Source organism: Acanthochromis polyacanthus, chromosome 21 (genome assembly GCF_021347895.1).
Source record: "Acanthochromis polyacanthus isolate Apoly-LR-REF ecotype Palm Island chromosome 21, KAUST_Apoly_ChrSc, whole genome shotgun sequence".
In the NCBI taxonomy this organism is placed as follows: Eukaryota; Metazoa; Chordata; class Actinopteri; family Pomacentridae; genus Acanthochromis; species Acanthochromis polyacanthus.
The window spans coordinates 9,753,769-9,887,690 of record NC_067133.1 but is presented as its reverse complement, the minus strand read 5'-3'; the positions used below and the strand labels follow the sequence as shown (position 1 = coordinate 9,887,690).

Here is a 133,922-nt window from a genome sequence, read left to right as displayed (position 1 = left end):
AGGTCTGAGGTTACCTTTAATGACACATCTGTGCCAAAAAAAGAGTCCATGCATTGACTGAGAGTAGCTCCAAGAAAGCATATTTACCCTCCAAAAGTGCTGCATTGAGGCACATTAGCAGAGAGGCCTCGCTGTGTGATGGCTCATCTCTGGAGGCTGCGCCGTGGTTGTACACAGCTCATTAAAACGAGCAGCGATAATGGGAACAAGCTTGATTATCTGGCTAATGACATGTTGTCTCATAAAGAAAGCGAGGAGCTGCTGCAGCGCTCGCATTAACTTCCTGCCAGTGTACAAACATATTTCAGCTCCACTGTCACAGCGGAATTGTTGCACTGAGGGCGGATGACCGCCGCTAATACGCCGAACAAAAGGCATCAGGGTCAGAGTCAGGTTAAAGAGTTCACATAAGAACACCTATATCTGGTCACGAGTCGTATTTAATCAGACGTTCTGCTTTCAATCAGTCCAACGAAGGAGGATCCGCTTCTGGAGCTCAGTGTGGCGCCATTTTGGCAGCAGCTGACTCCTCCTATAGGCTTCATTTTACTCCAGTGTGGATGCAAACATGGATGTCAGGACAAATTTTACAGCAAAGCATCCGATATCTGTGAGCATTTGATAACAAAATGTTTAGTTACTCTGCATAAATAGCACAATTACGGCTTTTGCCTCGTGTTGTTGCACGATTCGGGTCTCGTTTGTGCTGTTTTGTGACTAGTTTTTGTTGCTTTATTGTCTTTTGTGTTGCAATTTGTGTCCCATTCGTGCTGTGTTGAGTCTCTTTTTTGCAGTTTTGTGTGTCATTGGTGTCATATTGTGTCTTGTTTTTGTTGTTTTGTGCCTGGTTTGTGCAGTTTCATGTCTCGTTTATTTTTTCTGTTGCGATTTTGTGTCTTTGTACGTGGTTTTTGTCATTTTGTTTTGCAACTTGTGTCCTTGTGTCGGTTTCTTGCATTTGTGTGTATCTTTTATGTCATTGTCTTATTTCGTATCTCATTTGTGTCATTTCATGTCTCATTTTTGGTGTTTTGTGTTGCAATTTGTGTCTCGTTTGTACAGTTTTGTACAAACGCCGTCTAGTTTTTGTTGTTTGTGTGGCAATTAGGTTTTGCCTGAGTAATTTTACATCTAATTTTTCTTGTTTTGTGCCTAATTTCTGCCATTTCATGTCTCATTTTTGTTGCTTTGCATTGCGATTTGTGTCTCGTTTGGGTAATTTTGTATCTCATTTTTGCTGTTTCATTGTCCTTTGTGTTGTTTTTGTGCTTTGGTGTCTCACAGTGTGTGGTTTTTGTCAGGTTTTTTTTTTGCAATTTGTGTGTTGTTTGTGCTGTTTTGTGGGTTTTTTGCATTTTGTGTCATGCCTTGTCTTTTTCAAGTCTTGTTTTGTTGTTTCATTGTCCTTTGTGTCGTTTTTGTCATTTAATGTCTGGTTTTTGTTGTCTTGAACCTTGTTTGTGCTTGTTCTGTCCTTGTTTTGTCTTGATTTTTGTCATTCTGTGTCTTGTTTGTGGTTTTTTTTTGTTGTTGTTTTATTGTCTATTGGCTTTGGCTTAAGTCAAGTATTTGCGAAGACAATGTGTTGTTACTTTGGATAATCTGCAACCTCATAGCAAAGAAGTCCCAACAAAGCCTGCAATGGATCGCTTTTATTTCAAAATTGCATTCTGTCGCAACAATGAAATGTGCAAATCTGGAAGTTTCCACACATCCTTGTGAAACGAAGTGCAAATTGTCGATTCGGATTCTGTTTTTTCTATCTATTTAAACAGCAGAGAAGCAGCTGTATCTGCCTCCACCTTCGTTTACTCCTGTTCTGGCCTGCATGCGGCACAGCAACAGGTTTCTGCAGCAGGTTCCTGTTGGAGGAAGCACAATGAGACGTCTATTGAGCCGCAGTGGGGCAGTGGCTGGCTGCCCGGGACCACACCATTTGCTCTTTTCCCTTCGCACAAACCCTCTATTGTGATGTTCCTGGCTCTCTGCGCTACCATTTGACTGCCAGTTCCCCCCGTCTGGCGCTCTCTCCGGACCTGCACGAGGAAGACAGGTGAAAGATTGCATCCCGAATTAGGTTTCCTGTAAAGAATCAGAGCAAAAAAATGTCAAATGAAATGTAAGAATCGTCCATTTGCGTATCTGTCCGTGAGATTTTTTTTCTCCGTTTTCCCGCCGTTTTGTCACACGCTTCCGTGCGTTCAGTAAGTGGTCATTTCTGATGTGATTATAGATGCCGCCTTATCTGAAAGTCTCCAAATGTCCTTTAAATGTCAGATTACCCCGCCTGCTTGGAAGCACCGGGTTCTCATCTTCGGCATCGCATCTCCACGGCTGACATTTTGGATCTGGTTTGGAGGATTGCCGAGCGGCGGCGGCGTCGAGCGTCGGACCAAATGACCACCTCACCCTCCTCTTCCTCCCCCCGTCAGTCCTCCTCCCTCCCCCTCCCCGCTGAGTGACAGCTCTGTCAGCCACTGGGGGAGGCTGAGCGAGTCCAGTCACATCTGTTGTTTTACAGGCAGCCTGCGTTCAGCCCCGGGGATCTCATTAGAACCGGCCTGCAGAGAACCCAGCGCTCAGACACGCAAACAGCACTGCAGTCAGAAATGAGAAATGTGTGTCGCTCATGTTTGCCCACCTACATGTGCAGATACGCTCACTGACACGTAGCTGCTCATGATGTGGGATTCATGTCTTGTTTGTTTCCTGTTGTGCCTCAATTTGTGTTGTTTGGTGTCTCGTTTTTGTCGTTTTGCGTCATTTTGTGTTTGACTTGTGTCATCTCGTGTCCTGTTTGCGACACGCAGCTTGTGGCTTGTTGTTTTGTGTCATGTTTTTTGCTGTTTTGTGTTGCAATTTGTCTCTTGTTTTTAATGGGGTTTTTTTGTCGAGTTTGCATCGTTTATATCTCATTTGTGTCATTTTGTGTCTTGTTTCTGTTTTGTGTCTCAGTTAGGTCGTTTTATCTTGTTTTGTGTCTCCTTTTTGTTGCTTGGTGTTGCTTTTTTGGGTTGTTTTGCCTACTTTGTACCGTTTTATGCCTAGTTTGCGATGTTTTGTGTCTTACGTGTGCGATTTTGTGTGTTTTTTTGTTATTGTTTTGTGCCTCGTTTGTGTAATTTCTTGCTTGATTTTTATTGTTTTGTGTTCCAATTTGTGTCCCATTTGTGCTGTTTTGTGTCTTGCGTTTTGTCGTTCGCTGTCCCAGATTTTTGTCATTTTCCGTCTTTTTTTGTGTTCTTTTGTGTTGTTTTCTTGTTCCATTTATAGAACTTTGTGTCTTGTTGTTTTCTGTGTGTTTTTTTTGTCTTGTGCTGTTTTGAGTCTGGTCTTTGTTGTTTATGTCTTGTTTGTGTGCTGTGTTGTTTTGTGTCCCACTTCGTGTTGTTTTGTGTCATGTTTTTTGTCTCTAGTTTGGATCACTTTTGTGCCTAGTTTTTGCTGTTTTGTGTTTAATTTGTGTCATCTGGTGTCCCGTTTCTATAGTTTTTTGTCCCATTTATGGTATTTTAGGTGTTGTTGTTGTTTTCTGTCAGATTTTTGTTGTGTTGTTGTGATTTGTGTTTCATTTGTGCTATTTTGTGTCTTGTTTACACTGCTTTTTGTGTTGTTTTTTGTCATTTGGTGTCTCATTTTGTGTCTAGTTTGAATCATTTTATGCTAGTTTGCATCGCTTCTGTCTCAGTTGTGTGGTTTTGATTAGGGTAGTGTCTACAGATACGGACCCGTACCCGTAGCCCTACGGGTACGGCACTTTCCATTTGCCAGACAGACACGGACCCGTACGCGAGTCTCGCGAGTCAAGAAGCTGCTAACCACTGAAAACTGTTGAAAGGTAAGCAAAGGTTAAGGTTAGGGTTAGTGTTAGGGTCAGGTTTAGGGTCCGTACCTGTAGTACCGATGCTACGGGTCCGTACAGCTAGCGTCTACCGGGAGTCACGTGACCAGATCTCGCGTATCTGATTGGCAAATGGCAAGTGCCGTATCCGTAGTCCACAGGCTACGGGTACGGGTCCGTACCTCTAGCAACAACCTTTGATTAGTTATGTTGTTTTGTTTTTTAATGTTGCTGTTTGTTCTCAAACTTTTGGATGTTCTTTCTTGTTGCTTTGTGTCATGTTTTTGCTGTTTTGATTGCAAGTTGTGTCTCATTTTTGATATTTTTTGCCCAATTTGCATCGTGTGTCTTGCTCTTGTTTTGTGTCTCACTTGTGTCATTTTGTGCTGTTTTGTGTTCCATTTCTTGTTTTTGGGTTGTTTTGCCTACTTTGTACCATTTTATACCTAAATTAGGATGTTTTGTGTCTGGTGTGTTTCATTTGTCTCATTTACTGTCTCGTCTTTGTTGTTTTCTGTTGCAGTTTGTGTCCTGGCAGTGCTTTTTGTGTTCCGATTGTGTTGCTTGGTGTCTCGTTTCGACTGTACTGTGTTGATTTGTCACTGCCTGTAGCTGACATGGCAGTGCACTAGTGGTAGCAGGGGGAGGAGTGTGAAGAATGACGTGAGCAAAGACATGCATGCTGGGACAGATACATTAAAGTGAGTCGCACATTTACTTCCCTCTTGACGATTACAGACACACACATGTGAACACACCGACCTGTCAGCACCGGAGTCTTCATCCAGGCTTCAATCTACAATCTAATTCATATTTTCATTGTTGTTTCCGTTTTTTTTCTGTCAGATCTGGGAACGCTGCCAGAACAGAAGCAGCATAAATCACAAACATGATCAGACAGTTTTTAAACAACACATCTGGTGCAAAAAAACAGAACATGATGGTAAAATATAGGGATTCAAACTGCAGCATGTAACTTTATTATTATATTTACAGGCTATAAATCACCCTACCAGCTGACTCGCTTAGTATGGCTGTGCAAGAAAAAGCAATTATGAAACTACAACCCAACTTATCATGAATTATGTGGGATGTGAGTGGATATTTAAAGTCTGTTTTCATACTTTTAGGACGTGCGTTTGTCATCGTCAATAAAAACATGATAGAGCAGCAGGCTTTTATTTTGGAAAACTGCTCTAATAGATAAAACATTACCATTTCCTCAGCGCTGACACTAAAAATACGACTTATGAACTCATGAAACCATTAAATCTATTTTTAAAAACATAATTAAATCCATGTATATATTCCATTCTATTTTAAATTATAGCCTGGTGTCTCTATTTTGTGCTATCTTTTACTTGAATTAAGACATTTTCACAAAAAAATTGACCACATTGGCCTTTTTTGCATAAATTTTAATGTTTTATCATTCAACATAATTAGATCCACGTATATTCTATTATACTTTGATTTATCACCTGGTCCTATAATTTTGTGTTCTACTTTACAGAAATAAAGACATCTCCACAAAAAAATGCTGCAAAAAGAACCCAAGAATGAGAATACAATATAATACAATGCAGTACAAGCGTTTCCATTCTGTGTAGGTAAATCTATATTACTTACATGGTACAAGAATTTAATGTTCTCCTCTACTTAAATAATGACATTTTCGTGAACAGTTGATACAAAAAGGTGCAAATTGGTGCAGAATTGACCAGAATGCAATACAAGTGCTTGTATTCAGTGTAGATAGAGCCATGTATTTGCTATTATATGTTGATTTCTGACGTGGTGTTTGAATTTCATGTTCTCCTTTGCATAAACAAAGACATTTCCATCAAAAATTGCTGCCTAAATTCACCAGAATCCAATGTAAGTGTTTGCGTTCAGTGTTGGTATATCCATGTGTGTTTCCTTATGTTTTGATTTCTCTCTTGGTGCCTCAATATTGTGTTCTCTCTTACTTGAATAAAGGCATTTCCATGAAAAACTGGTTCAAAAAGAGACAAAAACTGTTGCATAAATTTGCTGTCAAGCAAGTCTTTACATACACTGTAGTTAAATCAATTGAATGTGTTGTCCTTTACATAAATATAGACATTTCCTCTTGAAATTGTTGCAAAAATAGCAGAAATTGGTGCATAAATCCACTTGGATGCAAATGTTTCCTTTCAACCTAGTTAGATCCTTTGAATGTGTTTCCAACAAAAAGTTGGTGCAAAAAAATGCACAAATTGGTGCCCAAATTGACCAAAATGCAACTGTTTGATGCCCTAGACCCCATTCGTCCTCCCCAGTATTAAATGAAACCTTTCTGCCTGTGGCTGCCACGGAGAAACAAACAGCAGAAACATCACAAACAGCTCCCATATTTAGAACCACGTCCTCCTCCAGCGCACAGAATCTCTGTTTTCTTTGAATCCTGTCTCCCTCATTTTCCACCACTCTCGCTCTCAGTGTCCATTAAATAATTCAGCGCTCGGCTCACTTCCCTCGAACACCATCGACACATGCTCTCGTGCGTCTGTTTTGTCGAACACCGCGCACATGCCGGGGAAAGCGTGTTCGTGTTTTTAGGAGGATATTCGGCCCTGGCGGCGGGTCAAGATCGGGCATTAAAATTCATAAAGGGGCGCTTTAAAAGTCTGTCAGGAGATGAGCTGATAAACAGGCGAGCCTCGGGTCGACATGTTCAGACAACAGGCCTCGGGCTAAAGCAAGGCCACTGTCTTCCCCGCAGCTCACCTGGGCTCGCTGCCGGCGCTCACGTCCAGGTCGACCTGCGGAAAACTTTACAGAAATCCACGTTACATCTCACAACTTTCCAGAGCCTTTAGGGCGACACAGGCAATTTCAGAATCAAGCAGACTGAGATACAGAACAAGAAGGCACAAAATGAGACAAACGAGACACAAAACAACATAAAATGAGACTTAAAAACAACACAAAATGACATAAATGAGACACAAAATAATGCAAACTAGGAAAAAAAGGCACAAAGTAGACACAAAATGCCAAAAAACAAGATGTAAAAACAACAGAAAATGACCTGAGACACAAAAAGACGCAAATAGGGACAAAACCATACAAACTAGACACCAAACGACAAAAATGAGACGCCGAACAATACAAATTGGGGACCCAAAACAACACTAAAAGGCACAAACAAGAAATGAAAACACAAACCAGATGGCCTTTTACACAGAGGAGCAGAGCTGCAGAGAAGCAGACAAACTGAGATACAAAACAACGACAAGACACAAAGCTACACAAATGAGACACAAAACGACACGAACTAGACAAAAAAACAGCACAAAGTAGAAAGAAAACGCCAAAAAACAAGCAACTCAAAATAGGGACAAAACAATAAAAAGTAGACATACAACAACAAAAAGCAGAGACCAAACAACAATAAATGAGACAAAACTACACAAACAAAACAAAATACAACCAAGACCAAACTCAAAACAACACGACGGAGCCACGGGAAGACAGAAAACACATGAAAGACAACACAAAGTAGAAAGAAAACACCAAAAAACGAGACGTAAATAACTCAAACCAGCGACAAAACAATACAAAGTAGACATAAAACGACAAAAAGCAGAGACCAAACAACTATAAATGAGACAAAACTACACAAACAACACAAAATACAACAAAGACCAGAGTCAAAACAGCACGACTGAGCCACAGGAAGACAGAAAACACATGAAACAACACAAAGTAGAAAGAAAACACCAAAAAACGAGATGTAAACAACTCAAACCAGCGACAAAACAATACAAAGCAGACATAAAACGACAAAAAGGAGACAAAACAACACAATGTGACATAAATGAGACCCAAAACAATGCAAACTAGGCAAAAACAACACAAAATAGACACAAACAAGATACCATACAACACAAATTAAAAAACACTAACCAGACAGCCTTTTACAGGGAGGAGCAGAGGTGCAGAGAAGTAGACAAACTGAGACACAAAACAACACAAACTAGAGAAAAAAAATGGCACAAAGTGGTAAGAAAACAGCAAAAAACGAGACATACACAACTCAAACTAGGACCAAAATGTGTAGTTTGTGTCATTTTGTCTCTAGTTTGCATCTTTGTGTGTCATTTATCTCATTTTGTGTTGTTTTTACGCCTTGTTTTTTGTTGTTTGGTGTCTCGTTTTTGGCGTTTTGTGCCTTGTCTGTGCTGTTTTGTCTTATTAATGTCATCTTATGTTGTTTTGTGTCTTCTTTGTGCCATTTTACATGTTGTTGCTGTATCGTATCTCCACTTGTGTGGTTCTGTGCAGCTCTGCTCCTGTATCCTCCCTGGAAAAGGCAGCAGCGATGGCCGCCGTGCTGCAGCTCCAGCAGATTAACCTGCTTGTCCGAGTGGAGAGGAAACTTTGAACACGCTGAAATCCTACTTTAGGAAGAATTTTAATCCGGAAACTATCTTAATAGTGTACAAGCTGAAAATGTCCTTGATCTGATGCGTGGCTGCGAGGCGAGCTCCACCACACTTTCCTATTTATAATATAATCTCCCGCCAGAGGCTACACACCAGCTTAGACAATCCTTTTTAGCCAGCTTCTTATCCCGCCACTTGTCCACCCAGCCACAGTCATTTAAAGGCTCCCCTTCTTACTCCTCTCAGCAGAAATTTTGCCTTATTTTTTTTATTTGGCTGATCATTTTTCTGTTGGGGACATTTTTTCTTCCACTTTTAAGGGGCAGAGACAAATGCTCTCTGCATGCAGGATGCCACGTTTTGGTCTGAGGGATGGAAAAATAGATTAAGAAGCGACTTTTTTGTCCAGAAGCAGTAAAGAAAACACACAAACAGACACGATAGTGATTAAAACACCCTTAAACAGAATATCTATCATAAAAATCAGCTATTTTTACACTTTTTTTTCAACATTTGGTCGTTCTGTATCTCATTTATGTTGTTTTGTCTGGTTTTGTTGTCATTTTTTTGTCATTTTGTGTCTAATTTGAATTGTTTTATGCCTCGTTTGCGTCCTGTGTCTGTTTTGTATCTGTCTTTTGTTGCTTTATGTCTTGCTTGTGTTGTTTTGTCTCGTTGTTGTTGTTTTGTGTTGCTATTTTTGTCTTGTTTGTGCAATTGTTATGACATTTTGTGTTGTTTTCTATCTGTTTTTTGTTGTTCTGTCTCTCGTTTTTGTCGTTTTTTGTCTAGTTTGAATCATTTTGTGCCTAGCTTGCATTGATTTGTGTCTCAGTTGTGACGTTTCGTGTCTTCTTTATGTCATTTTGTGTCTCCTTGCTGTTTTCTTTCTAGTTTTTATTGTTTTGTGTACTTTTGTCATTATGTGTCTCATTTGTGTTGTTTTGTGCATGTTTTTTTCATTTCTTGTCTTTTTAATGTGTTTTTTTGTTACTCTTTGTCATTTTGTGTCTCACTGCAGTTGTCTCGCTATTGCTGCTTTGTGTTGTGACTTTTTTCTTGTTTGTGCAGTTTTTGAGTCATGTTGTGTCTTTTTCTTTGCTTCTCGTCTTTGTCATTTTTTGTGTGGTTTACGTTGATTTGTGTCTCAGTTGTGTCTCAATTGCGTCTCGTGCGTGATGTTTTGTGTCTTGTTTGTCATTTTGTGTCTGTTTTTGTCATTTTATGTCTTTCTCTGTATGTTTTTGTTGTTTTTTGTCTTGCTTTTGTCATTTTGTGTTATAGTTGTTCTGTGTTGTGATTTTTGTCTAGTTTATGTAGTTTTTGCGTCTGCTTTTTTGTTGTTTTGTGTCTGTTTTTGTCAGTTTATGTCTTGTTAGTGTCATTTCTTGTTGTTCGATGTCTCATTTTTGGCTTTTGTGTCTACACTGACTAATTTTATGTCCAGTTTGTGTCGTCTTGTGTCTCATTTGTGTCTAGTTTTTATTGTTTTGTGTTGAAATTTGTGTCTCGTTTGTGCTGTTTTGTGTCTGATTTGCATTATTTTTGTTGCTCGGTGTTTTGTTTTTGTTGTTTTGTGTCTAGCTTGAATAATTTCATGCCTGCTTTGTGTTGTTTTGTGTCTCATTTGTGAAGTGTGTTGTTGTGTGTCTGTTTTTTATTTCTTTGTGTCTCTTTTTAGTCATTTAATGTCTCGTTTTGTGTTGGTTGGTGTCTCTTTTTTGTTGTTTTGTCTATTTTCTTGTGGGTTTGGTTCTTATTGTTTTGCTCACGTTTGTATCATTTTTGTCTTGTTTACTTTGTTTAGTTTGTCATCTGTGATGTTTTGTGTCTCGCTTTTTTTTTAACTCATTTTTCCTTTGTGCCTCATTTATGTTGCCTCTTTGTGACAGTTCTGTGTCCTTCCTGTTGTTTTGCATCTCATTTTTGTCCCGTTGTGTCTCATTTTCCCTTTGTGTCTCATTTGCAGTTTTCTAGTTTGTCTAGTTTTTGCCATCGGTTTCTACAGCAGCATTCTGTTGGCGGCTTTTGCTTTTTCGACAGTTTTTAATTATTTTGCTGAAAAACAGAACCCTGCTGTTAGAACCTGGCTGTCATTTGCTACAGTGCATGAATGTAAATATGATAAAAGACCTGTGTGTTTTATCACACATATTCAAATCAAAGGTCTGATATGAGCACAAGAGACAACAGTTGGATGAGAGCATCGCTGGCACTTCACTTTGTCAAAAAAAAAAAAAAAAAGAAGCCCTCCAGATGGAGAAGACAGATTTGCATAAAATGTGACACTGAGTGCACTGATGTGTTATCTCGGTTGTAATCAAGTGTGCAAAAGGAAGAAAATGTGGCAGCATATACAGTCTAAAGCCACGCTCACGGTATATCCACCACTGTAGTGTTGCCTCAGTAAAATATACAGCGCAGGCAGAGATAATACTCAGTCAAGAGTGTGGAAATGCGAGCACAGATAATGCTCTTATTCTTTAAATATGATCCTTCTGCACTTGTAGATGCTGTACAAAGAGAGTGAATATTTTATGTTGATGCGCTGCTGTGGAGGAGACTGTGAAACGCCTGATCAGTCGGATTCATATTCACCTTCATATTCAGGCATTTTCTCAAAAGAGAGAGAGGTTCTCAGCCTTAGACCTGCACAACTACTCCATTTCTGCTCCATTGCTGCTCGATCATGCCGCATATTTCTTTTCTGGATGCTTTCCCGACAGAAATATGCAGCGTCTCCCCCCGTTAGGGAGACTATGATGCTCCATCCACAGAGCTAAACAAGCCATTCAATTGAAAATTTCTGCCTCATTCAGAAGCTAAAATCAAACCTTCACCTTTCTCTTTCACAATCTGCTTTTGAAAGTTTTAATGGCTCCAGAATCGATCCCTCCTGCATTTTTGAAACAAATTGAGCAGCGGGGAAGGATAAAATAAGTTGAGAAATAAGCCCGGTACTTTGGCGCCGCATGAGGTAGCACCGTGGAGAAATTACCTTTATTAAGTCTACAACGACCCTATCGATTTTCTGTAGTGTGTCTGCCATAATAATGAAGACAGCAGATGTCAATATAGCCACAGAGTAATCAGAGTGTGTTCTGACAGCCATTCTCACGGTGATGAAGAGGAGGAAGGCCAAGCTGTGGCATGCAGCCACCTGGCAATGAAGAAAAGATGGTATCAGGGCACATTTTCATCAATGAATGTCATCTCTAATGACTGTTATTGAAGGTTAAAGGTCCTGCCCGAAAGTCAAAACAATGTCAAGTGATTCTAAATCACCTCTCAAAAACTGCATTATATTAACAATTAGAAGCAACTATTTTGGTGTTGGAAATACAGGCCTAAAAGTTGAAACGTAGTCCAAAAAAAGTGTTTTTAACCAGCTGAACATCATAAAATGAGCTGCAAACATCAGAACTTTCTCAGTTTTTAATCTACGGGATTTGTTTATCTGCATGTTTTCATCATGGCTCCACATGGAAGACAATTTCTAGTGGAACTTAACAGTTCTAACTGTGAGACTTCCTAAATATGCAAGAGGTTACAGGTAGACCAACTAATAATAAGTTGCAGCAGTAATCAGGAGGAATAGAAGGAGCCATAATTGGCAAGAAATAAAAATGTAAAAAAATAAAGAAAAATTGTAAATATTTTTAAAAAATTAATAAAAATCTTCCAAAAAAATCCTAAAAAATATCTAAAGTGATTTCATATATGTCAGTAAAATTTCTAATATTTTCTTTAAGAACATTCAGAAAAAAAATCAACCAAAATCCAGAAAATTTTGCTGGATTTTGGTTGATTTTTTTTTCTGGATATTCTTAAACATTTTTTTTAAACATTTCTTTTATTCCCACCAAAAAATGTTCAAAAATTTCCCAAAAATGTTGAAAATGTGGATGTTTTCACCGTGAAAATATATTTTTTCAAACTTTCATACTTTCAAACAGGCCAATTTTAACCCACAGGACAAAGCGAGGGTTAAGTGATATTCCACAGAATTGGACTGACTTTGTACAATGTATGTAATGAAGTATAATGAGGTATCTGTAAGTTCATAATCTCACTCTGTATTCTGTTGTATACTATCTATAAAATATTTAAAGCTGAAATTGTCAGCTTACATTCTTCCATCCTTTGTCTTATAACTCACCACATGTCATTTCTATCACATGTGATGACATTTTACACACCAAAGACATGAGCGTAACATCACTACAACCGAGTCTGACAGAGGGAGAGCCGAGAGCGGTCAGACGATCTGACAAGCCGACAGTTTAACCTGAATATCTAAACCGCTACACACTGGTGTTCAAAGGAGAGGAGCATCACCCCTTAAAATCGTAGCCGTCGTCCGAATAAGTTCAGTTCGTGGCAACATTTCCTCCAGATTACATCAGATAAGACTGACACGTGTAGGTGATGATGCAACATTGCATCAGCTGCTACTTTCAGCTATAGACTCTGCAAAAGCTGCAGTCTTTCCTGACTTGTGCCTGACTGTCCCCTGGTGAACTTTCCGTTTCATCATTTCATGTTTTCCATTTAAAACGATAAACCGAAGCAAATTAAGGGCTTCTGATCGCATTTCAGCCATTGATGTTGACTTCGCCAAAGTGTTGTTTTTAAAGGGTGCAAATGCTCATTTCAGTCAATCGATCAAACTTTGTTTGTAGAGCAGCATGTGCGCCGCTTAGTGCAGTTCAAAGAGCTTCGCAGATAAGCCGATAATAAGACAGAGCAAGTGCAGAGTAAAATACTGACAGATTTTTTTTTAAAAATGAATAGATAAAAAAAAAGGCAGAACATACAAAAAAAAAAAAAACTAAAGAAAAACCAGATCAAAAGACAAAGCATAAAACTAAAATAAAATGTTCTTTCATCAACCACCAGTGTACTTTAGGGCAGAAACAACAGTGGGCAAACTTTGATATGTTCACAGTAATTTCTAATTGCACCAAAAACCTTCTATAATAAAAATGTTGTCTGCAATGCTGTCTTCAAAGACTAGTTTTGGGCTTAAGTTTATATATTCCCTTTTCTTAGAAATCCTAATGGATATATAGTATACAGCAGAAGTGAATTCACCCCTGTGCATTATTATTTTCTTACAGTAATTGCCTCATTTCTGAGCTAAACACTGATTTTTTTTCTATTAAATCAAATTAAAAACTGTTTAGATTTATTATTAAAAACAATGCTGGCCCCATGGTAGGAATTCAATGAAACAAAAGTCATAAACAACTTTTCTTACTGAGATTCAAATCTTTTATTTTGAAATACTTTGTGAGTCTACCTTTATTTTTGATGACAGACTCAGTTCTCCCCATGAAGGATACCAAATCTCTGGAGGGATTTCTTCAGAGAGAAGTTTTTTAAGCTGTTCTGTGTTGGAGGAGTTGTTTTACTTTGCATTTCTCTTCATTTTACTGTGCTTCACTGTCAGGAGTATGCATCAACCGTGGGTGTCCTTGGCTAGGGTCATGCCAAAAGTGGATCCCACTTCAGCTAAGCAAATTTAACTTGACCAAAGATTTTGTTCCTATACCCACCAGACTTCTTTTCATGTTGTTGAGCAAAGTTTAATCTTGTCAGTTTTGTTATTAACTGGAAACAAAGGGTTTGTTTTTGGGCACCATCCACAGAGGTTAGTGTTCTGAGGTTTTTTTCACACAATCTGAGCATCACAGAAATTCCATTCATAACTTCTGTGATAAGTATAGGCAGTTTGTTTTTCAGAACTAGATAATAAAAGCAGTTTGAAGTCTGTTCTGTTATTTTAGGAGGACGGATACTGCAGCCCTGATTAGTGGTACTACGGCTTTCTGTACATAACTGCTGCAACTGTTCCACTGATTTTTAGTTGATCTCCCTGTAACCTTGTCCATCTGATTTCTCAATTCCTCTGGCATTTCCCCCCATGTGGACCCATGATGCATGCATGCAGAAAAAGACAGTCCATAGGTCTGAAGTTGAGAAAGACCACAGCTCATTTTGTCATCATATTCATGGCGTTTCACTGATTGGAAATCACAAATGGACTCAGTTTAGTTTCAGTAATCACAGGTTTTCTAACTCGTGTCCATTCACTTGACTCATTTCTGTTTTTTAGTGTAAATTATGTTTGAACTGAGCCTCTTACAGCCACAGTATAATCACTTCTGTCTGCTGCAGAGGGATAAGCAGGATTTCTGAAGAAGCAGCCTCAGATAAGGTACAGTTGAATTTTCAGCTCCTCTCTTGACTCCATTCCCCCCCCAATAAAGTGATGGACAGTCTGAGAAGCTGTGAGGCTTGTCAGTGCTTCCAAAGTAATAAAGTTGAGTGTGGCTTATTAAAGGAGATGGACCAGATCCTTGTCTATCTTCAAGCACACATGGAGCCAAATCAAAGTCCCACATCGCTGCTTCACTTGACTAACGCTAAGCTAATTTAGTTTGTTACTGCCGTCTGAGGCCTCTCATCCCTTGGTAGGAGTTGGCAGAGGTACGATCGTGTTATCCTGCATCACGGGGCTAAGAAGGATGTGGAAAGGCGAAAAAGAGATTCTCCAAAAAAATCTAAAATTTTGATGTAGAGGGAAAACTAGCCTTGAGTCTTTTCTCCTGCGTGCACCCACAAACACATCTCAATACCTATTCACACACAGAGCATAAGGTAGACACAGATACATGCCCACACAATCCCAAATTGCAGACTCTGATTTGATTCCTTACACATTCATATCGAGGGCCATTTCTATGTAAATTCGCAGCTCTTCTGCATCCCTTGACATTGTCATTCACTGCTCCAGCAACACTAGCCACAGGACAAATTTTGAAGCAGCTGAGGAGACTTTGATCCTGCTGAATACAAATGATGACACGGCTCGACAAAGAGGCCTTTCACACGGAGCCCTCTGTCACGCCGAGCCGCTGCCTTGGAGGCACGTGGTGGTCAGATTAGCCACACTTGAACCTGCTAAACCGCTAAGAGATGCTCGACCACGCACTCACATGAAGAGTGGAGGAAGACCCAGGCACAGCGATGTACTTCACTTCCCAAAAATGATCTGTTGATGGAAGGATTGCTTGACTGACACAACCGACAGCAGTTTTGATAATAGAATAATCGTCCAACTTGAAGAAAAGTGTCAAACATTTTCTTGTTTTTACGTCAGATGTGCAGATTTGCTCCTTTCCCCATTTGAAATCATTGTGAATTGCATGACTGTAGTTTTTGTGATGATCAAATGAAAACAGAAATTTAAAGAAGTACTTTTTTGGTGCTACGTTCTGACATGAAGCTAATGTACTGAAATTGCAAAATTTCTTCAAAATCACGTCACGATTAAATATTCACCAAAAGTAAACTGTTTATACAAACCAGAATCTTTAAAGAACAAAAAAATTTTTTTTTTGGGCACAACTGCTAAGCCATTAACGACTCAGCTGCACCAACAGTAACACAACAAAAATTCAAGGATGTTTTCGCTCAGCTCGGCTGAACTGCAGGCTGTGTTTTGCAGAGAATTTAAATATTTTACAAAAATATTCACCAAAAATAAACTACTTGCACAAACTAGAATCTGCAAAAAGCAAAAAATTCTGCACTTTTTGGCACAACTGTGAAGCCATTAGTGACTCGACTGCACCAACAGCAACATAACAAAAATTCTGGGATGTTTTAGCTCAACTCAACTGAACTGCAGGCTGTGTTTTGTATAAAGCCATACAATACATAGAAAACAGGTATGGAAACAAATGCATGCATAGAACTTCTTTTTTTTCAATAAACACCTGTGGGCACTTGAAAAAGTTTATGTACTTGTTCCGATTTTTCTTCACAATTTTTGTAAAACAAATGAATAAATGTTACTTTTTTACAATCGTTTGAAATGACTATACAGCATTATAACTGTCATAGTGCACAGAATATATGTTTGAGTTCTCTCTACTTTTAGTCATGGTTGTGCTGTTTGCGTAGAGATTCAGGACTTTATATTGCAGTAAAAAATGAAGCCCCAGTGAATAAAAATGTTTCAGAAAAAGCTGAAACTGCTTGGCATTCAGTGACAGATTCATTTGCAATGTAAATAATGAAAATAACGATCAGATGCCGCCTCCCGCCTCCAATTCTGCTATTTTTTTTCAGTAGTAGATGGAAGAAAACTAATACCAGAAAGATATTAGAGGGGGGAAAGTTCTCATCTATCATATTTAAACTTAATAGACAGTTCGCTATCTTCTTTCTCGCTCCAAATTCCTTGAAGATAAGGGATATGAGACCAGACATAGCGGCCTGCTGGACTCAGTGTGAGAGGGTTCAGAGAGGAGTGATACATATTCACAGATATGCCGGCTCTGCGTGACTTATTGCTCCTCTAAAGTATTTTTATGTAGTGAAAAATCTTCGTGTCTTCCACCTTGATGTGCAGAGTGTCGGGTCTCTGGGAGATGATGGACAGTCGGTCGGTGAACTACAGGCAGTCCTGTCTGTTCTGTCTCAGCTTCTCCTTTTTGTTATCCGTCTCCTCTGTGCCTCTGGTCTCCCTAAGAAAGAATCCACATTGCCTTTCATTGCTACCTTCCTTGCCTGTAGAAGGGTCCAGCTGAGCATTTTGGAGCTTGTTCTCGGTGCATTAGGGGCTCGAACATCCTTAAATTCAATTTTTACTTTGAACTGTCCCACTGCTTTCTTTACATGCAGCTCAAATAATGCTGGAATGTTGTAATTTTGCATTCATGTTGTAAACAGGTAGCTCGTTGTGTGGCTACACCTATGAGGGCTGTGCAGAATAGCTGACCTATGCACTAAAACATTGACTGCTTGCAAATAACAAAGTTTTGGTCACTTAGGTGCAGCTAAAATGTGCTTTGGGCACTACATTGACACATTTCCGTGCCCAGTCTCACTAGAAGTTGCGTAGCTTTCTTGGTCCACAGTGCAAAATGTATTATCATCACCAAAAAGGTGAAAAAATTTTAAGATAATTGCATTTTCACGCACTTTTATCGGGGGAAATTTGTCATTGTCAGTCCATTATCACTATTTAAATAGAAAATATTGAACTTCTCAGTAAACTTTTGTCTGTTTGTACATTTAGTAATCATAGAACTACATCAGTATTCATTTGAAGTCATTTTTCTGTCCACTTGATGAATGTAAGTCCAATACTCACTCTACTTTTAGCTCTGTTTTGGTATCCACCCCCTCCTAAAGGAACTCCTTGCTAATTACCTCCGCCAAGGAGGTTATGTGACAAATGCTGGGAGGTTTTGTTTACCTCAGTTATAATGAAGGTCAATGTGAGCGGCAGAGCAGCAAATAAAGCTCCAATAGAATCTTCAATAAGTCGTCTTATTTCATGCAAACCAGAACATTACATGGTGTCAGAGACTCATCGGACCGTACGCTTCTAAAGAAAGGAGTTAATGATGGATCCATCGGGAGTGCCTACACCGCAGATGGATTGGGATTCGGCAAACCTTCCCGACGCATGGCGGAGATTCGTGCAGCACGTAAAGCTCATGTTTTCTGGACCGCTAAAGGGAAAGGAGGAAGCGACCCAATGCAGCTACTTGCTTTTGTGGGTAGGAGAAAGAGGCCGTGATATTTTTAACACTTGGACATTGACCGCAGATGAAGCTAATAAGCTAGACACTTATTACGGACGCTTTGAAGAGTACCTCATGCCTAAAACTAACACGGTTTTTGCAAGGTACAAGTTCAATGAGAGACTGCAAGGCGAAGGGGAGTCCTTTGAGCATTTCGTTACTGAGCTAAAGCTACTTGTGAAGCAATGCGGCTATGCTAATAGTGACGACATGGAGCGTGATAGGATCGTATTTGCCACTAACTCACCTCATGAGAGAGAAGCTGTTAAATCAAGGCTCAGACCTTCAATTCCAGCTCATGATCCTTTACTGCATGGGTTTCCTGTTTTCCTCTCTATCCTTGGCGAAGGTCTGCACTCTCTGAGTGCTTTTCTAGTTTCTGGTGTGCTACAAAGATAAATTAATGCGTTAGTAGCTTATTTTGAGTATTTGAAGTCAGAATTTTCAATGTCTCAATGATAGTTCCATTTAACTTGCTAGATTGCTGTTGTATCTTATGGTGCATGGTTAACCTGCCTCAGAGAAGGTTCTGTTTTGACTGCAAAATGTGCCACCGTTTTACCAATTCTTTCTCTCTGAGTGATACCGATTCAATTTTCATGTCTCCTTTATTACTGGACAGTGTCAGACATGGGTGCGCTTGCTGAAAGTCATGTTTAAATGTATGAAGTGTGAAGTTGCAGAGCTCCAATTTGCATCTGTCATGTTACAAATAAGCACTCCTGTCATCCATAATTTGTAGTAACAGCACTATTTGTTTTCCGCTTTAAACAACTTTTCATATTCTTGATATTGCTTTATGATAATGACCTGTTATTGTGGACTGAAGTGGGCGGCACACCATCAGTCCATTATGTGCAGAAGAAAAGCAACATGTCGTGTAAAATGTCTAGTTTAATGTGAATACATTCAGGCCATAGTCAGGAAAAACTGGTGAACAAAAAATGCTGAAACTGTGGCAGCCATTATTCTGATTGAGTTGGGATTTTTTGTAGTCTTGCGCTGATAAAGCACTGTGAAGAATGCACCTCATCATCATTCTGCTATAAGGAGGGGGGGGAAAACTCTGATGTGTTAGCAGAAGTGCTGCTGTATTTATTGCACGATTCAAACCTTTGGTAAAACCTCAAATTTTCAACGTGAATGTTGTTTATGAAGAAGACATCGAAAATTGTAGCACGTAGATAGTGAGAAAGGATGAGAAAGCCGTGTGAAATACATGGCTAATAGCAGAGCTTATATCAACAAACTGCATTCTATGAGTCAGACTAGGTTTTATTAAGCCAGCTAACAAAAAGAAAGTCTGGCTTTGTCTGATTTGTTTCATAATACACCCCTCTGACACTACTTTTGTGCTTTGCATGCAGTGTAAAGTAGGTTTTAAGACTAAAAACTGTTGTTTTCTGCAGTCAAAAGGTGTAACAGTGAACCAAAACATTGAGCTGAAAGTCACTTAGCAGCTCAAATGGCTTCAGAATATGTCTTTTATCACCACAAGAAACCACGTTAACAAATATAGATAGATAGATAGATAGATGCTTTATTTATCCCTTTGGGGAAATTCAAGGTATTCAGTTGCTACCAAATGTTAGAAAATGGAAAAATAAGAACACTATTGTTTAAAAGAATGTGCAGAGCATGCAAATCATTCCGGCAGAAGAAACACGGTGCAAACTTGTGCTGGTATTTACATTTTTGAAAGAATTTATGTAAATAAAAAAAGATATTAGTGAATATTAATGCATCTTTAAAGTAATGCCAGCAAATTCTGCATGATACAACCTTTAAACTCTGGTCATTTTCAGTATATTTATAGCTGAGAATATTTCAATTATTCATCTAGCTAATGAGGAGGTCGTGTTTTTCCAATGCCTGCGTGGGTTTTCTTCTTCCTACAGACATGCAGGTTAATTGGTGTTTTTAAAATGCTCCTAAGTGTGAAAGTTACGCATGAATGGTTGTCTGTCTTTTTGTGTAAGAGGTCTAGATAATAGATGGATTGATCAACCGAAAACTGCCGTGAGCTCGCTAAATGTACACTCAGTTCCTCTGCAGCGGTCCATATTTATGATGCTCGTTTTGGGAAGCTGAGATTGCTGTTAGTTATTTGATAAACTCACTGACTTATTTAGAGATACAAAAGCAGAACATAAGTTATTCAGTAATTGTTATCGATTCAACAGAGGCTGCTACTTCCGTTGTGCATTTCGAGAACAGCTCACCTGTAAGCCATCATCACATCATAACTTTACACCCGAATAGATACTTTGGCTGCTTCTTCCTTAATCACCAGCAACAGCAGCAGCAGTATCCCTCATTTCTTCACCTTCTCCTGCTTACCCACGGCCCGGCCCACTCCACACACACTCAGACGGAGAAACTCATTATAGCCGAGGATTAGATCGATCAGCGTCGAGGGGAGGGGGGTGGATGCCCGGTGGAGAGGCTGCATGCATGGGCCGAGCAATTTATGCCAACAATGGAGCTCATCTCTGCATATCCTGACTGCTTCACAGAGGAAATCACTCAGCGGCAAACCACACACGCTCTCATCCGCAGAAAGACACAATTACGCCTCTCATTTTAACTTTATTTCAAGGACCGGGAATGGACTCGCAGCACCTACAGAAATCTCCTCGTGCTTACTGAGATGTGACATTCATATCCCGCCTCAAAGCCGGGTCAATAAGCTTGAATTTTCTCTCGCAGGGAAGCTCATTTTAAAACAAAAACATATACGCTGAGAGATCTGCCGCACAGAGAGAAAAAGCCTCCCAGCAGTGGAACAGTTCCCCCGTCAACACATCCTCAAGGCCGAAAATTTCGCCTCTAAGTGCCTGTGCAGGAAGGCAGATCCTCCCGCCATTGCCCTGGAAACCGGTGAGGGTAAACACGAGCAGGCTTGTGCTGTTGCTCGTCTGGCTCCTCCTGTACCCTCGGCCTATCTTTATTTCCCAGAGGGCTAATATCGCCTCCAGTACCTGGTTCCCCTGACTCAGCTCCTCCAGGTTTCATCTGCTCACATGCATGTTCGTGTACGTGTGCGCTTAATGTTGTGGGGGTTAATAGCGGATTAAGCATCAAAGCAGCCGAGCAGCCGTAGCTTTCCATAAATTAACTTCACCTTTTGTCTCTATTTCTTCCTTATTTGTGGATCCTTATTATTATTATTTTGGGGTAGAAATCCATGCAAATGAGGACTTGTCTAATCCCGTCCCTGGTTAGCGGGCGATAATGCTGCCTTTTGTTGTTTACAGTGAGGAATTATCATCAGGCAGGTGGAGGAGTGGGCACCTGGTGGAGTGATCCTGTCTCTGCTGTTTTACTGAACGTCATTCTGGGGTTTTAGCGACAAGCTGTAATAAAGGAATGATAAAATACAGACAAAGTCTAACAGTAGTGTACTGGGTTTCCGAAATACAGTCAATTACTGTAAAATCCGATGCTTTTATTGGAGCCAAAAAACAAGAATGGCCATTATGAGGAGGCTACTGTAAAAACTGATAGTGTAAAGTGAATGTATGGTAACAGTTCATGAAACTCTGTTTAGAGTAATGACTTGATTTAGCCAGATAAGATAAGATTATTCACAAAGAAAATTCTTGTGTGAGTAACTACAATGCATGCAATCACACATTAAATTCGTCCACAGATTGCAGGTGTGATTGCTGAAAGCTGCTGCAGCTTTCTAGACATAATTTACAGTTTCAGCCTCTTCTCTTTTACCATCAACATGTAATTCCAACAAGTCCTCCAATTCATACGACCGCATCGGTCGTTTGCACCGTGCACCGGAATACGACCTATGCGGTCGTATGAACGTTTGCGCCCCTACGGGGAAAACGAACGCATTACGGGATTTAATTCGCGAAACGGCTTTTCCGTCGCAAAACAGCTTTTTTCTCACTTTCCCAACACGTTTTTAGGGTTATGGTTAAGGTTAGGGTTAGGGATAGGGACAGGGATAGTGTTAGATAAAAGTTTGTTCATGATGACGTTTCAACTGCGACTCCAGAGTGTCGATATTTACTCAACCGCCAGAGGTCGCATAGTCAAAACGTAACACTGGGTCGTAATACGGGCGTGTACAGACGACCTATGTGGTCGTTTTTGGTTTGAGGACAGGCTCTGTAATTCAATTAATTTATTTTTTTCTGTGATTTTACTATAAGTTATCTGTAATTTAACAAAACACAGAAAATCTATAAAACTAAATATTTACCATTTTTCTTCCAAATAATGCCAAACATCTTTCAAAGATAATGCGGATTTAAATGCAACCAATACATTTATGTCTATGGTTGTAAAAGCACAGAGTACTATTTGTAGAAGTGTAGATTATTCATGAGGATGTTTTTTTTTTTTTTTTTTTTTAAAAAGACGTTTCATGTGAACCTTATGTACAGTTTGGGCATTTAAAAACATTTTTTTATGTGAAAATTTGTACTTTTTTCAGCCATTTTGCTGCTCTGTAACCAAACAGTAAAGCTGTGTAAAACAACAATTAAATTATTGTTTTTACTGCTTTTCAATCTTAATCTACATAGTTATTATTATTTATAAGAATTATTAGATGAATATTTTCTTCATGCAAGTGTCTGTAAAATAACAATATTTTTTCCTCACAGTAAAATAGAGTAACTTATAGTTAAACATTGTGAAAAAATGTATATAAAATAATAATATTAAAAATATATATTTTTGTGTGAACTGAATGTGTTAAAGAAATATCCGTAAAACAATAATTACATTTTATTTTACTGCTTTTCAATCTTAATGTACATAATTATATAAAAATATTTGTCTTTATTAGAATTATTAGATGAATATTTTTTCAACTAACTGCAAATGCCTGTAAAATAGCTTTTTTTCTCAGTAAAAAATGAGTATTTTTATAGGTAAAAATTGTAAAAGAACAAATTAATATTTGTAAAGAAATAAATAAAAGTAATACAAAAACTTTTAATGTGAACTTCAATCAGGGTTTGTTCCAGTTTATGTAAAAATTTGATTTTTTTCTGTCATTTTATTAGTTTTTATCCATGATTGACCAAAACTGTGAAAATCTGTAACTGTACATTGTCATAAAAACAAATAAATGGACAAAAAACAGTTATAAACTATTCAAAAAGCCTTCATCTTTTTATAGTGTCATTAACTTTAAGTCATTTACAGCTGTAGCACTATAAGTAAAAACACTGGAAACACTGATATTCTTTTACAGTGCAATGAAAGATGTTAGTGTCAGAGCAGGAGCCCTAAAATAGTCCAACAAATGGCGTCTCAGGGGGAGAAAACAGGAACAGAAAAGAGAAAATCAATAATCTTAAAATTTTATCATTCTGTCTCTGCCTCGTTCTGCGAATCTCGGCTCCCTTATCGATTTATCATCTGTACATAAAAGGGTCCTGAGCATTACTGCACACTGTGAGAGGCCTAATTAGGGCCAATTAGGGCTGCTAATTACACACCTGAAAAATGGCCAACAAACAAGACAAGCGAGCCGAGATCCCAGAGGCTCAGAGTGGGAACCGTAATCCCTTCTCCAGCGCCCGGCTGCTGTCCTTGGCCTGAGAAAGAGCAGCATCCCGCGGGCGAAGACTTGTCCTCATCTGCAGCGAGGAGATAAGTGCTCCACACCCGGCCTGCATCCCCCCCAACGCCGAGCGCCATCCATCCTCCCGGAGCCCACACTTCCCTCTTTCACCGCTGTCCATCACCACAAACACAAACCGAGCCACAAACCCGGGGAGGAGGAAGAAAGACGGGACTTAAAATGAGTTTGGACAGCAAAGTGAGGTTTTTTTCCAGCCCTCTCTCCTGCCTCCCTTCTGCTGTGTGCCTCTCTGCTGATCCAGTCACTTTGAAGTGTGCTGCCTTTGATTTGGACAAAGATTAAGGAATTTGATCCCCCCCTTTTTTTCTCTCCAAAGGAGGTGGAGGTGGCAGCAGCAGCACACGAGGGGTTGTTGTTTTCATGGCCGCAAAAAGTGAAAATCAATGGCATGATTCCAGATGGGTGGAGGCCTCCTCGCTGCTGCATCACGTCAAAGAGATCATTATTATATCGACTGGCTGACAACAGTTGTATGGAGGGATGTCACACCAGAAGCAATCCTGGCCGAGAGCCCTCAGAGCTGCAGCGTCGTCTCGGTTGGAAAATGAAGCGGCACAAGAGCTCTGTGGCCACTTTAAAGCACAATATTAGCAGAGATACCTTCAGAGGAGAGTCAGAAAGCAGCGACAGCTCACCCCAATCTCACGTTTCTCACTCTGGAGGCTTCACAGAACTCTCTCAGAGACCATATCTTCAGTAGAAGCTCTTACCAAACACATATTCTATTCTCTATTCTCCTCTGTGCATTTTAATGTAGCCTGCACTGTAAAAAATTGTGTTTTTAGCTGTAATTGAAAAATGTGCTGCTATTTTACAGATTTGCAGACAATATCTGGCAAAATCAAAGGAAAAAGTATTAATTTACATGTAAACATTAAAAATACATTAAAAATACTAAAAGAGGTTTCTGCTTTTGTAACGTTTGACTGCCTGATTACTCTATTTTTTTACTCTATTTCAATCAGCAAAAAATTGAATAAACATAAATATCAATATATTTGTGAAATAAAAAAAAACAGCTGGTACAATGACACAAAAAGTAACGTTTTGCATGTTAACTGTAAGTGAACAAGCCAAAACTCTAAATTTCTTTCCACCAAGGAACGTGGGGGAGTTTTGTGATGATCGGCGTACGTTTATGTGTCTGTTAGTCTGTCTGTGTGCAACATTACTCAAAAATGGATCAATAGATTTGGATGAAATTTTCAGGGATGATCAGAAATGACACAAGGACCAATTGATTAGATTTTGGCAGTGATGCGGTTTATAGTCTGGATCCACGGATTCGTTAAAGATTTCTGTATCATTGCGAGGTAGCAGCACAGCGTCACTGCAATGATTGTGATCCTACAACAAATCCACCATTGTGAATTTATCGGGACTGAACTGTCGGAAATCATACAACGACTGAGCAGCCTTGACGGAGATGTGCTGTCTGAGTGCTTTTCTTCATTCTTTGACAATGTTCGACCATAAAATTACACGACTTTTTACCATCTGTAAATTAGCATGGTATTATTTTACAGATATTTAGAGATATCACAAGTAAAATTAAAGAAAAAAGTATTAATAGGCCAATAATGTAAATGTCATCCGCATGAAAAATGTGTATTTTTATTGTTCGTAATTTGTTCTTTTTTTGTTCTTTTTCTTTACTGTATTTCAATCTGCAAAATATTGTTACTTTACAGGCAATTACCATTCTTTTTTATTGCCAATTATTTTATTAAGAAAATTTTTGTACATTAAGAATTGAAAAATTGTAAATATTTTTTACAACTGTGATTTTGCAGATTTTTACCATTTCTTTTAAAAATTACAGATAAAATTGAGCAAAAACTTAGATGTCAACTGTAAAGAAAAACAGGTCACATGCGAATATTATATCCACATCAGGAATGTATGTTTAATCAAGTATGTGAACATAAAATTAGACTGTGTTAATGTATTTTTATCAACTAAAAATGGAATTATTTCACTAATATTTCACAGTTTTTACAGTTCTGTAAATGTTTTAGTTTTTTTTTCACAAGAGATGAGTTACATTAATATTTCATTTACTGAATTAGCCAAAATATTTGCCTTGAAACTGTTCTCAGTTGAATACCACAAAGCCTAACACATCATAATATGCTGATACTGAAAGACATACAACATGAAAGAAGACCTTCACGCATCATATCACCAACCCTGAGTATTTAAGTGACAGTATGAAGACGATACATATCTCAGAACACCTCTAAATATATAGATAAAATGAAACCATTTGCAGTTTATTTGTAATTTCTGTGAAGTAACCCTTTAATAAAGCTTTTTCATTTTCTTCCTACGAATTGACAATGAACGACACTTACATGCTTGACATGATACGAAGAGGACAAATTATGCAGAAAGACATAAAACCAACACCTGCAGGTAAATATCGCATTAACTCGCTTTAGTTACTGTCATTAAAGTGTCTTTTGTTGTATCCCGAGTCTTAATCAAGGTGAAGCTGTTTTCTAAATGAGAATTAAATGTGCTGAGCGTTTATGATATTCACTCATGATATTTTGGACTAGAAGCATTTAAACAGTTGCGACTTTGCAGTTTTGAGTGCAGAATAAGTTTTTTTTTTGGAGAAAAGAGCTCACAGATCCTCCTCTTTATAAAATCTTCTCTCTTTTTTTTTCTAAATTCACCTTCTTCTTCTCGTTTTCCCACTCTGTCACCGTCTCTCTCCTCCATTGCCAGACCAACAGCTGCTTCTCCTTTGGCCGAGCTCCAAATGGATGACTGAGGAGAGTGAATGGGTTTTTAATTTCGCTTGTTAATGCTGCGTTCTCTCATGGTTCCCCTCCCTCAACCTGCTGCGCCAGCACAGCCAGATATGGAGGGGGGGGGGGGGGGGGGAGGGGGAGGAGGGCGAACAAACAGCAACGAGATGAGAGCAGGATCCGAACATCAAGCCCTCAAATTAAGAGGATATTGATTAGGTATGAGCCGAGCTGTTTGAAGAGTTTTGTCCTGGTTTCTCGCCTCTTTTGTCGGTTAATTAATCATGAAGGGTTTTGCTCGAGTGTCTCGGAGGGTAACTGAAGCAGGGAAATTGTTGTGTTGACTCCCTGCTGCCACTGGCTACCTGCTTTTAAACTCCCACACAGGTGTGTTCAAACGCCTCCGGCATCAAGGGAGGCCATAGGCTACCACAGGCCAAGTGTCACCTCAACCCAACGCTTTTAAATTACCCACAAGGCCTTTCAGTGCTGTGTACTTCTTCATTATTAAAAAGAGAAATAAGGGCAGAAAGCCAGAATCAAGCATAGGCAAAGACTGCTAATAAACCACCCTGGAAATCATTTAAGGTTAGTTCAGCTGACAAACTTAAGTTCCCCTGATGCCTCAAAATGTAACTTAAAGTCTGCTTTTGGGTAATTAATTAGCTCAAAGTCACTGTCTGGGCTGTGAAAGCGTAAAACTGTGAGTTAAATTGACCAAACTTCAGAAAGAGGTCAATAAACTTCAAAGTTGAATCAATTAGAGAGAAAGCCAGAGGTTACAGAGCTGCTTCACTTTTACATTTTCTAATTTTAAGGAGTTTCTTCTTCAGCTGTTGAAGCCAGACAGTGAGATAAATCATCGATCTGCAGATGTAGAAACTAAAGCCTTTGTCATAGTTAGAATAGTTGTGATTGTTCTGAACAAAATCACCGTAATTTACTGAAAATAAGACACAGAGCAGGTTTCCACCACGTCTGTTTAAGTAAACAACCAAGAGAAGAATTTCTCTTTAACAATACATCCTGCAAAATCTGCTTATATGCTAGTTTTCTTTTATATAAACTAAATTTAATGAGTTCAGTGAACTCACAACTGTTCATTCATTCAACTCCTTATTGCATCCAATTTTAAGAACCCGTGTTTTTATGTTCTAAAGTTATCTAAAATGATAAAAAAAAAGAGACATTTTAAGTCCAATTAACTAGAAATGAGAAAAAAAATCTTTTTTTACATTCACTAGAAAAGATGAGTTGATTTGATTTAGCTTCTTCAAGATGTTTTACAGTGTAATGTAATTAAGATGACAAGTTGGCTGCAAAAAACATTACATGCACACAAAGTGTAATGTTAATATAATGTAATGTAGAAATATTCTTATTTTAAAGAAAAGCATTTTTTAAATGAATATAACACCATAAGAAATAAAGGAATGAATCCAGTCTAGACATTGTTACTGTGTCAAATGACTATTCTAGCTGGAAACAGCCGATTTTTAATGGAATATCTACACAGGGATACAGAGGAACATTTCCAGCAACCATCACTGTGTTCTAATGCTACATTGTGTTAGCTAATGGTGTTGAAAGGTTAATTGATGATCAGAAAACCATTGTGCAATTATGTTACCACATGAATAAAAGTGTGAGTTTTCATGACTGGGTGACCCCAAACTTTTGAATGCTAGTATAAGTTTCTAATTTTTTCAATAAACTAGCAAAGATTAGTTGATGTGATGGACTTTTTTCATAGCATTTTATGATGTAATTGTAAATTTCCTTCAGTTGTTGCAAGTGAAATCTCTGAATATATTATGATTCTCAGGTGTTGTGAGAAATAACCAAGTTCCTGGCAGCTTTTGCTAACTAACAGCAAGGACAGAAATATTAAGGTGCAGTGCAGCCAAAGATAAACACGACATGGCAAAGCATTTAGACTGCAAACTGCTATTGTCATTCAGGAAAGCTCGAGCTGAATTCACCAAAAACTGAAAAATAATGTTTAAAGAGTAAGCAAAAAGTTCCTTGACGGTTCTGTACGCTGGTGACGCATTGAAAACGACAGGTGTCAGAGCTGTGGAACTTCTAAACAGAACTCTTGGAGTACATAACCCCTGGATGCTTTAAAGCGAGAGCCTGCGGCGAGCGGTCGGATGAGCGCTGACACCCACCCTAAGTGAGATGGATTACACGGAGCCGCTTTGATTTGAATAACAAGCAATTTGGTGGCTCAGATGTGGCTCTGCAGAGGTTCAGGTCTCTGGCAGCGAGAGGCCAAATGCTGCCATCGCACTCCCAGAAAAGCCACTCCCTGCTGGTCCAGCTGCAGGATGGAGGAGCTGGAATTGGATAAACACTGAAAGACTAACAGACTGAGCACAGGTGAAGAGGTGGTATAGGAACTTGCAGCATGAGAAAAGAAGCTGCACTGCACGAGAAAGAAAACTCTTTAACGAGACACTAAATGAAGGATAAATAGGAGGCGGAGGCAACTAACAGAGGCTCCCGCACTGTGTAATGCAAACATAATGAAATTTCACAACATGCCCACAGCATTTACGATTGATTTTCTTAAACTGATTTCATAAAATTCCCAACCACACCGCCTGACCACTGTATCGACTTGCATGATATTGTATTTCAAGGTGTTGCAGATGAAAATTGAATCCCCTTACAGGAATTTCATCACTTCTAAGTTGAACAGTGGAGTTATTTGCTCCGTTTAGATGTAAAATATTAAGCATCCAGTAGGAGCTCAAGGCAGCAAACGACAGCAAACCTTTCATTACTGAGAGTCTACCCTAATTTTTGAAGACAGATTCTATTGTCCTCAACAAATCTTTGCATAAATGTTCAGCCATTCTTCCATTTTTTCAGCAGCTCTTTGCTGGAGGGGTTGTGTTGCTCTGTCTTTCTCTTTATAATCCTGTGCTTCACCGTCAGGACTATGCATCTACAGGTTCACACTAAACATACTGAGTCCATATGAGCCCAACAAATTCGCCTTCTTTAGCAATGTACACATACAGTACTTGTACATGCCGGAGCTTTCCCTTTGTTTTATGTTAGAAATTTTTGTGTGCTGTTGTTTTTTTGGATGGTTCTCATGCTGGAATATTCTTCTCCTTCAAGTTTCATCAGACTGGGAGTCATCTAGTCAGCCAGAAATGAGCAAAAGTCATTATTTTACTTTAAACTAGAAAGATTAGTTGATTTGACTCAACTTCTTCAAGACGTTTTAGCGTGTAATGTAATTAAGATGAAAAGTTGGCTCCAAAAATATATTACATCACACAAACTGTAATGTAAAAATGTCAGTTGTTGTTAGGAAAGCGTAAAATATGTGTCTATTCTTAAACAAGAAAAGATGATTTGATTTGACAAAATTCCTTCGTGATGTTTTACAGTGTAGTGTAAGCAAGATTAAAAATAGGCTGCAGAAAACGCTACATGCACTCAACTGCATTACACTGTACGTAGGAATTTTTAATTTCTTTTAGTTGTTATAAGGGAAAGTTTTTTATAATTTAATAAACGATAAAATACTAGTTGTTTTGACTAAATTCTCCTTGAAGTTTTACAATGTAATGTAATCAAGATAAAAAGCTAGCTGCAAAAAACATAACATGCACAAAAACTGTACAGTATGTCATCATTTATAATTTCCTTCAGCTGTTGTCAGGGAAACCTTTCAATTCAATATATATTTTTTCCTCAACTAGTAAAGTCCTGGCCTGGATTTCCCATCTCCGTACTTCACTGTCAGGTCAATGCATTCACGGTATAAATCAATTTTGATGTCATTAGACCAAAGAATGTGCTCCTAACAGTCATCAGGCTTTTTTTTCATGCTCTTTAGCAAAGTTTAATCTGGCAGTTTGGCTTTGAACAGCAGGCCAGTTGGATGTCGTCCATAGAGGTTGACATCATGAACTGTCCTTCACACTGTCTGAGCTGTTAGAGGAAATCTCATTTTCATCAATAATCCCCAGGGTAAAGTCTGAAGCAGCTGCTCGTTTATTTTTCACAGGCTGATTGTGAGAGTAGTTCACTGTCCATGGCGTCAATTTTGGAGGAAGACCACTGCAGCTCTGATTAGTGGCACTGTACTGTAGCTCCTTTGATACCTTCTGATTACGGCTACAGCTGTTCCACTGTGTTTTAGGCCCCGTCCACACGAAGACGAAATGCTGAACAGTTTCAAAAACGATCGCCGTAAAGACGAAGGCGTCTCAGAAATTGTGTGCGTCTACACGAATGCACTCGATACGCATGGAAACGCTGTAAAACACATGCCAGACCTCTAGGGGCGCTGTAACGATAAGACGGAAACGCGCAAACAGAAGAAAAAAACTGTAGGAATGCGCACTTGCGGCAAAAGTTGTAAACAGAGAGCTTCATCAGCACAGTTGCTACGCTGTACGCTGCCATTGTTGTTGTCGTGGCCGCGTGTGGTGCATGCCTGTCAATAAAGATACGAAACTATGATGCAAGTGTTTCTGAAAAGCAGCAGATCGCCCGTACACATGGAGCTACGTAAACGGCGTTTCAAAATCTTTCCACTCTGGAACCCGTTTTCAAAAATGATCGTTTACAGACCCACAAAACGCCGTCTTCGTGTGGATGATACACAGATTCGGCAAGAAACTTATGCGTTTAGATCTCGTTTCGTCTTCGTGTGGACGGGGTTTAGTTGATCGTCCTGTGTCCTTTTCCATTTTTGTTAAGTCTCACAATCACATTTTTAAAATTCCTTTACTGATTCTTTTCCATGTGGAGCCATGATGCAGACATACAGATACAAACAGTCCTTAAGTTCAAAACTGGGAAGATTCTGCTGTTTACAGCTTATTTTAGAAACACGTTCATGGAGTTAGTTTGATTGGAAATCACAGATGGATTCCCATTTGTTGCACTGGCTTTCTAGTTTTGGGCCTGTATTTGAAATAGTCTTTCTGAGGTATTTGTTTTTGGCTGTTCGTAAAAGGAAATATTCGACTGTTTCATTTCGAAATGATGCAGTTATTGATAGATGATGCAGTTTTGAAACATTTGACATTTACGTGCACAGGAGTATACTCACTTCATTGTGTTTGTTAATCTCAGCAGTTAGTAAGCATAGCACGTATTTGCTGCTTATCTGCTTTTATATATCTTTAACTGCTGTCATGCTTTCTTGCACTCTGTTTTTGTGGCTGTAAATATTATTCCTACTTCCCAGGTCTTCCTTATAAAAGAGGCCTTGATTTTAATGACACGACCTTAAGCATGATTTGCAGTGCTGTTAAATAAATGTAATGTAGCTATTGCAAAATCACAGATGATTACCACAGAGTGACTCTACTTAACAAGCTCCAGTCATAAGGAAAGTGAGAGCAGAATCACAGTCAATAAGGAAGAGGGAGTCTTGTTGTGAATTAGAACTGCAATATGCAGTTAGGTGTAGCTTGGTTGCATCTCTGTAAACATTACAATAGGAAACAAAATGATCTGTGAGACAAAAGAATAAGTCAATCAGATGGAAAATTATTTGAAGAAATCTCGTGTTGTAGGTGAGGTGTGCCCTCTTGTGGACAAACATCAACCCTGCAGTTCACATTTTAAGTTAATCAGGTCCATTTTCAATTCTGTTGGCAATGATTTAAAAAAAACAGGGATTTGAGAACAGAGATATTATTCATTTCAATATAAAAGTGACACTAAACCTTTGAAAACAAAGATGTGAACAGCTGCTTGAGGAATGACCACAGACACTAGTGGGACAAATCTGGATCGTCACACCACATTGTCTCCATTAGGTAACATCTAAATATATATTTTCACTGGTACAAAAACATTAAAGCGTAGTATGTGGTGAAAGATGTCACTAAAACGTTGTGGTATAGATTGGGTTAAAAAAATGTTTAAAAAAATAAGTCATGTTGTTGTATATTGTAGTTTACTATGATGTCCTAAATAGAAAAAAAAGTCATAGTTTAGCATGTCATCCACAATCACACAAAAACGTCATAGTTTAGTATGTCGTCCGAAATGTCACAATAGCGTCATAGTTCAGGATGTTGTCGAGAATCTGAAAAAAGATCAGTTTAGTATGTCATCCGAAAAGTAACAAAGTATAGTATGTTCTCCAAGGTGTCACAAAAACATCATTATTTAGTCTGTCGTCCGAAGTCTGAAACAAAAATAATTTTACGACATACTAAACTATGATGTTCTCATGCCAATTTGGACGACATACTAAACTATGATGTTTTTACTCACATTTCGGACGACATACAAAACTATGACATTTTTTTTGCAATGTTGGACAACATACTAAACTATGATGTTTTGACGCCATTTTGGACGACATACTAAACTATGATGTTTATTGTCATTTTGGAAGACATACTAAACTATGACGTTTTTATTCACATTGTGGACGACATACTAAACTATGACATTTTTATGCCATTTTGGACGACATACTAACCAATGATTTCATTTCCACATTTTGCGTGACATAAAAAAATATGACTTTTTATTCTATTATGGACGACAAACTGAACTATGACGTGTTTTGCCATTTTGGACGACATTCTAAACTGTGGCGTTTTTATTCACATTTCGGACGACATACTAAACTATGATGATGTTTTCATGACATTTTGGACAAAATATGAAACTATGACTTTTGTTGCCATTTTGGACAACGTACTGAAGTATAATGTTTTTGTGCCATTTTGGACGACGTGCTAAACTATGACATTTTTGTGCCATGTTAGACGACATACTAAACTATGACGTTTTTGTCATATTTTTGTCATATTTTCGACGACATACTAAACGATGATGTTTTTGGTCATATTTTGGATGACATACTAAACTACGTCGTTTTTGTAATGTTTCGGACGAAATACTAAACTATGACATTTTTGTCATATTTTGGAATGACATACTAAAACTATGAGGTTTTTGTCATATTTTAGATGACATACTAAACTATGACGTTTTTGGGCATATTTTGGACGATATACTAAAACGATGACGTTTTTGGTCATATTTTGGATGACATATTAAATTATGACATTTTTGTCATATTTTGGATGACAAACTAACCTATGATGTTTTCTTCATATTTTGGATGACATACTAAGCTATGACATTTTTGTCATATTTTTAAAGACATACTCAACGATCATGTTTTTGGCCATATTTTGGATGACATACTAAACTATGACGTTTTCTTCGTATTTTGGACGACTTACTAAACGATGATGTTTTGGGTCATATTTTGGCCGACATACTAAACTATGACATTTTTGTCATATTTTGGACGACTTACTAAACGATGACATTTTTGTCATATTTTGGACGATATACTAAATGATGACATTTTTATCATATTTTGGACGACATACTAAACCATAACATTTTTTGGCATATTTTGCACGATATACTAAACTACGTCATTTTTGTAATGTTTCGGACGAAATACTAAACTATGACATTTTTGTCATATTTTGGAATGACATTATAAAACTATGAGGTTTTTGTCATATTTTAGACGCCATACTAAACTATGATGTTTTTGGGCATATTTTGGACGATATACTGAACGATGATGTTTTTGTCATATTTTGGATGACATACTAAACTATGATGTTTTCTTCATGTTTTGGACGACATACTAAACTATGACGTTTTTTCGCATATTTTGGACGACATACTAAACTATGACATTTTTGTCATATTTTGGATGACATACTAAACTATGATGTTTTCTTCATGTTTTGGATGACATACTAAACTATGACGTTTTTTCGTATATTTTGGACGACATACTAAACTATGACCTTTTTGTCATATTTTGGACGACATACGAAACTATGATGTTTATGGGCATATTTTGGACAACATACTAAAATATCATGTTTTTGTGCCATTTTGGATGACATACTAAACTATGACATCTTTGGGCATATTTTGGATGGTATACTAAACGATGACGTTTTTGTCATATTTTGGACGACATACTAAACGATAAAATTTTGTCATATTTTGGATGATATACTAAACTATGACGTTTTTGCCATATTTTGGAATGACATACTAAACTATGACGTTTTTGGGCTTATTTTGGAAAATATACTATACGATGATGTTTTTGGTGATATTTTGGACGACATACTAAACGATGACGTTTTTGTCATATTTTGGATGACATATTAAACTATGACATTTTTGTCATATTTTGCATGACATACTAAACTATGACGTTTTTGGTGATATTTTGGACGACATACTAAACGATGACATTTTTGTCATATTTTGGACGACATACCAAACTAGAAAAGCACTCAGAGAGTGCAGACCTCCTCCAAGGATAGAGAGGAAAACAGGAAACCCATGCAGTGAAAGATCATGAGCTGGAACCAAACCTGCATCTCTAACACAGTTCTATTTACGAATCACTTTCTTAACCAGTTGAGCTATCTGGACACCTTGCTCCAGTTTGTTGGACGACATACTAAACTATGACGTATTTGTCATATTTTGGAATGACATTATAAAACTATGAGGTTTTTGTCATATTTTAGACGCCATACTAAACTATGATGTTTTTGGGCATATTTTGGACGATATACTGAACGATGATGTTTTTGTCATATTTTGGATGACATACTAAACTATGATGTTTTCTTCATGTTTTGGACGACATACTAAACTATGACGTTTTTTCGCATATTTTGGACGACATACTAAACTATGACATTTTTGTCATATTTTGGATGACATACTAAACTATGATGTTTTCTTCATGTTTTGGATGACATACTAAACTATGACGTTTTTTCGCATATTTTGGACGACATACTAAACTATGACCTTTTTGTCATATTTTGGACGACATACGAAACTATGATGTTTATGGGCATATTTTGGACCACATACTAAAATATCATGTTTTTGTGCCATTTTGGATGACATACTAAACTATGACATCTTTGGGCATATTTTGGACGGTATACTAAACGATGACGTTTTTGTCATATTTTGGACGACATACTAAACGATAAAATTTTTGTCATATTTTGGATGATATACTAAACTATGACGTTTTTGCCATATTTTGGAATGACATACTAAACTATGACGTTTTTGGGCTTATTTTGGAAAATATGCTATACGATGATGTTTTGGTGATATTTTGGACGACATACTAAACGATGACGTTTTTGTCATATTTTGGATGACATATTAAACTATGACATTTTTGTCATATTTTGCACGACATACTAAACTATGACGTTTTTGGTGATATTTTGGACGACATACTAAACGATGACATTTTTGTCATATTTTGGACGACATACCAAACTAGAAAAGCACTCAGAGAGTGCAGACCTCCTCCAAGGATAGAGAGGAAAACAGGAAACCCATGCAGTGAAAGATCATGAGCTGGAACCAAACCCACATCTCTAACACAGTTCTATTTACGAATCACTTTCTTAACCAGTTGAGCTATCTGGACACCTTGCTCCAGTTTGTTGGACGACATACTAAACTATGACGTATTTGTCATATTTTGAACTGTATACTAAACTGTTATATTACTTGTTTTCAGCTTTATTGTGATAGTCACAGTGGAGAGTAACAGGGAATGGGGGTAAGACATACAGCAAAGGGCCACAGGCTGGAATCAAACCCGGACTGCTGCATTGGAGACCAGCCCCAGAACATGGGTCACCCACTTAACCCAATGAGCTATATGGGTACCCTTAACTATGACATTTTTGTCATATTTTAGACGACATATTAAAGATGACGTTTTCGTCATATTTTGGACGACATACTAAACTATGACATTTTTGTCATATTTTGGACAACATACTAAACTATGACGTTTTCTTAATATTTTGGACGACATACTAAACTATGATTTTTTTTCATATTTTGGACAACATACTACATGATGACGTTTTTGGTGATATTTTGGACAATTTAATAAACTATGACGTTGTTGGGCATATTTTGGACGATATACTTAACTATGACATTTTTGTCATATTTTGGAATGACATACTAAACTATGATGTTTTTGGTCATTTTTTGGACGACATACAAAATTATGACATTTTTGTCATATTTTGGACGATATACTAAACTATGACGTTGTTGTCGTGTTGGATGACATACTAAACTATGACCTTTTTGTCATATTTTGGACGACATACTAAACTATGACATTTTTGGTCATTTTTTGGACGACATACCAAACTATGACGTTTTTGTCATATTTTGGATGACATACTATACAATGACATATTTGGTCATGTTTTAGTTGCTGTGATTTGGTGACGTGGCTCAGTGGGTTGCATGGCTGTCTTGTAACTGGAAGGTTACAGGTTCGATCCTCGGCCCGTCAAGCTCATGTCGAGGTGTCCCTGAGCAAGATAACGAACCCCTAATTACTTCTGGTGGGTTGTGGTTAGTGCCTTGCATGGCAGCTTCCGCCATCAGTGTGTGAATGTGACGTATCATGTAAAGCACTTTGGATAAAAGCGCCATATAAATACAAACATTTACCATTTTATACTAAACTATGACATTTTTTTCATATTTTGAACAACATACTAAACAATGACATTTTTGTCATATTTTGGACGACATACAAAACTATGACATTTTTGTCGTATTTTGGACGACATACAAAACTATGACATTTTTGTCATATTTTGGACGATATACTAAACTATGACATTTTTGGTCATATTTTGGACGACATACTAAACTATGACGTTATTGTCTTATTTCGGACGACATACTAAACTATGACGTTATTGTCTTATTTCGGACGACATACCAAACTAGAAAAGCACTCAGAGAGTGCAGACCTCCGCCAAGGATAGAGAGGAGAACAGGAAACCCATGCAGTGAAAGGTCATGAGCTGGAATCGAACCTGCCTCTCTGACATAATTCTGTTTATGAATCAGCTTCTTAACCAGCTGAGCTATCTGGACACCTTGCTCCACTTTGTTGGACGACATACTAAACGATGACGTTTTTTCGCATATTTTGGACGACATACTAAACTATGACAGTTTTGTCATATTTTGGACGACATACTAAACTATGAAGTTTTCTTCATATTTAGGACGACGTACTAAACTATGACGTTTTTGTCATATTTTGGACAACATACTAAACTATGAAGTTTTCTTCATATTTAGGACGAAATACTAAACTATGACGTTTTTGTCATATTTTGGACAACATACTAAACTATGACATTTTTGTGCCATGTTGGACAACATACCAAACTAGAAAAGCACTCAGAGAGTGCAGACCTCCGCCAAGGACAGAGAGGAGAACAGGAAACCCATGCAGTGAAAGATCATGAGCTGGAATCGAACCTGCCTCTCTGACATAATTCTGTTTATGACTCAGCTTCTTAACCAGCTGAGCTATCTGGACACCTTGCTCCACTTTGTTGGACGACATACTAAACGATGACGTTTTCGTCATATTTTGGACAACATACTAAACTATCATGTTTTTGTGCCATGTTGGACGACATACTAAACTATGAAGTTTTCTTCATATTTTGGACGACATACTAAACTATGACGTTTTCGTCATATTTTGGACAACATACTAAACTATGACGTTTTTGTGCCATGTTGGACGACATACTAAACTATGACGTTTTCGTCATATTTTGGACGACATACGAAACTATGACGTTATTGTCTTATTTTGGACGACATACTAAACTATGACGTTTTCGTCATATTTTGGACAACATACTAAACTATGACGTTTTTGTGCCATGTTGGACGACATACTAAACTATGACATTTTCGTCATATTTTGGACGACATACTAAACAATGACGTTATTGTCTTATTTCGGACGACATACCAAACTAGAAAAGCACTCGGAGAGTGCAGACCTCCACCAAGGATAGAGAGGAGAACAGGAAACCCATGCAGTGAAAGGTCATGAGCTGGAATCGAACCTGCCTCTCTGACATAATTCTGTTTATGAATCAGCTTCTTAACCAGCTGAGCTATCTGGACACCTTGCTCCACTTTGTTGGACGACATACTAAACGATGAAGTTTTTTCGCATATTTTGGACAACATCCTAAACTATGACAGTTTTGTCATATTTTGGATGACATACTAAGCTATGATATTTTTGTCATATTTTGGACAATATACAAAACTATGATGTTTTTGTGCCATGTTGGACGACATACTAAACTATGACGTTTTCGTCATATTTTGGACAACATACTAAACTATCATGTTTTTGTGCCATGTTGGACGACATACTAAACTATGAAGTTTTCTTCATATTTTGGACGACATACTAAACTATGACGTTTTCGTCATATTTTGGACAACATACTAAACTATGACGTTTTTGTGCCATGTTGGACGACATACTAAACTATGACATTTTCGTCATATTTTGGACGACATACTAAACAATGACGTTATTGTCTTATTTCGGACGACATACTAAACTATGACGTTATTGTCTTATTTCGGACGACATACCAAACTAGAAAAGCACTCGGAGAGTGCAGACCTCCACCAAGGATAGAGAGGAGAACAGGAAACCCATGCTGTGAAAGATCATGAGCTGGAATCAAACCTGCCTCTCTGACATAATTCTGTTTATAAAGCAGCTTCTTAACCAGCTGAGCTATCTGGACACCTTGCTCCACTTTGTTGGACGACATACTAAACGATGACGTTTTTTTCGTATATTTTGGACGACATACTAAACTATGACGTTTTTGTCATATTTTGGATGATATCCTCAACTATGATGTTTTTGGGCATATTTTGGACGACATACTAAACTGTGACGTTATTTGTTTTTTTAATGTTTTCGGCTTTATTGTGATCGTCGCAGTGAAGAGTGACAGGAAATGGGGATAAGAGTAGGGGGACGACATGCAGCAAAGGGTTTAGTTTTCAGCTTTAGTGAAAACTAAACCTTCAGTCAGTAAAAATGTGATGGGAGCAAAAACAACACGACAAAGGGTTGAAATTAGTACTTACTGCCAAAATAATTAGTAAATTTAACGTGACAATCAGGACTTACTTATAGCATATGTATTTGCTGAGTGCTTGTCTTTTGATTTCTAACATGCCAATGTCTTCATGACAGGGATGAAGCTGATGAGTTTGTGGAAATTGGAGCTCTGAATGGCATCTTTGTGTTGGGACGCAGCATGGGATTCATCGGTGAGTTGTTTATGGAAATAGATGAGGAATGGTTTTTGTCTGTATTGATTCCAATTCTACTTAGTGACTGGGATTCTTTGAGTTGCAGGTGGTTCGGGTTATTAATAATGATCTAATGATGTACTGCATTAAAGTATAACAGTGGCAGGAGACATTTTTCTGCAAAGTACTTTTAATTTTAAGACTGTAGTACATTTTCCTGATCAGAGCAAGACTTTGAGTGTGATTTTAGTACTTCTACTGAAGCATCTGAGTCCTGCTACTGCTCATCTCTGCCTATTAAGGTTCATACACCAAGGAGTTTTAGCAGGATAAAGGAGACCGACACGATATTAGGCTGGTGGTCATAATGTTATGCCTGATCAGTTAATTCAAACAATTTACTTAACATGCACAGCAATATCAATCAGTAATTGGTTAATTGATTGGATAAATTAGCATACTTTTTGTTAGCGATGCACTGATGTTGTCAACGAAGCAGCAGACAGATTAAATAAAAGTTCAAACAGTGCTTTCATACGCTTTGCTTAAATCATAATGAACTTGTATGTCTAATGGCACAGATGGACAGTGGTAAATAAATGACAGGTGATTGCAGTACACTTTTTATAAACTAGCATGAATGACATTTGTCTGAGCTAATAAGCAGAATTAAAATTAAACTTTCTTGATGACTCTTTTGGAATCTTTTTGGAATCTGAACTACCAACCAGAACTGAAAAAGCCTCTTGGATGAGAGGTGAAACGTCTTCAAGGAACTTTCTCAAAGTCCAGTGGATTGACTTAAACAACTTTGGATGAAAATCAAATAGCCACTCTTTTTTTGTTTTTCAATCCCCTTTTCAGAACGAAAAATCCAATTACCAGATAAGTACACGGACCGAAGAGGGAGTCTTGTTGTGAATTAGAATTGCAATATGCAGTTTGCTGTAGGTTGATTGCATCTCTGTAAACAGTGCAATAGAAAACACAAAATAATCTGAGACAAAAGATTAAGTCAGTCAGATTTAAGCCTGTCATATGACAGGTGAGGTGCACCCTCTTGTGGCAAGACATTAACACTACAGTTCACATTTTACGCTAATTGGCTGTTTTAATGTGTATTTGGAATGAATACGAACCCAGAGAACAGCTTTGAGAACATAGACTTTATTCATTTCATATAAAAATGACACAAAAACTTTCAAAAAAACATTTGAACAGGTGATTCAGGTATCTTCACAGACACTAGGGGAACACAGCTGGACCTTCACACCACGTCGCCTCCATCGGTTCACATCCAAATACATAGAAAACACAAACCTGTACAGAAACCCACCAGCAGAGGACAGGGTAAGCCTGGAACCAATCCACTCCTCTACCTACATCCATGACTCCTCCTCACTCTCCTCCTCAGCTTTTTTCCTTTTTCTTTCCCCCTCTTCCTGACCCTTCGTGTCCCTAAAGCCCTCCTTCTCTGATTGGTTCCAGACGTGCCACTGAGCTCTTCTTGCCGACTCAACATTCCACAGCTGGAGACTGCACACACACTCCAACACACTCGCCGACTTCACTCCCTTCCCCCTTCAATCTTAGCAAAAAAAGAACAGTTTTTTTTCTTACTTTTTTTTTCTTTTACAGCAGCTCAGCGAAACACCAAAAGCCTGAAATGGCTCCAAAGCATTCCTATCTGAGCGGGAAGACAGAAAGACAAGAGGCGAAAAGCTGAAGGAAGTAGAACGTTAACTCCGGTCAAATCTTCAAAAAAAGAAGGCAAACATTCTTTGGCTTTATACAACTGTGTCATTCATATGAGGGATGTTTTCCTTTGTGTTCCCATAGAAAATAGGAATGCTTTACCAGTCAGGTATTTAAATCAACTCACATAATGAAGCCTGCATTATTAAAAAAGGACAGAAAGAAAGAGGAGAATATCCATTACAATGATGAATCAAATTGCAAACCCCTTTTTTCTCTGTGCACACAGAAAGAAAAGTCCTTATGAAACGCTGAATCAGCTCCAGATGGCGGCACAAAGAGCCAAAACAAACAGAAGTTCGGAATCACAGAGCAGCAAATGCGCCTTAAGGATAATGACTAAAGGCAGGTGGATGACTGAATTAGATAATATAGCAGAAAGTGCCGAAATGTAAAGTGAGTCTGAAACTTTTCAGTCCTGCCGCACCAAAAAAAAAAAGAAAAAAAGAAAAAAGAAGACACAATGCAGTCTATTTAAAGACCAGCTTTCAATGCAAAGTTCTACTTATGTGCACAATTATAGTGTTTGCCCTCAGACAGACAGTTTGAGGTCACCGGTCCCTGTCACCTTCCACACATTCACATTTCCTCCTCTGCTTCGCCTGACAGATGCTGCTGCTGCTGCTGCTGACGTGTCAGAACCGAAACGAGGAGGGAGGCAAGGCTCACAAAACCACACGAGCATCATGGGTAACAGTTCTCTACAGCTGCACAGATAATGGCGAACTCATCGGGGTGTTTGGGGGGGACAATAAAACGACAAAAAACACAAGGTCAGGCTAATACTGATGCGGCGATTTGGTCCCGTAGAAGAATGTGGATGCTAAGAGTTTGAGTAAAATCTGTAGTCTTTCAATCAAAACAGGAAAAAAAACATAGTGTGCAAAAAAAATGTACTTTGGCATCAGGGAAGACAGCAGGGAGTTGTTTCATAAAACTGTTTTTAATCCAGCTGCAATAAAAATGTATTCCCCGTAGATCCATTACGGTTTTGTGCAGTTGGAAGCGTCTGATTCATCGGGGGTGAAATCGCTAGAACTGTTAAATCTTGGCAAAATGAGGATTTTGAGAAAGTTGGGGGTTCAATTTGAAATCGGAACATCTGCTGCTGCGCTCTACACAGCCCTTCAGCACTTTAAGAATCTTTTTGGTTTCAAAAGACACAAAAATAATCATACATGCCACATTGTGTTTCTGAGTCGGCACATTGGAATCGGCCTCTTCCTGTGTCGGGTCGGTCCGGGTCGGTCTGAGCTACTCTGGCTGCTCGTTCAGCTCCATGTCGGACACCAGGATGTTCTTCTCGGCCTGCTCGGCCATGCTGGAGTTGGTGCGGCTGTATCGGGCCCCTTCATAGGAGCCTCGGGACCCAACGGCTCGCCGGCGGTACAAGTAGATCACGGCGACTATCAGAACCACCAACACCAGCCCTGTCACCATGACGACGATCAGAGTGGGCAGGTGGTCTCCGTCCACTAGACAAAGATGGAGCATGGGATTATTCACTTTGCAGCACACATTTGAGGAATTTGTGATTACAAGTCATAAAAAGCAACAGAAACACATATTTGCGCTACAGATAAACCAAACTTACATGTGACAGGCGAAGTTTCAACACCTACAAATGGAAAAAGGGACAGTCAGTACAAATCCGTTGCTCTTGTATTTTCTGCATGGTCTTGTATCATTTTGATTGCATGTAATTGAGGCCACTGTGATTTTTCTGTGACTTTTTTCCGCATCACTGCAATCGGTTCAAGGGCCTTACCGTCATAGTGTAGTATGTGTTCCAAAATGTCACAAAAACGTCAAAAACTCACAAAATCGCAACAGATAGAATGCCATCCCAATGTCCCCAAAGATATCATAGTAAAGGATGCCGTCCAAAATGTCATTAAAACGTCATAGTTTAGTATGTCGTCCAAAATGTGACCAAAACATCATAGTTACTCTGCCAAGAAACGTGATGGAGTCATGTGACGATCGGTGTGCGTTGGTTAATCTGTGAATCTGTCTGTCTGTGTATGACATTACTCAAAAATGGACTAACGGATTTGGATGAAATTTACAAGGTCTAAAAGGTCAGAAATGACAAGGACCACCTCATTAGATTTCGGCAGTGATGCGGCTTATAGTTTGTTACAGATTTCTATATCATTGCGAGATAGCGGCACGCCATCACTGTAACCATGACAACAAGTGAAGGCTACGTCAGCTGCCTGCTGATGATCACATGATTGCGATCCTACTACAAATCCACCGCTGTGTATTTGTCGGAAATGATACAATGACTGAACAGCCTCTGTGGAGTACCACGCTCTCTGAGTACTTTTCGTGTTTAGGATGTCGTTAAAAATGATAGCAAAAGATCATAGTTTAGTACGTGGTCCAAAATATCACCAGAAAGTCATAGTCGTAGTATGTCGTCGAAAACTCACAAAAACGTCATAGCTTAGTATCCTATTATCTAGAATGTGAATCAGACAACAGTCTGCTTTTTGGAAGAAACCAATAATGGCTGGAAGCTTTAATCTTTAACTATGTGTTGTATTTTTAATGTATTGTATTTTCCACTATGTGAAACCTTCAACTTAAAAATGCTGTCTGATAAATTTAGATAAAGTACCACATTCACCTCTGAAGCGCAGTGGAATGGAAGGCAGAAAGATTAAAATACTCCAGCAAAAGTACCTCACAAGCTGTACTTTGTAATTTGCACCACTGAACTTGGCGCTGGAATGGACTTACTTCGAGACCGTTTGCAGATGACTCCGTGCGTTCGATTCCTGCAGGATCCCGGTTTCCACAGGCCGCTGTTGCTCTGGATCCAGAAGCAGGAATTAATGGACAGCACTGAAAAGGCGACGTCATGAGTCTCCCAGTTGGTGTAGGACATCTCGGTGTCCTCGCTCCACACCAGACCTCTACCTGTGGCAGCAACACATTCAAAAGAGCTTTAAAAACACCCTCAAGGTCGAACGTGGGGCTCAGTTTTATCCTAATTTGACATTTTCCAGTCTCAGTTTTAATCTCCACATTAGCTTACCAAGCATCTTTTCACTCATCTCACTCAAATTATGTAATTGCTCTGACTGATAAGGATACAGTTTAAATAAATTAACTTCCTCAAGATAAGGCACCTTGTTTATCACATCTATCTGACACTAGAGACACAGTTTTAATCAGGTTTCTTCTCCTTAATTAATAGTTTAATGACTATACTATAAAATAAATCACAATCACTCAGGTAAAACTTATTAAATTAGGGAAGCTATCTGAATGCAATTTGCCTAAAAATAGAGTGAAATGAATGAGCTGGAAACATGTGAAGGTTAAAACGGCTGCTGCTGTTTCTGGACCTTTGACGCTGATGCCCAGCCAAGCTCCATGTGCCTGTTCTGCATAGCTCTGGATGTGCTCCCATACAAATCCATTCTCTGTTTCATCCAAGATGGAGAGAAGTTCTGCTCCCACTAGAAGAGAAAGAAAGGGGAAAAAAAACCTTCAACAGACAGATGGAACACAGCACAATTGATCATGCTGCGAGATTGAACGGCGGCTCAATGAAACACGTCTAAATTTAGACGTGTCGATGCATTTTGTCAATCGTGTGTGCTGTAGAGAAGGTCAGGAGTGTTGCCTTTAATTAGTTTTCAATTCAGTGTCATGAGCCGGGCGGGTCGGGCAGCAGGAGAATGAAACGCTCTGCAGGAAACAACTGTGAGCTCTTAGGTTCTAGTTTATTTATGCTGATCATCAAATCGTCATCAGTGAAGTCGTTCTCTGAGACAAAATACTTTTTTAAGGATGGTCGGCCTTACTAGGGTCAAACACCTTTGTGTTATTTACTAAACTGGTCACAAGAAGCTGGTTATCAACTTACTAAGGTGACCCAGGGTGTCTAACATAGAGGAGTCTATACTACAACTATAATCCTAAACTAAGGAGAGGAGTTTAAAATTATAATACAGGCTAAAAGCAATAAACCAGGAAGAAAAGCTGCCAAAAAACAGTGGTTTTCAATGTCACTGCCTCATATAAGGCACTATTTAAGTTAAATTTTAATGATGTACAAGTTGCTGTTTGATGTTCAGTTAAACTATAATCACCCAACACATGATTGAAAACATAATTAGAGACCGTAGTCCCTTTATTCTGCTAACAAAAACAAATAAACAATCAAGTTGTAGAAAGAATTTTCAGGATGATGTAGAGGATGAATTTCACATTTCAGAAGATAGTTTCATTCTTTTAGCTGCTTGGTGGTGATTAATAGTTTAGGGTGAAGAAAAAATATAAAAAACTTTTTTAAACCAGTATGTTCTGCAAATGCTATGGAGTTGAGAGGCTTTTGCACTTTATCAGTTTCTGTGTCAGGCATAGGCGTCAGTTTAGGGGGGGATGGTGGGGACGTGTGGCCCCCACTTTTTGTCAGGGGTCATTTTGTCTCCAACACATTTATATTCTTCACATGTAAGCCGTTGTAAACCCAGTTATTTTCAGTAGTATAGAAAATTCCGACGCTCCTGAACGCACCATCTGCACTCGGTCGAGAGTTGCACAGACACGCAGCACACCTTCGTGAGGTTAAAAAAAAAAAAAACAACAAAAAAAAAACGCGCAGATGCTAAATTTTCCCCCCTTGCCAAGTGGAAGCTCCGACCAGAGGCGTGCAGGGGCAAAATTTCGGCCCGGGAGAATTAGTACTATAGCGGCCCACAGATCCTTCTACCTGCATGTACCGATAGCTTAGCAGCTTGAGCCTCTGCCTTTGGTGCGGTGGTTGTGAGTTTGAATCCAGCTTATGGCATTTTGCCGCCGTTCTTCGACATTTTCTCAAAGTGCTGTGGTCTCCATCCCCCCCACTTTTATAAACAAACTGACGCCCTTAAATGCCAATGGAACAATGCAGTGGCTGTGAAACAGCAGCTCTAAAGCCTCATGATCTCCTTTAAGATCCTCCAATAGACTACTATCTGTGCACCGAGTTCTGTAGGATCTTCCAGGAATGGTGGAGCCATTTTCCAAGAGAAGTGATGTTTGCGTTATCATCTTATCTCAAGTATAATCTGGTCAGGAGTAGGTTTAGTGTGAAAACCCGAGTTAAACCTAAACCTAACCTCAAATCCTGCTTCGTAGTACAAGACCCTGAAGTTTCAATCTGAGGAGGGTCGTCGCTCAATGTATTATGTCGACTTTTTAATGTGATAGTGAAGAATTCTGAAGGCTGCAGTTGCCAAACCAGTAGAATCCCTCTCAGTCTTTAAGAAAAGAAAAAAAAACAGCTCTTCCTTGAGCACATTTGCACTTGACAGACTGCAAAAATCCTATTAGGTCTGCACTGCCTGCAGACACCACGGTCCTATTATCACACTTGAACGTGTTTCATGGCTCTGATCCAGGTTGTTTTCTCCTGACTGGTTCCTTGCTTGTGTTGTATCTACTCTCAGATCGCTTTGGATAAAAGCGTCTGCTAAATAAACTAGTAGAAAAAAACAGATCAAAAAGAGTTTTGTGTTTACTGTCTGGCTATAAATAAACTGTGACACTCAGGTTCTGTCTTTCTCCCTTCCTCACAATAGATTCAAATTTACCAGGCAAAGGATTTGCATTATTATTTCAAGTAATAAGAGTCAGTTTCCGTACTTTTCTTGCAGGATGTGCGTGCATCCTGCTGCAGCCGAAGCGTTTGCAGGTTGAAGGCGTAGCAGTGGTTTCTGAACGGCACCCACGCCCATTCTCCCAGAGACTGAGGGCACAGGCCAGGGTAGATCCACTGGTGAACCACAGGCTCATCTGGAAGAAGAAAATCAACGCGGATGAGCACATAGCAATGTGATTCATGGCTGAAATGTTTTATGAGATAAGTCACCGCCTTCTCCAGACTTGATGTGAGCATTGCATTAAATTTAGTTATGTTCGGCTCATACCACTGATTTGGCAGATGGCAGCATCCATTTTAGCATCACAGGGAGTCATAGTCCACCGTCCTGTGGTGGTCATGTGACCACATCCAGCCATCTGATTGGGCTCCCCTCCTTTCCAGTTGGAATATGCCACTTCTTTGTCACCCAGCCATGTGAAGCTCCGTCCCTGATTTAAAAAAACACACGGGTTACAATTTACTGCAGTTCATCACACGCTGAAAAAACTTTTGTGACAGCAGTATATAACAGAAGACAGTACACCCCTGTGCAACATCATTTAAATGCCAAATGACTAAATATTGCATCATCTCTCAATAACTGCACAATTTCTGAGTTGCATAGTCAAGTACTTCGTTTTAGGAACCAAAAAGAAACACTTTATAAAAACTCTATTGTAAATTTTGACCAACAAAAGCAACAAAAAATGTGATTAATGATGCTAAACTGAGTTCACCTGTGATTTCGAGCCATCCTAAACTGCATGAACATGGCTATAAAATGAGCTGTGAACAAGGGCGTCAGTTTGTTTTTAAAAGTGGGGGGGATGGAGACCAAAGCACTTTGAGAAAATGTCAAAGAACGGCGGCAAAATGTCACAAGCTGGATTCAAACTCACAACCACCACAGCAAAGGCAGAGGCTCAACCTGTTAAGCTATCAGTACATGCAGGTAGAAGGGTCTGTGGGCCGCTATAGTACTAATTCTCTTGGGCTAACATTTTGCCCCTGCACGCCTCTGGTCGGAGCTTCCACTTGGCACGGGCACAAAGTTTGCATCTGCACGTTTTTTTTTAACCTCACGAAGGTGTGCTGCATGTCTGTGCAACTCTCGGCCGAGTGCGGATGGTGCGTTCAGGAGCGTCGGAATTTTCTATACTGCTGAAAATAACTGGGTTTACAACCGCTTACATGTGAAGAATTTGAATGTGTTGGAGACAAAATGACCCCTGACAAAAAGTGGGGGGGGGGGGACACATCCCCACTGTCCCCCCCTAAACTGACGCCTATGGCTGTGAACGCAAGGAGTTTCTCAGCTTTGTCTATCTGCATGTCTGCATCATGACTCCACATGGGAAAGAATTACCAGAGGAATTTTAAAAATGCGATTGTGAGATTTTTCCAAAATATTCCAGCAAGACAACCATCCACAGCACAAAATCACACAAGAGTTGTAATATAGAAAAAAGTTGAAACTATGACGTGGACAAATATGTGTACTTTGCTAAAGAAGGCCAATTTGTTGGGCTCATATGAACTCAGCATGTTTAGTCCGAACCTGACCGGGGATAACACAGTGAATGCATAGTACTGACAGTGAAGCACAGAGGTGGGAGGGTGACAAGAGTTTCTCAAGAAGACGAAAGTTAAACCTATGACATAAATAAGTATAAATTTGTCCTGCTCAGATGGAGTCCAGGATGTCTGTTGTGAACCTGATCGGACTACCACAGTGAATGCAGAGTCCTGACAGTGAAGCACAGAGGTGAGAGTGTGATCATACTGAGCTGCATGAGGGGTATATATAAAAGAAAGACAGCAACACAGCCTCTCTACTGAATAGCAGCAAGAAATTAGTATCTGAACAATGTGTGAACATCTCAAAATGTTAAAAAAAATTAGTCTGAATGTCAGTAATGTATACTGACTTTTGCTGCGTTGGCTTTCCATGGTTAAGCCTGTGTTTTTAATAACAGAAATCTGAATTGTTATTTTTTAATTTTACATATGAGCAAACACTCTACTGTTCAACTTTCATTTGACTTTGTGATATTGCACAGGAGTGGACTCACTTCTGTTCCTCACTGTATGTGGTAAAACATAATGAGATATCTGTAGGTTATTAAACTCACTCCGTAGTTGTAGAGGGCGATCCAGGCTGGCTGGTGCAAGCTGTTGATGAGCAGTGTGAGGTAAGCTTGCTGGAAGGGATCCTTCACCGTGGCCAGAGTCCCATTCAAAGACGCACAGAGGTGCAGAGCTCCGGTCCAGTCCAGTCGCTTCTGCACGACCCGGTAGGTGACTCCGCCCAGCTCCACCGGCTTCGACAGGGAGTCAGGAATGAGGGCCGGAGCCGGAGCTAAATCCTGGTCTGAAGTCAGATATGATGATTTATATACACTTCTGACTGCAAAGTGACCCTCACTTGTAAATAACATCATTGTGCTTGCTGCTGAATGTCACACCTTGTTGCCTCTGACAGATGAAGCCGTTGCTTTCCATCTCACAGGCTCGGGAAGCCCACATGCCGGTTTTCTTCAGCGGGTTCCCATGAATCATCACCACACAGTTTCCCTGAGAGGTGACAGAGAATTAATCACAACGATGACAAAGGCACAACATTTATACATTGACTTATTCCATGCATGCCACAAGAAAGGCAAAAACAGAAATTTAATCACACATAATTAAAAGAAACTAAAAAAAAACTGTGTGAAAAAGGGTGAAGTTTTAGCTTATTAACTCCTACCAGCAACATGTCTGTGCATTTCATAACTTACTGCTTCCTGTTATCTTCAAAAGTTGTGCTTATTTTTACCCAGTAAACTGAAAAACACCTACTTTTTATGGTGATATGAGCATATGGCACAAGAAAATGAAATTTCCTCTTATTGCATAGTTTCCAGTTTTGCTCATGAACATTGTTGTATGTTATCAGAGACTACGGTAAGTCATTGTCTGTTTTAAACATTAGAAGAAGCCTGACGAACATTGGGAGCACATTTTTTGGTCTGATGAAGATAATTTTGTTCGGCTCAGGTGTAGTCCAGCATGTTTGTTGTGAACCTAACCAGGACTATCACAGTGAATGCATAGTCCTGACAGTGAAGCACAGAGCTGGGTAAAGGGGCTGCATGAGTGAAAAAGGTGTTGGGGAAATGACATTTTTAGATTTTGTTGAATTGCTTAATAGCTGTACTCACTTTTAGATCTTCATTGAGACTATTCCATAAATTTACACCACAAACTGATCGACTTCCACACAAACAACGAGCTATTTTCAAATTTAAACTTGCTCTTAAAGGGGAACTTCAGTTTTTTTCAACCTGGGGTCTGTTTTCATGTCATTTCATACATGTGAGTGATAGAGAAATTAATTTTTGACATAGCTCCAGTATTTAGCCAGGCAGGCAGCTTAGCAGCTCAGCTAGCAGCTCAGCTAGCGAAAAGTATGGGGCAGCTGGCCCCCCCGCGTCAAAGTCCGCCCTAACGTGCTTTTTTCCCCACACTGAAAGCAAATCTCATTCCAAAATCGCGCGAGTTCTCGCACGATTTCGGAACGAGATTTGCTTTCTAGCGTCCTGAGATTTGGATACAGACCACAACAAAGAGCAATCGCCAAATAATGTGGAGGTTTTCGTTCACTTCTCATCTCTAGTATGTTGTGGGACACTCATTGAGACTATCCGAGCCGGTCAGTGTGGGGCAAAAAGCATGTTAGGGCAGACTTTGACGCGGGGGGCAAGTTGCCCCATACTTTTTGCTAGCTGAGCTGCTAGCTGAGCTGCTAAGCTGTCTGTCTGGCTAAATACTGGAGCTATGTTGAAAATTCATTCCCCCATCACTCACATGTATGAAATGACAAATGAAAACAGACTCCAGGTTGAAAAAAAACCGAAGTTCCCCTTTAATTCGTAATTTGTGTTGTTGCTGCGCTGGTGAATAGTTGTTGCATGTTTTCACAGAGTAACTTATACTTACATTGTTTGTCTTGAAATTCACTAAATCGATCAATTTCAGACCATTTTATTTTATGTATTGATTATGTCCGTAGTGACTTGTGAGTGTTGTGGTTACCGGCGTCCTGTTGTGATGTGGTCCACTGTTGTCGAGCGGCTCTCCAGGCCCCCAGTAGGTGTAGCTGAGCAGGCCAGCCTTAGCCCAGTGGAAGTGACCTTTAGAGTCCGAGGTCAGACCCACCCAGAGGTCAGCGCTGGCGTTGTTTAGCAAAGTGGTGACAAAAGCTGCCAGGAAGAGAATACGGTAAATGACAGAGAGCATGTGTGATTATGGAACATCTCCTCTCCCCAGCGTCATGCTCCGCTGTAATTACCTTGCTCCAAATGATTGGACACCACTGCCAGAACACCTCCCTGTATCTCGCATTTCAGCTTGGCTGCTGACCAAGTGACCCGGTAAGACTGGTCAAACACTCTGAAGCACTACAGAAAAGCACATCTGAGGTTAGCTATGTTAGGCTGCATGACAGAAAACCTAAAATTCTTCTTCTTTTCTACTGTATTTTATACACTTCACTGCCTACTAGGGTTGCAACTAAGGATTATTTCAATAGAAGCTTCATTTGTTGATTGTTTTATTGATTAAATGATCAATAAATGTATAAAATTTTATAAAAGTACAAACAATTGGTGAAAAAATGTGTTTCCCAAATCCCAAGATGTCATATGTCTTGTTTTGTCCACAATTCAAAGATATTCAATTGACTGCCATAGAGGAGGAAGAAAAAAAGAAAATATCCACATTTAAGAAGCTTTCTTTCTTCAAAAAGTACTCAAACAAATAAAATGAAGATGAATATATTTGGCAATTAACGCAATGGTCAAAAATCAACTGACTGCAGGTGTATGGCCTGTATGATAAAGTTATTTGATGCAAACTAGACACCTTACATCCTTTAATCTTCTGAACCCCAAAGTTTAATGGGTTTAAAACATGAATGAGAAATCCTTGGATTTAAAACTTTCCAGAGGTCCTTGATTAACATGATCCAAGTTTCAAATTAGGATATTTATCGAAATCACTTGTCTCATTTAAAAGTCTGCCAAAAAACAACTTGCTTGTTTTAACCAGATTCTGTAAAAAAACAGAAAAGACTGCACTCTTTGGCACAACTGTGAAACCGTTGCTTGCTTGCGACTAACAGACACATAAACTGCTTGTGAGTTCAGAGAGTTCAACAACTTAAAGGCAGACCATGCAACTTGAATCAAGTACTGTGTGCTTAAAAAAGTCCAGCGTCTGTGCACAGCCCTGGTTCTGTCAATGGGCAACCCAACAAAAACGACACTAAACTATTTCAGTGTGTCCTGTGCATGTTTGTAGTCTTGTAGATTTGTGTGTGTGTACAGGACATGGGAGGGGAAGTTACCTTATGCTGATATGAAGACCACCCATCAGGGCATCCAGCGGGTGGGTGGGGGATGATGGAGTCGGAGGCATCGTTCCTGTGACGTTCACTCTCTTACAGATGTAGGGCAGGTCAGAGTGGCACTTCTGGTCGGACCAATCCGCTGTTCGGGTGTAAAAAACACCGACTCATGTCAAATGTATTGGATTTCTTCCCTTAAAGTCTGTCTTTGTGGCTGCTCTTACCTTTGCTGGCGGACAGGTGGACACATCTGCGATCTCTGCTGATTGGATGCGGCCTCCCGAGGGCCCAGGAAACGTAATTAAGCACCGAGTGGTCGGACCAATGGAAGCGTCCGTCGTTTTCGTACGTGTGAAGCCCCAACCACCAGTTGTCCCCCTCCATCTTTGTCATCTAAAAATCAGAGAGAACCAGAGCAGCAGTCCTTTAAATATATAATCATTTCATACTACATATTGTGGTTGCTATGCAGAACATAAACACCATGATCTGCTGTGAATTTCACACGTTGTTTCCTAATTGTTTGGTATTTCTCACAGTTTCAGGGCCGGACTGGGAAAGAAATTCAGGCCGGGAGATTTCCAATCAGTCAGGCCACTTCCGCCACCGCAAGGGTTGTGTCACGTGGGATAATGCACCAAAATTTTGTTTTTTCCTTCCAAAAATATGCCTTTTACAGTTATGTTATAGCAATTACAACACTACTAAACAGACAGCAAGTCTATTAACACAACCATAACGACAGCTCCATACAGTCCAGTACTTTTCTCTTCTGTAATCTCTTCACTACCCTCACCAATTTTTCCAATGTTTTCCTTTTCCTATTATTTATATAACATGTGGAATTAAAAAAAATATATTATTTTGTCAGCAAATCATTTAGATGTCAGCTGGTCATAGCTAATAGTATATGCAAACGCCAATGTTCATTTTATAACTGAAAATTGTAAGTCAACTGCCTATCCTACCTGAAGAGGGGGTCTCAAACGTTTTCAGGCTTCCTGCAACCCACCTGACACCTGTGGAGCTTATGTGGGCCAGACTCACCATATTTTGTGCATTAAAATTAGCATTTCATTTCCATCACCATGTAGGAACAAAGGTGTAATAATTATTTGATTCATTTCTCTACAAATATTGTTTAATGGTCGTCATTGAGAAGAACCGACCGTTTGTAAACTTAAGGGTGCTCCATAATCTTCTCTCCTTCCACTCTCTCGCCTCACTCTCATATCCCCGCTCTGCAGTGCATGCTTCCCCGTTGTCGCTATGAAGGGGCGGGCCATAAAGCAACTAACCAATCATGGCACGTTTCTTCTAAAAAATGTCACTTTGACCAATCCCTATCCTTCTGATTTAGAGCTCAGAGCACTTGCTTTGTGTGAGTGACAGGAGGGTGGGCGTGTACTCTGTAAGGCTTCTAGCGCTGCTGTCTCTGGCCTGTCTGCCAAAAAGCCGATTAAATTTTTTTCATTGGCCTGCCAGTCCGTGGCTGGCCTGTCCAGGCAGGCCAATAAGGAGGCAGGCCACCGGGAAAAGTCCGCCTCTCCCTATTGGCAGTCCGGGCCTGTTCGCAGTTATAAACCTGGATTCTGCTCGCTTGCCAAGACAGTGGTGATCGATCGCATTCAGGCATTAAATGAACTCCTACAAATGATGATGAACATTTTTAAAAAGTGCACCATGCCTTGCGTAAAGTGTTGGCCAGGAAAGCTTCCTCCTCAGCAGAGTGGACGGAGGCTAGCGAGGACTCAAACCAGGAGCAAATCCTCTGGGCCTGATCCCAAGTGGTCGGTGGTCGAAAAATTTATACTCGGCCTCCTGGAAGCTAATCCACTCTGGTGTACTGGTGCCTGAAAGATGAGAGGCCAGGGGTGACACATTGTAGGAGATTTTAATAGTCAGGAGATAATTACAGCATGCTAAAAAAATAAATAAAAATTGAGTAAATGAGAGCTAAGAAAATAAAACAAACCTTCTGCGTCTTCTGGTAGCTTCTCAACACGACCTAAAACACGCACACAAGAGAAAATGTATGAATGAAATACAATATACAATATAAACCCTTCTTCAGTATCACTTAAATGTCACCTTACAGGAATTGCATCATCTGTAAGTTTAACAGTAGAGCTGTTTGGTCTTATGTAAAATTAAACTAAGAGTTTGCGTTGACTATATTAAAAATAGAAGCCCCAAAGCAGGAATTCAATGCGACCAAAGTTAGTATAAACTACTGACATTAAAATCCTTTTTTCATTTTTCCCTAATATTTCATATGTCCACCTTTTTTTTTCTTTAACCCTTTAACACCCAAGAGTCAAACAGAAAAAGTTCTGGACACCCTGAAATGACAAAAATTATATATTTTTGAATTTATTGTCTACAAGAAAAACTAATAAAACTAAATGGTACCAAAATGACCCAATGCTGAAAATTCTTATTATTATGGAACCAATCAATTTTAAGTTTTTAATGGCTTTTTTTTAGATTTGTTTATTTTTATAGCTGTGGTTGCACTAAAATAAATTGCACTTGAAGAGCACCTTGTGGCATAGCTCAGTGAGTAGAGTGGCCATCTTGCAACCGGGGGGTTGCTGGTTTGATCCCCGGCCCGTTATGCTCACGTCTAGGTGTCCCTGAGCAAGACACCTAACCCCTAATTGCTCCTGATGGGGTGTGGTTAGCGCCTTGCATGGCAGCTCCCACCATCAGTAATTTGTATTTTTGTTGCAATGACAAATAAAGTTCTGTTCTATTCTTTGTAATGCGATATACATGTAAATGTATGGGTGTCCGAAAACTTATTTCCACCACTGTATTTAGGACAAAGGAGAGAGACAGGAAAGTAAGGAGGAGAATGGGGGGAGGGCCTGCAGCAAAGATCCAAGGGCTGGATTCAAACTCATTGCATCAGGGACAATAGCCCCTGTTCATGGGTCGCCCGCTCAACCAGCTGAGTTACTGGGATGCTCTGATAATGCAATTTTTAATCATTATAACGCTGAAGTGATTTTGCTCTTGTATACTTTACTTTTCAGGAATTTTCTTCCTGAAGATTTTGCAAATTTTTATAAATTTGGGGAATTTTTTTTGGATTTTTGGATTTTTTTCAGACAAAGCAGCAACATTTTTGGTAAGGACAACACGAGGGTTCACAGATGAAAGAAAAGGTCCAGGCTTTACCTCTGGGGATCTTGCAGATCCAGTCTAACTCAGAGTCACAGTGCATGGCCAGCCAGGTCATCGTGCCCAGATCTGTAGCAGCACACTGACGAATGTTGTAGTAGTAGCGGCCGAAGTTCTGATACGTTACCTGAGACACAAACAAAGAGTCAGCAGATTGTATTTCAGGAATGTGTCGGTGAACAGGTAAACTGAATGTTGCTGCTACTCACAGAGAGTCCATCACTCCACTTCCAGCTGCCATTGTCCATGGGGTTCCTGCGGTTCAGTCCGATCCAGAACCAGTGCTGCTCATGCTCCTCTGACTCTCTGCGGGTCGCATCATCATCTTTAAAAACATCGTCGTCATCATGATTACATATGATCAATTAGGAGTCCAAACCCACCCGAATTTCTCGTGCAGAATCTGCAGAACAAAGTGCTCCTCCTCAGGGCTGCTGATGCTCAGCAGATTGGCTCCATGTCTCTGACAGAACAGGTGAGCCTGCAGCCAACTCAGCTTTTGCTCCAGCTGAGGGTAATGGAACACCTGCACACAGGTGACAGAGGTGTAACTGCATGCGAATGCAATGCTCATGTAAAAGAAGCTGTTACTTCCAATCCTAGTGTTATCTATGGTTGGGTCTCGAGAAAAATTTACGACGACCCTCCTCCAGCACACTAGATGTCCCTGTCTTGTTTTGCAGAAGACCCGGTGATTCTGCTTATTAATCCTCCGTCATTCAACCAGGAAGCTGAACTGGAGCTGCCCTTCTCCAGCAGCATGGTTTCTTTGTTCTGTTGTTTGATGTACATTTTTAAGAAATAACTATTTTAGTCAACACGCCATTGTTGTCTTCCATTTTTGTTACAGTTTTTTTTAACAAATTACTTTCATAACATGACAGAAAATTGCAAAGAATTAAAAAATGGGCTTTAAATATCTGAAAAGATCTTTTAGTGCGTTTTAGCTGACATCTGCATTATCATTTTTTTATTAATATAAGACCAAAATTGTAACATTTCATGATTATTTAATGGACTCATCCAGACTCTGAACCAATAACATGATGAGAAAGAATAGTTCCTGAAATTTTGTCGTTCCAACAGCGTTAAATTTCAATGTGCAAAAAAAAATCCTACTAAAAGTGGATCAAAGGGCAATTTTTAAAGAGATATCTCAGAAAGTTTGTATATCAAGCTAAAACTGCTTAAATATTTTTTGGGGAAATATCCAAATTTAATGCTGTGAAAAGTTTTGCATGTGTTGCTACATACACTGCAGTATTTAAGCCTCTAAAAATCTATTTTTAAGCACTCTTAATGCTAAAAACATAGTTTATTATGTGCATTTATGATATTAAACCATTAAAACTGAATTTATTACATAGTTGCTGAACAAGACAACTTATTATAAATGCAGCAAGTTGCAAAAAATATCTTAAGAAATTAAATTTATGACACAAATTTAGATGAAAGGCAGTTATAATTGTAATATATTATCACACTGGAGAAGACACTTGGAAAACTACATTATTTTTCACTTGAGAAGATGATGAACTTGTGCAAAACATCAGTGAAACTACTTTTTTTGGTGAATATTTGTCTCTAAATTGGAAAAAGATAAATATTGAGGCCCCCAGACAGCTCATCCGGTTGAGGAGGGGCTAGTCCCCGATACAGTGGCCTGGGTCTGATTCCCGCTCATGCTCCTTTACTGCATGTCTTCCCCCCACTCTTCTCCCTACTTTCCTGTCCGCCTCTCAACTGTACCTATCTAATAAAACCAAAAAGGCAAATATTTGCATGAAGCATTTGCAAAACTGCACTAAAAACTTGCAGGAAGACCCCAGTGGATGCGACACATCCCCGTTATTGACCTTGTAGCAGTATCGCAGTTCGCTGGCGCTCTTCCACCCGTTGGGGCAGGATCCGCTGAGGCTGGGGGTGGGCTGAGGGACGGGAGGCTCGGGGCTCAGCGACGTGTCCTGGTTCTGCCGGCAGATGAATTTGGCCTTGGATGACGCACACTCCTTCACCTCCCACAGACCTGTTGCGAAGCCCGTCGCCATGGAAACGCAGGCGCCGCCACCGATGCTCGCTGAAATAGATACGGGGTAGGTGAGCCGAGGGAGGAAAAAGAGGCAGCGCTGATGAAACGAGTGGAAATGCAGAGAGGAACATGTAGCGGAGGGAAAACAAAATGTGGACATGAGATGCTCAAAACACAAGCACCACATCTGGTCACTCCTGCCTGGACTCTAAAACAGCAGTTGGTTGTTTTTGTTTTTTTAAGGGATGAGCCTGTTTTATTTCAATATTTAGATCATTTTCCACACATTTTAACATGTCTCTGTGCATGTAAATCAAGAGAACAAGGAGAGGTCTTTGGGTTATCTTTCTATTAGTCGCTGAACTGGAAACCTTCAACCAGCCAAGCAAACTGACTTCAATCTGCTCACAGGTCAGACGGTTCGCATCTTTGGATCCATCGGTGCCTCTGCAGCCAGACGCTTCGCCCACATCTGTTTTGTGATCACGTCTCCAGGTTCGGTTCAGAAATTATAGCCGTTGTGAATCTGAATTCCAGTGATAGTCTGTATTTTACAAGTGGATTCCTTCTCTGTTTGCTGCTCAGAGTGACAGTTTGTTGGACGCCGGAGCTCAGACGTGTTTTTTTGTCGCAGGTATTCCAGTTTTAATGCATTAAATTCACATTAACACTTAGCCCCTGCTGCTGATTTTCTTCTATATGCAGTCTGTTTGTTAATCAAAGCTGCTTTAGAGCCAAATCCGTATATCAGGAAGTAGGTCTAAATCTGTATTTTGGCTGAAGAAATAAACACCTGGGTCCAATATGTTTTCTTCTTGAACCCAAAATTGGCTCATGTTTTGGCCTGAACTGAAAATCTCCAGCTACATTATCAGATTAGATGAAACTTTAATAGCCCCCTCAAGGAAGTGAACTCAGCACAGTGAAAAGGAATAAAGGAACAAACAGGCGGTGGGTTGAGAAGGCCGCGTATAACAACCCCAAAAAAGAAACAGCAGGTAAAATAAAAAGAATACAGCAGATGTAAAAAGCAAGAGATGAAACAAGTTGGCAGAAATGTGGAAGACAGACTCCTACTACATGAGCTTCAACCTGTAAGTCGTGGTTTTTCTGTGGGTTGGGATTCGAACCCCAACCTCCCAAGCGAAAGTCCTCCATCTAAAGCCAGTGTTTTACTTTCCATGACTGTTTATACTGTGTCATCTAATGAGTAAAAAGCCCTGTAATTGGCTGAAAGCATTGGTCATGGGTTAGATCTTCTGAAGTCTGAAAACAGTGTCAGGACTATAGGAGCGCAGAGCTATAGTTTACTCTTGATTTACAACATGCTGACAGGTTTGCTCAGAATTTTTTCCCCAGTTATGGCAAAACAATGATGATGCCTACCCATGCTTCAACTCTACGAACCGGGAAGCCCACTAGGGAGTTTTAAAGGCATGTTTTCTTTTTAAAATTACACAATTTATCAGACTCTGAAACTGTAAAACAGAAGGAATCATTAGATTTTCAACCTTCCATCAAACTAATCTCCAGTTCCATTTGAAAAATTAAGCAAATCTAGGTTTTAAACAGGGATATTTCATCAAAATTGCTATATTCAATGTGTCTCATTTCAAATTTCTCCCAAAAAATAAACCATTTGAAGCAACCAGAATCTGTAAAAAAAAAAAAAAAAAAAAAAAGGAAAATTTAAACTAAAAAATTCAATGCATTTCAGCACTATCATAAAGCTACATGGAACTCAGCTACAACCAATAGTGACATGACAAAAAAGTCTGTGAGTTTTTGATTGAACTGCAGGCTGTGTTTCAACAGAGAACCAACAAGACATTTATAAATAAATGAAAAACTGTAAGTACTTTTGTTCTCTCTCCTTCTAGTCATGGTTGTGGTATTTCCATAGACGTGCAGGACTAAAGTACGAGTCCAGAGTGAGGCGTTATCGGTTAAATCAAGGAAACATTTGAACCGACTGAGTGATTAAAATCATAAGCTGTAGTAAGAAATATATAATTCCATGTACAGGTTGTAAACCAACGAAAAGCAAACCAACTAAGACAAACATGCCAATATGCTGACTGGTAAATCTTTTTTTGAACAACACGAATTTCCCTTTACTGCTAATGAAAGCTGATGATTTATATCCATAATATCTGACGTTAAAGCTGCTCCACAGTAAAGATGATCTTTATAATGTTGTGCTTTGACAACCAGGTCATGAGGTAACCAGCTGGACATCCTACCTGGCTGGTCTCGGTTCCAGTTGGTGTAGGAAACTTCATCTCCGCTGAGCCAGTGGAAAGAACCCTTCTGATCATGGAGTCCGATCCAGAAGGAATCTCCGGAGCGACCGAACACCAGGCTGTTGGCGAAGGCCTGCTCGAACCTTTGGGGATAAAAGCAGCTTTAAGGGAGGCGGCACTGACAGGAGACACTGAAATGTCCTGTAATCATTAGCCTGTTGTCCAGTATGTGGTTTTATCCACCTGTCAGTGATGGTAACCAAGGCGGCTCCTTGGTCTTCGCAGGACTTTCTGGCTTCTTCAAAGGTGAGAAGATCTTCACCCACCCAGTAACAAGCTGGACTGTGCCACTTCCAGCCCTGAGAGGAGAGTGCAGCAGTTTAGTAGGATGTGGGAAATTTACAGAACATGAAGTAAAAACACAGCATGTCCTAGTCAGGAAAGCAGACCACCAGATTCTCATGCTGCATTTAAAAGATAAGTGAAAAAGTCAAAGAGAGCAAACGCCTACAAGGCCGTGCAACTCTTTTAATTTGCTAATTTCAAAACGTTATTTAAAGTCAGGAATATAAATGTGCATCAAAGCACACATGGAGACAAATAACCATGCTGAATTTTTCAGAAAATGTTTTGTAAATGTAAGGATACACGTAAATATCAAGTGAGTCAGACTCCTGACTCATAAACAAAATCACTTAAATGTCAGAAAATCCAAAAGTGAGTCACCTCTCAGTAGCTGCATTGCTTCTAAGTTGAACAGTAAAGTATTTCCTCTTCTGAACAATCAAAAACAAACACTTGATAAAGACTAAATTGAAAATATATAGGCCTCAAAGTAGAAACTCGGTACAATAAAAGTGAGCCCACCTGTCATTTCCAACCAATCTAACTGCATGAACATGATAATAAAATGAGCTGTGAACACCAGAACCTTTTTAGCTTTGGCTGTGTCTGTCTGCATCTCTTCATCATGGCTCCCCGTGTAATAGAACTGCCAGTGAAACCGAAAAATCTGATTGTGAGGCTTTACAAAGATGGAAAAGGATCCAGGAAGATCAAGTGAAAATCAGTGGAAAAACAGTGTCAACAGAAATCAGGAGGTATAGAAGGAGCCATAGTACCACCAATCAGCTCTGCAGTGGAAATCCTCCAAAAACTACGCCGCAGACAGCGCACTACTTTCATAATCTAGCTCTAAAAAACAGCAGCAGAAGTGCTCCAGAGTTGGCACAAGAGTTAAAAGTGGAAATCAGAGTTTCTGTGAAGCTCAAACAATCTTCATAATATCAACCTTTATGGATGATGCCCAAAGAAAAAAACCTTTGCTTGCTGTTTGGTACAAAACTGTCAAAATTAAACTTTGCTGACTGTTGAGATCACATCCTAAGGTGAGATGAGACCGAGATAAACTTGTTGGCTCAGATGGAGTACTACAATGAATGTATAGTCCTGACAGTGAAGCACGGAGGTGGGAATTTATAGACAGCACCATGAATATTTGTGGACAAAACAGAAAACTGGCTGACATGATGATGAACAACACTCAGAATTTTAAAGAAGAGGATTATCCGAGCCTGAGAGCCACCTAAAGGACAAAAAACCCCTGACCTGGACGAATGTCGCCTGACGTAAATCTGAAAGAACATCTTTGAGGCATGAAAATGACAATGCACAACCTGACTCTCAAATTGGCATTTAAATGTGTTTCAGTAGCAACCCTTACTTGGATGTTTAGAAACTAGCAAACTAAAAACCAAAACATGACAGACAAAATCAGGCTTCTCTTTTTCGTACAGCGAAAATAATCATAAACGGCATCTCTTCTCTATGATGAAGAGCATTTAAATGATATTATTTACAGATAAAACAGCTCCATCTTCTAAAAGCTGTCGGGTAACTAATTGCAGAGTGAACAGAACAAGTCCGGGCAAACACAAATAACTTTTCCCTGGCTTGGATCCCTGCTGCCAGCTCAGTAGCTGTGGACGTGTACAGGCGCAGAAGGCAGCCAGCGTTCAGACGGGGTGAGATTTTTGCATGAGAATGACAGCGAGAGTCGAGCCATGCACAGTTTTGTGTGAATAAACCCAACCTCGGGCTTTTCTGCACAACCACGTTTGGCATCTGGACAGAAACCTCAACGATTACAGCTGCTCGAGAGGCTTGATCTGTTCAAACTCACGCCTCCCTGACACCCTGTAAAACCCTTCCTGCTCAGTCAAAACACCACAAAACACTGAGGCCATGTTCCCCATCATGTTACATATGACATGTGTCAGCTGGGATGTGCTACTAGTCATGTTATTCACAGGCTTTTCGCATGATTTCCTGTATAAATGACACAGAAGCTGAGCAATCCAAACATTTTTTCTTAACCACACGGCTTCCATCACTTGAAAACAAGCAGTGTGTTGAATTTTTGTGGGTGGAAGTAATCGGATTACTTTGACTTTATCATACAAACCACCGACTTGTTGGCCTGAGCTTCCCTAGGGACATAAGTAGCAAAACATCCAAATCTTTCTTGTGGAAATCACAAATGTGGGAAGTTTCAAAGAGAATACTATAGCTCGGCTGCTCTAAGTCCAGTATCGGCTCGGTTTCAGCTCTGGTTTTGGTCTCCACCAGCTCCTGAGGGAAATATCTGGCTCCTCGGCTGATAAACTCTCTGCAAAGTTCACCAGCTAGCAGCTAACTGTGTCTGTGTGCTGGTTTGTTCTAAGATTTTTGTCTGAAAAATGAGTGTAGGAGGGCAGTGAGAGTGAGCTAAAACTTTCAGGATGCTGAATTGAAGCGAAAAATTGCTGTGAAGCTCCATGAATCAGAGGGAAGAATCGAGACTTCCATTGATTTTGTTGCAGCTTTTGGACTGATAATTGCGTCTTTTCAATTGATTTAAATGATCTGATTTGCCAGAAACGTTAACCAAATTACATTTGGACATTTTTGAAGACATTTGTGAAATTTTAGCGTGATATATCAGATACTTTTTGAGAATATAATTTTTTTTAAAAATGCCAGTCGAACCACTTTGGGCACAATTTTTTCTTACTTTGAAATTTTGAGGCTGTTTGAATAACAATATCTCAGGAACTATTAAAGATAAAAGCCTGAAATATTCACAGTTATTTCTCATCATGTCATTGATTCAGAATCTGCAATATTAGACAAGTAGAATAAATAGTCTTTGGTTAGGGGTGAGCTGAATGAAAAGAAAACAACAACAAAACACTGAGCGTGCCACAAAAAAGTCCTATTTTGGAGCCTGCATTCACACAAGGAATGAAAATACAAAATTTGTCCATATTCCAAAAAAACAACAACAATAAAGATTCTTAGTTATAGACGGAGAATCATTGTGAAACTCAGATTATCTAGCAATATTTTAAGTTTTAGTGGTTCAACTTGTTCAACAAAATAACTTTACTTTGAAATCTTTGTAGCCAATTATTTCATATCTAAAGTATTCTATATGTTTTATTTCACACTATGATGACATGCAGCTACATCTGGTTCAGAAAATATCACTAGTTGACTTCTGCATTATCAGTATTTTTTGTTAATATGAGCTCAAAGATGGAACATTTCATAAGATTTTGTTTCATATTTCAACTCACCCATAATCAAAGATTGTTTGATCTACTTGTCTAACATTACAGACTCTGAATCAATGACGTGATCAGAAATTACAGTGAAAATTTCAGGCTTTTATCTTTGATGGCTCCTGAGATATAGCTGTTCAAGTAGCCTCAGATTTCAATGTGAGCAAAAACCTGCTCAAAGTGCAATTCAAAAATATAAAAATATCACAATGTACTTGACATATGAACTTCAGATTTCACAGATACTATTTTAAATATTGATAGTTTATTTTCAAAGGTCTCTGAAGACTTGAGATGGAATAAACTTGTAGATCTTACAAGTTGTTGCTCTGCTTTGCCCTGTTTTTAAATAGTTTACATTTACTTTGCTAATCAATACACAAATCTTCACCCTGTCTTACTTTCTGGCATGTATTTTGCTGTTTCCTTATTGATTATCATCTGCAGGATAACAGTTATCACACTGTTATCCCAATATTTAATATTAAAACTCATGATTATAGACGCCTTGATTCTTTTTGTTTGCTATAATTCTATTATAACTCGTAGGACATGATTGCGTGAACACACAAGCTGTATTTTTGATTAATTAAATATATACCAACTAAAATAAAATGCACAAAAGTTCAGAGAGTTCAGAAATTGAATTATTTTCGTGTCCCTGTGGAGGCTGAGGGGCTCCAAGCAGCTGCCTCCAACATTAAATCTGTGTTTTATTACCTCTCTGATTATTTAAACATGAACTTACTGATAATTAAACTCTCTGGAAGCACAAAAACATCAGCTCTTGCACCGAGCTGCCGCTTCAGCGAGCAGATGAAAAAAAAAGTCTCCATTAGGTTTTGTGAGAGACGAGGCGGCACTCGATGGGGTAAATGTGTCGAGGTTAATGTCATCGAGGCTCTTTGTTCGTTTCACACGTTGAAGCCAACTCGTCTGCTCGGGACAAACGCCACGCCGAGTGACCCACATTACCACCCCTGACGGTTTGCTCCCTGGGGAGGCGGCTTGAGATTCATTACAGCAGACAAATGGTCCGTCCACACTGAGATCTTTGTTGGAGGTAACAGCTGAGCAGCAGCACGACTCTCCACTTCAGACCGTTTGCACCATAAATCAACCTCGGAACAAAAACACGCCGCTGAAGGCTACAGACTCACACTGAGACTTCTTCTTTTCTCAGTACCTTTGTCAAACATCACTCAGAAAACCCACTAAAGTCACTCAGACAGTGAACATTATCAGCAGTGGTCAGACATGAGAGGCTTAAAATCTCATGTGTACTGTAAATAGAATAGAGAAGTCTGTTTAAAAAAAACTGAAAATCTGGCAGCAAAGGCTTCAGAAAAAATATGTCATAAATAGTTGAATACTTTAACGGTAAAAAAAAACTAGAAAAGCACTCAGAGAGAGCAGACCTCCGCCAAGGATAGAGAGGAAAACAGGAAACCCATGCAGTAAAGGATCATGAGCTGGAATCAAACCTACGTCTCTGACATAGTTCTGTTTACGAATCACCTTCTTAACCAGTTGAGCTATCTGGACACCTTGCTCCAATTTGGTGGACGACATACTAACCTATGATGTTTTTGTCATATTTTGAACCACATACTAAAACATACTAAAGAATTCAAAGTGATCCAGAATCCAGGATCCTTTCCGGATTGCCACCAAAATGAAATCAGCTCTTCCTCTTACCATAGTGTACATCCCCTCAAAATTTCATGTGAATCTGCCCAGGCATTTTTGACTTATCTTGCTAACAGACAGACAGACAGACAGACAGACAGACAGACAGACAGACGCCGGGTGTCACATAACCTCCTTGGCGGAGGTAAAAATCAAAACAATAAAAGTAACAACAGATATCTTTTAAATAATTACATTTTGAGGTAAGTAAAACTTAATTTGATGGTCAGACATTGTGAAAGAACAAATCCATTTTTATGAAATTTTTGATGGGAACATAACTTCTGTTGTTTTGTTTTTTTAATTTAACATGTAAATGAATTACTTTTTCTATAACTTTATTGGATTTTATCTGTAATTTAACAAAACTGTAAGAATCTGCAAAATAACATTTTTTTCCAGCTTTAATATAAATGTATTTCTTTTAAAAAAAAACATATCTGTGATTTTACTAGATGTTATCTGTAAATTGTGGAAATCTGCAAAATTTAAAAAATGGTTCAAAAATACTTTACAATTAATAAACCCCTATTATGAATGTTTTTTCTTTCACAAAAATTGTAAATATTTGGAAAATAATCATTTTTACAGGTTTGAATATGGTTTTTAAAAATGTAATTTTATGTTTAATCATTGTAAAAAAAAGATTATTTGTAATAATGCAGATTTTTGATGTGAATATTCTTTTTAAATTTGGCCATTTTTTTGTTGTTTTTTGTTTGTTTTTCAACAATCAACATATAAATTAATATTGTTTATTCTATGGATTTATTAGATGTTATCTTTAATTTATCAAAATTTGTAAAATATTGTTGAAAAATATTTACTATTCAGTCCATATATATATATATATATATATATATATATATATATACTTTATCTTTCAAAGAATGGCAGATATCTGTACAATAATATGTTTTGCAGATTTAAATATCGCAAAGTGATTGTAAATAACACTGTAAAAGAATGAATTATAATTTAGAGTATAGATAATATAGATCTTTGGTGTGGATAATGTTCACAGTTGTGGCCTGTTATTTATTTATTTATTTTTTGCTTTTACCTGGTAAACTAATATTTTTTCTCTGATATTACTACATGTTATCTGTAACGAAACAAAGCAGGTTAAATCTGTCAAACAACAGTAAGCTGAATGTTTGTTTTTTACAGCGTGGAGAGAATAACGAGCTGCGTAATCAGGAACAGCTGCAGATGAGTCCTGCGGCTACAAATAGTGATCATATTCTGTATTTTCTGTTGGGTGCACAAGCTGAATGAAACTTGATATTATTCAAATGCCTTGAAAGCAGTTTGCTTTTCTTGGCCTGTAAAACTACACGTGACGCCGGGAGCAGGGTGCATTCGCTGTTGGCTGGTTCAGCCTGGTAAGTTTCCCGGTTAAAGCGGAATGATTTATACTCCAGTCGGAGTCTGGGGGCGAACTGGTGGAAGGATGAGAGATGGACGGGAGCTCTGGGAGAAGAGGTCGAAGGTGAAGCAACGGCTGAAATGTTTAGAATAATAATTATGCTCCCGGCAACACCACAGAGCTGGAATCGGTGGCTGCAGAGATGCTTCATCTAGTGCAGCGCTGGTGAAAAGCTCTATGCAAAGACGAAAAGAAGTAGTACTTGTTTGCAGTCCTGGTGCTGAGGCTTCCCGTCACTCTTGGTTCCTGGTTTCTTGCAGATGGAGGGCAGAGTCAGGTTACAGGGGCTGTCGTCCCAGCGGCCGTCCTGCACATGAAGGCAAACAGAAGGACAGCTGGTAGTTATATACAAATACGTGACGGTGGAGTCGATGTGAGGGTGAACGGAGGTGACTCACGGCTCCCCAGATGGAGACGCAATCTTCCTGGGTGTTGCGGAAGTTGTTGGGTTCGAACGGGTGCCAGTAGGTGAAGATGACCGGAGTGTGGTCGGTCCACTGGAAGTCCATCTGCATGTCGGTGTCGTGGAGGCCGATCCAGACCTGGTCGATGTCTGGAGGAGGAAGACTTTACGGTCACTATGTGTCATTTCAGGTCGAGGTGTTGATGCATCACCGTGTCAGAGTTTATCTACTTGTTATGTGGCATCAAAAAGCTAAGTTGTATAAAACACTCTGGCTGAATTCTGAGAATGTCCTGTGTTTTCAGACCTGGAATTTTTGGTATTTTCACCTTTAAGAAACTGTCTTAACTGGCAACCCATTTAAAGAGTTCAATATCTGCAGATATAAAACTCCCACAGCAACACAGACAAAACCATTTCTAGCCGATCAAAATGAATTAATTCCTCCAGTAAATCCCAAATTTCAAATTTATTGGCTCAAGAAAATGGTAAAAAGCGCAAAATTTCAAATGTAGGTGGTATTGTGTAATCAAGCTGAACTGTTTGTGGGACTAAACCTGTGATTCCTGACTTTATGAGCTGTTTTTCAGGTCAGGAAAGAAAAGAAAGCATCTGGTTTCCACTGTGTATCAGTCTGATATGAAGATTTGGAGCATATAATGTGGGAACCATCTCTAAATACAGGTCATATTTGTTTTCTGTTCATTTATTGATGTTTTTAACCAGGAAACACATCCAAATCAATTTCCTTTCCGGATGCACATAGCGTTTGTTCCTCTGCATTTAAAACAGAATCAGAAAAACTGAGTTTAAAAAGCTTTCTGATGGATTTCAGTGAACTCTTTCTGAACCGGCAAGACTTCAACATTAGTTAGACGCACTGCTCATCTCACTGTTTGTCCTTGATGGGCTGTGATGCTGTTTTCTTTTTTTGATTTTTACAGCAAATGTCAAAATCCCTGACTACCCCCATCTGGAATAAATCCATCAGAGTGTCTGTTCTGTTGCTACGAGTGGGAACCCCGCAGCACAGTCATGTATAGACTAGGGCTGGCCCGAATAGTGGTTTTTGGCCTCCGAATATTCGGGCCCTATTAAAAACGAATATCCGAATATTCGTTCCGCCCCGTAACGTCCGACGAGGGGGGGTGGCGGTGGCTTGTGGCGGAGACAGCCCGAATATTCGGATCCGTTCGTCTGGTCTCCCGGGTGCAAATTTTGCCTTCGTTTTGTCTTCAGTTAAACTGAAGAATTCCCAAACAGCGGAAGTCTTCAGCATCTTGTCTTGTGTTTATGCAACGAAGTGAAGCGTGACGTCAGAGTCGGCAGCCACCCAGCCATTCGGGTGGTGTTTACAAACACGAATGGAGGAGCCGAAATGAGCCGAAGTGGGCCGAAGGTGAAGGGAAGAGACGAGCTCCGAATATTTTCGGTCGGGGGGGGAGGAGGAGGTGATCACATAGACAAATCTGTATATGTTATAGACAGATGTGTATATGTTCATGTGATCACAGGATGGGATGAGCTGGTATGAGCCGATGTGGGCCGAGGGTGGAGGGAAGACAGTGACGCCGCATATTCTTTCCGCCCGGTAACGTCCGACCGCAGGAGGGGGACGAATATTCGGATACCAAAGTTAATATCTGGATACCGCCGGAGCGAACGAATATTCGGATATTCGGGATATTCGGGTCCAGCCCTAGTATAGACGCACAGTTCAATGCAGAAACACAAGTAAAAGATAAATTAGCTATAAAAAGTCACCTTTCTTGACATTGCGTATGATGAACTCCAGCTCAGGTAGCGTGTGGATGCTGACCAGGTTGGCCTCCATCTTCTGGCAGGTTTTCTGAGCCGCATCCCAGTCGGTTTTCTCTGAAGTGAGCTTGTAGCATCCAGCCTGGAAGGCCTGCCAGCCCACATCGCACTCATATTTCTCATCATCTGCCCACGAATCTGTGGAAGCAAAGAGAGCATAAAAAAATACTCCATTAAATTCTGGATTTTCTCAGTTTGGAGCGAGTAAACTTTGCTGCTGCTGCACTGACCGGTAGTGAAGGGATCCAGGGTGGCGTTGGGCCTTTTCTTGCAGACATACGGCAAAGCAACAGAACAGTCTCGGTTCTGCCAACGACCCGATGACTCAGTTCGAATCACCGCACAGTTCTCCTCCTCGGCGTGATTGGGCTGGTCTGGAGTTGAGAGAAAAACCTCTTCAGAAAATTACCGCCAATCTTCAAATACTCCGAGGGTCAACAGGAAAACAGTGCGGCTGCGTTGGACGGCAGCCAAGCGGGTGTAAGAAGTGCTAAAAATGAATATGCATGCTCACTCAGCCTTCTGAGGGGAATAAACATTGAAAAAAAACAAGTATCAGAGATATTTGAGGCTTTAAAAGACAGACGGAGAAGCTTGGATTGCTTTAACAGGCTAACCTGACTCCCAGTTGAGATATTTGAGTGGTGAGGAGTCGGCCCACTGCCAGCCTCCATTGATGTCGAGGTCATTGAGGCCGATCCACAAAGCAGCACTGTAGCCAGTCAGCAAACCTAAAACAGCAGGACAACACCTTCCATAAATCAAATGAGTGAGCAGAGAGAGGAAACTCCTTCTATGAACTACATAAAATATGACAAGAGTAAAAACTTTCCACTCAGTCTTGTGCTTCACTTAGTCAGACCTGATTTTAACAACCATGCTGGGTGGGCTACTGAACAGTTATGCAACAACTATGGCTGAATATTGGCAACAGGGTCACAACCCCTCAGAAAAAAATCAATCACTCCTGTTGGGAGAGGGAATGTGCAAACCAAATGCTCTGCAAAGATTCTGCTGCGCTACAAATTCGACAGTTATTGAGTTTCTGAAATTTTTTATGCTTCTCACTGGCGAAGACTCAAAGGCTTGATGAAAACATGTGAAATGAAACAGAAATATGGAGCTTTTATTAAGTATTATTCTGAGGAGTACCAAGGGTGCAAATACACTTAACACAACTGAGAGAGAAACACCAAAAATCCCCCAAAATCCAAATTATATGAGGTTTTCATTGTCAGTTTGGTTGCAAATCAGAAGCTAATTATTGAACTGTTTGCTCAGTGTTGATTCATTTGTGTTTGTTTCAAATTTCCGAGGTTTATTTGCTTCTATTTTTAAAATAGAAGCAATGTGTCTCTCCACACCGATCACTGAGTCTGCCATGTATAAGCTAATAAACAATAACTGCTACTGTAAATAATTTAATGATATAGCTTCAGGCTGCATCACTCGTGTGTCTCAAAAGTCAGCGAAAATACGTATTCATTAATGCATCTTTCAAAGAAATAGCTTCAGGAATTAGCATGCATTATGTAAGAAAAGGAGGAAGCCTCTGTGCAATATCACTTAAATGTCAAATGATTCAACAGTGCATGACCTCTAAATAGCTGCATTATTTCTCAGCTGTGCAGTTGGGTATTAAATCTCATGAATAATCAAAAACAAAACACTTTAAAAAGACTACCACAATTCAGGCACCAAACTAGAAACTCAGTACAAAAAAACTGAATAAACCTGTGATCACTGACACACAACTTGGAAAATGTGTTATAATTTAAACAAAACTGTGCCTACATGTGATTTCCAATCAATCTAACTGCATGAATATGGTTCTAAAATTAGCAGTGATCTGCAGAACATTCTTAGTTTTGCAACTATGGACTGTGTGCGTCTTCATGTCTTCATTGTGGCTCCACATGGCAAAGAACTGAGCGGAGGAACTGAAAAATCGAATCGTGAGAATTTGCAAAGATGGAAACAGATACAGGAAGTTCAAACACAGTTGAAGCAGTAATCAGGAGGCTTGGCATAAGGGTTTTCAATGGAAATCAGAGTTTCTGTGAAGCTCAGACAGTGTGAAGGACACTTCATAACATCAACCTCTACGGTCGACATCCAAGAAAAAAATAAACCTTGCTTGATCGTGTGCTAAACTATTAAATTAAACTTAGTCGAAATGCATAAGAAGAAACCTGATGAATGGTGGATGCTCATTCTTTGGTCTGATGAGATCAAGATAAATTTGTTCAGCTCAGATGGAGTCCAGTATGTTTGGTTTGAACCTGACCAAGATGACCACAGTGAATGTCCTGACACTGAGGTGGGACTGGGATGATACGGGGCTGCATGAGTGCACAAGGTGCTGGGACATGACATTTATCGATACACTATGAATGTCTGTGGATAAACCAAAATACTGGCTGACAAGATGACAAGAAGCTTAAAGAAGAGAAATATTCCAGCATGAGAACCATCCAAAGCAGAGAATCACAGAGGAGTTTCTAAAGAAGAAAAAAAAAGAGAAAAAGACGACCTGATGCCGCCTGACTGGAATCCAACAGAACACTCTGGGGATACTTTGAAGACAAATGTAGAGCAGCACAACTCCTTCAAAAAAAAAAAAAAGCAGCTGGAAAAAAATTAAATAATGATAGATCATTTCTGCAGAAATTTGGCATCCTGGGATCTGAGTGAAAAGCATCTGTTGAATTTAGGTCCTGCAGTGGGGTCTGTATTTTTAATGTAGCAAATCTAAATTGTTATTCTTTTAATTTGACATAAGAACAAATACCTGCTGTTACCCCTCGTGCCATCCTGCGGGTCAAAATTGACCCATTTTAAAGTTTGAAAATGTGGAAAGAATATATTTTAAATAAAAGAAGAAATATATTTTCACAAGGAAACTTCTGATGTCCACATTTTCAACATTTTTGGGAAATTTTTGAACATTTTTTTAGTGGAAAAAAGAAATGTCAAAAATGTTTCTTAAGAACATTCACAAAAAATCAGCCAAAATCCAGGTTGATTTTTTGTGAATGTTCTTAAAGAAAACAGTAGAAGTTTTACTAATATATCTGTAATCATTTTAGATATTTTTAGGATTTTTTTGAAGATTTTTACTCATTATTTGAAAATATTTACAAGAATTTTCTTGCCAAATTTGGGGGATACTTATTAAAATAAAACTTGTAGGGGAGACTTTTAAGCAATTATTGGAATTTTCTTCCTGACGGTTTTGCAAATTTTCAAAAATGTGGAGAATTTTTTTTTGCTGAATTGTTGGATTTTTTCAGACAAGGAAACAATATTTTTTGGTGCCCATTAATCAGGACAACAGGAGGGTAAAACTGAGAACATTTTGAATCATTTGACATTTCAGTGATGGTGCACAGGGGCGTAAGACCGTAAAATGCTGGTGTGTATGCATTGACTTTACCATTGATGTAGGTCTGCTCGTGCAGCTTGGTGATGCTTAGCAGGTCCGCCCCCTGCTGCTGACAACTGATCCGAGCCTCGCTCCACGACAGCGTAGCCTGGAAGTTAAACTGGTAACAGCTGTCTGTCAGTGAATCAGTATCCCAGAAGGTCTCACAGCCGCTGCCTGACGGAAAAAGCAGCCGGTTAGACCAGGGGAGAAGGTGGAAGAGATTAGTAGCAGGGTGAGAGGAAATTGCAGTGAAGCTTACAGGGATTCTGGTAGCTTTTCCAATGCATAAGGATGCTGTCCTGAATGTGCAAGGTGACGACTTACTCTTGACAGGACAGAAACCCCAACGTTCATCCTTGCCGTAGTCGAAGGTCGTTGCACACCAGAGGTGACCGTCTTCACGACCGATGCTGGTGCAGTTGTGGAACCACTGGCCGTCGTATAGGAAGGGCAGGTAGCAGGGTCGGCCGTGAGAGTTCCCCTGGATGGTGTAGATCTCTGCAGAACAAACAGAACAGAGGTTTTAAATACCAGCTGCTAATGATCATTTTCATTGTAGTTGTTTGGTTTATTTGATGTCAGAAAATGGACGATTAAGACCAAGATGATGCCCTCAAATGTCTTGTTTCCTGCAAAGATATTGAGTTTACTGTCACAGAGGAGGAAACACAAAATGAAAAAGCACAAGCAAAATGCAAATACCTCAGATTTTGTATTTAGGTACAGTACTTGGGTAACATTACACTGCTGGAAACAGGATTTAAAAGACGGTTACAGAAGGAACTAGACGAGCCCTCAGTAGAGGGCAGAACCACGCCCTCTACTGGCGAAAACCCTGTCCTCCCTATACAAATGATGCAATATGTATCAATTTTGATCATTGTACGTATCTCCCTTCCTACTTGATCTGCTGACCTGTAACTCCACAACTAAGCAGGGGACCTTAGACTGATCTTCAGTGCCAAGTTTGATTATCCTGACTTCAGCACTTGCAGAGATATCGGAACGGACATAGCCACATACATACATACATACATGCATACATACATAGTTACCCAGCCAGATACCCCACCGAATGCAGTAAGCCCACTGACGTTCGTTAGGCGTGGTTAAAAACAGACTCAAACTGTGACATTTTCCACGAAGTTGAGTAACTAAGCTGAAGTGTTTCCATGACTCAAACTCTGATTCCTGACTCCTGCAGATTATTTTCTTTGTTAATTGATTAGTTATGTGGACTAGTAATTATCTCAAAAAGACGATCAAGACCGAGATGATGTCCTTAAACGTCTTGTTTAGTGCACAAAACCAAAGATGTTTAGTTCGCTGTCATAGTAGAGGAAAGACAAAACAGAAACACCCCAATAAAGTGCAAAAAAACAATAATTACAGAATGAAAAAACAGATTCAAAAGATACCTGTAACCTTTTCCATGACGTTGAGTAACTAAGTTGGACTGTTTCCATGACTCAAACAGTAACTCCTGATTCCTGTAGATTATATTCTTGTTTAATTGATTGAATGTTTAGTTTATTAAATGTCAGGAAATAAGACCAAAATTACGTTCCTCAAATGTCTTGTTTGGCTCACAACCCAAAAATATTTCGTTCACTGTCATGGAGGAGGAAAGAAACCAGAAAATCTGCGCTTCAGTTTAAGAAGTTGTTGGTGGTATTTTAATTGCTGACATCTAAGTAGCTCTGCCTTAAATGCCTGCCTGCAGCAGCTTTGCTTGTGTTGACCAGAGCTCTGGTAGTGAACTGTGCTGAACTGAAATACTTTATATGTTGTCTCAGCGGCTTGTGTAATCAAACAGACGGTGAAAACAAAGGATGATGTTACAGTGAAAACAGCGAAGTCAAATGGTGGTCAGCAGAAGGAAGCGCAAACAAATTATAGAAAAAGGCAGGTTTTTAGGAAGATCTTTTATCGGGAACTTCATGTGAAATCAGTCAGCAGCTATGAATTTAGAAGAGATTAGATCCAAATAAATAGCTTCCAAAGCAGGATCTTTACAGTAATATTTTGGACTGTAGTTTAATAAAGGAGCTAAAAAAAATACCCAAAGGCTGCCGTTCTTCTCTCTGCATTCCACAAGTATAGTATGGTGTGAAAAAAAAGGGCAGCAGAGAGGGAGAGGCTGGATCCGTAGTGTTACCACAACACGCTAGGCCAATGGAAAGTAGGGCAGACATGTTAAACGAAGGGAGGAAAGATTTCTGAAGCTCCCTCCCTGACTTTGCTCCCCGGCTGCGGTGGACCTGCTGCTCGGCTGACTAATGTCGGAGGCATTCCTCTGCTGCAGCGAATCAACTTCATAGAAAAACTTGCGAAGATTGACACTTGAGCGTCAAAAATGTCAATGCACCCAGTTCCCTTTGCCACATAAAAGTCAAAGAGACTTAGGAGAGGAAAGATTTTTTTTTTTAAAAACACGGGGGGAGATTTTGCGGTTTAAGGCAGATCTGGTTTTAATTGCAGCCGAGCAGAGCTTGTTAACTACAGACTTACACGGCTGACTGAGTCCTGCAGTGCAGTTTGTCAATGAGCGACCGTGGCATTTGATATCGGTTCGAACGACACCGACGGCGGAAATGAGGCTTAGCTGTGAGCCCTGATGGTGAATCTGGACAGCAAACTATAAATTAAACACAAATATACTTGAGGGCAGGGACAACGCTCAGTGTTTGCTGCAGTTTACAAACACCGGCAGTGTTTCCTCGGCTTTCCGGCTGGCAGCCAGCCACTTGTCCTCAAACATTTCCTAAAAGCAACATTCTCTTTATCCGTTTGATCAGATGCAGCTGTGGCATCCTCAACAGTGCGTCTATCTACCGCACAGATAGAAAACATGCAGCAAAGGATGTACTGTATGACTGCAGTACATTTCCACCGACTTCCCAAAGGCTGCAACATCTGGGATCTTGTAGCTTTCACTTGATATGGATATATTGTTCTTACGGATACACAATGATATCAGCATAATCCTTAGTACTGGCTGAAAACATACAGAGAAGGTACTTTATGACTACATGAGTATTTCTACAGACTTCGCAAAGGATGAAACTTATGGGATCTAGTAGTTTTCACTTGATATTGATATATTGTTCTTTTGGATTCACAATGATGTCAGCATAATCCTCAGACATTAAAAGGCTTTATGCGAATATACACCGTTATACATTTGCCCACCTGACAAACTGCCTTGCTCCTGCTCCTTATGAGTATATATTTCTTGAGATATATTCCTGAGCTTTAGAGTTGCTCTCAGGAAACCATTGGTTTGACATCAGAGAGGGTTTGTCCTAGCCTAGCCATGCTAGACCCATGTTTCTGACGGCACAAGGGTCTAGGGAAGCTCGACAGGGAGGGAGGCGGGCTAAAAGGTTGTCTATCAAATCCCTCTGCAGCAATTGGGTAGGTATACAACCAATCAACGCAACGAATAGGCTGACGTAGTTCCGAGAGCACCGGCGGATTGTGGCTAAGTCCCATTAGCTTCCCAACCAGCGGAGCCGCGGAGCCAACTGGTATATTAAGGATTTGCCATATCCCGTCGGCATAAGTCCAAATACGTCTTTCTTCTCAATGAAACACTTCAAGTGCCGTCCTTTGTTTATCTTTCAAGTTGAATTTTAGCTTCAAATCTTTAAGGGCTGTGGCCAAAGCCGAGTCGAAAGATAACTGTTTATTGTGCGCCGGTTGTTTCTGTCAGAATCATCGCACCTCTGTCGTCACTTCGTTACGCCCGCCTTCTGACTCTACACTTCATGGTGATTGGTCCGGCCAGTTTTAGGAGAATCCAGCCTCGAGCCTTATGGAGGGTAACTAGACCCACCCTGGCAGAGAATTAAATTCGTTGCCATGGGTTGTCTAGCGCGCCTAGGATAGGTTTGCTCCATCTTATATACAGTATATATACCACTCTCTCAAAGGACATACAATTTTTTCGGGTAAAAAAGGGATAAAACTAATTCTTATTAAATCTAAGTATTACATAAGAATACCTTAACTCTCACCTCCTGTTTCTATTCCTGTTGATATTTTTAAAACTTCCTTTTCCCAGACATTTTAAATTTCACTACTCTTTTCCCATGCAGTGTGCCCACATTTTGTGAGCCAATATGCTCCTCGATCTTGTTCTTTAAATTCATTGCAATTTGTCACTAACATGGTTATCAAAGATGCCTCAGCTTCAGTCTTCATCAACCATCTGCTAATTCTGTTCCAACAAGCACCACCAACGTCTAAACTGCAGGAGGTCTGCTCCTTATCTTCATCTGGAACTCTGCTCTATGCTTTTAAAAAGCCGCTTTAATGAATTATTGCAGAGAAACTGAGATGACACAACATAAAAGACCCCCAACATCCATCTGTGACTGAAGGCCTGTAAATCATCTACCATCTGACAACAGGAGAGCTCCAAAAAATAAAAAGTGTATGTACAGTTTTCTTTTTCTGCTCAGTAGTTGGGACGAAATACGAACAACCAAAGGAAAGACCCTGAAAGCATCTTTTTATAGCATCAAACAGACCTGAGGACGCCAAACAAATCAGTGTGGTTGAGTCTCAAACTGAGAACTAAACAAACACTCCTCTTCAAGTTTGCGTCTAGTGTCTAGTAGCTCTGAATCTGTTCGTAGCTATTGCATCATGTACAGCTCTTTACCGGAGGTCTGATGTCTGCTTTTTTACGGGAAATTTGTACAAAAGCCGCCAGCTGCCTTTCAGGAAAAACATCTGGAGCAAAAAACTCCAACTCGACTCCTTCATTCCTGCCTGAGAGACAGGTTCAAAACCTTCACACTGATTTTATAGACTGCTTTTCTCCCTGCTGCATGAATACTTGCATTCAACATGCTCGTGTTTCTGCAGTAAATCCTGTTCTTTATATCTAAATGATCTCTTCCGAGTGAACTGTTCTCTGCAGTATCTTACAAGTAATGTCAGGGTGGCTCCACCAGCTGGAGCTGAAGTTGGGTGATGCAACAGAAACAATACTTTATCTCAGAATGACTCAAAGAAACAAAGAGAGCTGTGGAGCAGCTTGTCAGAACGCAGACGCTAACCCAACAGACATACAGTGGAATAAACTTAGGAGGGCAATTTGCACCAGATGTGATAAAAAAAAAATAAGCTTAAGATGAAGCAGTTCTGTGCAGGAATCCTCATCTATAGCTACTTTTTCTTTTTAGATTTTTTCTGTCAAAGCATACACTGAGTTTATCCCCTATTGTGTTGCATTCTTTTTTGTTGGGCTCTAGTATGTTGTATGAGTTGCCTTTTTATTGTACAGCACTTTGGTTCAACTCTAGTTGAATAAATTGGACTTTAATTGACTTGAAAGAGGCTCAGCATGGCTTTGCATTCTTTTTCCCTCCAGCGCTGTGAAGGTTCAGTGGATGTGTTCAACTACGATGTAAAATATTAGACCTACTTTTGTGTTTGTGTGACTGAAATGAAGATCCAATCGCATTTTATGACCATTTTTGAGCAGAAAAACCGATTTGTCTGTTAGTTTAAATGTATTTGCCATCAGTTATTCATTGCATTGTCTCTATTGCATGTTGCTTTGAACAATTTTAGTTATATGCAAAGAACAAAGTCAACACCATGGTGGAGCATTTCTAACTTATGACAGTCTTAAAAAAACAAATTCAGACTTCCCGGGTTTCCTACATAATAAATCTAAAGAACCAATCCTGTCAGCTTGCAGAGTGGAGCTGTATGTATCATTATTCTTCTGCACAATCAGTTTCCAGTTCAAACATATACAGAATTACTCCAATATTACAAGTTACTGTTACAAGAACTAGGCAAAGCAATGGTGTAGAGAAGGAAAGGTGTATTATTATTTTTAAAAAAAGTCATTTTGACATGCAGAGATAAGTTTCTTTTGGGTAGTTTTGATTATATTATGGCACAAATACAGATAACGACTGCACACTGATAAATCCAACTGAGAAACGTCGTGATCCTCAATCCAAATGACTTAAAAAATAGCTAATTAGAGCCTGGAGTTAGAAAAAATTGAGTCTAATCAATTAAAAATTAACTGGAACTGAGAGTTTGAGCTACACTGGCCAAACACAAGAGGCAAAACTCCTGTGTTGGATTCATTTTTCAGCCCCAAAGTGCCAAAATGTTCCTCAGATGTCCACTTGGAGCTGCCTCCAAAAGTGAGTCAATCCTCATAGACCTTCATGTTAAAATGATCAACTTCACAGCAGAAATAAACATATTTAAAGCCTGGTAAAATAATCAGTGTTGGTCTCTATAGTTACTTTACGCCTCCATGACAACTGCACAGCAGGTGAATTTTTTTATAACTAATCCATTGAATTATATTAAGGCTTAAAATTGGCATAATTAAGACTCAAAGCAAATCAATCCCCATAGACTACAATGTTAAAATGACCAACTTTACAGCAGGAATAAACATGCTTGGATATGGTTAAAATCGATAGCTTGACACAAACACCGGTAAAAATGTACCATCAGTGTAAACAAATTATTGGTTTGATGGCGACTCTGCCTACCTTGATATGTTTTGGAGCACAGGTCTTGCACACCACCATGCAGCGTCCATTTGAACTTTGGAAGGCGACGTGGTCACCGAGGTGTTCAAAAACAGCGACGGCGAAAAGTAGTTGTTGAGGTGGTCCAGCACCTGGCCACAGTTCCAGGTCCAGCGAACTCTGGGCGGCTCGCGGTCGCAGGTGTAGACGCCAAAAGGAGACCTGTCCCATCCGAAGGTGGAGTTTCCGGTGGGGATGCCCAGGCAGGTGGAGGAGCCCAGGTTGAAGAGGCGTCCTCGGGTCACCCACTTCCAGCGCTGGTTGGCTTCCTGGCAGGACGGCGACAGGACGAGGGAGTGGTCCCGCACCCCCAGGCAGCCGTTGGCGCCCTCCAGGAAGAACGCAAAGTCGTCCGACTCCAGCGGCACTGTGCAGATGTAGAGGGGAAACAACAGAGGCGATCAATAACGCTGATGAAAACAGAATTCATGTGAGCAGCTACAGAAGGGGTCACATCAATATCACCACTAATGGATGCACCGCTGGCTTAGTTTGAGCCGACGTCCCAGAGTAGGCCTCCACAGTCATATTAATCCTCTAATAATCCTAAAATAAACCTGAAATCCTGCAGAAACTTTACACGGCGGAGCTCTCAAAAGGGACGTAATTGCAGGAATGACAGGCAATAAAACCGTGAAAAGTGGCTGCACATGTTTTTAATGGACAGGTTTAAGGATCCCACCGTCCCCCAGGTGTCAGGAATTTCCCACAGTTTAAACCTGGAACTGCTCTCACCTTGTTTGCTGCAGTTTGTGGTGTGTAGACTTAAAGTATTTCAAGTGGACCATTCCCACAACTTACCAAGTCCATAACTGCAAGAAAAATATAATTTACTGATTGACTTTTTAGGTTGCAAACATTATTTTGATGTGTTGTGTTGACATAATGTTGGTAATTGCATCAACTTAATATTGTGTGTAACCTAAACTCAAGCTTCAGAGTTAATTGATTTTTAAACAATCATGAACTTGATGTAACTTCACGATATTGGCTTGATATTTATCAGCATTTTAATAATAATAATAATGGATTTTATTTATAAAGCACATTACATTTGTGGACAAATCTCAATGTGCACAATCAAGAAGACAATAAAAGACAATAAAAACAATGATAAAGACAATATAATATAATTGAAAAATTTAAATACAGTAAAAAATCAATCAGGAAAGACAGTACGAAATAAAAAAGTTTTCAGCCCTTTTTTGAATGAATCCATCGTCTGTGGAGCCCTGAGATGGTCGGGGAGGGCGTTCCACATACGTGGAGCAGCAGCCTCAAAGGCCCTGTCGCCCATGGTCCTGAGCCGAGTCCTGGGCGGGCGCAGATGGTGCAGTTGGCCTGACCGGGTTCTGGCTGAAGTGTGTGGGTGAAGGAGTTCAGTGAGAAAGGTGGGGGCTGCACCGTGCAGACAGTGATGGGTGTGAAGAAGGATTTTGAACTGAATGCGAAGGTGAACAGGACGCCAGTGGAGAGTGCGAAGGATGGGGTGATGTGATCATGTTTACGCATCCTCATCAGGACCCGGGCAGCGCTGTTCTGAACATACTGGAGCCTTTGGAGGCTCTTGCCAGTGATCCCGATGCGGAGAGCATTACAGTAGTCCAGCCTGGAGGAGACAAAGGCATGGACGAGCTTCTCTGCAGCGGGACGGGAGAGAGATGGCCGAAGTTTGGCAATGTTACGGAGGTGAAAGAAGGAGGTTTTGCAAATGTGAGATATATGATGATCAAAGCTAAGATGGGGGTCAAACCTAACACCCAAATTAGTAACGGAGGGAGAAAGAGGAAAGTTGTGACCAAGAAAGGAGACAGAGGACATGACAGAGGAACAGAGCTGGTGTGGAGTGATAATATGAATGGCTTCCGTTTTGGAGCTGTTCAGCTGTAAGAAATTTTCACTCATTCAAGCCTTTATCTCCTCCAGGCAGGAGTCCGGCTGAGTGACAGAGGATGGGGGGGGTGGAGGAAGGGGTGACCTTGAGGTAGAGTTGAGTGTCGTCAGCATAGCAGTGGAATTGTATTCCATGCCTGCTGACAACACGGCCAAGGGGGAGCATGTAGATGGTGAAGAGGGTTGGACCGAGGACAGAGCCCTGGGGGACCCCACAGGTGACAGCGTGGGGGTGGGATTTAGCTTCCCCCAGGGCTACGAACTCAGTCCTTCCTGTAATATAAGAGTGAAACCACTGAAGGGCAGTGCCAGAGATACCAGTGTCATATTGAAGGCAGTGAAGGAGGATGTGGTGATCAACAGTATCAAATGCAGCAAAGAGGTCGAGAAGGATGAGGAGGGAGGTGGAGCCGGAGTCAGAGGTCGTCAGGAGGTCATTTGTGACTCTGATGAGAGCTGTCTCCATGCTGTGAGAGGGACGGAAACCGGACTGGAATTTCTCATACAGATTGTTTGATTTAAGATGGTTGTGGAGTTGGATGGAAACAATTCTTTCAATTTTTGACACAAACACGGTAAATTTTTGCTGCCATACCCTTCAGTTTAGCAAAGTTCCATTTGGCAAATCTGCTCAGCTACAGAGGACTTTTTCGTTGTTTTGTAAATTGAATTTGTGTTGGTTTTGCTTTGAGTTCTTAAATATCACACGTTGAAAAACACAGCTGCAGTTCAAATTTTTTAAAAAGTTCATTACCGGCTGATTTACAAATTATGTTGATTCCTTAAAAGCTGCTACATGAACAAAAGCTCATTTTCAAAATGTTTGTCAATCTTAAAACTTGGGTTCATATAAATAGTAAAAAAAAAAGTACGACACACAAAAAATGTTTGAAATAAGGTGAATAAACTGTAATTTTTTATGCGCAACCCTCTTTAAGACTTGTGTTCATGCTACTAATCATTAATTAAATAGACGAAAGTGACTGAAGAGGAAACGTGAATTGTTGGTTGGATATAACTTTAGAGAGGACTGTAGGAAATGGTGTGTTTTATAACTTGCTAAGAGTGCATATTAAAGAGTTGCATTGGTTCCGAGGAATAGGAAGGTCAAGAGCATCATTATCACAGTGTGACTGTAATGAAACAAAAAGAAGAAAAGTCCAGAATCGATAAGAAGGAGCTTATGCTTTATTTTACTTCTTACTCGTGTTTGAATGCAAGGATGATCAAGACATAAGGCGATTGATAATCAAAGTACAGACAGTTTTTGATAATAAAAGTACAGACAGTTTTTGACGTAAGCCGTAATCAGTAAAGAACATGAGCTTGTTGAGTGTGCAGTCTCTAATCTTGCTTTGCAGCGGTGAAGTCATTCTTACGAGAGCGATAATGACAAAATATCTGCTGTGACAGAGGAGAGCGGACCATTGGAGGGGGCGGCCAGCCTACATAGATAGCTATACACACTGTTAGAGCATAAGAAGACTGGGCCAGGTACAGTTAGCAGTCTGATTCCATCCGAACTGACTGAACACTTGTTGTTGGTTAGGGACAGAGGATTCAGGCCCAGAGCTCTGTATCGCACATTCAATTTTGCAGTAATAAATACTTTTGATTTTAAGAAGAAGTCTCCTGATTACTCCATCAAAAGAACTGGGCGGAAATAGCCTTACACAGATTCTGTTGGCTTTTTTAATTGTAGAATAGGCTGATTTCCAACAGGACTGTGAGGGATTTGTTTACCTGCATGTACAAAAATCTGTGCAATATCAATATTTTTAGAATATTCCTGTGTAATATTGACATTTCCCACATTCACTGGAATCGGAATTTCAACATTTGTAAGAATCTTTCTACTGATATTCCTACATTTTTGCACATTCCCTCTTACTGTTGTAACAAAATTAAAAATAAAAGCTTATCTTATCTTATAAATATATAAAGATAATAAACTATAGGGTGACATTTGACTCATGGAAGTGATGTTTGTAAACAGGTCTGAATTCGATTTCTTTGGTGAAACTGTCCTGGTCCTCAGGAGTAAGATGGGTAAATGTTTTCAATCTATGTCTGTATTGACACTTCAAATTATTAGGATTCCCCTCATGTTCCCCACAGAACCCACAAATAGATCTCTGATATCTAAAACACAGATAATATGAACAAAAACATGAGGTTTACTGAAAAAAAAGGGTTTGATTTAAAACATCCGGTGTGGCTGCAGGCCAGCCTCAGTGACTGGGATGTCGGAAACACAACCCAACACCCTTTGTCTAAGAAAAAAGAAGCGTGGTTTTCTTTCATTTCTGTTTTATTTTTCTATTCTTTCTTGAAGGATTTAGAGATCAGTAAGCAAGAAATCTGGGCTATTAATGCACCAGTGAATGTGTGTGAAGGTGGGAGAAAGAAGAAGACAAGTCGAGGGTGTAGGAGTGACTCTAAATTAAGACTATTAAAAAATATATGTATGGCCAAAATAAACAGAGAGAAAGTGAGACCCTCAGCATTCCTCCTCGGCATGCTGCATGTGAGCGGACAGGAAGTAGGTAGTTGGGAAGGATCGGTGGGCATCTGCTTGAAAAACACGACTTTCATTTCCTACCTCCCAGCTCTGACACTTCAAGCCTCCTGCTCTGCTTTTTTATCCACACGGAGACAATGGAGTCTCATCAAGAGCTCTATAAAAAACCTCTTTAATCTGGAGACACGCCCCTCATCTCGCACTCTGTGGTCGGGTTTCTGAGAAGCTGCAGTTCGGTGGGAAGCAGGCAGAGTCGGAGCTCGGCGAGAGTGTAATCAGATATAATCATCCACCCTGGTGCTCCATCGCCAGAAACACCCAGATGATAGGGTTGTTCACTTGCCAGGACATTGTTTCAATCATGACAGCTTCAAATTAAAACGGAGCGTGTTGAATAAAAAAGACACAAGAGCCTTTAATCTTATCAGTGTTTGGATGTTTTCTCCATTTAAACATCGGTTTGGTTGGCAAAATGCTGCTATCTTTCCATGCGGACTGTTATTCTAGTGACTCCTATTAATGCAACACAATCCAGCGCTGGATGAAGTTATAAAATATGCAAGCAGAGACCTGTTTCTGTGTTCAATAACTGATCTGCTGGATCCATCGAATGTTAAAAGACAAAAACACTTCAGTCAGATCGAGGCTTTCCCACGGTTTCTTCACCTGCAAGCAGTTAACTAACACCGAGCTGAACAAAGATCAGCTTAATCTCCTGGTTAGTCATGTTTAGTTTGGACAACAGTGGAAGTTTCCATCTCAATCTCACAAAGCTAATTGACCCATTTTACCCGCCCGACAAGCCGAACCAGTACACTTTTCCCAACAGTTACAACATTCAGAAGCACTTTCATTTGTCATTATTCTGATGATTAATGAATGAAAAGAAGAAGAAAATAAGAAAGTATCTGCTGCTGTTTTCAGCACTACCGAGTTAGGTTTGTTCTTCTGTTTTGTTTTACAGCGGTTGCATCAAGACTTTGGGAAAGTTTCAGTTATTGCCCCACCAGGCTTCAATGTGACGGGAAAAACAGCACAAACGCTGGTATCTTTAAGTAATGAATCACCGCCTGCATGAATCGAAAATCAATAATTGCCTAATTTCATGCATGACCCATGATGATAAAGATGCAGAAAAAAAGTTTCTTCTTCTGGTATATCTACAGACATTAATCTATGAATATAACCCTCGCTTTTGCACTCATGCAGCCTCATATCATCACACCTCCACCTCCGTGCTTCACTGTCAGGACGATGCAGTCACTGTGGTAGTTCATGTCAGGTTGACATCAAACATGCTGGACTTCACCTGAGCTGAACAAATGCATCTTCATCTGACTAAAGAACGTTCTCCCAATATCCATGAGGCGTCTTTCATGTTCTTTAGAAGAGTTTTATCTTGTAGTTTTGTGCCAAACAGCAAGCAATGTTTATTTCTCAGATGCTGTTCATAGAAGCTGATGTTATGAATGTCATCCTGGCTGAGCTTTAACAGAAACTCTGATTTCCACTGATATCCCCTGTGCAAGTAGCTGCCTTTTGTTTTTCACAGCTAGATTGTGAAAGTAGTTCACTGTCTGTGGAGTCATTTTAAGGAGGACGACCACTGCAGCCCTGATTAGTGCTACTATGGCTCCTTCTGTACCTCCTGATTACTGCTTTGACTATGCTTCAATTGACCTTTCGTATCCTTTTCCATTTTTGTGAAGACTCACAATCACATTTTTAAACTCTTTTGAGAATTCCTTTCCTTGTGGAGCCATGATGCTGACATACAGGTTCAAAACTGAGAAAGTTCAGCTCTTTGCAGCTCATTTTATAACCATGTTCAAGGAGTTAAGCCAATTGGAGATACTCAATTTCATTTCAACTATCGCAGGTTTTCTAACTCGTGTGTCTGTGATCCAATGTGTGTTTACTTCTGTTGCATTTAATTTCTACTTTGGGGCCTTAGAAACAATGAAATTATGGAAAGGTGATACAATTTGGACAGGGGTGTAATCACCTTTTGTTGATTACTGTAAGAGGATTTATCATTTAAGACAGATCACCTCAACAGTCACTTTTGTGCTATATCCAGTGAAACTTAAATTAACAGTTCCTTTCAGCTCCTATAAACCTTCTATGATAGACTTCCTTAGTTCTATGCTGTAATCCATCTCTCCAGTCTTCACTTATAATTTAGAAAACACTCCACTATAAGGACACTTGAATAGTTTAAGCCACACAATGCTGATTTGTTAACAAGACCAGCTATAAACTGCCAATATATCCCGTTGATGCTATTATTGGCCATTTCCCACAATAGGACTCAAAGCCATTTTTAAAAAAAAAATAAAAATAGATCAGCTTCAACAGTGCCTGTGGGAAGACTTTCACACCAAGAACCGTCCCAGGAAGAATCAGCGTTACCTGCGTTGAATGCACTCCAGTGTGTGACTCTAAGCTTGGCCATTAATGCGGTGACAATATGAGACGTTCCTGGCAAAAAGCTTTTGAACTGCCAGACAACCTGAAGCTGAAGTTCCAGACAGCAAGAAGCAAATTCAAATAGAAGTTTTAATTCCAGTCTGGAGGGGACGCGACTGGATGTTTGATGTGAGAAAACTCCCGGGCAATCAGAGAGAGTGCAGAATTCCAGATTAACTTTAAGCCATTGAGCTCTGTGAAAGCTAAGCCACAACAGCTCTCCTGCTGTGATCTCATCCTCTTCTTTGCCCTGTCGCCCCCTTTTTCAGCGCCGAAGACAGTTTCCGCCTAAAGAGGGAGGCTGAAACTGTCGGCCAAGAACAGCCGGCGAAGCTGCCAAGAGAGGCCGACATTCCCAGAACCTCCACCTCCTCGGCTCGGTCATCTGTTGGTCCAAAGCCTGGAGATGTGGCAGCGGGGTCTCGGCATGAAAACTTCGACACTGTTTGCATGAATTGTGACTCACTTCTGCTGCTCCTGTCATTTGTTTTTACCCAAAGATCCAAACTGATGAGCAAGGATGTTTTTTTCCTGTAACGTTATTTTGACAGATGTCTGGGATAAAGCAACAAAACAGACCTTAAGCGGCCAGCGTGATAAAACAGTGACCTGCAAAATAAGGCAGGAAATTCCAGGCCGCTGTGTTTGTTTCGCTGCTGTTTTATGGTGGTCTGGCCTCTGAAGCAACCCAAACCGAGGATGGGTTTCACCTCAGCCGAGAGGCAGAAAAGAGCGTATTTGCATTTTGCAGCCACGCTCAGAAACGCAGCCAACTGGAACCTCTGGGAAAGTGCGCATCAAATTTAGAAACCAGAGTGAGAAATAAGTGCACACTGTTTGAAACTTTCCATCCTCCCACACTTTCTGCACAGCACAATGGGGATAACAGTTTGCTGCGGTGTAGGTTTAACTGTTAATCACAGGGAGAGCGGTGAAAGGTTTGTCTATTTCTGCTGTTGAAGGGGAACTTTGCATTGCTCAAACTGTTTTTCATTGTTTGAATCTGTGGCTCCGGAAAAGTTCACGGCACTGAAGATGAATGGAAACTTATCTGGAAAACCACAGCCTGAACTTTCATGCTCGAATAAACTGTTGTGTTGCAGCTCTGCCGCTTCTAAACAAGAACAGCTAAATCACTGCGGGCATCATTAATGTCACAGCTAATCTTTCCTCCTTTGTTGGCAGCAAATTTAAAGGGACAAAACAAACGCAGATTTTCATGGGAGCTCGTGGCGATATGTTGATCAGATCAAGACATCCTCAGTGGCTGCGAGTTGCACAACAAATTCACAGAACAAATCCGAAGCATTTCATCAAACAAAACCAGCCAACCAGGCCTTTTATCTCCCTGCATCTCATGCGTTTTGGTCGAAAAGTGATTGACAAGGGATTCTTAGCTTCTGAGACGGAGGAATCTGATGGCAGATGGACGCAAGTCATTTCAAAATTAAGAAACTAAGCCTCACCGAAGAGAGTCCCAGATTATTCAGGATGTGTATCTAGCAGTATATTCTAAGGGAAGACAGTAAATAGAGACTGTAGACTCACATAATGCCTATACTTTAATCAAACCTATAAAGAAAACGATAAATTAATGTGTTAAATAGCAGTAGATGTACTCGTATCCTCACATCTAGCAGTATGCTGGAGAGTGCAGATTAATACAATGTCAGTATTTGCTTCATACTTTGCAAAAAAAAAAGTAAATTAATATATTTCATAGGTATATCTGTACTATAAACCTCACCGAAAGCAGCTACAAATTGTTTAGGATGTGCATCTAGCAGTGTATTCCAGGGAAAGAGGGAGTAAATAGACTGTAGATCCACAAAATGTCTAGATTTTAGTCAAACTTGTAACGAAAATGGTAAATTAATGTATTAAATAGCAGTATATGTACGACTAGCATTGCAAAAAAGGGCTCCAGACTGTTTATGATGTGTATCTAGCAGTGTAGTCCAGGGAAAGAGACAGTAATTAGAAACCGTACATCCACATAATGATTGTACTTTGGTTATGAAGAAAATAGTAAATTAATGAATTAAATAGCAGCATAGGTACTAATAGCATTACAACAAGAGCTCCAGACTGGTTAGCATGTGTATGTAGCAGTATATTCTAAGGAAAAACAGTGCAAATAGAGACTGTATGTCCACATAATGTCTACATTTTAGTCAAATTTATCAAAAAAAAAAAAGGTAAATTAAGGCATTAAATAGCAGCACAGGTACTATTAGCCTCACTAAAAGAGCTCCACACTGTTTACGATGTGCATCTAGCAGCATATTGTAAGAATAAGAGTGCAAATGGAGAGTATAGACTCATATAATGTCAGCACTTTCATCAAATTGTGTAGAAAAACCTGTAAATTATTGCTTTGCATAGGTATATCTGTGCTATAAGCCTGACCAAGATGCAGTATATTCTAAGTAAAGATAGTGCAAATAGAAAGTGTAAGTCCATATAATGTCTATATTTTAGTCAAACTTATAAAGAAAGTGGTAAATAAGTGTACTAAATAGCAGTATAGGTACGATTAATTAATTAGGCCATGCATTTAGCAGCACATGCTTTGGAGAAAACAGAGCGTTGACTCAATTTTGTCAATATTTAAACATTTTTTTTATAGAAATGGCAAAATATTTCCATTAAATAGCAATATAGACCTTGCCAAATAAACTCCAGAGTGTTTAGGATGTGTATCTAGCAATATACCCAAAGAAAAGAGTGCAAAAACAGAGTGCACACTCACATAAAATCAGTATTTTAACACGGAGGTTACAAATACACCTACATAATGTCAGTATTTTATTCAAACGTTGCAAAAAAAAAAAGTAAATTAACGCATTAAAAAGGATTATCTGTACTATAAGCCTCAACAAATGGAGCTCCAGGTTATTTTGTATGTGCATCTAGCAGAATATTTTATGAAAAACAAGTGTTTGGTTAAAAATGGCACATTCATGAACTGAAGAGCAGTACATAAACTAAACCTAACTGGACCAGAAAACAGCTGCAGGTTGTTTAGGATGTGCATCGAAGAGGATATTTGAGTTTGCTGACTCATATAATGTCAGCATTTTAATCAAACTTGGAAAAAAACTTAGCAAATAATGTAGTAAATATCAGCATAGGCCACCAAAAAGAGCTTGTTTAGCAGAATATGTTTTACAAATGGGGGTCAGCAGAGCATGAAACTTGAAGAGAACAGGTCAGTAATGCTAGTAATGCTATAAAAATCCAACGTGGCACACATCAAACTTAATCAGAATGTATATTTTTTGTGGAAGTTGCTTCATTTTCACTCCAACACATGATAACCTAGATATTTTTTTAGCGTTAACAGTAGAAAAGTCACTGACAGGACAGAATACTGAAGCTGGAAACTGTCAGTTTACAAGCAAAAATCCTGGACAAAGTGAATCATGTGACCATAAAGCCAAAAAAAATGATGTCATTCTTTAATCATCCTGTGTATTTTTTTTTTTTTTTTTTTTTTTTTGCTGTAAATCGGTCTTTGGATGGATTTCTGGGCAGCCTGGTGGTGCAGAAGCTGCTCTGACCGGACCGAATGTGTTAATTGCAGCCTGTAACAGGATGCAAAGGTCACATCTGCCCGCAGGCTGCCAAACCAGCCCTTTTACAACAGCAGACTGAAAAAAGACCCATCCGGCGCAGGAAAACAAAAACCCGCAACGAAACCGTTAAAAAGTGCATTTCTGTGCGCATTTGGACCAACTTTACGCATGAAAAGAAGTGGAGATCCAGAACCGGAGCCTGTTTACTCCCCCCTCCTCCCCACATCTGGTTCCACTCAGTTCTGGACTTTTGGTTCGTGGCATACCGGAGCACCAAATCCACCATACGCAGCGTTTTTACGCATTTTCTGCGCTTCAAAGTCCTCACCAAAGACACCAAAAAAAAAAAAAAAAACCCAAAGCGTGCACAAAAGCTTCACTGTCTGGCCGCTTTCCCCCCCCCCCAAGACTTAAATGAAATCAAGCGAGAGTGGAAATTTTTTTGTGCTCACCCGTAACGCTCCTCTTCAGTTCCAGACTAAAGATGAATAAATATAAAGTGCATTTGTAAAGTGTGAGTTGCCGGTTTGTCCATGTCGCCGCGGATTCCTTGTTTCGCTTACGCTCGTTGCTTTGCATGCTCGCAGCCACAACACAAGCGAACACACGCTGCAAGAGCAGGACCAAAAAAAAAAAAAAAACAAGAACTCCAACCGAGGAGGAAAAAAAAGTGGAGCCGGAGCAGCAATCGCCGAGTTGTGCTGCTGAGAGGACGGAGGATGCAGAGTTAGTCTGACCGCTAGAGCTCCGTCTGCCTCCCAGTCAGAGGAGACTCCGATGAATGGAGCCGCGTCGACAGCGTGTTTGTATGGTGCCCAAAATAAGGTCCGGGACCCGCAGGGGTCTGTTGGAGGAGCTACAGCATGAGAACTCACACTAATCATAAATATGAGAGGAAAATGTTCCCCTGTGAACCATGCAGCCAGAAAAGTAAAACATTGAAATGTTAATTTTCAAAATAAAAGTGCAGTTTGTCTCTTTTCGCTGTTGCAGCGGTTTTGCTATTTGCAGACGGTCCCTGTTCACTCGTTGCACCGCCGGCTGTTCATAGACGCCAATGTTATTTCTGTAGCTTGAAAGACAGCGACTTTTGATAAAATTGGCCTTGTAGCACATTGTCTACCTTACAACGATTTGAAAGAGGCATCGTTCATGTTTTGACAACATATATCTCATGAGTTATTGATGCCGGAAGTCCGAATCTGTGAATATCTTTCCAACTTTACCGAACTCCGCCAGATTCATTGTAAACTAAACTAATGCACGTGTCTGAGTTTGCAAAGAACTAAAACTGGACTTAATTTACAGCAATTTAGGCTGATTCATACACCAATTGCCACGATTCATAATCTCAAATTATGTTTGTTTTGTTATTAAGCCTCCTTAGCCTCCTCATTAGCCTCCTTGCATTAGAAGGCTAATGTGTCACCGGCCCGGCTCGTTAGCGTGCAAGCTAAGCAGTACCGTCTTTCGTCCATAAACTGTATATCAATTAAAACAGTACAGTTTCATGAAATAAATAAATTACAAGAAGTTGGATGTGTTATTTACTTGACCTGTGAGGCGTCACCTGCCCCGGTAGGTCCACCGGGTCCACCCGGCGTCTACTCTTTATAAATGGCGCATGCGCGTTTGGAGCAATCGGTGTTCGATTACCTTCCCCTGTGACCTGTGTGACGTCATTCCAGTATTTTTCTACTCGTACCCATAAACTTGAATTCGTCCTCACAGGGAAGACTTCGTTGTCGTAGAAATTAGAGTTGCACTCACAACTTTTAGGTTCATACTGGTAAAAACAATCCTAACCCTTAATTTATCAAACTCATGCATATGACAGCAGAATTTTGTGTACAAGTTTTTTATTAACATACAAATGTTTAACATTACGAATACGAATGGTTAGAATTGTGGATGAATACTTTTGACAGTAATCGTACTCCATAAACCTTAGCCTAGCTGCGCTAGACAACGCACGGCAACGAATTTAATTCTCTGCCAGGGTGGGTCTAGTTACCCTCCATAAGGCTCGAGGCTGGATTCTCCTAAAACTGGCCGGACCAATCACCATGAAGTGTAGAGTCAGAAGGCGGGCGTAACGAAGTGATGACAGAGGCATGACGATTCTGACAGAAACAACCGGCGCACAATAAACAGTTATCTTTCAACTGGGCTTTGGCCACATCCCTTAAAGATTTGAAGCTAAAATTCAACTTGAAAGATAAACAAAGGACGGCACTGAAGTGTTTCATTGAGAAGAAAGACGTATTTGGACTTATGCCGACGGGATATGGCAAATCCTTAATATACCAGTTGGCTCCGCGGCTCCGCTGGTTGGGAAGCTAATGGGACTTAGCTAGGGTGACTATATTCTGTTTCTCTGAAAAAAGGACACACTTCCAGCTCGCACGCAAAAAATTTTCAGTCCCCCCCCCCCCCCCCCCACACACACACACCCCCCACACACATTTTTAGGGGTTTTCCATGGGTCAGGGGGCTTTCTCTGCTTCAAACTCAGTTAAACAGATATTCTGAATTCCCCAGAAAAGAACACTTTACCTGGATATACAGAAAATAGCCCAAAACACTCACAAACAGTTGCTTTATAAAAAATATATTTATTAAATTAAAGCAATTCTCCTAAACAATATAACCAGTCACATACAAATATGGCATGCTCTAGTCTTTAATAGTTATTGACTCAAGTTGTGTAGGAACACATGTATTCAGATGTTTAACAAAATAAGAAATAATCATCTCTCTTAAGTCTGACACTTACACCTTAGTTAGGAAAAGTGAGGTAGAGTACCATTCTTCAAAATAACCTCCCAATTATCAATTATGTAAAAATAGAAATAATGCCTCAAAATATTAAACAAAAAGAAAAAAGAGAGGTAGCCTATTTTTCAATGTTCAGTTAGGCCATTCTTCAAAATAATGTGTCTAATGGCAAATGAAAAAAATATAGAAATAATGTCTCAAGTCAACAGTCCTTTTTTTCCCCTTCTAGAGACATAAGTCCCAGATTTGCAGACTGTACATTCTGCCTCCCATTTGACACGACCCGGACGAAAACAGGGGTACTTTTTTCGCATTTCATCAGTGAAATGACATTTGCGTTTGGGCATTTTCTTTCTGTTCGAGTGCTCTCTCGCAGTGTGCCTACCTGCCTGTCAGCCTGCGAGGAAGCGAATCTCCTGTGCCGTGGCGCGCGCCGGCGCTTCAGAGACGCGGCGCTGGTGCTCCGCAGCGTGTGCAGTGGAAATTGTCTGATAGAAGAGAATGGGTTCTAAGTGCTGCGCAGTACGATTCAAGAGCGCGGCGGTTTCGCGTTATGTGGAATTTAGGGGATCAAAAACCCGGACATTTGAAGGACTTTATAAACGCCGGCCGGACAGGCCGGACAGCCTCTCAAAAGAGGACATGTCCGGGCAAAAGAGGACGTATGGTCACCCTAACTTAGCCACAATCCGCCAGTGCTCTCGAAACTACGTCAGCCTATTCGTTGCGTTGATTGGTTGTATACCTACCCAATTGCAGCAGAGGGATTTGATAGACAACCTTTTAGCCCGCCTCCCTCCCTGTCAAGCTTCCCTAGACCCTTGTGCCGTCAGAAACATGGGTGTAGCATGGCTAGGCTAAGCAAACCTTTGAGCAATTTGACAATTCGTCAGCATCAATAAAATAATGGCTTTTTGTGACAAAAGTTATTGTTTTGCCAAAATCATTGAACAGATGGGTCAATATTTTGTTGAGGGACTTTTGAAGTCCTTGGGATGTATGCATTTTTCAACTAAAACAAAAGTTTTTTTATGCTCATTATGATCATGTTTTTAAAAATTTCATAATTACTTATTATGGAAACAATCGCATATAATTAAAAATGACTGGATATCACTAAAATGTCAACGAAATAACTAATTTAATAACAACCACCTTCTAATTAACTAAGCTATGGAAGCCCGTTTCAGCCATTTTTTTAAAAAATCCCTTGCTATCTCATAATTATGTTATACAAACTCATAATTATGACTTACTATTTCAAAATTATGAGATAGCCTGTGACTTTTTTTTCTTGAAGTGGGTGAAACAATTACTTAGGCCAGTCACCTCTTAATGATTGCAATATTTTCCAGTACAAAACAAATAGTTTAGAACAGGGGTGTCAAACTCATTTTATCTCAAATGGCTCCAGTAAAATCATAACATAACAACCAATAACTACTCCATATTTTCGTCTTTGTTTTTGTGCAACAAAGTACATTCTGAAAATGTTCACATTTAATGAACCATCCTTTTTATAAAACATGAAAAACCTGAAAATTCTTAAGAAAAGCAAATGCAGTTTTAACACTATTATGCCTCAGCTTCTCGTTTACAGATTACAACTTACAGATCACAGTGTATAAAGGCACCAAACATTTAGTCACAGCTATCTGGACCTGAACGATATAGTATTTTACTTTATGATCAAAACAACTTTTCAAGATCTAGAAATTATTTTACAATCACAGTTATATAATTTGAGTTTCTTCAGAGTCCGACGGGCCAGATTAGATGCTCAGCGGTGCCGGTTTTGGACTGTGGGCCATATGTTTGACACCCCTGTTTTAGAATACTGAAATATATTTTAATCATTTCTTTTTAAACTTCTTAAATAATATATTCAACTCTGGCCAAAGCAGCTCCACACTGTTTAGGATGTGTATCTCACAGTATAATCCACTGAAACTGGAAAAAAAAAGGAGGTAAATTAATGCAAAGAATAGCAGCATGCGTCATCCAGCTAAAAAAAACAATGTGGCACTTTGAAAACTGCTTAGTAAGTTCAATAACTGATCAAACTAAATCAGAATATGTGACTTGTTTTGTAGTAGTTGCTTGATTTTCACATAACCACACTTCTTTTGTATTTAAATCGGTAAAGTCACTGACAGGACTGAATTCTGACCAATGAGCTGCATCTCTCTGCATGTCTTCATCGTGGCTCCAGTTGTAAAAGAATTGCCAGAAGAGTCTAAAAATCTTACTGTCAGACTTCATGGAGATGAAAAAGGATACAGGAAGGTCAACAACCAGATAAAAATCAATTAAAAAAACGTTGCAGCAATAATCAGGAGGTGTACATAGAGCTATATAAAATTAGCTTGAAGCAGCAGAACTTCCTCAGTTTTGGTCCTAGTGGCTGAAAGTAATGGCATGTCTGCACCACGGCTCCACAGAGGAAAGAATTGCCAGAAGAGTTTAAAATATCTGATTGTGATACTTGACAAAGATGGAAAATCAAAAGAAACACAGCTGCAGGATGATCACAAAGATTAGAAGATGTAAAATCATTAATCATGGTAGCAGTGGTCGTCCTCCTACAATGAATCCACAGAGACTGAACTGCTTTCACAATATCGCTCTGGACAAGCAGACTCGGCGCATAGATGGAATCAGAGTTTCTGTGACGGCTCAAAGCGTGCAGGAATCGGAGGAGCCATTGTACTACTAATCATGGCTGCAGTGGTCGTCCTCCTGAGGTAATGCCACGGACAAGGTGCTACTCGCATAACCTCGCTCTGAAAAGAAAGACATAAGAGCTTTAGACATACTGAGAAAACTGATGAAGAGAAATTAGTTCAGCTCAGAAGGAGTCTAGCATGTTTGGTGTGGACCTCAGCAGGACTGCCACAGTGAGTACACAGTCCTGACAGTGAAGAACATTGGTGGGAGTGTGATGATATGAGGCTGCATGAGCGTAAAAGGTGATGGAAGTCTGTGGATGCAGCAAAACACTGGCTGTCTAGTTGACTCTGGAGGAATATTCCAACATGATAACCATTTACAGAACACTGACAAACTCAGACAAGAGTATCTCCAGAAGAAAAACGCGCAACACAGGAGAATTTCCAAAGAAGTGGAAACAATGACCTGGTTGAGTGTGTTGACTGACCTCAATCCAGCAGAACTCCTCTGGTGTATTTTAAAGAAAAACACAACCCCTCCTGAAAAGAGGAGCTGAAATATGACGAAGAACGGCAGAACACGTGTGCAGAAAGTCGGCTTCCTGCATGCTGAAGAGGTTTGAGTCTGTCATTATAAATAAAGTTGGACAGATTGAAGAAATAAGACCGTTTGGAATTGCATGATATTTAAGTAACATTGCACAGGAGTATACTTACTTCTTTGTACATGAGCTGCATCGATTGTCTTTAGCGCTGAGCTGCTGGAGTGCAGAAAAGTTCCAAGACATTCTCCAGTGTCTCTGTTACTCAACATGCCTTAATAATTCATCAGCTTTGGTAGTTCTCATAGAAAAATCAATGGTTTGCTTGTCGTTTTAGAAATGGACACCTCCATAACTGCTCCGTTTATATCATGTTCAGAAAACTCGATACGGCATCGAAGAGCAATAATTTAACTTTCAATAAATTATTATAATACAACTGGAATATATCAGCAAAGACATGCCAAGCTGAACTCCTTTACAGTAACCTGAGTTTAGGCCTTTTTACATTAATTGTTGTATGATTTAAGCACATGACACTGCTAATACGTTACTCAGTAAGACATTAAATTATCTGTCTGACTTTCTATAAACCTGAATATTTAAGGGTTAAAATGCTTTTGGAACTTTCTGCAGCTTCTGTGCATTTAACTGATTTTGCTCAACATTTTAAGTACAGACGAGTGACAAATTAAAGCGGAAAAAAAGGCTTCACGACCAGATTGACTCAAGATTTCAGTGAAAAGTTTGTAGTAATATTTTTCCTTTACCTGATAAAAAGCAGAAGCAAGGTCACTCAGAGACAGCATTTGAGTTGTTTTACCAATCTGACCGCCTCACTGCATTCATATTTACTCATCTGTATACAATATTAGGTTTACAGTGAGTTTTCTGGCTACGCACAAGCGGTTTCATTTTTTTCGTGCCGAGTATAAATTTGATTAATAGTCTGTAAAATCAATCTTAACCTGAGAAACGATAAACATTAAGTACATAATGAGTCCATTTTTAGCTACACTGTAAATTGAATAAACTCCGTAAAATCAAGCCGTGATGGGAGACCCAGTCAGACAGAAGTCCACAACAACAAACACATTTTAACCAATAGTATTTAATGGTTTATGCAACTTTCTGCTCAGGCCCAATCTCCCCCAACAGTACTATTAGGTAAACCAGTCCCTTGCATTTTATTGGCCAAAAATAAATTCAAACATACCTAAATAAATATGTGTGTTTATGATGAGGGGTTCAATCAAAACAAGAACAGTTCTAATTAAAGGCAACTTGAAAACACAACAGTTTCTCTCCATAAAACTGGTTAAATTGAAAAGTTTTTTTCTTAAAAAAATGTAAAAGGGGTCATTTCCTCGACAGCTTCCACTTCATCTCAAGTAGCACAACTCTAAAACCATTCATTATAAAAACGGAGGCGGAACACTGCCACCAGCTGGAAGTTCTAAGCTTTGGTCACAGGAGTTTGACGAGGATCTGGGAGGAAGGGAGGGAAGGAAGGGAAAAGAGACGAGACAGAAACTTCTGTCAGTCCTCGTCACAAGCTATCTGGGTGTGGAATTGAAGTGAGGCAAAGGTTCCCAGAACAGCAGGTTGGATGAAAGATATTTAGGGTTCAATACAACAACAGCCCAGACTGGTTGTCTCGGTTAGCTTCAGGGAGATGAGAACAAACGAAATGTTTGAGCTTTGGGGGTTTCAGACTACCTCGGACCAGACTGGCTCATGCATGGTGTGTGTGTGAGTGCGTATGAGGCCTCGCAGTCCTTTTCCCTCCGGCCAAGCTGAAGCAGTTCTATACTTCATTTTATTTTCTCTTTTTTTTAAGCAGAAAAAAAAAGAAAAACCCCAAACACTGAGCCCCGCTTTCCACCAACACAGTGCCAAAAACTCGCCCCTTGCTGCGTGAGTCATCCGGGGCTTTGACCCCCAGAACAATACCGCCCCCTTCATGAGAAAGCAGGACAGGTGGGCCGGGGTGGATGGACATGACGGGGACGAAGGGCGACGCCGGCCTCCCTTCCTGACCCGTCCATGACTTCTCACCCACCCCTCGCCGCCATCTGACCGCTCCCCCCCCCGGTGGGCTCTTCGCGGCGAAGGTGGGATGCTCGTCAGGAGGGGGGACACTGGTGTGGTGTCGCCCCCGCCTCACCCCACTCGTTCAAAAATGATCCAGCCAGTCAGTTTAAGGGGCGTGGGCTCAGTTTGAGGCGCTGCTGTTGGAGGAGCTGGATGTGGAAGCCACGGCCATGCCCGACGAGCCCGAGGACGCCACCGACTTGCGGATGTGAGGCATGAGGAAGGGGTCACTGGCCAGCTGGTGCACATCGATGCGGTCCTCCTTACGGTAGACTAGACAGCGCCTTATAAAGGCCTGCAGGGAGACAGGATGAGACAGCGAAACGACTGAGAAAGAACAATCTCAATCAGCTTTTATGATGCTGTGGTAAAACTAAGAATTTCTGAAATACAAGGGGAGATCAAAAAGTTCAGAGGCTGTCACTTGCGTGCAACATTGTGCTGTCAGCATCAGGACACTCTTTTGTGAGCATTTGCGATTTCTCCAATGCAGAGAACAAACGTCACATTAGTCAGCAGCTGAGATGACCCAAATGTTCTATGGAGGATCGCTGAAAAACGTTCATCATGTCTTTGTGTTAATACATTAGTTTTGAGTTCTTTTGTTCAGACATAGCATGATTAGATAGATGTTGATTACCTTCTTGACAGTTTTAGTGAAAGCGCTCGCCTTCATCAGAAGCGTCTCACTGACAGCGGCAGATTTTGACAGCCGGCATTTGCAGCACGCCCAGTAGAGTCGCGGGCAGAGAACAGGGACGAGGGCGGCTTCATGCTCTCCCACACCTGGGACGCTCTACTCCAGAGGAAATAGGACGGTGGGGGGTGTGCCTGGTGGGGTGGTCGGATCCGTTGGGCTCACCACGACATGTCATTACGGTGTGGTTGGCCCGGCGAATCTGGCGACTCTACTGGGCGTGCCGCAAACGCCGGCTGTCAAAATCTGCCGGCTGACACGTCACACTGTCAGTGAGACGCTTCGGATGAAGGCGAGAGCTTTGGCCGAAACTGTCAAAAAGGTAATCAACATCTATATAATCGTGCTATGTCTGAACAAAAGAACTCAAAACTACGGAAAAAATAAATGAAGGATTATTGCTGAGTACAAATGTTTTTTTTTCTACAGTCGCAGTTTCAGTCAGAACTACCAGTGGGACGCTCAATACTTCCTTCAACATTCATGTGGTTGTGCAGCGTGAATCTGTCCCCCACTGTTGGACTGTCGAGGTTCCACTACAACATCCAGAGCAAAACTCCAGGACACAACAGCTACATGTTTTATCTGACTTGATGAGGTCTTTTTGCTTTTATGGCAGCGTCATTATTAAGAATACTCCGGGCATCAGCAGCAGTAGTCATGGCTGAGGTTGTTAACACTTTTCTCAGCCTGTCAACTGTTCATTAATTCACAAATGCAACACCACTGAGAGCGCGCAACTTAAAATTGATTTTGAGCCTCTCCAGTTAGCATGGCTAGCTGCTGCAGCATATTTTCTTCTTCACTGCTTCAGTCAGTCGTTTCCCTGTTTGATGTGTGAAACAATCCATTCCATTTCACTGTTTTTTCAATACTAAAATGACCTGTAGCTGATTATTAACCCTCGTGTTGTTCTGTGGGTCAAATTGACCCATTTCAAAGTTTGAAAATGCGGATAAAATTTATATTTTCACAGTGAAGCTTCTTATGTCCACTTTTTTGAGAAATTTTGGAACATTTTTGGTGGAAAAAAAAGAAATGTCAATAAAAATGTTAACTTAAGAACATTCATTAAAAAAAAAAAAAAAAAAAAAATCAACAAAATCCAGCGAATTTCGTTGGATTTTGGTTGATTTTTTGTGAATGTTCTTAAAGAAAATATTCCAAGTTTTATTGATATATATGTAATCATTTTAGATATTTTTAGGATTTTTTTTAAAAGATTTTTACTCATTTTTTGAAACCATTTACAAGAATTCTCTTGTCAAATTTGGAGGATTTTCTTAAAAATAAAACTTTTAAGGAATTATTGGAATTTTCTTCCTGAAGTTTCTGCAAAATTTCTGAAATTTGAGGAATTTCTGGATTTTTTTTCAGACAAGGAAACAATATTTTTTGGTGCCCGTAAATGAAGACAACAGGAGGGTTAAAATAAAAACTAAATGGAGGACAGAGAGTAGAGGGAGGTTGACGGAGAGGAAGAAGTCTGACACACCAAATGATAAGAGTGCATTTGCAGACAGTGAGATTAAACAAACACTATCAGAGATCACAGTTTTGGCTCCAAAAATTAAATAAACACGACTGACTGCAGTATCGACATGTAAAATCCTATCTACTCATGGAAAATGGCATTTTATCAACAACTTGCACTGATAAAAGCTGTACAATCTGGCATTCTGACACATTATTAGAGTATTTCAACTGAATTTTTCAGTCTGGGTTTACTGCAGCTGCCTAGCTAGTGTCTACAGTCCACAAGTGAGAAGTTTAGCGCCCAGTTTCAACCAAATCACGTGTACCAGTGGAAAAGTTAGTCTGGAGCCTGCTGAAATGTGTGAAGGAGAACATTCAGCACAAACGACATCAACTACGGCACGTGTTGTGGATTCGGTCACTGTGGCGATTAGGCACAAGGCTTGTTGGCCACAACAACACAATCATCGCTTTCCAACCGTCCTAATCATCAGATTTGTCTCCCTCTAACCTCTTCGTCCTCCCCAAAATGAGATTCAAGTTGGAGGGGCACCATTTTGACACAGATGGTGTTCAGATATTTACATAGGCCTTTTTTTTTTTTTACTGCAAGGCTATTTAACGTGACGCTTTTGCCTTAAATGTGCTGTACAGAAAATGTTGAATTGACTTCTGTTGCAGTTTGGAACCTTTTTGCTCAAATTTGTTTTCTTTATTTGTCCCTTTTGACATTTGCTTTTTTGTAGAGCATGTTTTCCTTGTTTCAATAATATAACAGGACTTACAGGAAGCAATACGAGTGTTGAAGAAGTGCTATTTTTCCCCACGAGGAGACAGGAAAGGAACCTAATTTAACTCGGCTACAGTTTTTGATATTTATAGGCATAGTCATTGAACTTTTTGATCACCCCTTGAAAAACCGTGTGCAGTAACAGTCGGACAGTCCTGTACCTTAGCTTCGGGTGTGACTACAGGTTTGGGGGGAAACTGAACATCTGTTGCCTTCAGGATGGTGTTCTCCTGCAGGATGTCCTGCTGGGACTGGTTGTGGCCGAAGGGCTGCAGGGAAAAGAGAAGCTCAGTTATAGCTCCCTAAAGTGTGGCAGGGACCTCTGGTATGAAAGCAAATATTAAGTGTTGGTATCCAGTATGTCTTCAAACCTTCTCACAATCTGACCCTTATTTGCTAAATACCATTAAATATCTGATTATCTGACATTATCACAATCTTATGTTCCACTTCTCTGCAGCAACAACATGTTTTGTAACTTAAAAACTGCTCAAATGTCTGGTTTCATTTCTATCCCGAGCCTCCTACCTTGCGGCCGTACAAACACTGGTAGAAAATGACTCCCACAGACCAGACGTCAACCTTGTTGGAGATTTTGGGCGGCTCCTTCCCGACCACAAAGCATTCGGGGGGCAGGTACCTGAAGGAGAGAGCCGAAGACATTTTAATATGCATGAATTTCAACAAACCCAATTATACTGTCTGGAAATTCAAGGTGCATTCTGAATGATGGGAACATTTGTGTAGGAAGATTTTTTTTCCCCAGCACTGTCCAGCATTAAGTAACAACTCTATGAACCTCACAAACCCACCACAGGTTTAAAAGGCATGGTATTTTTTAAAAAAAGGAAAAAAAACAACAACGACAATAACAATCATAATAAACATAATTTATCTGAGTAACAAACTGCAAAAAACATCAACATTCATTAGATGTCTGAGAGTAGTTGACCTTAAACTGTGCAATTTTTGATTTTGTTGGGAAAATGCACCAAATTTAAGCCTGAAATCATGATATGTGATCAAAATGTTCAAATCTGTAGGTTCTGTTTTGAAAATTTGTTTGCACTATCAAAATTCTGTAAGAATCACAAAAAATGATCTGCTCCTCAGCACAACTGAGAATCCAGGTTGCACTTAGCTGTGACCAACATTCATGCGACAAAAAATCATGGACTACTGGGCTGAACTGCAGGCTGTGTTGACACAATGGGGGAAAGAAATAAAACTACAAAATTATCAACAGCATGTAGAGCCACCATTTCCTTACAGTGTTTTCTATCTGATCTGGACAACTCGAAAAATGTTGCAAAAGATTTTTTTTTTTTTTAATTTCTATACAAAAAAAATCCTTTATTCTGCTTTTTGTAAGTTATGACATAACTATCATAATGCACAGACGACATTTCTGAGCTTTCTAAACTTCTAGCCAAAGTTGTGCTGTTTTCACAGAGGTGCAGGATTTTATAGTGCAATAAAAATTGGCCAATAGGGGATAAAATCTGAGACAGGAGCAAAAAACGTCCAGAAACTGTTGCTCAGAGAGGTCAGAAATGCAGTTTGGTAGCAATAAGCTGAGGTTTCACAGCTTGTGTTGTTGAACTCCTGCATAATCCTGTAAATGTTTTGTCTCTTTGCTTCTCCATCTTTACACTATTATGGTTCTATGGTACATTATTGATCACTCATTGCATTTCCCCCGGATATTATTAAGAACAACTGCTGCTTATCAGCTTGTTTGCAATCATTTTTCTACCTGATAATCCAGACAATAATGAATCTGCGTCCTCTATACGCCTGCTCAGCTTTAAGCATGCTGCAGTGTTATATTTCTTACTCTGCTACTTTCCCAGACCGGCTCACTTCTCTGGAATCCCCGTCATGTTTATAAACGCTGCAATTACCGACATTTAGCTTACAATTACGTTTCCAATTACCGACTTCGCTTTAACACATGTAGGGTTTCATCCTCCAGTACAAATCTCACCAGTATGTCCCAGCTCCCTGTGAAGTCAGCTCCATGCCGTCCACTGAGTTGTAGCTGTCGTCGTCCATGATCTTGGACAGGCCGAAGTCTGTGATCTTGATCTCCCCGCAGGCAGTGCCGTTCACCAGGAGGATGTTACCTGAGCAGGGAAGGAGTTTAAACTCATTTTCAAGTTTTATCTCATCAAAAATATGAATAAAGTTTGGATTTTTCAGTCCCGCTACATGCGCTAGGTGCCGTTCTGCAGCACAAAACAAGCATGTTCATATGAATTTTAATGGAATATTGAGCAAAGACAATATTAGGGGCAAATAGCAATTGAGCTTAATAGACTCGAGCCAATCTAACTGTGTGTTTTCCTCTTTATCTCCTCGTTAGTAACAAGTGCTGTGTAGGCCATAAGTGAGATTTAAAACCTCTATCAGCACAGAAGTACACACGTGGACAAAATTGTTGGTACCCCTCAGTTAAAGAAGGAAAAACCCACAATTCTCACTGAAATCACTTGAAACTCACAAAAGTAACAATAAATAAAAATTTATTGAAAATTAAATAATCAAAAACTGCCACTACTTTTGAATTGTTGATTAACATAATTATTTTAAAAAACAAACTAATGAAACAGGCCTGGACAAAAATGATGGTACCTCTATAAAAGATTGAAAACTATTTGACCAGAGTGACATGATTAACTCAGGTGTGTCATTTAATTGACATCACAGGTGTTTCCAAACTCATAATCAGTCAGTCTGCCTATTTAAAGGGAGACAAGTAGTCACCCTGCTGTTTGGTGAAAAGGTGTGTACCACACTGAACATGGACAACAGAAAGCGAAGGAGAGAATTGTCCCAGGACATCCGAAAAAAATTATAGACAAACATCTTAAAGGTAAAGGCTATAAGACCATCTCTAAACAGCTTGAAGTTCCTGTGACAACAGTGGCTCATATTATTCAGAAGTTCAAGACCCACAGGACAGTAGCCAACCTCCCTGGACGTGGCCGCAAGAGGAAAATTGATGACAAATTGAAGAGACGGATCGTTGGAATTGTATCCAAAGAGCCCAGAGCAACCTCCAAAGAAATTAAAGGTGAACTCCAAGGCCAAGGTACATCAGTGTCAGATCGCACCATTCGTCGTTGTTTGAGCCAAAGTGGACTTCATGGGAGACGACCAAGGAGGACACCACTGCTGAAAAAAACTCATAAAAAAGCCAGACTGGAATTTGCAAAAATGCATGTTGACAAGCCACAAAGCTTCTGGGAGAATGTCCTTTGGACAGATGAGACCAAACTGGAGCTTTTTGGTAAGGCACGTCAACTCTATGTTCATAGACTCAAAAACCAAGCATACGAAGAAAAGAACACTGTCCCTACGGTAAAACATGGAGGAGGCTCAGTAATGTTTTGGGGCTGCTTTGCTGCATCTGGCACAGGGTGTCTTGAAAGTGTGCAAGGTACGATGAAATCTGAAGACTATCAAGGCATTCTGGAGAGAAATGTGCTGCCTGGTGTCAGAAAGCTTGGTCTCAGTCGCAGGTCATGGGTCTTCCAACAGGACAACGATCCAAAACACACAGCCAAAAACACCCAAGAATGGCTGAGAGAAAAGCGTTGGACTATTCTAAAGTGGCCTTCTATGAGCCCAGATCTGAATCCCATTGAACATATGTGGAAGGAGCTGAAACATGCCATTTGGAGAAGACACCCATCAAACCTGAGACAACTGGAGCTGTTTGCTCATGAGGAGTGGGCCAAAATACCTGTTGACAGCTGCAGAACACTCATTGACAAATACAGAAATCGTTTAATTGCAGTGATTGCCTCAAAAGGTTGTGCAACAAAATATTAAGTTATGGGTACCATCATTTTTGTCCAGCCCTATTTCATTAGTTTGTTTTTTAAAATAATTATGTTAATCAACAATTCAAAAGTGATGGCTGATTTTGATTATTTAATTTTCAATAAATTTTTATTTATTGTTACTTTTGTGAGTTTCAAGTGATTTCAGTGAGAATTGTGGGTTTTTCCTTCTTTAACTGAGGGGTACCAACAATTTTGTCCACGTGTGTAGCTGCAGCAGCAGCAAGGCAAGTGGTTCACTTAACTGGCAATGTTATTATGTGAAGCAGAGTCGTGCCAGAGAAGCCGAAACCAGATCCTGCCAGCTCTTACAATGCAGGATCTGTAGTGATGTGGAGACTCACCGGGTTTAAGGTCGTAGTGGATAATGGGCGGTCTGATCTCGTTGAGGTACTTGAGGGCGTTGACAATCTGCATGATGATGGAGCGGCCCTCTTTCTCTGACATGAGCTTGTGCTGCTTCAGGTAGAAGTCCAAGTCGTTGCCCTCACAGTACTCCAGGACTGTGCAGAACCTGCAGAAAAACACAAGTATCAGTGCTGTTGTCCAGATTAACGCCATCAATGTTAATATATATGTTAGAAGGAACGGATTTGTTTCAAAAGGAGTAACTTACGAGTCAGTGTCAAGTGAAAAGTAGTCGTAGAGTTTAACTATTCGTGGGTGGTCCAGCTCTTTATGGATTCTATATTCTCTGCACGCATGTCTAGAAAACAAAGCATTTACCTGATTCTTTTTAAATGAGAAAATAACAGTAAACAGGTAAATATCCTCCACTGTAGTAAACACTCACCTGTGATAATTTTCCTTCTTCTCGTCCCTCCAGTTCTTGTTTAACTGGTGGATTTTGACTGCAACATACCTTTGCTCCGTCAAGTCAAAGGCCTGGAAAGTAAATGCTTCCCATTAGTTAGAGACATCATCCGGCATTGCATTCTTAAGCTTCATGAGATTCTTGCTCGACCCTAAATGGCTGCTTTCATTAATTATTTTTACTGTGATGACAGCAGCGGCTTCTTGGAAAGACATCCCGGCATAATTGTTCACGTCAAAATGTTCTTGTCAACTTAACGTAACATAAGCAAAGTACAAGGAGCACGGATGCTTTCAGAATTAAATAAGCTGGTTTTCAGCAGCGTTATGCCACAATCTCTGGCCTCACTTTACCACAGATCCCTGACACGTTTTAAAACAGCAGAAAAACTGCATTAGTTGGACACAGACTCGAGATTGTGTGTCGTTTTTAGTGTTTTGGTCAAGGTCTGCACTCATTTCAAAATAAGAAACAATGTCTTTACAGTGTATAAACTCTTAGAAAAAGCAGGAGCAAACCGAGGTCAAATGCAGACTGATGAAACTCTTCCCTTATCACTCTAGAAAATAGGGCTTCAGCTAATACTTTTGCCTTCATTGAGCATTTTTCTGATTAATTAATGAAATGTTTGGTCTACAAAATGTCATAAAACTGTGAAAAAAATGTTGGTCAGTGTTACTCAAAGCCCAAGATGACATCCTACAATGTTTTGTTTCATCCATAACCCAAATACATTTAGCTTATTGTCACAGAGGACGAAAAGAAACCAGAGGAAGAATCAGAGAATTTCCGCCTTTGTTCTTCAGAACTTACTTGAACCAATTACTAAAATGGCTGGGGGTGAATTTAATACTCGACAACTAACTGATTAATTATTGTAGCTCCACTGGTAAGCGAGTGTTTTAGCTTTTCTCACCTTGTAAACTTCACTGAAACCTCCTCGTCCAAGTAAATGGAGCAGCAGGTATCGATCATTTAGCGTAGGGTGATCTTTGAATCTGGACACAACGGAAAAATAACACAAGTTTAATCATTAAGCCACTTTCACACACCTTTCTGTGAATCTAACAACAACTAAATGTGATAGTTTAATGCCCGAATAAGCACTTTGGTCACAATAACAACATCATAAGTAACATTTTCTTATCAGTTTCAACATGGAACAAGTCTGAATGAAGGCAGAATGGTGCACTAAAACAGGAGGTTTTAATAGTGGCTACCAATCACCACAGTACAGGAGGGGATGTTTAAAAAGCTGCAACCTAATCCCGTCATTTGAAACTGACTGCAAAGTGGAGCTGCTTTGGATTTTTGTACGGCACAACTTCAAATGTCAAGTCAGCCAATTTCACAGTCGAGCTGCTGTCATCGGCTTGCATTTTGACTCGTTTTACAATGTAGCAATTATAAAATGGTGTGTTTTTATGCAGCAACAGCTTGTTTCTCTTTCTCTCAGCCTCCGTGTGCGTGTCTCTTATTACAGGAACGTATACGTGGGTTCAGATAAAGTCAATCGCAAATACGAACATGAATTAACTGTACATACATAAGCTAAATGGATTTGCCGTGTCTGAATGGAGCCGTAAAGAACATTAAGTCACTCATGTCTGAATGGCACAAAGAAGGCAGTTCAACACTCTGACAAAGCCGGCAATGTTACGTATTTTTTCCACGTCTGAAAGGGGCTTAAGATGAAACCGTACTGGGAATTGTCCTCGTTGTGGATCCTTTTCAGCTCGCGTATGTGGAGGTTCCTCACTCGCTCCAGCCTCTCCAGCTCCGCCTGGATCTCAGCCTCCTCCTGCACGACACAAAAGGGTAGCGCATTTAACTAAAAAACCCAACAAAGTGAGGTTACAACAAGCAAGGCGGCAAAAAAACCCGCCAAGCATTACCTTCTTAAGATGGCCTAGTCGTAGCTTAAAGATTTCCTCCTGCTCGTGATACTCCGCCTGCGATAACCTGTGAGAGAACACAACAAAGTTCAGACACATACGCAAGGGGGAAACCAGCCGACATAAAAGAGAACAACCGAAAGCATCGTACGCTTCGCTTTCCGTTCCGTTGGCCTTGCTCTTGCGTTTGTTTTGCTCCAGGCTTGGCGGCGGAGTCTGGGCCATGGAGGGCGGCTTGCGTTTGGCCAGCAGCTTCCTCTGCCGCTCGATGTCCTCTCGCTGGGAGTTGATCCTTTCTTGTTGTCTGGAGACAGATTAGCGAGAAATATATAGATCTAATTAATGTCTCTGTTTGTTTGAGTTTAATCTACTGTAAGCTCCCTGCGCTGAGGAACTGGCTTTACTTAATCTATAAGAATACACTTATGTAAGGATATTTATGTTGATAGAAGACAAAAACGGAATCATAAAGAGAATTATGTTGACTGTCTGGTCTGAGTTTAACTACTGAACGACCACAATTACAGTCAAAAAAGTAAAACGAGGACAATCCTAAGAGCTCCAGGATAAAAGCAACTGAACTTTTCTTCTAGAGCCTAAATACAAAGTCCAGTTGCTTTATAACTGAAGCTCCTTGGATTCAGTATAACCTGGATGACTGAGCATCTATACAACAAATGTAAAGAACTAAAACATGAATATACGAACTTGATAAGGTTCTGAAAGGCGTATCCATCCGTCCACTGCTCGGTAAAAGACGCTCCATGTCTCACTGTGGTGAAGTGACCCAGTCGAAGCCTATCCTGCATGCTTTTATCCCGGCATGCCATCTTCTCCTGTTTGGACTAGGGTAAGAGCAGAAAAAGCTTAAACTACAGCTTTTTCTTTTTTTCCCTCCACACTAGCACATTTTTAAAAAAGCAGAAAATAAATCATGAGCGTACTTTTTCGATGAGCAGCTTCTTGGACATGGTCACACACTTATTTAGTCGCTCCTTGTATCGCTCCAGCATCCTCTGCTGTTCATCAATTTGCCTCCTCAGATCGCAGTTTGCCTGAAGCAGGACACGAGGAAAAGGTCAGGGGAAGACAATTAACTGAATTTTAAACTTGTTTATACATGTGCAGAAGGAATGTGTCAACTTTAACATGCACTGAGTGGGAAAAAAAATAAAAATTCTCCAAACTGGTGAAAATGCACAAGCAGAGCAGCAGGGATGAAATGTAATGAGATTAGTACCCGCAGCAAATCGTCTATTCGGCCCTCCTTCTTCTCCAGGTCGGAGTTCTTGTTGTTCTCCATTGCTGTTAGTTTCTCTATAGTAAGGTCAGACTAAAGGGTACAGTGAGCACAGAAAGGGTTTGTTAATGGTGGATCATTCTGCATCGCCGACAAATGCAGTGCATCTGACATCATCTTGCAGTTTCTGATGACTTTCGCAATTTATTGATTCAAACTATTTCACTATTTCACATGAATTGCAAATCAGATAATCAGGCAGGAAAAGCTGCGGTGGCATCTGAAGTACCTGTGTGGCTTTGTGGAGCATGTGAAGAGCAGCAGGCTTCAGCGAACACGTGGAGTGCTCGGTGTTGGCCGAGTTGACGGAGGAAGGGCTTCCCTGCTGTACCTGAGAGGCAGAAATAGTCATCCATTAAAATCTTACGCACACTGAGGGTTTATTAATGCGGGAACTTCATCACATTAAAAGAATTTATCACAACCCGGAGCTGCCAGGCGTGATAAAAGACGACGCTGATCTGGCAAGAGGAAACTTTCCTGAAAACCAGAAGCGTGCGAGTGTCGGGTTCTCAATGAAAAAAGCTCTTCAGGAACTCTTAAAGTGGTTCCAAGGCTTTTAAGCAATTCAGTTTACTTTCACAAAAGAGGCGAGTCCTCTAGTTTACAAAAGAACAGCCCAACACCAAAATGCACACGCAACAGGTTCATCTATTATAGTATCACTTGACTGCTGTGGTAGCTGTGTATGCGCATCTGCGACATCGATACATTCCATTTCCGCCACGGTTTCAGCTTTTAGAGGGGATTTATTACACAGATTCTGCTCAGCGTGTACAGACCACATCAAATTCTTCCCACTTGAAAACAAATGACTGGTGTTGACAATGAGCGTGGAAGAGAGAATGGCAAGAAAAAGTGTTAAGAGATTTTTTTTAAAAAATAAAAAGAAGCACAAGAGTGACCATAGAGCAGACATGCTCACCGTGACAGGGGGGTTGGACAGAGAATGTTGTGGGGAAGAGCGGACCACTGGTGGGATCCCCCTGGCAGGGCTGGTACCAGGACCGCTCCCTCCCGCGAACTGATAGATGCGAAAAAGAAAGAAGAAAGCGGTTTAATGGAAAGACGGCTGACAGAAGGGGTTAGGAAGTAAGTGTGAAATGTTATGCACCCGATAGGACAAGAGCACAGAGAAAAGAACAATTTTCCGCAACTCACCTCGAAATAATCACTAATTTTATGTCCCCTTGCTCCTGCTTTGCCTGGATGAAAGAGATGTAGAGCTCAGAGATGGGGAGATATTTGAGATACACGATGAAAAGGTGTTCGCAGGGGGACAAACTTACCTTGGCTGCTGTCGAAATGGTCTGCTTTGCGTTTTCTCGCTCGCTGGTCATTCGCCTTTTTCTCGGGAGTCTGTCAGGAAAGAGGCACGAATCAACAAAATGTATAATAAGGTAACAGGGAGAGATGGCTGGCAGGAAAACATCCCGTTAATACGTGATGGAGTCCAACCTCTAGCTCTTTGTCACTCAGCGAGCCCACACTGCATAGACTCTGATTGGATGACTCATTTTGACTCTGACCCGAGCCCTGTTAAAAATGAAGGTAAAAAACACAGAAATATAAATTGCAGAGAGCAATTAAATACAAAGATACAAGTGATACATGGACAGAAAATTGCAGCTTGAAAATGCATGCAGTACTTTGAAGGTACAATGCGAGAGAAGTTGCAAAAAGAGTTGGAAAACAGAGTAAAACGGTCGAGGAAAATGAGGAAAGGGATGCGGAGGTTTGGCTAAATACCATCACCATTAACTTCCCACTGAATGTGGACCTGCATCAGTCCTAATCCCAGTTCCCTAGGTGATGCCTGTCAATCAAATGAATCACATCAAAATTCAGCAGGCACTGTCCAATCAGGGAGGGATACTTAGTCATTCAGAGCACACTGGAGCTCTCTCACTGAACCCTCCTAAAATGGCTGAACATTAGGCATGCTGCTGGGGATGTATTCCTCCCTCTGTCTGTCACCTTTAGATAATGTCATCCATTTTCCTCCTGTTCACCGTGGTCTTTACCATTCTTTTCTTCTCTGGAGAAAGCTGGCGAAAAGATGCTTTGCTTGATCTAAGGATGACAGTTCCTTTCCAGCCCCCCTCCGGCAGCACCACCACCAAAAAACACCTTCATAGTTAGTTCAAAAGGAAAATGCACTTAGCAACAATTTCAGCCCCTCTCTGTTCCATTATCAAAAGGTGTTCTACCCCTTTTGTCCTCAAAGAACAACAATTTTCCTTTCTTTTTTACAAACTCAGCGATGACAGAGCGAGCAGCAGTGCCACGGGGCTGTCCAAGGTCAAGGAAAAAAACTCCAAGCTGCTCTGTGACATTGAGGAGCTTTTAGACCACCAACCCATATTTTGTCGCAGCTATTTGTTGACACACTTCTCTCTATCACACACATTGCATCTCTTGTCATACACGGTGGTTGTGGCATGATGCCTTAGTGAGAGCCGCCATTTTCTCTGCGGCAGCAGCCATGCCACGCTCTGGGCTCAGCTCAGCCTATGGCTGGCACCGGGCCCACTCCTGGCGCTGACTCTGGCTCCCTAACTGTTCCAAGATCACCTTCCACAAAGACAGCTCCATCCATGTAGCGAGCAAAGGGGGCGGTGGAAGGCTAAATACTGCCTCCACTTACACCTGGTCAAGAACCATTTCTGCATTCCTCTTCTGCCTTCACTCCTCCTCTTCCTCACCACCACCCCTGTCCCGTCTGTGGCCTTTTTGGCAGGCATCTCTACTTGCATATACAGCCACTACATCATGAGCCAGGGAGAGATGCCATATCACACCAGCCAAAAAACACAGACACAGCTCAACCTTCTCCAGAGACAGACAAAGACAAGGAGTGGGGCCAAGCTTGTCCAGGCCAAACAGCAGAGCGATACTAAGGCAAAGTGAGACAAAGAAAGAAAAGACATTCACAAATATGTGCAATCGAGTAAATCTGCGGTGACGAGCGCTTCGACAGGAAGGAGCTCCGGCGCTCCACCTTCGCGACATCTGCCGTAACACCAACCTTAGCCACGCCGACCCCTGTGAAGCGAGCCTCCAACAGCTCCTGCCGCCGGGGGTCCAGGCTGTGCAGTTCTTCCATCATGGCTGCAAAAGACAAGAGCACATATTAAGGAAGGCATTGTGGAGTCTGGAATATTCAAGTGGGAGTGAGGGATCACTGTTTCAAAAGGCATTTGGTGTGATGAGTCATGCCTGTTTTTAGCTATATGGATGTGGAAAATTCCTGTTCTGAGTCATCAATAAGCTTGACAATAATGTTGAACACCATCATGTGTGTTCAACAAGCACCAGCCTGGCAGAAACTTGGTTCCTCGGCGATGAAGCCACAACATAGCCAATAAAGGACACTGAATATGCATCAAAGACACAGGCCAGATGTGTAGAGTCACTGCCTGGAAAATTATAGCATCATGTGATAACGCCCTGGCATTATAGGCCCAACTTACATGGCGCTGGAGTTATGAAAGGTCACTAATGGAGGCACTGCCAAGTACACTCTCAGCTATGGAAAAGGCCACAATAGACAATAAGTGTCCAGCTTGCTAGCTTGTGCAAAGGTTAAGTCACACGCCCAACATTAACTGCTGATGTTACCTATGGCGTGCATACGTGAAATAAATTGCGCTGGATTAGCGTCCATTGGGGAACACATTCTGGGCTTCAAGATAGCTCCTAATGCAGAATGGAGACTCTGTTCGTATCAAAATAAACAGCAGAGCGATTTAAACATCACTGAATGATGTGCGAGAGGAGCTAAATGAGCTAGCATCACTTAGCAATTCAGGAGCTAACAGCTAGCTAGCTAGCAGCGTTAGATGTGATTTTAGGCAAACGTACCGAAACCAAGTTGGTGAAATAATAGTTGTAAGGCTTGATAATTAAGCACACAATAATGTTAAAATTATAGTGCCAGACTGGTTTAAGAGGGAATACGGGGTAGCTAGCGGCAGGTATCCAGGGGGGCTAACAGAAAACGAAGCATCCTCTCTTCAGCTCTGTGCTGCCAGGTGATCGAGCCACGACGTCCGGGGCTCGTTTTTCACTGCGACCCGCCATTCGCGATTTTCCTGCGTTAATTCGACAACCTAACGAGATACTCACTGTTATTTAACGTTTTCCCGGTCCTCTGGAGGGCCCGTTGCCAACCCCGAAGCCGCCGTCTCCGTTGTTTCCTCGGTGCTCGGCAGACCCTCCCAGGCTAGGCCGCATTCACAGCCGCGTCCCTCGCGTACTGTTTGACCGGTCGAGACGCGGGGAGCGGCGCTGCGTGGCTCACGGCAGACGACGGAGGATTCCCTAAGAGGCCTCGGGTATCCCAAACCCGCCTTTCTATGCTTCTTAGGCGGGGATCCCCATCGTTATCCGGACACACCGTGCCGAGGTCGGGGGATCTTCGCTCCTCACAATGGCGACCCTCGAGATTCTGCGTTTTTCCCCCTCCAACCAGGTATAAATAATGTCTTTAAGATAGTTACCCCCTCCTCCTTATCTCTATCTACCCCGGGTGGTGAGATGAATTTCGGGTCCTGGCTAGATTTCAGCTCGATCAAAACAAAAGTTCGGCCCCTGTCGCCGTCCTCGCTGCGGGGGAACCGACCGATCCACTTCAGAAGTTGAGCCGCTTGCGAGCGTTTCAGCTGAATCCGGATCGATTCGGTTCGGTTCTCATGTTTTTTTTGGTATTTTTTTTTTGCAATGTAAACAATAATCAGTAAAATCTCACATTTTCTCGTGAGATTGCTCAAGTATTTTCACCTTAGCTCAGTCCACGCCTGCCCCAAATCTGCTGTCTGGACCAATGGCAAACCCCCGAGAACACAATACAATTTAGCAGCGCCCACCCACAAACCAGCAAAACCACAACTGGTCACCAAGCTGGACCTAAGACTCACCATCGCAACTTTATTCTGATTAACAACATGCAAAAATAACTTGTACTCATGCATAAATGGGGGTTTAAGTATTAAATGTTTTGTAATGTGTAGCAAAGTTACATTAAGAAAAATAAAAAAGTGATTAACTCCACCTTTGAAGGAAACTCAGTGAACTGCAACAATTAGTCAACCATTGAAACAGTAACCAACCATTTTGATAGTCAGTGTGCGTAATCTTTTGAAGAAAGTTAAAATTCTTCAAGTAGATTGGCAACAAAGGATTTGTTTTTGTTTTGCTTACTTCACTCAGCTATTCAATTTATTTCTGTTTTATTTTTGCTAATCGATTAATCAGTCGAAGTACTATTTGTACAGAGGAAAAGTCTAAATTCATCAATTCCAGCTTCTGAAATGTGGATATTTTCTGGTTTAGTCCATCCTCAGTGGCCATCAATTCAATATCTTTGGTTTGCAGTGTGTTGTCTGTGGCTCAAAAAACTGAAATTTAAATTGTGAGGAATGAACGACTCAGCCAATTCTGGTGTTTTTTTAGGAGAAAAAAAGTCAGATTTTTTTTTATTCCATTTTATTAAATGTGAATATTTACTGGCTTCTTTCCTTTTCTGTGGTAAAAACTGAATATAGTTGGGTTGTGGACAAAACAAGACATTTAAGAACATTATTTTGGGTTTTAGGAAACACTGGCTAACATTTTGCACTACTTTCAGACATTTAACAGACCAGACAACTTATATTAATTAATTTGAATTTTTTTTTCCAAATCCTGTGCTTTCATAGCCGAGCTGCGCGAGACAGGCCACGGCAACGAATTTAATTCTCTGCCAGGGTGGGTCTAGTTACCCTTGGTAAGCCTCGAGGTTGGATGCTCCTAAAACTGGCCGACGAATCACCATGAAGTGTAGAGTCAGAAGGCGGGCGTAACTAAGTGATGACAGAGGCGCGACGATTCTGACAGAAACAACCGGAAACAGCTAGCCTAGCCACGCTAGACAACCCACAGCAATGAATTTAATTCTCTGCCAGGGTTGGGCAACAAAAACGACAACAGTCGTTGAGCTCCATTAGCACCGACTCTGAATAATCTTTCTGTTAATATGTCTGTAATATACTTGAGTTTCACCCATTGACTGTATAAATAACCGAACTCCCGCATCATCTGATTTCCAGCGCTCTAGGAACTACGTCAGCTTATTCGTTGCGCTGATTGGTTGTATACCTACCCAATTGCTGCAAAGTGATTTGAAAGACAACCTTTTAGCCCGCCTCCCTCCCTGTCAAGAGTTCCTAGACCCTTGCGTCTTCAGTCCTGGGTCTAGCGCGGCTAGGCTAGTGCGGCTAGGCTAGTGCTTTCACCTTTTAAAATGTGAGTCTTTGGGTTGTGGACGAACCAAAACATTTAAGGACATTATTTTGGGCTTTCGCGATTAATATTTTGCTCTATTTTTGACATTTTATCAATTTTACAACTAATCAGTTAATTAATTTGAGTAGTTTATAGAAAAAAAGTAAAAAAAAATTCTGTGATTTCAGCTTCATAAAACTGAATAATTAGTGGTTTCATTCCTCTGCTGTGGCAGTGAACTGAATATCTTTTGGTAGTTGACAAAACATTTGTCATCTTGGACTTTGGGAAACATCCAATTAACATATTTCACTTATTTTTTTTACATTTTATAGAACAAACAAGCAATTAATTGATGAATTACATTTTTTAAGAAAATTTGAAAAAATGATCTGATTTCAGTTTCTTAAATTCAAGTACTCTGTAACCTCTAAACTGAATATCATATGAGCAAAACATTCGGGAAACACTGCTCGACATTTTACAGATCAAACAAGAAATCATTTTGGTCAATTTGAATTATTGCAACAAAAAAAAAGTAAGAACTCTCCACTTAGTAAGAACTCTCCACTTTCAGCTTCTTACATGTGATTTTAAGAGGACAGTAAACTGAATACCTTTGGATTGTGGAAAAAGAAGACATTTTAGCCTTTGGGAAACATTAATTTACATTTTTACAATTGTCTGACATTTTATAGACCAAACAACTAATCGACGATGATCATTAGATGCAGTATTGTCCATTTTCCTTTCTGTACATTTAAATATATCTTGTATATATGTTTTTATGATGTTTCTTTGATGCCTGTATCTAAAGTATCTAAAGCCTGTATGCTACAGACTGCAGCACTGTGAAAAAATAAAATGTACTCTTCATATCTGTATGTCCTTCACAAACACTCCTCTCTTGTTGATTTTATCTAATTTCTTTTGCCATTTCATCAAATTAAACACTGTTCAGGCTCTGCTGCAGAGATTAAATCAGATTTTCCAGATCATCAGATTGACCATTAAGGAGATCTAAACTAAAATTTAAAGTCCTCCTTACAAATAGTTTAACTGGAAACTATAGTTTGACTGGAAAATGTGGGGAACTGATGCTGCTCTTTGACATTTTTGACCATCATCTTACATTTTATACACCAAACAACTTAATGATTTACCCAGAAAATAAGTAGTTACAGCCCAATAATCAGTAGACTTATTGCTTCCATTTTTGTATTTTGCATAGAAAAAAATGCAAATAAGTTTTCTTCAAAATCATGCAATTTATTTCAAAACATCCGCCAATTAAAAGCAGCATCCGGCAGCATAGAAATGTCTGTACAGGTGGGAACCAGCCCTTTTCAGAACTTATCAGCAGAAAATGAGAAATCGTCACTGTTGAAACAAGGATTGCAGCACCGTCAGGAGCACGAGTCCCTCAGCATCACGGCAGTTTTTACATCCGTAACCGTCCTGCTGCATTTCCTTTATTATGACTACAGTAAAGGTTCTCAATTCCACACATCCTCTGAAAAATAAAAGCCAGCTCCACCTTCAGTTCAGCTGTAGTTGAGCGTCAAGCCGAGCAGGTTTTTTATCCTCTGTCGTCTCTGAAGACTGAACCAGAGGTTTCCTGTATTTACACTGGATCCAGACCCTGTACATGGTGAGCTGCTTCCCCCGGTTCACCTGCAGCCTTCTGTCCACCAGGTTCTGCACTTTCTCCAGCCCGGCCTCAGTGAACAGCTCGTTAAGCTCATCTGAAACGAAAATAAATACTTTAACATGAATGGTTTAAGATTAATCCTGCAAAATATTCATTAAGAAATCCTTATTTTTTACCTTGAGTAAAAAAATAAACTCGTGTTCCGTCACCACGGACGTAAAAGTTTTCTGACAGACACCTTCCTGAGGGAAATAAAAAGACACAACATGCACATTATTGAACAACAAACATTAAATAAACACTTTGCAGAATCTCTTTAAGCATTGCATGTTTCCTCTGAGTTAATTAGTGTAATTTCTAATAGCAGCATGCTTTGATTGTGATTTAAGCAGTGAAGTGGAGAATGTTGTTCTGGAGTGACCTAATAATTTGGAAATAGTGCATCCAGAAAAACAGTCCAGCAGGTTTCTTCACACTGAAAATGACACAAACATGTGACAAAGATGATGAGACATTGCTTTAAAGCTGTTAATAATTTTTTTCTATTAAGGATGTTTTGTTTTTTGCTCGCTATCCGATTCGAGACACTTATTATTTATCATTTATCAATATTTTCGTGTTACTGCGGTACTCAGTCGTGCCACCAGGTGGAGCCACTTACTTGAACTGTTATTGATTAATCAATTAGTTGTCATTATTGATTAAAATATTAAAATATATATTAACCAATAATGCAGAAGACAAAAAAAACATCCATGTCAGAAAATGTATTTGTAGATCAGCTGTAGTACCTGGTTGTTCCACCAGGTGGAGCCTCTTCCTGTTTAATACTGAGGATGCCTTATGGTACGTGTCCACGAGATCTATTTTTCTCACATATAAATGTGTCGCATCTGAAAATTGCCCACTTGGAGGGCGGGTGACTTGAGGGTCACTAGGTGGTCACATGACAGTGATTTCAGCTTCAGTCCAGTAAATGCGTTGGACCTACATGGCGTCTCAGTCACAAATGTTCTCTTTTATTACGAAAACACTTCAGTAAAAAGTATTTCTGAAAGCATCTGAGATGAGAAATAATGTGTGCAGTTGCTGAATCTGTCCTCATTTTAGTTTAACAATGGCTAGACATTTGACAAAGTTACACGATGTGTCGGACCTCCGTTTGCCACACTGAATTTGCATAAAGTAGAAGTCAAGTCTACTTTATGCAAATGAGCTGCGGGCAGACGCACTGGATCGCAGCTCGAAATGCACCGCAATAGAACTAACATGCAACGTGGTGCATTTCACATAGACAATGCATGGAATACGTGAAATTGACTGATCCTGTGGCCACGTACCATCACTCAGTGTACACGTACCATCACTCAGTGTACAGGAAGTTCACGTTGGCAAGCACAGAGCATTGTGGCTATTGGGGTAGTAAAGGGCCACCATGACAAAGTCTTCTGTGAGGCTTAATGGCCTCCATATAACATGCAGAACACCGGCTTTCTAGGCTTTGATCATTTGTCTGCAGCTTTACAAGCAATATCAGCACATGAACACTTAAAAGTACATTGAATTTATATTATCAGTCAATGAATGAATTACTGAAATTGCTGCATATATTAAGTAAATTATTGAAACTTGTCAGACAGTGGATGTAAACATAAGTTCTTGCCAATAGTGATCAGTTAAAAAATGCCTTGACTGGCCCAGATCCTGATTGAACAGTATGTGGCGTTTTTAGACATGAAATACCATGGCACTTTCCAAAACTGGACATTTGATGGGCGCACAACTAGGAAGTGTCACAACAGATGACTGACAGGTGTTCTTTAACAGGAATAATCAGAGGTTCTACACCTGTGCAATCACTGGCTCTACCAGATTGGATTTCAGACTGGACTAACACGGCAGTTTGTTCGCCTACATCATGAAACTAGTTTGATAAATTGTGTTTCTGAAAACGTGATGCAAGAAATAAGCCATACAGCCTTCAAATCCATGTTCTACATTAACAATAGTTGGTTAAAAAGTAGCCGAGACCTCAAATTCTTACAAACAAGGAGCGGAAAAGTTGTCTTTTGAAATGCATCAAAATGCTGATAGAACTCACTGCATGACTGCTTACGTTGACAATGAAAGGGAAGCGATGAAGTGACGGATCCAGTGGACCTGTACCACTAGGACTGGACTCAAGACTTCCCTAGTGGTTGATTTTTTTTAACCTGTTTACCAAAAATGCTACCTCCAAAATCAGTAATTTCTACTGATAGTGTGGCACCTGTTTGAGAAAAGCAGCTTCTATATTATTACAAATGTTCCTACTATGTTCTAGAGCACTCAAACATAATGCAAAAGTAGTTTACTTCTCAGTCACTAGTCACATTTTTTAAGGATCAACACTGGAAAGAGGCCACAAATACTAGACTTCTCTGAATCTGGCTAGACCTCAGCCTGACTAACCTTTCTTGAAGCGGAGTTGTGCCATATCGTAGCGTCCGTAGTCCCTGAGCAGCATCACCCCTCCAGGCTTCAGCAGTCGAGCCAATCTGCTGATGGATTCCTGCATCCTGAAACACCGGTGAAAATTTCAGACGAGCAGAGCAATGACTCACAACGAATTAAAAACCAAAGGCGAGGAGAAGAAAAGAAGTTCCTACTTGTTGGGATGCAGCGCTGATAGCACGAAGATTAGCACTATAACATCAAGGCTTCCATCGGGGACGGGGTAATTGGCTCCTACATCACTCAAGTCGTGAACAAAGGCGAAGCAGCGCTCGGGGTCGTACTCTGGATTAGTCTGATGACAAGAAGACGATTTTAATTCATTAGTTGGCCCGAGAGCCCGGAGATGAGAGCGTGTCATCCTTTCATGATCATCTCACCTTCACTAACTCCACAGCAGTGCTGGAGAAATCGCAGCAGTAAACAAAGAGTCCTGGGTCACTGCGAAAGAGGCAAAGCTGCAGTCAGAACTAGAGTTTCTTTCAAACATGGACAGAATGTTTAGAATGTCGGCGTGACGTCTGTTCTTACTTGTTGGTCTTCAGAATTGGAAAAACTGTGTTCCCCACACCGCAGCCAACCTGAACACAGAGCATTTAAGTTTTTGATTTTACGATTAAAAAGGTTGGTCAAAAATTTCGGAAACTGTTCATCTGTGTCACAGTCGGCAACCAGGATTATAGTTGCTGTTTTCGTCAACATTTACATGGTTGTGCAACTTAAGTTCACCCCCCAGAATCAGAGTTGTACCATGACATGCTAAGGGAGAGCATTCAGTGCAAAAATTACCCAATACTTTGTGCATTTGGTCACAGAATGCTAGGGCTGGTCCAAATAGCAATTTCTGGGCTGCAGATATTTGGACCCAATTAAAGACGAATATTCGAAAATTAGGCTTGTCCCTGGAAGTGTGTGGGGAGGCGGTGGTGTTCATCGTTGGAGTCCCGCAGCATTAGCATGGATATCTCTGTCTTTGGAATTTTGACTGCTGTTTCCAAACACAGGCGAAGTGAAGCGTGACGTCACAGTCAGTAGGTCCGCGTGATACAGACAAGCAACTGGCCAATGAAAAGTTACGCTGACCCCAGAGGTCACTGCAGTCCACAAGACTGTTAGACACCAATGCCAAATGACGGCAAAGGAGCTACTGGGTGGTGCCGCCACTGACAAGAGGGGGTTGGTACTCCAAATATTTGGATACCACCACAACAACAAATATTCAGAGGTTTGGGTCCAGCCCTACAGTACGCACCATTTTTTGGGCCATAATATCACAATCGTCACTCTCCTTGCACCCTACTCGCCTGATTTGACTTCCTGCGACTTCTTCCTCTTCCCCAAAATTAAATTCAAGTTGAAGTGTCACCATTTTGGACACATTTTACTAGACTCAAGTCTCACTGCAGATAGTAACTGGCATTGCAAATGTTGCAGGAGCACTGGGAGCAGAGCAACGCTGCACAAGTAGACCAGTTTGTGCCTAGAAAAATCAAAAACTGCAACAGTCTTGTAACTTGATCAACCCTCATATGCATTCGTAACAGCTGCACTATTCTCAAATGCAGTTTTAGCATAAATTTGTTTTAGTTAGCAAAACAGTAAGGAATAAGGCAGTGGGATCCGTGTGAATTCAGTCAAAAAACAATAGATTGATCAACACAAACTGTTCTGTGTTTTTGCAGCCACACATTCTTTAGTGAGATCTCAAAGCTTGAGGGGTTGAAAACATTTAGCTTTGTATTCTTTCGCTAATTTTTAAAAGACAATTTCTTGAGTGCACACTGTTAAATTTGTTCCCGATCTGTCTCTGAAACTGGATTCACATTATAATGCATACAGTGATGGACAAAAATGAGCCAGATTGTTTCTTTCATTCATTCATTCATTCATTCATTCATTCATTCATGTCTGTGCAGAAGTCCATTAGAAATTCTGCAATTTTAAGAAATCCTTTAACAAGTTTCTGAGTTTTGAAGAGAGATTTGTCTTTGTCATTATCGGTTTGTGTAGAAAATGTTGTAATATAACCATCTCTGACCTCCAGAATGCGATACGTGGCAGAGGAACCGGGAAATTCTTCATCGGAGTGAGACAAAGCTGCAAACTCCGTGCACAGTTTCTGATCCCGATGGTCCTCTGGATGAGATTCATGGTTTACACTGCACTGTGGAGCCAATTCTGGGAACTCCGTGAAGAGCCAGTGTCGGTCTTTGAAGAACCGATTCTCGTGGATGGTATAAAACTCGTTCCAGTACTCATTGGCCCGACTGTCGTATTCCTCTGAAGGCAGAGGAAAGACATTAAAAAGTGATAATTTAACAGATTTTGCCATGTTGAAAAGAAATAAAACACTTTACAGAGATGAGAAGAAAATGATGCATAAAATGAGTATGAAGAATTAACATGAGCAATGAGAAGTTAAGTTTCTGTCTCCAATAGAAGTAAAATGAAAGATGGATTCTTCCTATCGGTCACATTGCGTATATTTGAGTCTGCACAGCTGCAACACCACCTTGTTTCTCTGGAGGCAGCGGGTGGTTGTTTTCCGAGACTTTCTTCTTTGCAGCTGCTTCTTGCTCGTCGGTCCACTCCACATTGTCCCTGTTGACAACAAAACATCTATTATCCTGTCTGGCTGAAGCAAAGTGGTGAGTAACAGCAGAGAAACACTTGGAGAGCCTGAGATACCACAAGATAAAGATTTTCTCATGACACTCAGATGAGGCTGCGATAAAGTCAGAAATGACACAAGGACAACCTGATTAGATTTTGGCAGTGAAGCGGCTGGATCCGTGGATTTGTTAAACATTTCTGTATTGCAAGATAACGACACAGCGTCACTGTAACTATGACAACAAGTGAACACTACGTCAGCTGCTTGCTGATGATCACATGATTGGATCCTACGACAAATTGACTGTTGTGGACTTATCCATCAGAAATGACATAAGGAACAATTGATTAAAATTGTGGGGGTGTTTCTGAGTGCCATCAATTCCCACCGCCCGCTACATATTTAGGTGACACGATTCGATATCCGTACATAACGTAGACATGCATAACACATGCATGTGTTAATGCACAAGTCATTTTGGGGTTGTGAGTACATCTATAATAAATGGCCACATTCTATGTTGCTGCAAAAAAATTTGCTGTATTTCTGACAATGCCATATGAGTGCTTTTCTAGTTTTCCATTTTTACCGAGTTGACTTTTTGAACCAACATCAATTCTGATCTTAAGACTTTAACCCTTTAAATGCCAGTTTCTTGACATGATGCCACTGTTGTTTGTCATAAGATTTCACCACAAATTGCAAATATCTGCGTTTTGTCTCCTTAATTATTAATAAGTGATATCAACCCAAGACAAAAACAACATCGTTCGTGTTTTCAAACCAGAGTCAAAACAACTAATCATTTAGTCAGTGACAGTTTCCAGCTACCAAATGTCAGATTTTACTTGATGTCACTGCTCGTTTTAACAAATTCCGCAATAAATATCCATCATGGCATCATTAAAAGTGGCAAAACTCCTGAGCATTGATCGTTTTAAAGGCAGTAGCTCAGACTGAGACGTTCCACAACATGTGTCCGTCCGGTTTATAGCTCTATTCTCCGGTTATTTACCGACCAGGCGTTGTGCTGGAAGACCTGCCGCGGGTCTGTCAGGAACCGAGTCCCGAACTGAGGTCTTTTCTCCTCCCCGCCGGAGGAATCGGTGAGAATCAGCCCTGGTTCTCCATCGCATCCGTCCACTCCGTCCACGGTGAGGGGCGCCGCCATGTTGTATCTGACGTCACTGCAGGAGGGCGGGGCCTTTAATTGTGAGGCGTTCAGGGACTATCGATGATTTCCCCGGCATCATAATTGAAATTTTTTTGCAAGTTCTTTTGTTCCTTTCTATTTATTTCTTTATATATTTTTCATTTACCTGTCTATTTATGTATGTATTTTATTCTAATTTAGCCATTTTGCGTATTTTAATAATATTAAAATGAGCACAATTAATAATTTTATTATCATTTATTATTATTATTTTGATTACACATTTTATATTTGCTTATTTTTCATTTCTCTTAAATTAATATATTTATTACTTCACCATAATAATGATGACGATGATGGTAGTGATGGTTATTATTTTGTTTTACTGAATTATTTATTTCTGTATACATTTTAACCCATTTTGTCTTTTATCACTTGACGATATTAATTTTAAAAATTACATTTTTAAAAAGCACGTTTGAATGTATTTATTTGTCAAATTTGTACACAATTTACTCTTTTATATCTGTCTTTTACCTTTTTAAAAGCATTCTCTCTATTCCATGTCACATTTCGCTATTGTGGGTTTAACTTATCCTGCTTCTGGTTCTGGTTGCATTTATTAATCACAATATTTCCTCAGTTCCTTAATTTGTGTTTTTAAACAGTCTTTCTTTTCTAACACAACCTTTATGACAGGTTTCCAGCCCAGCACGTGTGTTGTAGCGTTTGATTCATGCAGTGTTCATACACTAGAGGGAGGCAGATGCTTTGAATATTTCTTGGTATCACTCAGGCTGTATCTGAGAAAAATGCTACAAGGCGTAGTGATTGAGTCTGTGCATAACAGTTTAGAACAGACCTACAAAACATCCTAGCTAATGTTACAAAACTGAAGCAGCAAATGCATGACCAGTTAAAATCTCACTTTGGATTTATTTGTCAATTTCCTACAACTTCTGCTCCACAAACATGACTGACATTTTAACCGGTCGGGCATTTTCTGCTTGATTTTTGTGACATTAGCTGGGATCAACCTCAGCATTAGTCATTTCCTTTGTTCATGGCCTCCAGCAGCAGCTACTTGATAAGTTTTTATCCGTAGCTTAGTGCGAGAGATTTACAGACAAGTCATAAATAGCTCAAAAGTGTGACTTTTACAATGGATGGTGTTAAAGCCAATGAAGTTTATTTAAGACTTTCTGAAGCATTTCTGTGTGCAGCGGGAGCTGTGCTGAAAGATACTTTAATGAAGTGAAAGCACCCATACTTCAATGTAAAAAATACCCCAATACAAGTAAAAGCCTGCATGAAAAATCACACTGAAGTGTTGGCAGCAAAATGTGCTGCTTTGGCACATGTCAAACTAGTAACAGCCATGTCTAAACAGAGGAAGAGAAGAATGGGACACCACTTATGATGAAATACCTGCGAAGCAGTGATCAGGGCTCTTCCCAGAAGGTTTTACCATCATTTAAGGCCCGGTCACACCGCTCGAACTTTGCTGGAGCGTTCCTTGAACGGTGAAAAAAATTCATCACCGCTCGTAACCGTTCACCACCGTTTTAACAGAAGTTGGCCCCCGTTAAAGCAACGCCGTATACGCTCGGCCACCGCTGATGTTTCTGGAGGGGCCCTCCTACCGCTCCGAAAGTTTTGAGCTGCACAAAATATTGCGAGCGGTGAGGAGTGGGGCAATTTTCCACCCCGGCAAAGTTCACCCCCGCTCCACCAACGCCCAGTCAAAGTTTGGCACCGCTAGACGCAAGTTCGTGGACGCTTGCGATTAAACGTTGCACAAACTTCGGTGGAGCGGTTGTAAGCATTTTACGAGCGGACACGGGGTTGCTGGAACGGTGTTGGGCATTGAAGCAGCGATCCATGGCGGCGATGAACTTTGGTTTGGAGTTGGTATAGAGGTGTCGGAGCGGGACCAGAATTTGGCTATAAATACTGGGAGAAATGGACCAGGAGCTCATTTGGAATCGAGCTGCCGTTGAGTTCAGACCTCATCTATATCGAATTTGCTCAAAGTTACAGTAAAACTGTATCACCATGGATGCTGAGAGACTTGCTATGATTGGTGCACTAGTCCAGCAGCAGAATCAGAACCTCCTCAGATTGCAATAAGCTGTTGACAGAAGGAGAAGAGAGAGAAGAAGGAGAGACAGAGTTGTGTGGGTCAGACAGTGGATACTGAGAAGGCCTGAACATGGACTGTATGACAAGCTGATGGTGGAGCTGTGGCACGTGGCATGATGAACTTCAACTATGGACTTCTATCAAAACTTGTATCAAAACGATCCGTTCAGCTCCGTAGTCACAAGCGGTATGCCCCTAAACCAACTTTATACCCCCTCCGAGCCAAGGCCTGCATGCGCAGAACGCCGCTATACCAACGCTCGCGTCACCGCTAAACCAACACTAAAGCAACGCCGGCTACAGCGGTGGACCGCTAACCAACGCCCCCGTTTTCGATTTTTTTTTTCCCATTTTGTGCGCGGTGACGAGCGTTGTCGAAATTCGGCGCCCCCTCCCTACCGTTCAAGGAACGCTCCAGCAAAGTTCAGGCGGTGTGACCGGGCCTTAACATCTTGAATCACTCCAGACTTGGTAGATTCACATCCTTTGTTGTGTAAACTAGCAGCTCCATCACCATGATTGCTGTCATTGTTGGTGGATCTTCTGATTTCACAACAATTCACACCTGGAGGCTGTGAATCCTGCTCATTAATGGGCTTCAGCCATGTGACTACACAATCTGTCACTCCCCTTTAGTCAGAACTGAAAAATCCTCTAGGATGAAGATGAAACATCTTCAAGAACGTGCAAGAGAAGTCCAGTTGATTTTTACTGAAGCCCCTATGATTACCATGACCCGGATGACTGGGAATCTTCACAGACATATTGGTTTAATCTTGTATTTTAAAGTTTGTTTTGTAAAAATCTTCTTCTCAAAAGCTGTCAGATAGCCATAGTGGAGCAAAAAGTGTAATATTCCCTCTTAAATGTAGAAAAGTGGAAGAAGAAAGCAGAATCAAATGGAAATATTCAAGCAAAGTACCTGGAAATTGTACAATAGTTGGGTACTGCTGTGCAATAGCAACCCTAAAATGCAATTAGAGAACAAAAAGTAGTCATAATAACAAAGAGAAGCTCCTGGCAGTGCAGGTAAAGACACATCATTTGGAAACTGATGAAACATGATGTTATGCAGAAGAAAATGAAGAAATGCAACATGATCGAACCTGCCAGATTAGAGTTTGTAACAGAGACACAGAGGGATTAAGCAAGGGCAATAGCAAAACAGCAGCAGGTTCCAAATAGTTGAATTTGGTGACACAGACCTGTGTGAAGGGAAGTTTAGCAACCTCAAACCACACAACCCCAGAAAAAGAGGTGAAATTCAGTCACATGTTCCAGATAAACAGCAGCAGATAAAAAGATATTCTCACATCTGCACACTTAATTTTTATTTTATTTTTTTTGCAAACACAGAGCACACACCTCTCACAACAGAACCAATTCTTGACCTGCTTGCTTGAAAATGTGCAACACCAAAAGATTGTCTCTCTTTTGATTTTCAGCATTTATGTTTAGAAATTAGAGGCCAGAAGCTTCTCTGACGTTTGAATTTCCGCACTTAAATGTGCCATTTGAACGTCTCGCAGGGTAAAGACAGAAAGAGTTCTGCTTTTTCTACTTAATGTCGGAAATGTGGTGAAATAATGATTTTTTTTATCCGTCTTGTCTACCAGCGTCATCATTAAAAGGTGTCAAAGAAACGTTGCACTCAGTTTGCAGACCACATCCAGAGAGAGGATGATACAACCACAAAACAACACACCCAAAGAAGTGTCTTTAAATTATTCAGGTCATTTGCAGAGCTGTGCAACAAAATCTACTCCAATAAAAAGATACAGAACAAAACAGTGAGTGAATAAAACAGCAGCTGGACAGATCGGTGCTTTGAATTCACAAAACATGAACGATAAAAAATCCCAACAAGTTTTAAAACAAGAATAAAAAAATACAGAATGGAGTTGATTTAAAAACAGAACCTGAATGTCACAGTAAACCAACAGAGGCTGCAGTTTTTATTTCTTTCATTTATTTTTTTACAGTCCACTGCTAAACAAAGTGCTGCATTCTTGTTTAAACCATCACTGCTGCTGCAACTGTGCATGAAAAAATAGGAAAGTGGTTACGTGCATTAAAGCCCTTTAAGCGTGTGTTGATAAGTTATGAAAAATCTGCAGTACCGCCTCATTTTAGGTGAACTTTTTTGGATTTATCAAAAAAGGAAGTCAAAAACGTCTAAATTTCTCACACTCATCTACAAAAGAAAAAACATGTTTCACACAAAATTTCTGAGGTTGAAAACCGTTGAGGTTGAAAAACCACGGAAGTAACGGACTCTGAGCTGCAGTTCCTCTAACTAAGCCAACAGTGTGACTCATTCCATTATAGAATTTCTCTCTAAATCATTTCACGTTCCTCCCTTGCTGCCTTAAAAATGTAAATGAACTGCACTTTAGTTGATTAATTAGTCTAAAATCAGTGTAAAACCGACTAAATTTATTTGACTGAACTTGCAAAAACAAGTTCACTTAAAATATTAAGTTGGATCAAATAGTCTGGTGGCAGATTTGGTTTACTTCTGCATTTTCTAATTTTAAACAGTCTTTTCTTTAGCTGTTGAAGCCATTTTTGACCCGAGTCAGAACAAAGACGACCTGTGAGGCGTCACAGTGAGATTATTTAAACGTCTACCGGTGACTTTAGTGCTAAAGTTATCCTGAAAAGAAACAATAGAATTTAATTTAACCAAGATACACAACAAGTTTCCACCATGTCTGTTTTCTGAAACAAGTCCTTGTGGAATTTAAACTGTCTAACAAGTCTGTTTATAAGCTAGTTTTGTTTTCTAGTTTTGTTTTGTTTTTTCTTGGTCTTAACTGTATGACGGTTTCTATTAAAGAACTAATTTCCTGGTTAATCAATATTAAGTCATGTTATGATAACTGTAAAAGTGTAAAACAAATTAAATTAAGCTTGTGAGAACAAGCTCAATAAACATAAAAATAAAGTTAAACCAACTAGTCACAATAAAAAGGAAGTTTGAACTGTCTAGCAAGTTCATTAATTTATTGAGTTGAGGGAATTTTTTAACTGTTTGTTCATCCAACTCATTTTATTTAAGTTAATTCTGCTGCCTTAATTCATTTTAAGTCATCTTATGAACTGTAAAAGTGTAAAACTGACTAAATCAAATTAACTGAACTTGCTAAAACAAATTAAATAAACTTAAAATATTAAGTTGAACCAACTAGCCACATGGATGTTAGCTAGAAAGTTTTTTTTGGACAATTTTTTAAATTTAGTGCTTGTAGTTTTTTGATTATTTGGAAAAGAAACAACTAGAATTTAATTTAACTAAGACTCTCAGCATGTTTCCAACATCACACTGCAGAGGAAGTTTTAACTAACAATGCATCATGGAAGGTCTGTTTTTCTTTTATATCAACTCAATTCAATGCATTGAGTAAATTTTCAACTGTTCATTCAACTTATCATTTTAAGTCAAACTTAAATTATCTTTTTAGGTTCAGAAGTGGTCTCAAAAATATAAACAAGATCTAGAAATGAGCAAAACTCACGTATTTACATCAAGTCAACCTGAAAAGACGAGCTGATTTGACTGTTTTAAGGTGTGTTCAGTGTACGGTACTTACAGAGGATGCTACACAGTGTAAAGACAGAGCAGATAAACCTCCTGTGGCTTCTATTAACAGTATTTTACAGTATATACAATCATTACGTGGCGTTGTTGACAGCAGTAACTACTTTTCAGCCACAGTATCTGGTCACCTGACTGTACAGCATCTTTATTTCTGCTACATTCCGTCTCTGTCGTCGAGCCCTGAGTTTCTCCTGGTTCTCTTTCGCCACTAGTTTCCTCGATATGCGACGTTGGTGAAGGTGGACGTGGCTCCTTTGTACAGAGGATTGTTGGCCTGAGAAATGAAAACACACAGTTTAGAGTTTCCCCTTTAGAGGGCAGCCGTCTTCTGCTGCTTTCGCTCCAGCAGGGCGTCACCAGGCATTCTTCAGGGAGGTCGTGTCCCCCCTAAATACTGAGTAAATACCAACTGTCCCCTCTTCAGCGCACAGAGGAAAATATGTTAAAAATGTCCTTGTAAACGGATCTGCTGTGAGCTCCTGTTTATTATCAGTGTATGTCTGTTTGTTCAGGAAAACTCCTCTCTCGGCTGCATTAAATGAACACAGTGTCAGAAATGTGGGTTTATTCTCCACGTTCCGACGTTATCTTTGATTTTTTTCACTGTATATTTAGTGCTGAGTCACTCATACCTACAGATGAAGTCACTACAGGCAGTAAAGTTGCTTTTTATAGTAGGTCAGCGCAGCAGTTTCCAGTGGTTTAGGCTTTTCTTCACATTTTTTGCACAGAGATTGATCCAAAGTCAAAAATGCAGGCAGTTTAAAGCCTCAGTATGTATGTTTTTGGTCAGCAGAATTCTCCAACATCACAAATTTCACATATAATACTTCTCCTTATTATTGTCCTACACTTCTCTGAACAAATAATAGATCACGTTGATGCACCTGAACTCATCATCTGTGATGTTTTCTGGGTTTATCAGGTGGTTTGGGGTCTTTGAACATCACACAGCACCAAGCAGGTGACCCAGCTTGAGCTGAGTTGATGTTTTCAGTGGCTTTTTCTCTATTCTTAATGGTTTTGATATTTCATATTTATTTTGTAGGAATATATTCAACAAGTTGCTATCCTATTTGCCTGTTTCATTCCACTTAGAAATTACATTTTCTCAGTGTTATCTTGCGTTGATGTTTTGTTCTTTGGTCAACCTCCGATGGTTTTAAATGTGCTACATAAATAAAGTTGATTTAATTCCCCGCATGAATCTCAACTCCAACAGACCTGTAAAGATATCTTTTATTACCAGTAGTATTTTGTATAGTTTCTGTACTCCTTTCTTTGTAAATGATTCTGATAAAATCACACCATAAATAGCATCATGGGGTCCTAAATCCTGATATTTACACGTTTGAAGTGAATTCACAACACCAATTTACCAGACACACTGACAAATCGTTGTTTTACTATTATTTGACTTGCAAGATGGAATTATTTGCAATTATAAAGCTTGTCTGCATGAATTTTTAACTCCATCAGAGCTGTCAAGACATTTCTATTAAAATAAACCATTCATCATTTCGTTACTTATATCACTTTAAGGTCTTAGATGTATTAATACATTAGCTAGATTAATCTCCATGATTAATAACGCAATAGGGTCTCAGTTTCACATATATTAAAGTCAGCTTAGTAGGATTTTAAATCATTTTTGTAGGGTTTGAATCCCTAATATGTAAATTATTCTGATAAAATAACATCATAAATAACATTATAGGGTGTCAAACTCCAATATTTACACTTGCTCGGTTCATAAATCTTTCGTACTGGAAAAACCTTAGTAAAATGGTGGCTTAATTTGGCTTACGGGGTGGAATTATTTGCATTGAAGCTTCTCTGGAGGACATTTTCTAATAAAACAAGCCTGTAATTGTGCACAGAATTACATTTCAGTGTTTCATTCCTGCTTTGGGACTGGAGGTGAACTTTTCCAGCAGCTCATATGAACCTCCCCAGTGTCTGACTGATGATTGGGCCTCTAGATTTCTTCTTGAGAGGCTGTTGGACGTAATTATTTCTCACCGTGTCCCACTTGGCTTTGGACCGCTCCTCCTCAAACTTGGCGTACTCCCTGCGATCGTGGATGGTGATCAGCAGCTTCCAGATGAGCAGGCCGATGAGGCCCAGCAGCAGAATGGCTCCGGCCACCGCCAGCAGCACCACCAGGATATCCGGGCCCTCGGGGCATTCTGGGAAACGAGGGAGGACAGAGATGACGGGGAGTGCACTCAGAAAATGAAGCAACCTCAGATGTTCCATTTCACAATCATCTGGAGCATCATCGCTATGTGTCTGTGGTTAGCTAGCCCATGATGTGTTCTTTAGATAATAACACGTTACTAAACGCCTGTGGTCTCCCAGAAACAAACACAACACACTATTCTGTCCTAATAATGCAGCCAGACTCTCACAGTACCTGGTTCTTTTATCACAAACAAGATGGATTTGCCGCTGTCGTCCTCGAAATACTGGAAGTGCACGATGCAGTCGTTCTCGTCTTTGTACGAGCAGTTCACCGCATTTGTGTCATGGAAAACTGTGTGAAGAAGAAGAAGACACAGAGTCAATCAAATGCTTTTAACATACAGTAATTTAGACGAAACCCTCTGACACACAAATCCAGCCAAGTTCCGGGTTTGAAAGGTGTGTCATCTTCTTAAAAAAGACAGAAAATTGCCAAATTAAATTCCTTCATTTTTCACAACCACAGACGGCAAAATTCATTGTATTTTAAATCACACCTCTCCAGATTAGAAAGGCATGTTATCAGTTTAAAGTAATGCCCAAATTACATCCACAGAAAATGTAAAAACAAAAACAAAAAGACGATGGATTTTCCGACTGTCAGATGGTCCTTGAACTGCTCATCGGTGATGCTCCGCTCAGTCAAGAAAACTTCACCAAATCTGGGCATAAAATTGTGATAATATTCCCATCTCATTTTTAAAAGTTGCCAAAAACAAACCGTGAGCTTAAACCAAATTCTGCAACAAAAAAAAACTATGACAAAAATTTCGGAGGCTTTCAGCTGAACTGCAGGCAGTGTTTACACAGCGCAGATAGAAGACCAGTATGGAAACTAGTTAAAATGTAGATAGTGAATTATCTGTAATATGCAGAAAATGATGAATCCCGATTTATTTTTCCAGTATTGGTAACATCTGTGGGCATTTGGAAAAATGTTGCACATGTAAATTCCAATTTTTAAAAATTTTTTGTAAAATGAATAATGAAAGAAATTCGATTTTTTTTTTTTTACATTTTTCCAATCTTTATGGCATAATAATTGCGTCATGATGCACAAAAGACATGTTTAAGGTCTCTGTACTTCTAGTCACGGTTGCACTGTGGTTAATGTAATATAGATTAATACTGAAGATTAACACTTTTTTGCTTACAACACAATTCCATCTGGATTCTTTTTTGTTCTGATGTCTTCAGTATTAATCTACAATGTAGAAAATGATTTATTAAAAACTACTGAAGGAGAAGGTGTGTCCAAACTTTTGACTGCTAGTGTAAGTTGATGAATAATACCCATTGAGCACAATGTATGAGTGAAGCCACCGGATGTTTCTTTTTAACGTGTTCTGCTCTTATCAGGATCAGAAAAACAACAGTGAATCATTAACCGAGCAGCTCACAACGGGCAGGAAGGGGAGTAGAGATGTAGGAGTTTCTCACCCAGCTTCTCTGTCAGTTGAATTTCGTCTCTGCAGATTCTGTTGCAGCTGTTGTCGTCATTGTATTGTCCTCTCTTGAAGTGCTGACACTCGACGCACTCCCTGCAAACACAGACACGCAATCTCTTAGTGGTTAAATGTGAAACTTGGTGACATCTCCTGAGTGTTTAGAAGAGTTAGACCCGAATTAATAAGAAATATGCATGGGAGAAGTTTGTTTTATCGCCCTGGAATGTTGAAAGAGCAACACTGGGACTTTGCTGTAGAACATTTCCAAAGATCAGCAGTTTAGATGGCCAAGAGGTTTGGTAATTGACTGATTGCTCATTTATACTGCTGGCTTGCTCACCATAATATTCTAGACTCGGCATATAGATTTACATTCAAACTCCCCATTAGGTCAAAATACTCAACATTTCCAGTGTATATTCATAACTCTAAGAGGATAAATTCAATTTTTGTTCTTTTAGTACCATAAAAAAAGTCAATATAATCCACTAAAGCATGTATTTCTGTTAAGCAAACTGTTTATGTTGTAGCTTAAGTGGGGTCATATATCACAATGTGCTATTGTGTTTTGTCAAAACTGGAAAAAAAAAGCTACTTCTACATTTTCTCATGTTTTTTTCTACAGAAATTGGCCCTTTAGTGCGGTAAAGATAATGGGAAGTTGTGTGGAGTCGTTTAAGATAAGCTTTTGCAATAAAAACACTGACTTTATTGTAATTTCCTACAACTAATCACTATTTAATGTTCTGCAGTGAATCATGACTAACAGACCTCAAGTAGTAAGACAGAGATAAGGTTTTAACTTATTTATCTGCATGAAAAAATATTAAAAACCAATAGCATTTACATTAAAACATTGTCAAATATCTGCCATTGATAAAAGAATCAGTGTAGTTTTAGTAAACACAAATAGAAGAATTAAAAAAGTATTCCTCTAGAGTAAAAGTGTGGTCGATGGGGTTTAAAGAGCCCATATAAAGCACATTTCAAGGTTTCTAACTATATTTTGGGGTCTACTGAAATACGTTTACATGCTTTAAAGTTCCAAAAACACATTATTTTCCTTATACTGTATTTTTGTGCAGCACCTTGTCTCATCATCTGTCTGAAATGCTCCATTTGAACTCTTTTTACAACTCAAATTATACATTTTATGAGTCTTTTTTGGTTGTCTCAACTAGGATTTTCAACTGCCTAGCTCAAAGTTTTATCATAGCCATGTTACAACATATTTTAAGTTTAACACACTAGTTATTTTTTTGCAGTGTAGTGGAGAAAACATGATGTTACACTGAAAGAACGCTGCTAATTTGGATTTTTTCTATAACCTATCCAGGCCGGAATTAAGTAAATGTGTGACATAGTGATGTAGATGAGTAACAGAAGAAAATCCTGGACTTTAACAAAGAGTTTCATTTAGGGAGTTTGCTGTTGTACAAGCACAAAAACTATTAAAGTAAAGAGAAACCCAAAAACATCATATTGAGTCTAAAAGTTCTAAAAATGTATTATAAGAGAACTATGCCCAGATTATGCTAATATTGCAGCTGTTGTGCTAGATTACAGGTGCTTTTCTTATTTATTTACTGCAGGTGACAGTGCTGTAAAACAGTTGCTAGTGAACACTGGTAAACATAGAAGTCCTGTTGGGTTTATTCTACATAGTTATGTTATCCAGAGGATGAACCTTTTCCATTTTGCACACGGCATGAACCACCTTCAGGTCAACATGTCGACACCTAAAACACAACTTCACAACCTGACATCTAACGACAAGCTCGTGTTTTTATCCTCATTGTTTTGAAATGATTGGACTCACTTCTTGATGGTGGCAGGAGTCCGGACAGGTGGGACATTTCTCACAGGTAGCTCCGTAGGCTCCGGGCTGAGTGCACTGACAGACGCCACATTCACAGCTGCCTCTGCCGCTGCACAGCAGGCCGATGTGGGACATGCAGGTGTCGGTTCGGGTGGAGCAGTTACAGTTCTCTTCCTTTCCAGCCGGCGTCACACTGGCAGAAGCCACAATTGCACTTTCCATGATCTGAGAGAATCGACAACAACAGAGCAGGTTAATCATAAGGAAGAAATGATCAGTATGTACAGTTCAAGTGCTACATCTTGATATACAATGTTGTACAAAAAGTGCGTTCCCACACAGTCGAACTTTTAAAGAAACATATTTTCCTGCTAAATGGTGTACATGTGCAGGGAAAACCGCAGAATGACATCACTGAGCTTCAGCAGCAGTGTCAAACCAAACTGGGGTCCAGTGTTCCACCTGCACTGTACGTGGCCAAC

At 40.0% G+C, this 133,922-nt stretch overlaps 3 protein-coding genes and 1 long non-coding RNA gene across 7 annotated transcripts in view; all 4 read right to left on the bottom strand.

Moving 5' to 3' along the window:
* Positions 1–1,637: 1,637 nt before the first annotated feature.
* On the bottom strand, positions 1,638–3,884 carry LOC127531631 (uncharacterized). The gene is made up of 2 exons (XR_007938765.1): positions 2,283–3,884; positions 1,638–2,082 (listed from the first exon to the last, which is right to left on the bottom strand). It is a non-coding gene; the product is annotated as an uncharacterized LOC127531631 (long non-coding RNA).
* A 36,722-nt stretch (positions 3,885–40,606) lies between these two features.
* On the bottom strand, positions 40,607–89,902 carry mrc2 (mannose receptor, C type 2). The gene is given in 32 exon segments (XM_022193628.2): positions 40,607–42,685; positions 42,805–42,828; positions 43,959–44,138; positions 44,570–44,683; positions 46,857–47,006; positions 47,141–47,303; positions 48,987–49,225; positions 49,320–49,428; positions 50,932–51,098; positions 51,188–51,296; positions 52,244–52,290; positions 52,293–52,385; positions 52,468–52,636; positions 53,931–54,034; positions 54,037–54,096; positions 54,219–54,251; positions 55,427–55,556; positions 55,639–55,735; positions 55,813–55,955; positions 57,286–57,506; positions 59,702–59,844; positions 59,945–60,060; positions 66,624–66,728; positions 66,820–66,974; positions 68,589–68,780; positions 68,873–69,016; positions 69,260–69,373; positions 72,079–72,243; positions 72,394–72,567; positions 78,609–78,670; positions 78,672–79,014; positions 89,561–89,902. Coding segments are annotated over 32 exon segments (4,413 nt in total). The 5' UTR covers positions 89,688–89,902; the 3' UTR covers positions 40,607–42,464.
* Positions 89,903–96,188: 6,286 nt separating this feature from the next.
* tlk2 (tousled-like kinase 2) lies at positions 96,189–112,843 on the bottom strand. 3 transcript variants are annotated; one of them, XM_022193626.2, is made up of 21 exons: positions 112,140–112,841; positions 111,040–111,122; positions 109,470–109,547; positions 109,301–109,370; positions 109,173–109,216; positions 108,937–109,035; positions 108,241–108,342; positions 107,952–108,044; positions 107,656–107,766; positions 107,420–107,556; positions 106,863–107,015; positions 106,712–106,778; positions 106,520–106,617; positions 105,733–105,814; positions 104,796–104,887; positions 104,619–104,708; positions 104,347–104,516; positions 102,142–102,280; positions 100,683–100,794; positions 100,316–100,423; positions 96,189–97,486 (listed from the first exon to the last, which is right to left on the bottom strand). In XM_022193626.2, the coding sequence occupies exons 2-21, from the start codon at positions 111,118–111,120 to the stop codon at positions 97,313–97,315; spliced, it is 2,100 nt and encodes a 699-aa protein (XP_022049318.1). In that variant the 5' UTR covers positions 111,121–111,122; positions 112,140–112,841; the 3' UTR covers positions 96,189–97,312. The 3 variants fall into 3 exon arrangements, with proteins under 3 accessions (XP_022049318.1, XP_022049317.1, XP_022049319.1); XM_022193625.2 differs by having other exon boundaries at positions 106,712–107,015; positions 112,140–112,843; XM_022193627.2 differs by lacking the exon at positions 108,937–109,035 and having other exon boundaries at positions 106,712–107,015; positions 112,140–112,843.
* Positions 112,844–115,523: 2,680 nt separating this feature from the next.
* mettl2a (methyltransferase 2A, methylcytidine) overlaps positions 115,524–133,922 on the bottom strand; it is a 21,611-nt gene continuing 3,212 nt past the window's right edge. Inside the window, exons 1-9 of one of the 2 annotated variants that reach the window (XM_022193624.2) lie at positions 122,053–122,224; positions 120,932–121,020; positions 120,458–120,699; positions 118,951–119,000; positions 118,800–118,860; positions 118,575–118,714; positions 118,378–118,484; positions 116,103–116,168; positions 115,524–116,020 (exon numbers count right to left, since the gene is read on the bottom strand). In XM_022193624.2, the coding sequence (XP_022049316.2) occupies positions 115,815–116,020; positions 116,103–116,168; positions 118,378–118,484; positions 118,575–118,714; positions 118,800–118,860; positions 118,951–119,000; positions 120,458–120,699; positions 120,932–121,020; positions 122,053–122,204 (1,113 nt within the window). In that variant the 5' untranslated portion in view covers positions 122,205–122,224 and the 3' untranslated portion in view covers positions 115,524–115,814. Of the gene's footprint in view, positions 116,021–116,102; positions 116,169–118,377; positions 118,485–118,574; positions 118,715–118,799; positions 118,861–118,950; positions 119,001–120,457; positions 120,700–120,931; positions 121,021–122,052; positions 122,225–133,922 lie in introns of those variants that run through there. The other variant, XM_051941102.1, reaches the window with a different exon arrangement.

Coding starts and splice junctions, on each gene's coding strand:
- tlk2 (XM_022193625.2), bottom strand. CDS start 111,120: ATGATGGAAGAACTGCACAGCCTGGACCCCCGGCGGCAGGAGCTGTTG. Junction 109,548..111,039: donor CAGGGGTCGGCGTGGCTAAG/GTTGGTGTTACG, acceptor CATTTTTAACAG/GGCTCGGGTCAGAGTCAAAA. Junction 107,016..107,419: donor GCCTTTCAGAACCTTATCAA/GTTCGTATATTC, acceptor ATCTGTCTCCAG/ACAACAAGAAAGGATCAACT.